This window comes from Myotis myotis, unplaced genomic scaffold, assembly GCF_014108235.1.
Source record: "Myotis myotis isolate mMyoMyo1 unplaced genomic scaffold, mMyoMyo1.p scaffold_m19_p_4, whole genome shotgun sequence".
Taxonomy (NCBI): Eukaryota; Metazoa; Chordata; class Mammalia; order Chiroptera; family Vespertilionidae; genus Myotis; species Myotis myotis.
The window spans coordinates 5,977,968-6,117,451 of NW_023416346.1; the positions used below are offsets into that span (position 1 = coordinate 5,977,968).

Genomic DNA, 139,484 nt, shown 5'->3' on the forward strand with positions numbered 1-139,484 from the left:
TGGCTCTGTATTTCTTAGAAGCTGGACAAAACATAGACTAAGGGCAGGAGCAGGGAGGGCAGGATCTGGCTCTGTGCCCACTGGTGGAAACTGAACTATTTAGAAGCAGTAGTGAGGCCAATTTAGGCCGAGCGGGGGCATGGTTGTAATTTAAGGTTCCTGAGGAATGATTAGGATGTGGGAGAGGGGTAAACCTTAGGGCCAGGAGTGAAAGCCAATTGCCCTGGGGACAAACCTCCCCCCTGAATTGGCCCATTCGCTATCGTAATTAAAAGAGTAGTGCCCAAGATTAAAAAAAAAATAAAAGGGTCAGGTGGGGGCCCAGGTTGCCAAGACGATGGAAGAGGGGACAGAGCAGTAAGTCTAGTAGCAAATGCTGCCAGGTAACAGGATGCAGGCGGACTTCAGGGGTGCTTTAAAGATGACCCACAGACTGGATCTCTGGGCCTCCTAGTAACTTTGTGCTTTAGACACAGGGCACCTTAGCAAACAGTAGGGGTTAGGGGGAAAATGAAGGACCGTGTGACTCAAAAAGGCATTCAGGCTCTTTAATGTCTGGAGAGGGGGGAAGTCAATGATGAGTCTCCTCCGGGATATTCTGCAGGCCTTGCAGTTCTCTAAGCCCCTGAAAAAGAGCACAGAAGAGATTGAACAGAGGCCCCACCCCAGGCTTGCTCTGACCTCCCCTCCCTCAGAGCCACCCTGGCTCCAGCTTGGCTCCGTTTAGAGGGGGACAGATGGACCTTCCAGTCCCTGGCTCTCTCCCTTCTTCAGGTCACCACCCTAAATGCATTTGGAGACAGAGTCTGGGAGTGGGGTGAGCTGCTCTCACCTCTAGCAACATGTGGATATGGGCTTTGATATTCATTGAGTCCTTGGTGAGGCTGTCGCTGAGCCTGGAGAAAAGAAACAAGAAAGGGCGAAGTGGGCCCCATGATCAGAAGATGAGGCTTCCTCCTCATTCCAAGAGCTACCTATGTCCTGGACGACTTCCACACAGCAGGTGGTAGGACACCCACTATCTGACCTGCTCCTATGCAGAGATGCCTGGCCATCATCTGAGCTGCACTAACTCAAAGAATCAGTGAATTACTGAATCCCTACTCAACGCCAGGTGTATTAGGTACTGGGGAGACAGCAGAAAGCACAACAAACAAAAACTTTGGCCTCGTGAAGCTCAAATTCTCATTGAGAGGGACAAATCATGGAGTAAAATACGAAGTATGTCAGATGGTTCTACGTATGATGAAAAAATTAGACAATAAGAGAAGGAGTATAGGAGTGGGGGCTGCAATTCTAATCAGAGTGCTCAGGGATGGTCTCACTGAGAAGCATTTGAGTACAGACTTAAAATGAAGAAGTGAATCATCTGGATAGATGGTGGATGGATGTTATAGACACAAGGGGCAGCAAATGCAAAGGCACCAAGGTGGGGGTGTACCTGGCATATCTGAGGCACAACAGAGACAGTGTGACTGGAGAATAAGTGAAGGCGGATTGCAGGCGGTGAGGTCAGAGAGCAGGAGGCAGATATGTAAAACCTACAAGGTCATGGTTAAGGACTCCGGCCTTTATTTTAAGTGGGATGTGATCACAGCAGGGATGTGAACTGACTAGGATTTTAGAGGGTCCATCTGGCTGCTCTATGGGGAATCGACTGGGGATAAGCAGAGCTGGTATGGAAGCAGGAAGCCCAGTGAGGAAGCTACTGCAATAGTCCATGTGAGACATGGACTCAGGCCACAGTAGTAGCAGTTGAGGTGATGAGAAATAATTGGATTTGGGATATACTAGTATTTTGAAGGTAGAGTCAACAGGATTTACCAAAGGGTTAGATGTTGGGTGTCACAGAGAGTACTCAAGAAAGGCCTAAGCAACTGGGAAACTAGAGTTGCCTGAAACCACTTTGGCCCTGGAATGTTCGAGTTACACAAACCAGTGCATTCCTTCGATAAGCCAACTGGGATCATTTTCACTCCAAAGAATCCTCAATGACAAAGGGTCATGGGAGGCCTTTCTGAAGAATGTAGAATGAGTAAGAGTTAAACAGTACGAAGGTCTTTTCCACAAAGAAGACCAGACGGCAGGAAAGAGCTTTTTGAGGAGCAGTCAGGTGAGAGTATTAGAAAATTAAGTGAATGATGGGAAGAAAACTGGATCAAAGAAGAAGGGGCTAGATCATGCTGGATCTTGATGTCTTGATAAGGAATTGGGACTTCATTGTGCTGAGCTATCTGTAAATGCAGGAGTCAGTTTTAGGGAAATGAAATACTGTAAGAAAGTAGAAGGCAACAACACAGGATGATTAGAAAAAAATAGTATAAACCTGTTTATATATCAATGTCTCCCAAATGTATATATTCAGTCCAGACCTCTCTCCCGAACTCCAGCCTTGGGAGTTTTAACTATATCTTAAAAATTCAACCTTAATGTTTAACAAACAGCTCACTCTTAACAGATCCTAGATTGAACTCCTGATCTTCTCTAATTCTACTCCTCGCCCCTGTCTTCTCCATCTCAGATAATGGCAACTCCATCCTTCCAGTTTTTCTTTTTTTTTATCCTTCCAATTTTTCAGCCCCAAACCTGAACTGCTCTTTCACTCACACACCACATCCAATCCAGCATTCTATTTAAAATTGTAACTACAATTTTTCTTATCTGCATTCCATGCTGTTCTCTGAAGAATGGTTTGTGACACACTACATCATATACATGTTTTCGTCTGTCTCCCCTGACTAGAATGTAAACTGTGTAAGCTTTGGCAGAGATTTGGTCTGCTTTGTTCCCTGCTGTATTCCCAGGAACCAAACTAGTGTGTAGCACATAGTAAGCACCCAATGTATATTGAAGGAATAAGTGAATGACTACTCTACTCAAAGGAACGTGAAATCCTCAAATGATGGTTGAGTCCATGCTTATGGACAAGAAATAAATAGAGGGTGTTGTTGCCAGAAAGCAAGAATGCTTTCAAGAAAATCTAGGGTAGTGATCAAAGAACAGAGGAATGAAATTGATCAGCTTGATCCCTTGATCAGGTACAATTTGAACATCAAAGAAAAGAATTACTTAATGGTATAAGCTTAATCTATGAAAGGCTATGAGTTCAACACTTAGAAAAAAATAAAAGTTGTCAAATGCTAGTTGTAATACAAAAGGGATATGTTGAATTTATTGCTACTGATTTAACATGTAAGGCAGTGTTACTAGTCATATGGTTATTCTGCTCCTTCTATAATGACATGTCTGTTTATGGGTGTGAATGTGTACTCTCGTGTGTAATCAGGAAAGAATACACAAAGAGACCTGATCCTCCCACTCCCCAAACAAAAAATATACTAAGAACAGGAGGGACTGATAGGACATTTTTACTACATAAAATAACCTGAAAGAAAGTTGAAAGTTTGCCATAAGAAACCACGCATTTTAAAGAGAGCAAGCTACACAGACTCAAATCTTCATCTTCTAGAAAGAATAAACTTCTAGGGGTTCCCCTAATTATAATTAATAGAGATTCAACTAGATTTCTCATCACAATAATAGACCACACCAATATATCAAAAAGACCAGACAAGGGGGCAGGCACTGACAACTTAAAGACATCAAGTCTCATAAAATTAAAATCTATTTGAAAGGCTCATATATCCTGTGACATAACAAGGAGAGCTTTGTTATAAAGAATGGTCTTGGTCTAAATGACCACCAGTTCAGAATTGTGTTGGCCTGTGAGAGGAGGCTCCTCAAGTAAACTGTTCACCAACTGGCCTGATCACGAAGATTTAGAAATCTCAGCAGGTCTGAGGCTCTATTTGGTCTAACACTGAGACCCTGGAAAGGTTTGAAAAGAGATGTACTGAAACCCTAAGGGAGGCAACTCTGGAAGAAATGAATGTAGGAATAAAGATAAATATAACCCAGAAGGCATTTTAGATGAGCGATATTCACTTTAGTGGGGTGTTAATCTAAGTATATTCCTCAGGGTCCCCTCACTCACTCCACCTGAGCCATGCTCACCTCTCCTGGCAATTCCTCTAACACAGTAGGCACACCGGTCCCCTTGCCAGGAATGTTCTTCCCTGGACAGCGCCCTACCTTGTTCACTCAACCAAGTGACTCAAATGTCACTTCCTCTGGGAGGCCTTCCTTAGCTACATTTCAAACCTCTCATCCACATTCCCAATTCCCCTTCCCTGCACAAAACCTTAAAAGAAACCGGAGCCCATACTTTCTTCCCACATTACCTCCCCATCACCACCAACAGAGACCTGCTTCAATCCCCACTTTAACCTGTTACCAGCATTCACTTTTAGATTCATTCAACAAACACAGATTGCCTACTATATGCTATGTACTATTCTAGTTCACTTAGGGCATAGACAAAATATGTACCTTTATCGTATAAACCTTATATCCCAATGGGAGGAGGCAATGAACATTAGAAAGAAGTAAATTTCACAGTAAACATTAGGGGGTCATAAGTATCAGGGAGAAAGAGAAAGTAGAGCGAGGGAAGGGAATCAGGAGTGCCAGGGGCTGCGATTTGAAAGGCAGGTTACAGAAGACCTCTTTGAGGAAGTGACATTTAAGCAAGACTCACACTGAGTAAGGAGGAAGGAGCCAGTCCTTCCTCCCTTCCCCAAATTGCAGCTCCTTCCCTTCCCCAAATTACAGGCACCTGGGAAGCAGTACTGCAGGCAGCGAGAACAGCCACTGCCATCACCCTGAGGTGGGATCATTGTGGGGTTTTTTATATATTTTATTGATTTTTTTACAGAGAGGAAGGGAGAGGGATGGAGTTAGAAACATTGATGAGAGAGAAACATCGATCAGCTGCCTCCTGCACACCCCCTACTGGGGATGTACCCGCAACCAAGGTACATGCCCTTGACCGGAATTGAACCCGGGACCCTTTGGTCCGCAGGCCAACGCTCTATCCACTGAGCCAAACCGGTTAGGGCCATTCTGAGGTTTTTAAAGAAGCCTGGGAAGGTCAGTGTGGTGAGAGCACTGAACAAGAAAAAAAAAAAAATTAGCAAGTCTGGCTTGTGTGGTATTGACCTATGAACCAGGAGGTCATGGTTCAATTCTAGGTCAGGGCACTTGCCCAGGTTGCGGCTGGATCCCCAGTAGCGGGCGTGCAGGAGGCAGCCGATCAATGATTCTCTCTCATCATTGATGTTTCTATCTCTCTCCCTTCCTCTCTGAAATCAATATAAAATATAAATAAGTAAATAATCTTTTTTTAAAAATATATTTTATTGATTTTTTACAGAGAGGAAGGGAGAGAGATAGAGAGCTAGAAACATTGATGAGAGAGAAACATCGACCAGCCGCCTCCTGCACATCTCCCACTGGGGATGTTCCCGCAACCCAGGCACATGCCCCCGACTGGAATCGAACCCGGGACCCCTCAGTCTGCAGGCCGACGCTCTACCCACCGAGCCAAACCGGTTTCGGCAATAAATAAATAATCTTAAAAATATTATCAGGAGGTGAAGTCAGAGGTAACTTGTTTTATTGTTAGCGATTTATAGGCTGACTCCATGGATCTGGTCAAAATTGTGCTTATGTATAACAGTATAGGTCTTCTAGAATGTAAGCCTTCAAGAAGCCCTCTGTCTTATTCACTGCTGCCTCCCCACCATCAAGCACAGACTGCCATACAGCAGATGCCCAATACATGTTTGTGTGAATGAAAAATACATTATTGAGTGCTTAATATGTGCTACATCTGGGGCTGAGCTTTGCATTCCCCCTTTCTTCAGCCTTACCCCTGAGGAGGAGGGGAGATGGGTCCCTAAGTGTCCCAGGAAGCCATGGGGAAAAGGAGAGGTGTTGCAAATGGTGGTGTTCTTAGACACTATCCTCCTGGAATAGACTTACTCTGTAAGGAGATTGCTCTTACGATCAATAAACTTGAGAGCTTCTGCCAGTGTCAACTCCAGGAAAAAACCATATCCAAGGGCCACAAAGATCCGTGAGGTGTCTGAGCTAAGGAAACAGTAGTTAGAGGAAGTGGGGCAAATTCTTACCCCTGTTTAGCATACCATACGGTTTATTTAAGTCTTTTTTATTCCCCTCCCCTCCTTCCCTTCCCCAAATTGCAGCTCTGGGAGAGCGGGAATGTTGTCCTATTTTATTCACTGCCACATCTCCAGCACCTAGCACAGTGTCTGGTACACAGCAAATACTCAAAAAAATATTTATTGAACGACGGAAGGGGAAAGCTGAACCCTGTGGGCTTAAAGGTGCAGGAAGACACTCACACAACTGTGTCAACGAAGAAATTACAGCCCAAATCCACCTGCATATATAACTCTGAGTGTTTAGCTTCCTGTGGGGCCAGAGAAAAGAGGTAGGGGTTAGTGGTCAACTTTTAGGCCACGTGACAGGTTTTGGTCTGGGTTATCTCCTCCCATGCCCCTCCCTTGCCCACAAAAGAAGGTACCCAACCTTGACATCCTTACCTGGAGACGCTCAATGACATTTCTCAGTTGAAGGTATTTGGACAGCTGCTCATATACCTTGTCACGATGATCCAGTACCTTTCTGATAGGACATGATGGGACAAGAGTAAAATGGTGACCAACTGGAAGCCCTGTCCTTGGAATACCTCATATCATGACCCTCTGAGACCCTCAAGTCACCGTGCCCTAAAGAGGGGCTTTAGTGCAGAAGTTAAGATTTGGACTCTGGGTCAGATTGCTTGGGTTTGAATCCAGGCTCTCATTTTACTAGCTGTTTGACTTTGGTAAGTAAATAACCTCTTTGAGATTCAATTTCCCCATCTATAAAACAGGGATGGCAAGTATTACCCCATAGAGTCATTAGATGGATTAAATGAGTGTTTACTAACTTAGAATAGTGCCTGTCAGATAGTAAGCTCCATATATGTGTTAGCTATTATTTATTAGTATTATTATATTACTCTCAATGCCTCCCTCCAATCAGAATGTCTTATTCTCACCCTAGAAAAATCCTCCATCCCTTTTAGGATGCTCTTTAAAAAAAAACTGTTTATTGATTTCAGGGAGGGCAGGCGAGGGAGAGAGAGATAGAAACGTCAATGATGAGAGTCATTGATTGGCTGCCTTCTGCATGCCCCCTAGTGGGGATTGAGCCCACAACCCGGGCATGTGCCCTGAGGGGGAATTGAAAATTGTGACCTCCAGTTCATAGGTCCATACTCAACCACTGAACCACACCGGTGGGGCTAGGATGTTCTTAATGCTAGTTCTGAACACCCTATTTCCTGCTCAGATTGATGATAGTAATAATAATTTTTCATACTCATTGAACCTCTAGTATCCACATTAAGTCCTCTACCAGAACTGCTCAAAACCATTGATGGAACATGATGGGACAAGAGTAAAATGGAAGGATCCATTGACTTCCCCATTTCACAGATGAGAAAACTGAGGACCATAAAGGCCAGGAGAGGCACGTGTTCGCACTGATGGCTAAATGGCCCAAACTGGTTTCAAACCTGAGAACTCTGGCCTAGGAAATCCAGCCCTTAACTGTTCAGTAACATCGAATGCCGCGTGTGCGCGGACACATCCTCAATTAAGGCGCCAAGTCCCAGACAAGTAGCACCCCAACCGTCGCCCCTCCTCCCCTCTTGAATGGCGCGGAGGGCCGGGCTCCAAAAACCTTGCCCACCAATCAGAAGGCTAGACCCTGACTCCTACCGCCCTGCTCACCACGTGGCAAGTTCCCTACGCCCCGCCCCCCACTGTCACTCACTGCAGGTCCCGCTGCAGCACATCAGAGATGAAGGCTTCGTAGCGCAGCACTTTCTCCCCCGTGGCGTCCAGGGCCCGCCGCTTAGGGGGCGTCGCCATGATGGGCTCCTGAGGAACGGGGAGGGGGAAGACCACGTTGAACACTCAGCGTGTCCTCAGGCACAGTCCATCTGCACCCTCTCAACGTCGGGAGTGAGCACGTCCAGCTAACGCTGGGCGCGGGGGGGCGGGGAGGCGCCCGCCTTCTTCCCCTTCCAACTCTGGGGCCCGCCACCCAGGGATACCCAAACGCAGCCCTCACCTTAGAGCCGCCGGCAATAAGAGAGGTTGGTAAGAACCATGGCTTCCGGGTGGCGCGGTTGAATGACGTATGAAGCGGGCGCGGGCCAACCGAATAGCCAGGTGGGGAGGGGCGGTCCGAAACGGAAGAAAAAGGAGCGGCGGAGAAGGGGAGGGCGGGGCCAGCGGCGTCCCAGGAGATTGCGGAAGTGGCCGAGCGTGGGAACCCGGACTGCGCGCGCGCGGAGCCTCTGGGGACCATTGCGTAGCTGGGGGCGGGCCTTAGTGGGATTTGGCGGGTTCTGGAGCCGCCGGGACGCACAGTAGACGTAGAGAGTAAAAAGCATTTTGTGTCTAAAAGCCAGAGCCTTGCAACTCTGCTGGGTGGTTAACCACAGTGGTAGAATGTGTCATTTTTCTGTTGTCTGTACTGACAGCCTTTTTTATTTACGTGGATAATTGAAAATTGACTAATTATGAAATCTGACAACCTCAGAACAAACTTGTTGAGCATCACTTTTTAGAAACAATGTGAATTGAAATATTCCACCCACTAGCCAACCCAAGTAATGTCTGCTCTTGGTTAAAGAATGTAATATCAATCACAATATCCCCCATCCCCATTCCCCCAAAACACACCAAAAAAAAAAAAAAAAAAAAAGAAAGAAAGAAAGAGAAAAGCCAGAGCCTTGGAAGCAGGAGTGCAAGAATGGATTATGGTTCTGATCTGTAAAAGGGGAGTACAACCCTGTGATCTGTCTCCCTGGATTTTTCTTTTTTTACACGGAGAGTTTGGCTTTGACTGTCAGTAATGGGAATGAATGTGAGCATTTAAAAAGTTTAAAACGGAGACAGTTTTTCAAAAATTCACCCTTGATAACTCCAGCTCTGTGGCTCCCAGTGCATAACTGGGGTTCAAGCAGAAATTGACAACACACTGTTTAATCACCTCATTTAATAGAAGCATCAAATAGAGGGTTGCAGAAGTCCTCTGTCCAAGATTGGCTATCTTATATTTAGAAATAGTTTCTGTATACTTTTTATATATGTAAGCTTTTCATTAATTTTTTTTTTGCATTCAAGTTACTGAATGAATTTATTTCCCAAGTTCGATTTTTAAATAATAGCATCTAACCCAGCAAGTCCAGGCCTGAGCCTGGAGGAGAATCCAGAGGCAGGGATTCCCCACATGCTATTCCTGCCTGTAGGGCCTAGAGCAAGTCAAGATTTTCTTTGCCCTTAGAACAAAATGATTGTAAAGAAACATTGAGATTTAAACATTTTGGGGGTATATCTTTTCATGCCACATATAATTTAAATTATATTTAGAGTGATTGAAACAGATACTGTAGGTTTGAAATGTAAAAATAAAGTTGGAAACATGGTCTTAAAAAGTAAAACTTGTTGCCCTGGCCAGTGTGCTCAGTGGTTAGAGTGTTGGCCTGTGCACTGAAGGGTGGTGGGTTTGATTTCCGGTCAAGGGCATGTACCTGGGTTACAGATTCAATCCTGGGCCCCTAGTCAAGGCTTGTGCGGGAGGCAGCCAACCCATGTGTCTCTCTCATATAGATGTTTCTCTCTCCCTCCCTCCCTTCCTTCCTGCCTTCTTGCCTTCTACTCTCTGTAAAAAGCAATGGAAAAAATATCCTCGGGTGAGGATTAAAAGAGAATAAATAATTTTTTTTAAAGTAAAAATTGTTTTTGTGAAATGCAAGTTAATAGACTTAGACCCTTCTCCAGCTCACCAGAACTCTGTTCTCCCTGTTACATAAAGATAATAAATGTTAATACCCTTTTTCACAGGAACAATTGTTACATTTCAAACCTACAGAAAAATTGGCAGTGAACACCCATACAACCTTCATTTAGACTGGTTGTTAATATTTGACCACATTTACTTTCTTTCAAGACCACAGGATAATTGTTGACATATCATGTTGACATTATGACATATAATGACAATAGCATTCCAGCTTTTGGATGGCCTGTGTGTATGTTTTTTTAAATTTAATTTATTGAGGTAAGATTGGTTCACAAAATCATACAGGTTTCAAGTGTACAACTCAATAAAACATATTGGCACCATTATGTGTCAAAGTATTACCAGAACATGCATGGCAGCATTTTGTATAACAGCAAAACATTAGAAATAACCGAAATATCTATTAATAATGGGTGGCTCTAATTAATAAAGATATGTCATTACAACAGAACATGAACAGTGCATCAGAAAGTTATGATCCAGGACCTGTATGTACCTAACAACACGGCCTGAAAAGAATAAAGTCTTAAAAATAAAATTCTAAAAAAAACCCCCCCAAAAAACAAAAATAAAATTCTAAAATTCTAAAACTTCTTTTAATATTTTTTGTAAACCAGGTTACCCAGCAAAAAATTCTGTCTCTGGTTCTCTAGGAATGTATTTTGCCTTCATTAAATTTTAATAAAATGTTATTAGACCTGAAAAATATTATGCTAAGTGAAATAAACCAATCTGAGAAAGACAAAGATCACATGATCTTACTTATTTGTGGAATCTAATGAACAAAATGAATGGATCAACAAAATAAGACCTGAACCAGGGGGGCATGGAACAGACTGACATACCTCAATGTGGGGGTGGGGGTGGGGCGAGAAGAAATAAACCAAAGAACTTATATGCATAGTTGGGGGGCAGGGGGGAGGGTAAGGGTTGGGAGAGGGGGCAAAGGGGGGTTGGGAGATATCTGTAATACTATCAATAATCTCTCTATATAAAACCCTAATATGCAAATAGATTGAATGGAACAACCAAACAAGCGGTCGCTCTGATGTTCACTGACCACCAGGGGACGCACGCAGAGCATGGTGGGTGTCAGCAGCCGGCGGCAGAGCATGGAACATGGTGGGCATTGGCCGTGGCGGGATGGTGGATCAGGTGAGCAGAGGTACCAGACCAAGGTGGGACGCCCTTTGCTGTCATTGTGGCGAGCCTCTGATGGTTACTGAAAATTCTATGCTCCTGTGTGCCACAGCCCGCCAGGCACTCACACCAGCGCTGGAGTCACAGCTTGCACCCACTTCTGGGGGCGGCGCTGCTCGCACCTGCAGTTGGCACCAGAGTCACCACTCACACCTGCTGCCAGTGCCCAGCGCTGGCCCCGATCACTCGGCACCATCTTTTCCACCTCCCCCTGCTCCTGAGGGATAATCAGGGCAGCAGGCACCACTTGCACCCGCTGCTGGTGTCAGCCTGGACCTGCTGCTGGAGAAGTGCATCAATGAGAGCCTGAGGCAGCTCAAGGGGCTCATCCTGCCGATGCTGGACAGGGAGAGCCCCAGGTACTAGAAGCTAGAAGGCGGACATCCTGGAAATGACCATGCACTTCCTACAGAAGCAACCTGTGTCCTGCCTGGTGGCAGCACTTGACGCACATGCTGCCCACCCACCATGCCCTGGAGCCCACCCTGAGCTCTCGCCAGTTGGAGCACCTGTGGCGGGTGCACTGCGGGACTCCCGGCAGCCCACCTTTGCCCTCCCCGCCACCCACCTCCCCCTCTGCCCCCAGCTCCCCCTACCCTCGATGTCTGTGCCTCTGATGGCCCTGGGAGGCCCCTGGCTGGTTCATGGGCCCTGTTGACTGCCCCTGGGGACTGAGGAAGCTTTGGTGGCAACTGCTGTTCCTACCATAGCAAATCCTCATGAAATGGTGGGAACACGACCAACAGTGGGGCTCCCGCCTTGTCTTGGGCACCCAGCTCAGAACCCACAGCCGGGGCGTAGCCCGGATGTTTGTGATCTGTGTGGCTGACTGAAGGCCAGGGGAGCTCAGCTTGAGGAAATAAGGGAAGAAGCCCTGTCTCACCCCCAACTTGAGGGTGTCTGTGCTGGAGGAGAAGGGGTGGGTGGCTACAGAGGAGAATGAAGTCCCCCACCCCCACTGGTGGAAGTAGCTCTAGGCCTGGGACAGCCCTAGATGCCCAGGCAGCCAACACACCTGTCTCAGCATTGAGAGTTCACCTGAGCCAGGTGCAGTCATCTGCTCTGACTGGTCACCGCCTTCCCAGCCCTCCTTGGCCTGTCTCCTTGCCAGCTCTGCCTGGGAACCTCCTGGGCTCTACTCTCCAAAGCCTCCACTTATAAGGACTGGATGCAGCTAGAGCTCCGTGCTGATAGGGATGGGAGCTTCACTAGGTGGGCTTGGGGAAGATTTATTTCCCCGAGCATTAATCGAATCTGGTTTATGTGCCAGGTGTGAGGAAGGGGTGGGGCAAGAATGAGGGTGCCCAGTGGCCTCGAGGAGGCCCAACGCAGAGACAGTGCCAATGGGAGGTGAGCACAGCCCATGTCACAGCAGCAGAAAAATCAAGGCATGACAGCAGATTAAGGACCAGGAAACACCTTTCCTCATTTCTCTTGAAAACTGCTTCTTGTTGCTCTTCAGGTTTGGTTACTGAAAGCAACTTGTTCTTAAGACTTTTTTTCTTCCCCATGAAAGTAGGAAGAGCCTGCAAAGATTCAGGGAGGAGTCCGCGGATCCCAGGAGTGGGTGCCCAAGACAGGGCGAGAGCCCCACTGTCATTCATGTTCCCACCATTTCATGAGGATTTGCTGAGCATCCTCTCCAAGGTGGGAGTCCTCCCCCCAGTGCCTAGTCCAGTGATGGCGAACCTATGACACGTGTGTCAGAGGTGACACGCGAACTCATTTTTTTGGTTGATTTTTCTTTGTTAAATGGCATTTAAATATATAAAATAAATATCAAAAATATAAATCTTTGTGTTACTATGGTTGCAAATATCAAAAAATTTCTATATGTGACACGGCACCAGAGTTAAATTAGGGTTTTTCAAAATGCTGACACGCCGAGCTCAAAAGGTTCGCCATCACTGGTAGTCCAAGAGCCTGTGCGAGGGACCAGGGCGCTAGGGGCAAGAAGACAGAGCTGATGGAGGGAGAGGGTGTCACTAAACCCATGATGACCTGGGCACTTATTTGGGTGGCACCACGTGAGAAGCTGTGGGTGTTATTAAAGAAGTCACTGTTAAGACAACAGGGTGAGGCCCCAGCAAGGTGTCCTGTCCTACCCGCCTCCCTGGGCCCAACTGGCTGGACTGTAAGCTCCCAGTGGGCAAGGCCAGGGCTGAGTACACCTCTGTGTTCCCAAGGTACAGAGCACAGTGGGTGCTCAATAAAAATGGTAGGCTAACAACAACAAAAAAGTATTTTCCTTCTTGCAAGTCCATTTTTGATTGCATTATTTAAAAATGTTGCCCTAACTGGTTTGGCTCAGTGGATAGAGCGTCGGCCTGCGGACTGAAAGGTCCAGGGTTCGATTCCGGTCAAGGGCATATACTTTGGTTGTGGGCACATCTCCAGTGGGAGGTGTGCAGGAGGCAGCTGATCGATGTTTCTCTCTCATCGATGTTTCTAACTCTCTATCCTTCTCCCTTCCTCTCTGTAAAAAATCAATAAAATATATTTAAAAAAAATAAAAATGTTAGTATGCTTAATGAAAATTTATGCCAGTATAAACAGTTTAAATACGAATGACTTATATATGCTGTTACCCTGCCTCTTGTTTTGTTCCAAAAATAAAGTCACCATGCAGTGTCTGTATTTTATATATATTCATATATACTGTGTATGTGATGATTGTGATGCATAAGAATGAAGTGATATTGCATTATTCCAAACAATGGAAGATAATAGTTTAAAGCTTTAATAAATGAGTATATTATTACTCTCTCTTATTAATGGTGCCTTTATTTAAGGGACTAGTTTCTTTGTTGTTGGTTTTTTTCATATGTTACTTCTGTTTAACATTCTTTTCTCACTTCTAGGGAAAAAATCCTTTTTTTCCTTTAATATTCCTCATAGCAGATGAAATATTGTCTCCTTTCCATGGGCATCTGTGATTAATGCATTGACAATCAGATGTTTGCTCAAATAGTAGATCCCTATGATGTTTAGTTTCTTTTTTTAAAAAAACATATTTTTTATTGATTTCAGAGAGGAAGGAAGAGAGAGAGGGAGAAACATCAATGATGAGAGAGAATCATTGATTGGCTGCCTCCTGCATATCCCCTATTGGGGATCGAGCTCACAACCTGGGCATATGCCCTGACTGGGAATCAAACCGTGACCTCCTAATTCATAGGTCAACACTCAACCACTGAGTCACACCAGCTGGGCATCAGACAAATTCTTATATAGGGCCCTAACCGGTTTGGCTCAGTGGATAGAGCATCGGCCTGTGGACTGAAGGGTCCCAGGTTCGATTCTGGTCAAGGACATGTACCTTGGTTATGGGCATATCCCCAGTAGGGAGTGTGCAGGAGGCTGCTGATCAATGTTTCTAACTCTATCCCTCTACCCTCCTCTCCGTAAAAAATCAATAAAATATATATTTTTTTTAAAAAAGAAAGGAATATGTGATGAATAATGAACGTCTTTATATAATTGTTTTTAAAAAATTCTTATATAGGGTTAGTGGATGGGAAAAAATCCAAAGTTAGTGAGTTCCCAAGGTCTGTCTTCTTTCATTGCCCTTGCAAAAATTAGCCCTGGAATGCTTCAAAGATTAGCCCTGAACGCTCTATCCCTTCAGATAGGTTCTGTCCTTGATCTGGGCTCAAGGCTGCCTTATCTTCAGGGCCTGCTCTCCTTCTTGTAACAAGTCCTTCAGTTTCCCAGGGTCTGTATGAAAATCTCTCTGTGATGTCAGACAGCTTAATGTCTTCCAAACGGCTTAATCCATTCCTGGAAGAGAATCATCAGCATTTACAGAAACAATGTTTATGTGAATAAATGTTGGGGTGGGTTATAATTCTCACGGTTACAGTGTCTTAGTCAAAATGAAGAAACCAACAGTAATATATTGTTATTAACTAAAATTCCAAACTTTATTTTAATTTCACCAGGTTTTTTCCCATTAATGCTATTTTTCGGGTCTAGAATCCAATGTAGGTATCACATTGCATTTAGGTGTCATGCCTCATTTAGTTACCAGTCTCCTATTGTCTGCAACAATTTCTCCCTCCCTCCTTGTTTTTAATGATCTTGACAGTCTTAAGGAGTATTAGCCAGGCAACCTATAGAATGTCCCCCAATCTGGGTTTTTTTCTGATGGTTTTTCTGATTAGACTGGAGTACAGGTAGGGGCAGGTGACAGTATAAAGTATTTTTGTTATGGGGGCTCTTTAGATACTCATTGTCCTACCTCTCTCCATCTTGGGAGGAGACCCAAGTCCTGCCCTCTGCAGGTGGAGAGGGCCAAGAACTATTTGACTTCCAGCACCTCCTAGTTAGGGTAAGTTGAAGTAAACCAATATCAGCAATATTTCCTGAGATTTTGCAAAGCCAGGACATTCTAATTCTTTCTAATGCTTTGGGATTTCAATAACAATTTTTTGAGCAAGCAAGGTTTCAATTTATAATGCTCTGTAAAATGGTTATTTATCTTTCTTCTCAGAAAGATAATTATTTATTTCTCCTATCTGACTCAGAATCAATCTTGCCTCTCAATACAAATACTCTTGGATGTGTGTATGTCTTTGTCACCTCATACTTTCTCAGCTTGCTTTGTTGTTTTTCCAATACAACTTAACACCACCTGGTATATAACTGATTATTAGTTTAATTTCTGACTTCCACCAGTAGAATGTAAGTTCTCCATATGTGCTATATATATTTTTTAAATATATTTTATTGATTTTTTATAGAGAGGAAGGGAGAGAGATAGAGAGTTAGAAACATCGATGGGAGAGAAACATCGACCAGCCGCCTCCTGCACATCTCCTACTGGGGATGTGCCCGCAGCCCAGGTACATGCCCTTGACCGGAATCGAACCTGGGACCCCTCAGTCCGCAGGCCGACGCTCTATCCACTGAGCCAAACCGGTTTCGGCAATATGTGCTATATTGTGACTCCTCACTGATGAAGCCTCAGTACCTTTATGTAGCAAGTTCTGTATACTAGTAGATAGCTGGATGGATTTAATAAATAGAAGTAATGGCCTGAATACAGGCATTTGAGGCTTGAAACACGGGTGTTTGGCCAGCAGGAGGAGCTACAGGAAATCTGAATAGACCGGAACAATTCATTTGCTAGGCGGAGTTCCCCCCTAGTGCTTGTGCAAGTTAACCATATACCTGAAATTCCTGAGGATCTTGTTTAGGATAATGCTCATTTTTATCCAGGAGGTCTGGGTTATGGCTCAAGATTCTTCATTTTTAAAGAAAGGTTTATTAGAAAATTCTCACCTTGAACTGTGTAGCATGTGATGCAATATTGCCTGCCACTCATTAAAACCAACTGGAGGGAATACGCCTGTTTCCAAAGTGGTCCTGGTAAAAAATGCATAAAAAGCAGTTTCTGCTGTGGCTTGTGCTGTATACCTCTGCCCCTTGACATTCCAAAGAATCCCACCAATGGCCATGGGTACCCATTTTACAGATGGGAAACTGAGGCACCAGGAAGCTGTTGTACCAGTGGTTAACGCAGTGGTTGTTAGGAGTTGCCCTTTTCTGCCCAGGCCAGGTGGAAGGTGATGAAAGAGAGAGACTGAGGGGTCTGTTTGGTGTTTTCCCCAGGCCCTGAAGGAGGGAAGGTTCTCAGGGCAGATCCACCTGGTAAGTGGGAAACCTCTTGGGAACTGTTGAAATTCTGGAAGGGAAAACATCTTTGGGGAAAGCAAAGACTGTGCTGCCAGGTTAGGAGGTAGGTAGAAGTTTGTACCTTTTGACACCCATGATGACTTTATTCTGGCATTTCTTCCTCCACATAAAATTGTTTTTTAAATCCTCATTGGAGGACATGGAGGGGGGGGGGGGAGAGAGAGAGAGAGAGAGAGAGAGAGAGAGAGAGAGAGAGAGAGAGAGAGAGAAACATAGATGTGAGGAAGAAACATTGATTGGTTTCCAGTACCCTCCCTGACTAGGGATCAAGCCTGCAATCCAGGTATGTACCCTGACCAGGAATTGGGAATTGAACCAGCAACTTTTTGGTGCATGGGACAACACTCAACCAACTGAGTCACTCTGGCCAGGTGTTCTCCACATTAAAATATATATAATTGATTTCAGAGAGGAAGGGAGAGGTAGAGAGATAGAAGCATCAATGATGAGAGAAACATTGATCAGCTGCCTCCTGCATGCCTCACACTGGGGATCGAGCCCACAACCCAGACATGTGCTCTGATTGGGAATGGAACCACAATCTCCTGGGTCATAGGTTGATACTTAACCACTGAACATGCCAGCCGGGCTCCACATTTTTAATATTTATCATATTTCTTCCAGGTGGGGAGTTTACTGAAACACCCATGGTCAACTTCTCAGCAGGACATATTTAGGGAGCAGCTATGCAGTTATCTGGACATGGTAAAAGTCACAAGGGATGATACTGTGGCCTTAATATTGGAAAGGCCCTGAATTAGAAAAGCTATGTGTGACAGGCTGAGTAGTGGTCCCTAATGATGTTCAGGTTGTAATCTCTGGGGAAAATGTCTTTGGGAAAGCAAACACTGTGCTGCCGGGTTGGGAGGTGGGGAGAAGTTACATTACATTCTCTGTAATGTTCACTTATATGGCAAAAAGAGATTTTGCAGATGTGGTTAAGTTCAGGATCTTGAGATGGGGAGGTTATGCTGGATTCTCCAGGTGTAATCACCAGTGTCCTTTTAAGTGGGGAAGCTGAGGGAGATTTGATCACAGAAGTGGAGACAGTGATGTGATGACAAAAGTCGCTTTGAAGATGGAGAAAGGGCCCTCAGCCAAGGAATACAGGCATCTATGACAGGTTGGAAAAGGCAAAAAAACCAGATTCTTCCCCTCAGAGCCTCCAGAAAGAACCAGCCCTGCCAACACCTCCAGTGAAACTTATTTCAGACTTATGACCTCCAGATCTATAAGATTTAAAAAATGTATTGTTTTAAGGCACCAAGTTTATGGTAACTTGTTAAAGAGGCAACAGGAAACTAACGCACTATCTAAGAACTAGAAAAGCCATTTAGGTAACTGGAATTCACTTGGGAGAAAGCAGTGTCTTAGGAAAGATACTATGAATATCATAATAGCGCAAAACATGTTTTTCGCTAGAAATTTATTTATAATTATTTTCATTAACTTGAATCTGATATTAAGCCTTTATAAAATAATTCAGCTTTAAAAATTACCGAAAAATCTCTGCATGATAGAGCCTTATTGCAGAAGAGTTACCATTTCAACTTGAAAAAAAATCTTAAGGCAGGAACCATATGCATACACAATAAATTATTAAAGACTAGAGGCCCGATGCACAAAATTCGTGCATGGGTAGGGTCCCTACTCCTGGTGGGGGATCAGGGTCGATCGAGGCCTTCCAGCTGCCGGCCTGGGCCTTTCTTTGTTCCACACCACCCCCTGGTGGTCAGCACATGTCATAGTGAGTGATCAAACTCCCTGTCTCCCAGTTGAACTCCTGAGGGGGCACTTTGCATATTAGCCTTATATACTGTATATATAGATTATAATGTCTATCAGATATATAACAGAAGGGGATAATTTCTATGATGGTAATGAATAGAAAACTTTGTCCAGTCATCACTCATCTCTTCATCAACAGGGGAGACTATTCTGGAGAGAAACCCAATGAATACAATATTTCTTCTGAAATTTTTAACATGAGGGCTAACCTTAACATAGGAGAATACACATCAGAGTGAAGGCCTCTGAATGTAATAACTTTGGGAAAGGCTTCAGGGATATCCCCTCTCTTAAGAATTATGTGAAAACTCACATTGGGGAGGAATCATTTGGGTGTATTCAATGTAGAAAGACCTTTAGCGTGAGCATATCCATAAGGCATACATGAGAATTCACAATAGAGCAAAATCTTATGAATTAAATTAATGTGGAAAAGCCTCCAGCAAAAAGTCTTACCTTAAAAAGCAGAAGAGAACATGTAATGGAGAGAAACTCTATGAATTTTGGGCTGAAAATGCCTCTAGTTTTCCTACATCCCTTAGGAGTCACATGAAGATTTACACTGGAGGAAAACCTTGTGAGTATAATCAATTGGAAAAAGACTCCAGTCTGAGGACTCAGGATAATACATACTGGGGAGAAACCCTAGGAATGTAAGATTTGTGGGAAAGTCTTTGATGATTCCTTTTCCCTTAGGAAACATGGGAGAACTCGTGCCGGAGAGAAGCTATAGATGTTTTCACTTACTGTACACAAGGTTAAAATAGGAGTGAGACCTTGTAAGTTTTATAAATATAGAATTGCTTTTGTTAGTGTCTCATCTTCAAAGTAGACCCCCGACAGTATTTTCTGATGGGTTGGATATAGCATGTCAGAGAAAAAAAGCAGTCAAGAATGGCACAAAAGAAGGGGCCAAGTGTTTCTGACATGAGCAAATCAGAATATCCTTTTCCATTCTTTTTATTGTGGTTAAATATAAATATAAAACATAACATTTACCATTTTCACCATATTTAATTTTTCCATTCTTTTATTTTCAATCTTTCTGGGAACTTAGATTTTTGTTGTACCTTTTGTGAACAGGTGGATATTTATTTTATTCTATGAATTATAATCCAATACTATAATCGTTTATTTCATTGTCCAAATTTCCAGGAGGCGCTCCTCCAGGTTGACTTTTGTAATCCCTTCTATCTCCCCTGCCTCTTATGTGGTCAACCAGTCACTTGCTTTCTGTCCTATGGATTAGTTTGCAATTTCTAGAAATGTATATAAATGAAATCATACATCATGTAGTCCTTTAAGTCTGACTTCTTTCACTTATCATATTTTAAGGTTCATTAATGTTGTTGTGTATATTAATAATCCATTACTTTTTATTGCTGAGTAGTATTTGATTGTATAGATATACTACAGCTTATTCATCTGTTCACCTGGTATTTGAGTTATTTCCAGTTTTTGGCTATTCCAAATAAAGCTGCTCTGAACATTTGTGTACATTTATTTGTGTGGCTATATTTCCTTTCATATTGAGTAATTACCTAGGAGTAGAATGGCTCGATAATATGGTAGGTATTTGTTAAACATTTTAAGAAATTGCTGCCCTAGCCGGTTTTGCTCAGTGGACAGAGTATTGGCCTGTGGACTGAAGGGTCCCGCGTGCAATTTCAGTCAAGGGCACATACCTCGGTTGCAGCCTCCAGGCCCTGGTTGGGAGCATGTGGGAGGCAACCAATTGATGTGTCTCTCTCGCATCGATGTTTCTCTCTGTCTCTCCCTCTCCCCTTTCTGTAACAGTCAATGGAAAAAATATCCTTGGGTGAGGATTAAAAAAAGGAAAAAAAGAAATTGTGAAACTGTTTTCCAAAGTAGTTATACCATTTCACATTCCCATTAGCAATTCTAGATCTTCTACATTCTTGTCAACACTTGGTATATAGCTGGTCTTTTTAATTGTAGCCACTTGAATAGGTGAATCGTGTTATCTCATCATGGTTTTAAATTGTATTTTCCTAATGACTAATGATGTTGACCATCTTTTCATGCATTATTTACCATCTGTATATTTTCTTTGGTGAAATATGTATTCAAATCTTTCCATCATGTTTTAAATTGGCCTCACTTCCTGTGAATTGCTGCTTCTATTCCCAGTTCATATCACCGTACATAAGCATCACACCTCTCAATCTAGCTATCTTACTCCCTTTAGCAGAGGAGGGAGAAGATCATGATCATTTAACTTTAACCGAAGAATTTTCTATGCTTCACTCTGATCTCCTTGAAACCACTCTATAAGACCCAGACATAGAATTTTTTTTGTAAATGGGTCATATCTAAGACTGAACAAGAATATTTTCAGCCCTAACCAGTTTGGCTCAGTGGATAGAGCGTTGGCCTGCGGACTCAAGGGTCCCAGGTTCGATTCCGGTCAAGGGCATGTACCTTGGTTGCGGGCACATCCCCAGTGGCGAGTGTGCAGGAGGCAGCTGATCGATGTTTCTCCCTCATCAATGTTTCTAACTTTCTATGCCTCTCCCTTCCTCTCTGTAAAAAATCAATAAAATATATTTTTTTAAAAAAAATATTTTCAAGCTGACTATGCTGTCACTACTTCCTAAGATATTATAACATCCAATCCCTTTCCTAAAGTCAAGTCAGCAAAACTTATAAGCATGGCTTAAGCCTGGCAGCTAGCAAGGGATAAAAGAGTTAACATACACACAAACTACAGCTCTTGCTTTGGTGTGTTCATGATTTCCACATGGTATCTGTCAAAACAACAGAATTTCTTAACGGCTACTGGTACATTAAGTACAGTGAGCAAATTTGAGCTTTACTATGTGTCTTGCTCCTTTCCATGGAATGGCTTTCACCTAAATACAGTTAGTTCAACAAAGTAATGATATCTGATCACTCCAGATCACTTCTATGAAATCTTGTGCAATCTGATGTTACAAGCACAAGATTCTGAACATATTGGGAGAAAGCTAGATATGCTCTCCAGTCAGATGGGTTATGAAGACATGTAGATAATTGCTTGATTTCCCCAGACTACCTGAAATGAAATTTGTTGAAAAAATTTTCATACTATGACTCATCACAGCAAAGAAAACTTTATTCTGAGATAACATTGGTGAACAATTTTAATCATGTGGTAGAGAAAGTTTCTAGCAAACTTTCCACCTGTTAGACTCAGTCCTGGAAAACTTTAAAGATGGGACATGGCCAGGACCTGTAGTCTCAGGGATCTTCAGAATATTTACAAATGGACTTCAAATAACATTATAGGGATTTGAATATATAATTATTGTTTTCTGCCTTTTCTTTGAATGGTCAAAAGCTTCCCCTTATTAAAAAGCAAAGGCTTGCCCTAGCCAGTTTGGCTCGGCGGATAGAGTGTCGGCCTGCGGACTCAAGGGTCCCAAGTTCGATTCCGGTCAAGGGCACGTACCTTGGTTTCGGGCACGTCCCCAGTGGGGAGTGTGCAGGGGGCAGCTGATTGATGTTTCTCTCTCATCGATGTTTCTAACTCTCTATCCCTCTCCCTTCCTCTCTGTAAAGAAATCAATAAAAAATATATTAAAAAAAAAGTAAAGGCTCTTAACTGTGGCTAAAACCAGTAGATTTTATCTTTGTCATTTGGGAATTCCATACTTATTTCTCTACTGACAGAGATATTCAATTTACTGGGACCATAATTAAGGAACTTTTTGAGGTATTGCCTGTCAGACAAAAATGACACTGTCTTCATGATTCTTAATCCTCAGAGAAAACAGAAAGAAGTACTTTATTTTTTTAAATTTATTTTTATTTTTATTTTTTTTATTGCTTAAAGTATTACAAAGGGTATTACATATGTCCTTTTTATTCCCCCGCCCTTGACAATCCCCTGGCCTCCCCTACCCCCCAGTGTCTTATGTCCATTGGTTATGCTTATATGCATGCATACAAGTCCTTTGGTTGATCTCTTTTTTTAATATTTAAAATTATTTATTTTATCATTATGCACAATGAAGAACATTATAGACGACAGAGTTCTTTCCACCACAAAATTATTTACACCCATTTATTCAGCTAGAAACACCAGCTTGAAGAGGTACTGGTGTATTCCATTTGTAATAATTTGCTTACAGCAAACAACTGTCTTATAATGGAACATGTTGAAGAAAATATTGTCTCATAAGTCTTTTTTGTTCTTTTGAGTCTCAATCACTACAAGTTCAAGGAACTTTGACAGAATCCTAGTGTCCTGAATGGCCTGATGAATGCATTGTCAAACAGTGTGTCTGTTTTCGGGAAATACTCTTTGATCCATACAAATGTTGCTCGGGTTGTGGATTTTATATTTCTCCCACTGGCACTATGACATTTGAAGAACATTTGTTATGAAAGTTTCACACCAATTTTGTTTTGCTCCTTTTTCATTAGCCACTGTGCCTCCTTTTCCATTTTCTTTCTCTGCTGTTCCGCTGCTCTCTTTTCTCTGTCTGCTATCTTCCGCTGCCTCAGAACTTCTTCTGCTTGCCAGGCTGCATCTTCCTCTTCCCATGCATTGGTATTTTCCTGCCAGGTATCCAAGTCACCTAATTCAGGTGATTGATGAATAAATGGCATATCTTGTGTAGCTGCTAATCTACTAGAGAAACCTGTGCTACCATCTGGGACGCCAAAATTTAATGGTTCTCTCTTCTTAATAATGATTTTCTGAGTTTTCCTTATAGTTGGTGTTATGTCCTTAAAATAGTCAGGTTCCAGTTGTTCCAAAGCATTTTGTTGTGTTGCCACATTCCCATTCCCTCCTTCAATCTTTATACTTGTGGGAGCATCTTCATCCCAGGAAGTCCACTCTTCAATATCTGTCTGTTTTGGAACTGATGAATAATCAACTGTAGTTGGCAAAGTTATTTGGTCTCCACTTAATTTCCGTCCTCTGCCAGATCTGCATATTAATCTCTTTAGGAAGGAGAATAATGTCGCTAAGCAGGTACAAACTTTAAATAACCGAAACTGTGTGATAGCCATGATGGGAACCAAAACCTGCCCCTCCCCCTCCCGCCCGCCTGGCGGAGGCTCCTAGCAGCTGCGGGCCGCGCGCGCACACACACACACACACACACACGCACACACACACACATGCAAGGCGCGCGCGTGCTGCCGGTCGCCTCTTCGAGCTCGCGCTCTGCCTGTTCAGTCCCAGCCCCACTCATTCAAAGCCGGGCGCGTGCCGCGCAGCTGCCATGGCCGCCGCCTCCTCGGGGAAAATCCTTTGGTTGATCTCTTACCCCCCTCCCTCCTGCCCCCAACCCCCCCCCCCCCCCCCGCCTTCCCGGGGCAGTTTGACAATCTGTTTGAGGCAGCTCTGCCACTGTATCTATTATTATTCAAAAGTTTATAATGGTCTTTATTATCCATAAATGAGTGAGATCATGTGGTATTTTTCTTTCATTGACTGGCTTATTTCACTTAGCATAATGCTCTCCAGTTCCATCCATGACGTTGCAAAAGGCAAGAGTTCCTTCTTTTTGACAGCAGCATAGTATTCCATTGTGTAGATGTACCACAGTTTTCTAACCCATTCATCTGCTGATGGGCACTTAGGCTGTTTCCAAATCTTAGCTATGGTGAATTGTGCTGCTATGAACATAGGGGTGTATATATCCTTTCTGATTGGTGTTTCTGGTTTCTTGGGATATATTCCTAGCAGTAGGATCACTGGGTCAAATGGGAGTTCCATTTTCAGTTTTTTGAGGACACTCCATACTGTTCTCCACAGTGGCTGCACCAGTCTGCATTCCCACCAGCAGTGCACGAGGGTTCCTTTTTCTCCACATCCTCTCCAGCACTTGTCGTTTGTTGATTTGTTGATGATAGCCAGTCTGACAGGTGGGAGATGGTACCTCATTGTTGTTTTGATTTGCATCTCTCAGATGATTAGTGAGTTTGAGCATGTTTTCATATGTCTCTTGGCTTTCTGAATGTCCTCCAGAAAGAGGTACTTTAAAATTAATTAAAACTTGCTAACCTCTCTGAAGACTTACAGTTACCTTGGCCTAAGGTTCCCCAGTTGGCCCTAATGGACATCTAGTCTTCTCCTCTGGCAAACATGGATTTACATCTAGTGAACTTGTTATAGCCAGGTCAATGAAATTGGACATTGCATCTCTTATTTTAGATTCCACTTTGTTGCAAGCAGATGTGGCTCAATACTGTAAAGCAGCGATTTTCAACCTTTATCATCTCATGGCACACAAAATAATTACTAAAATTCTGCAGCACACCAAAAATATTATAATTTTTGCCAATGTAATGGAAAAAATAGGTATAATTTTGATTCATTAACACCAGATGACTATTTTTGTGTTGGCTGTTGTGATTTTTTTATTTGACGATCTAAGGGAAAAGAGGTCAGTGCCCCTGACTGAATAGTCAGGTATTACATGTTTTAAAAATTCTCATGGCATACCAGTTAAAAATTGGTGCTGTAAAGGACCAAAGTCATATACAGGACTCATTACCAACAGATTCAAGCTGCCTTTTCAAAGGAATCATCTTCTGAGCTCCTGCATGACTTACAAACAAAAGGCTTAGTCTACTGGAAGAGACACCAATGAAAAACCACCCTGGAGTCCTACTCGTAGTGCCTTTATCAGGTCTTCCTTTATCTCCTGATAGAAGTATCACTAATCACATGCATTCTGTCATGTCTAATTAAGACCAGCAGTACTGTCCTGTCCAAACAGATGATGTAAGCATGGTTAAGGAACAACATGTCAAACAACATACTGCCCCTCCAACTCATTATAGGGCCTTCCTAACTTGATTCTTGAAACTTATTCATCCTGTGCTTTTGTTTTTTCTCCCAACAGATTTGGCCAGTGAAGAAAGGATCCCATCTTGGCCAAGAGGAAGGGCTCTGAAAGAATTAAAACAGACTCCAGTTTTTCTTGTTTCAATTTCTGCATCCTTTCCTTTTTTATCTTCTTCCTACACAATCTCCTCCTTTCCAAAACATTGAGAAACCGTAAGGATTACAAAAATATCTCTCAAAGAACTGTTCTGAAAGCTGTAAGCATGAGTTTGCAGCAATGATTCTTAGAAAAAGGCATGAAAAACTGAAACAGTCTCTTAACAGTTCCAGCCACAAATTTTTAGCAATTACAGATAAGTAAAATTGCAACCTGTGACTGACCACAGTTACCCCTTTTCTTGCCCTATATAAACTAATCCTGCTTCAGTTTAGGGAGTTTATTGTTCTTAAATTTCTAACTGATGCACAACAGTTGAATAAAATATTTAAACAGTATTTGTGTCACATTTTTTTCTTTTGACAAGTCATCTATATATATAAAGAGCCAGGGGCCATCACATCCGAAACAACTGAACGGAGAACCAAACAGGCTGAGTGGGGTGACAAGGCTGTTAGGGGGGTTAGTGAGGGACGACCAAATGACTGAACAAGCAGGCTGCGTGGGGCAACCAGGCTGGCGGAGGGGCCATGAGGGGAGACCAGGCCAGCGGGTGGGGGCAGTTGGGGGAGACCAGGCAGGCAGAGGGGGGCAGTTGGGGGCAACCTGGCTGGCAGCAGGGGGCAGTTAGGGGCAACCAGGCAGGCAGACAGGTGAGTGACTAGGAGCCAGAGGTCCAGGATTGTGAGAGGGATGTCTGATTGCCGGCAGTTGGACATCCCCCGAGGAGTCCCAGATTGAAGAGGGTGCAGGCTGGGCTGAGGGGACCCCCACCCCATGTACAAATTTTGTGCAACAGGCCTCTAGTTCTAGTATAAATTACAGTATATATTTGCCTTTATATTCAAGGAATAATATGGAGCCAGATAGATTACTGTAAAATTTATCATTTTGCAGCAACACCATAAGGGGAGGATCCCTGATGAATTCCTTTGGTCATCAGTGGCTACTGGACACCCCTGTGGGTTGGGAGGTAAACTGAGCACTGGAAACCAGCATTGATCAAGACCAACATTGTCATTGTCCCTGCCCTTATTTCTAGTAAGACAGACACAAAACAAGTGTGATTGATTCAGGCAATATTCCCCATTTCCTCCCTAATTTCAAGATTAAAATAAAAGGAACTCCCTTGCTATTATAATTATGCCATTCAGAAGAGACGCCAACCATCCAGATAGAAAGTAAGCAGAGCGCTTCCCAGATGATTACAAAGCTGAGTCTTGAAGGGTGAATGGGAATTAAGCAGTGTGATTGTAATCTATAAAGAGAATATTTTTTTCCACTCTAGCTTTTGTTACAATATATTTTTCTTTATATTTATTTTACACCATTTAACTGTGTGAAAGATTGAAATTTTTACACATTCATGGTGAATCAAATAACTATGGAATGACCCTTTCAATCTCAATTAATATTTTTTGTCATAGTGTTTTTAGTCTGATATTAATGTAACTGATCTTGCTTATTTTGATTACCATTTGCCTAGCAAACTTTCTTCCATTCCTTTAAATATTTCTGTAGTTTTATGATTTTTTAGGTTTATATAAACAGCATATGGTTAGATTTGTTCATTTGCATCTGAAATGACCATATTTGACTTAACGGCAGAGTTTATTCCATTAATGAACTTCAATATGAACTTATTCATACCTTCTTACATTTTGCTTTCTATTTCTGCTCTTTCTATAATTTTTCTACTTTCTTGATTTTTAACAATGGATTTATGTGGGGTTTTTGCTTGTTTATCTCATTGTCTACTTCATGGTTAAAATAATAGCAGATAATAAAATAGTGATACTATAAAATGATTCAAAATAATTGGAAATGATAAGGGGATCAATATTCCTGCCATATAAAATAATGCAATGATTGGTCACTCCAACTGTAAAACAATGAGGTACTGGCATCAAAATAGACAATGTATCTATGTAGGCCTCTGGCGCGGTGTTCTGAAGAATGGTGCACCTTTGACCTCTCTTGTTTCTATGCTACCCGCTATTTGAACTTTGGACCACATCTCAACTCTTCAGAGGGTCTCGAGCATGCGCACACCCAACACATTCAAGAAGGGGCGGGGCAAAGGTCAATTCCGAAGAGCGGGAAGCAGCCTACCTCGAAGCTCTCGACAGTTCAGCGCTGGCTGAGGTAATTTTTAAGTGCTTTGACTCGGGTCTTGGGGTTTTGTGATTGGAAGGGTGGGTGAGGGGATTTTGGTGTTGATAACGGGGGTCTTTGGAGTTAAGATGAGGACTTGTTTTAATCTGAGTTGAATGCTCAGATTAGTAATTTACGTCGTTCTTCTTTCCTCAGATTCTCATCTTAAAGTTCCATCTAAGACCGCAGTCAGGTATACATTATTTTTCCTTCTTGTTACATTCTAAGTGTTTTTTAATTTGTTACTTTTCTGTTTATCAAAAGTTATTTAGAAGTGCTGTTGCAATTTTCAAAAGTTAAGCCTTTCATTAATTTCTAAGTAACTTATCTGTGCCCCTTATTGATTGGAATATATTTAGAGATCCTTCATGGCCACCGGAGTCAGTTTTTATGAATACTGTATCACTAGCTTGAAAATAGTATGAATTCTCCAATTGATAATTGTCTTATTGAAAATGTGTATATTCTTTCAGTGCGTGCGCTTGCTCTATTAATCACTGAGAGTACGGATTCATTTGCCTGTGTGCATATATACACACAAACATTTTTTATATATTTTACTTGGTGTTACTGGGTACAGGTAGGAGTACATTTCAGAATAAAGACTGTAGAATTATTCTAGGTATGTCAGTCAGGGCGGACACAGCACAGCCTGGCACATGCGGAGGGGCGGGGGGGAGGGGGGGAACAAGGTCTGCCATGGCTCAATACGCGGAAGGTAAGGCAGAATTCGGCATGTGTAGGAATGGGGGAGGGACATATGGGGCTGAGATTATCTGGGAAGGGGCCGGGCTGGGTATGCCTCGTTGCCGTTTATGGGTCCCACAGGGATGGTAGCATAAGGCAAGACAGAGTGTGTACAAGAGGATAGGGCTAGGGAGGGCCTGTCGTCCGCTAGGGGGACTAAGCGTGAAATGCGAGTGGGTGGAGCATTCTGAGGGGGCGGGGCCATGTGTGTTCCGGTGGGCTGGGCAGCGGTGGCTTGTCTGGGACTAGGGTGCTCATGAAGCAGGATAGCAGGTGTGTTCTGGAGGGTGGGGCAGGGCAGGCTGAGCTAAGCAAGTGTAAGGCAGTGGAGTCTAGCTTTTCTGAGCAGGTAGGCAGGGCCTTATGCTTTCAGGTGGGCAAGTTAGAGCCAGATATACCAGCCAGGTGTGTCTGGATAAGGTGGGCCACCCAGGCCAGGTAGTGCCAGTCATTCCCAGGCAGGCAAGACCAGTGTATCCAGTCAGAACCAGTGGTCCCTTCCCCAGAAGGTGAGGCCAGGAGTGTTAGGGCAGGATGACCCTGTTCCCCTCCACTTAATGCTGATCCAGAGCCTTTGTCCCACAAATACAGAAACCCTACTTGTAATCCTTGCTCTCTGGTGAGTCCAGGACACAGTGTGGATGGAGGAGTAGAGCTAGTGTGAGGGTCTTCCCCTCAGCTCTTGCCCATAATACACTCAGAGACCTTGCCATGGTCCCACTGGCAACTGCCCACTCAACCATAGCTGCTCAACTGCACAAGTCCCGGCTATCCCAGAAGTACCAGGCAGTGGCATTGGCAGTAAAGGAGGCACCTCAGATAACAGCCACACTCCAGCTGTTAACTGAAAAGGATATGCTTCAGGACTGAAAACTATACCAGGACTTTTTCATAAGGGACTTAAAATTTTTTTTTATCTTATTGTTTAAAGTATTACAAAGAGCAGTACATATGTCTCCTTTTTCCCCCCCATTGACCTGCCCCTGGCCTCCCCTAGCCCCCCCCCCCAGCACATGCCCTCCCCCAGTGTCTTGTATACATTGGTTATGCTTATATATATGCATATAAGTCCTTTGGTTGATCTCTTACCTTCCTCTCCCAAACCCTCCCAGCGTTCCCGCTGTAGTTAGGCAGTCTGTTTATAAGGGACTTTTGACAATCAACATCTGATGAGTATTGGCAGAGCCTTGGGTAGAAGGATGTGAACAATGAAAGCAGAGCGGGTCAGCAATGAGGAGAGAGGAGGCAGGGAATATCCAAAAATCAATTAAGAAACAAGTTGGGGAGATCTGCCAGCATTTTCCTGGCCTATAGCTCTGGATGAGTGACATGTCCTTTGGGGTGCTAGAAAACATGATGCATGCAGAGGGTTAAAATACAGTAAAACCCCAATATAATGGACTAATCTGGAAGAGGGGGATGTCTGTTAAAGTAGAAAGTTTGTATATAATAAAGTAGGTTTTCCAAATGGACAAATTAGCTTACCTGTTTTTACTTATGTAAACACATTTGTATGTTGAACATCAACCTCTGAACCAAGCAGTCAGTTGGATTCCCAGTCAGGGCACAGGGGGTGTGCAGGAGGTAGCTGATCAATGATTCTCTATCATCATTGATGTTTCTATCTCCCTCTCCCTCTCCTTTCCAATCTAAAATCAATAAAAATAAATTTTTAAAAAATAACAGTGAATTGCCCTAGCTGATTTTTCTCAGTGGTTAGAGCATCACCCATGGACTAAAGGGTTACAGGTTCAATTCCAGTAAACAGCACATACCTCGGTAGCAGGCTCCATCCCAGGCCCCGGTTGGGGTGCATGTGGGAGGCAACCAATGGATGTGTTCCTCTCACATCGATGTTTCTCTCTCTTTGTCTCTCCCCCTCTCTTCCACTGTCTCTAAAAATCAGTGGAAAAAAAGTCTTCAGGTGAGGATTAACAGCAACAACAACAAAATCCAGTGAATTCATAACAAAAAAAACCCCCTGCTACTTTAATAATAAGAAAATCTTGCTTTAAAGCATTTTAAAATTAACCAAATGTTAATTTTCACATATGACATACAGACCAGAAATCGTGTCTTTTAAATCAGAAGTCCGTTAAGTTGAAGTCTGCAAAATCAAGGGTTCACTGTACATTTAAACACCAGGACTTCTGCTTTTTTGGTGCTTTTGGAATCCAGTCACCAGGTGAAAAAACACAGACTACCCTGCCAGTTGATAGAAACTCATGGCTCCATTACTTCCGTTGACCTGTCAGCCTCCAAACATAGGAATGAGGCTATCTAGGAGCAAACAGCCACTAGCTGACTACAACCATATGGAGAAACCCAGGCAAAACCAGCAAAACTGTCCAGCTGAGCCTATCCCAATTGTCAGCCTATGGAATCTTGAATTAATAAATGACCAGTGTTTTATAAATTGATTTGAAGGGTGGCTTGTTACACAGCAAAGTAGATTTTTTTTTTTTTAGGAGTTCCTGCTCCTGGATCCTGCATTGCCAAAGCAGGCAGTGAATATGAAGAAAATGGAGAAGCTGAAGAGAAAGGTGGATTGGAAGGTGACAGAAATGGTGGAGGGGGGGCATGGAGGCAGAGGTTGGAAGCAGAATGGAGGGCAGGGGTACAGGGTTAGGGAACCCTCCTACCCCTGCCCTGACCATGGTTGTCCCACAGAAGGAGAAGAAGCAGAAGCTCGTGGAAAAGCGGAAACATGCAGAGCCGATGGACGTCCAGGACCCAGCCGTGCTGCGGCAGTGCCTGGGACCTCGCTGTGTGAATCCCAACCGGCCAGGCTCCAAGTACTGTTCAGATGACTGTGGCATGAATCTGGCAGCTGAGTGAGTGCACCTGGAGGTTAAGCAACCTGGGGTAGGGCATGATCTATAGCAGTGATGCCGAACCTATGACACGCGTGTCAGAGGTGACACACGAACTCATTTTTTTGGTTGGTTTTTCTTTGTTAAATGGCATTTAAATATATAAAATAAATGTCAAAAATATGTCTTTGTTTTACTATGGTTGCAAATATCAAAAAATTTCTATATGTGACACGGCACCAGAGTTAAGTTAGGGTTTTTCAAAATGCTGACACGCCAAGCTCAAAAGGTTCACCATCACTGATCTATGGCATCTGTAAGTCCATCTACTCTCTATCCATGTGTCCACCATTCATCCACCCTTACAGCCACACACCCAGTGAACCATCCATCCGCATTTCATCCACCAACCCACTCATCCACCCTTATCATCATTTACCCAACCAGCCATGTACTATCCACCCATCCATCCACCATTTAACCACTTATTCATCAGCATTCACTCATCTACCATTTATCATCTTATGTAGTCACCATTTGGTCACTCATCCATTTCTTCTTTTTTTAATTTTAATTTATGTTAATTGCTTTAAAAAATCTTTATTGTTGAGAGTATTTCAGTGTCCCCCTTCACATCCCCCTTTGCCCCCTCCACCAAGTTCCCACCCTGCCTCAGGCCTTCACCACCCTATTGTCTGTGTCCATAGGTAATGCATATATGGTTAATCTCTTCCTGTTCCCCTTCCCTCTCAGATTCATCAATCTGTTCCATGTTTCCATACCTCTGGTTCTATTTTATTCATCAGTTTATTGTTTTATTTAGATTCCTTGTTCCTTTATTTTGATTTTTAGATTCATTATTGATAGATATGTATTTATTGCCATTTTATTATTCATATTTCTTCTTCTTCTTCTTCTTCTTCTTCTTCTTCTTCTTCTTCTTCTTCTTCTTCCTCCTCCTCCTCCTCCTCCTCCTCCTCCTCCTCCTCCTCCTCCTCTTCCTCCTCCTCCTCTTCCTCTTCCACTTCTAGAATGCCCTTTATCATTTCATGTAATACCTGTTTGGTGGTATTGAACTCCTTTAGCTTTTTCTTGTCTGTGAAGCTCTCTATCTGACTTTCAATTCTAAATGGTAGCTTTGCTGGATAGGGTAATCTTGGTTGTAGTTCCTTGCTATTCATCACTTAGAATATTTTTTGCCACTCCTTTCTGGCCTGCAAAGTTTCTGTTGAGAAATCAGCTGACAGTTGTATGGGTGCTCCCTTGTAGGTAACTAACTGCTTTTCTCTTGCTGCTTTTAAGATTCTTTCTTCATCTTTAGCCCTTGGCATTTTAATTATGATATGTCTTGGTGTGTGCCTCGTTGGGTTCCTCTTGTTTGGGATTCTCTGTGTTTTCTGAACTTGTAAGTCTATTTCTTTCACCAGGTAGGGGAAATTTTCTGTCATTATTTCTTCAAATAGATTTTCAATATTTTGCACTCTCTCTTCTCCTCCTGGCATCCCCATAATGCAAATGGTGGTACATTTGAAGATGTCCCAGAGGCTCCATACACTATCCTCATATTTTTAGATTCTTTTTTCTTTTTGCTCTTCTAATTGGGTGTTTTTGCTTCCTCATATTCCAAATTGCTGATTTAATTCTTGGCTTCCTCTACTCTATGTTGATTCCCTGTAAATTATTCTTCGTTTCAGTTAGTGTATCCTTCATTTCTGACTGGTCCTTTTTCATATCTTTGATAGTTTCACTAATTTCCTTGAAATTGTCATTAAGTCCCTTGAGCATCCTTATTACCATTGTTTTGAACTCTGTATCTAGTAGTTTGCTTGCTTCCAATTCATTTAGTTCTTTTTCTGGAGATTTCTTCTGTTCTTTCATTTGTGGCATGTTGCTTTGTCTCCGCACTTTGGCTGCTTCCCTGTGTTTGTTTCTATGTATTAGGTAGAGCTGCTATATCTCCTGTACTTGGTAGAGTGGCCTTATGTAGTAGGTGTCCTGTGGGGCCAAGTGGCTCATCCTCTCCTGTCACCTGAGTTGGGTACTCTAGGTGCCCCCCTTTGTGGGCAGTGTGCACAATCTTGTTGTAGTTGAGGCTTGATTGCTGTTAGTGTCACTGGGAGGAATAGGCCCTCAAGCCAATTGGCTGTGAGGACCAGCTGGGACTACAGTGGAAGAGCTGCTGTGCAGGAGATACCTCTGTGGAGCAGGATTTGCTTCAGTGGTGCTTTGGTGTTCACTGAGTCTGCCCCTTACGTGTGTTGCTCGTAAATAAGTAGAGTTGTAATCTGGTGTGGTCTGAAGCTGTCCACTTGGTGCACTGGCTTTGGGGCCTTCTGAGAGGAGCAAAGTCAGCCACTGCCTGTGCCCTGCTTGGGGCCACCTGGCAAAAGCTTGAGAGTGATTTGCAGATGGCTGCTACTTGTGTTGGGCTTGGAGGTGCCCAGGAGAGGCCAAAGGCAGGCTGCTGTTAGTGCCAGGCCTGGGGCCACTTTTTGAGCAATATGTGGCACACTGAGTCTAGCTGCTACTTGTTTGAGAGATTTTAGGAAAGTCTGAAGCCTGAGCCAGGACAGGCCATTCATATAGAAAAGCTGCTGCAAACAGTTTGGGTGGGCCTGCAAATTGGGTAGGGCTGGGTCTCAGGGAATCACTAGGGTGGGTCAAACAGTATGAGCCATGTTGATGGAGACTCAGATATGGCACCTGCCAGTCAGCTCAGTGGCAGTGGAGGTTTCAGTATAAGAACAATGACTTCTGAGAGCACTTTTGTCTGGGAGAAAGCTGCCCCCATGTTCTTGCCCTGATGCCAGACAATTTAGTTCCTCCCTGTACGTTCCTGGATCCTTTCAAGCTGCTGCCCCAGTGCTGGAGCTCAGAGGGAGTGAGTCCAAATAAGTCCGTGCATCGGCCCTTTAAGAGGGACTGTCTGAATCTCCAGCAGCCTGTGGCACTCTGCCACAATCCCTGCTGGGTTTTATAACCCAAAGTTATGGGGACTTATCTTCACAGCACTGGAATCCTGGGTGGGGGAGCCTGGGGTGGGATAGGGATCCCTTGCTCCTCACCAGTGGCATCTAAAGCCAAGATATCCCTCCCAATTTAAAAAACACCACACATGGGTGTCGGACCAGCCCATTCCACGCCTCTGCCCCTCTTACCTGTCTCAATGTGCTTTCTTCTTTAATTCTCCAGTTGTAGGACTTACATTCAGCCATATTTAAGGTGGTTCTGAATGATGGTTGCTCTGTATTTTAGTTGTAATTTTGAGGTGGTTGTGGATAAGAGTACCGTGTTTACCTACGTAGCCATTTCTTCCCATTTTTCTTCCTTTATTGCCCCTACCTACTCATTCCATTTCTTGCTGTTACCCCTTCCAGACGCATCTATGAGATCCTGCCCCAGCGTATCCAGCAGTGGCAAAACAGCCCCTGCGTTGCTGAGGAGCATAGCAAGAAAATGCTCGAGAACATCATCCGTGAGCAGGAGGATGTCCACACCCACCTGAAGTACCTGGAGCGTCAGTACCATGAACTTGAGGCCATCATTCTGCGTGGCAAGCAGCAGGCTATATGCAAGGATGAGGAGGTGAGTGGAAATAGGTAGGGTGTAGTGGAAAGGTACCTGATATTTTTCCCTGCCCATCCCCACTCTGCACTGCTTCACTGGCTCCTCCACTCTTCTGTGCAGAGCACAAAAGTTATCACAGACAACGTTCAACAGATCTTCTGTGTCTCCTGTGGGAAATCCATCATTATGCGTGTCGCTCTCCGCCACATGGAGCACTGCTTTGCCAAGGTTGGGGCATTGGCTGGGGGCTGAGGGGGCAAGGGTGTTTTGGGCTTGGTGGTGTTCATGGGGGGGGGCAGGTTTGGTGCCTGGGTGTTTGTAGAAGGGACTACAACATACATCCATGGTTCTACTCATTTGTGCTTTTCTTCCATCCCCAGTATGAGGACGGAGATTGAGTATCAGCCAGTGAAGAGGGGGGCCACTGGCTGGGCAGACAGTAGCATAGGGTCCACAAGGGACAAATGTATTCTTTGGCGCTTTGTCATGGGTGGGCATGCAATGTACATTTACAGTTCTTCCCATTTGTAATCTTTCTTCTCAGTATGAATGCAAAGCGTCCTTCGGGTCCTTGTACCCCACTTGCATTGAGGGGTGAGTATGGGTGCTGGTCAGGGTCAAAGACATGGTATGGATGGGGTCAGGAACAGGGTGGGCAAGATCATGGGCAGGATGTGGGTGGGCTCAGAGGCAGAGGTGGGTGAGTTCGGATCAGGGTATGGGCGAAGTTGGGGATAAAGTGTGGACAGGGTTCATGATAGGACCTCCTTCCTCCTCATCTTTAGCACCTCACTTTTAACCTCCCCCAGGTCCACAAGGCTCTTCTGTGATGTTTATGACCCAACGAGTAAGAGGTACTGTAAACGGCTCCAGGTGCTATGCCCTGAGCACTCAAAAGATCCCAAGGTGAGGCTCTTTCGTCTTCACCCTCCATTCCTCCTTCCTCCCTGCCTGACCACCCTATTCCTCTCTTCCTCCCTGCATGACCTATTTCCTTCTTCATTCTGCTTTACTGCTTTCAAACATCCTGGCCAGCCATTATATACCCTCTTCCCTTCCAGACTACCCCACTTTCCCTCCTCCTCACTGCCCGAACACCTTCTGTTCTTACTTTTCTCTCTGTCTGACTGCTGTTTATTCATACCTTCATTGCCTGACCCCACCAACTCTCTCTCTCTCTCTCTCTCTCTCTCTCTCTCTCTCTCTCTCTCTCTCTCTCCCCCTTACCACCCTCTATTCCTCTGCTCCACACTGCATGGCCATTCCCCATTCTCTTTTCCTTGCTTGACCATCTTCCATTCCTTTCCCACCCCCTGCCCAACCACCCCCATTCCTCCTTTCCTCTTTGCATGGATGCCCTAAATTCCTCTCTCCCTCACTTTCTGACTTCTCCCTCATTCTTTATTTTCCATCCCTATCTGCCCCCAATCAACTTTTCCCTGCTTGTCATCTCCTAAAGCCTTTCCTCCCTGTATAACCAGCCTCCATTCTTCCATTCGTCCCACCTTCCCTGCCTCATTACTCACCTCCTCCATGCCTTGCCAACACTCATTCATCTACTTCTCCTTGTCAGATCTTCCCTCCACCCTCCTCTCCTTCCTGTTTGATCTCTTTGTTCTTCTATCCTTCCTGTCTGATCACCTCCATTCCTCCATCCCTGCTTGTTAACTTCTTCCATCCTCCATGCTTGATCATCCCTTTTGCTTCCTCTTTTCTAACTAATCACTGAATTCCTTTCTCCTCCCCTTCTGGCTCACTCCTCATTTCTCTCCGTCTTGCCCAACTGCCCTCCATTCCCCTATTCCTTTCATCACACCTGCCTGACCATCCTCCATTACTATCCTCCTTCATACTTCATCATTCTTCATTCTTCCCCACAGGTATCCAATGATGAGGTGTGTGGTTGCCCTCTAGTGCACAATGTCTTTGAACCCACTGGTAATTTCTGCTGCCTCCCCAAACGCCTGTGCATCCACCACTATTGCTGGGAAAAGCTGAGGCGTGCCGAAGTGGACCTAGAGCGTGTGCGAGCGGTAAGCAACAATGCTGAGTGGGGCTGAGGGACGGGATAGAATCCTGGAATGCCCTTCTCATGCTGATCCCCCACAGTTGTACAAGCTTGAATTGCTGAGTGAGCAAGAGCACAAGGTGCGCACATCTATGAGGAACCGGGCAGGTCTGCTGGGCCTGATGCTTCACCAGACAATCCAGCATGATCCGCTCACCAATGACCTGCGCTCCAGAGAGGACAACTGAGCCCTGTTCAACTGAGATCCTGTACCCAGCATCCTGTACAAGGGAGATTCATAAATTCCTCACACGCCTATTTCTTTCATCACTTCTTTCTCAGGGCATCTCAGAGTCTCTGTGTTTCTCTGTTCATCATTTGGTCTCCTGTTTCTGTCTATCCCCTTTTGGGAGGGAGTCATCAAAATTCTCTCCTGTTTCCGTTCATTCTTCTATCCCAGAACCTGGGATGGGTCAGGGGAATCTCATTTCCCACTGCCCAGAATTTTGTTAATAAACTTTGGAAGAACAAGGGCTTTTAGTAGCCCTTGATGGCCCATCTGTCTGGCCACAAACCCAATTCTGAAATTCCGATGGTAGTGGGTAACAGTGCATCTGTACTAGTATTTAGGAGCAGGCTTCGCTGTCCATGCAGAGGTAGCTATGAAGTGATGCCCATTCAGTGTTCAGTAGGTCCTCTTTTGTCAGGGGAGCTGGGACTTTACGAAGGGGATCTGGCAGTCTTGACCCTTATTCCCTGCAGTTCCCATGCCAGGCCATCACATATATAGTTGGTGCCTGATTAGTGCACAGCCAATTCACCAGCTTCTGTGTAACTGTTAATATTCCTTAGGCTAGAGGTGTTGGGAAAACATTGAGATGTGAGATAGATTACTGTGGGATGGTACTCCCTGATGCTTCCACTTTAGAACACTGAGGAGAATTCAAGGTGTCATGGCAATCATGCCCTGCCCCTGCCGACCTGTTCTATCCCTGACCATCCCACGAGGTCCTAGCCCTTTCTGTCAGCTTTGGCACCTGCCAATCCAGTTCTGGTCTGTCTGTCTCCCCCGAGCCCTGCTAATCACATCCTGTTCTTCCCTCAACACCCTGTTTTGACTCTACCCTTTCCAGTTTGCCCTATCCACTGAGTCCCCATCCAGTCATGCCTATTTCAAGCCTATAGCATTGTCATAAGGGTACTGAGACCTCTGCCACATCTCCCTTTGTCAGCCCCAGCCAGTCCTCCTATGCCAATGGAGGTGTGTCTGCAACACAGCCTGTGGGTACTAATTCCTTATTAATTTTTACAATTACATTTTCTCCAGAGACTCACATGTTTCATCTAAATATTTAAGTATGCTGCTTTAGACTTATACCTCACATTCTACTATAACTAGTTTGTATTTATTACTATTTGGTGCAATAAGTAATTTCTTTTTTACTATAAATATTATATTTTTCTTTCTTTTCAAGTTGACCAGATTTGTTAGGAGCTGATCCATATAATTAATTATTTGAAAGGACCAGATTTTGTTTTATTTATTTAAGCTTAAATTTTTATGAATTGCCACTTCTTGAGTTTTTGTTTTGTGTTTCATTTTCATGTGTTTGATTAAGTTTGTTGTTCTTTTTCTAATTTCTTTTTTATTTTTAGTATATTTATTGTGGAGCATGATAGAGGATTCATTTATTTGTATCTTCTTCAGTTTCTTTCTTTAGTGTCTTATAATTTCCCAAGTACAAGTCTTTTACCTCCTTTGTTAAATTTATTCCTAGGTATTTTATTTTATATTTTGATGCAATTATAATATAAAATATAACATAAATTGGATTGTTTTCTTAATTTTCCTGTCTGATAGTTCATTATTGGTGTATAAAACTGCAACCAGCCCAGCCAGCATGGCTCAGTGGTTGAGCATTGATCTGTGGACCAGGAATTCATGGTTCGATTCCTAGTCAGAGCATATACCTCGGTTACGGCTCGATCCCCAGGAGCGGGTGTGTAGGAGGCAACAGATCAATGATTCTTTCTCATCATTGATGTTTCTCTATGAAATCAATAAAAATATATTTAAAAATAAAACTGCAACCAATTTTTGGATTTTTGTGTCCTGCTACATTACTGAATTTATTTATCAATTCTAGTATTTTTGGTGGAATTTTTAGGGGTCTCTATATAACGTATGTGGTCTACAAATAATGACGGTTTTTACTTCTTCCTTTCCAATTTGGATGCCTTTTATTTCTTCTTCTTGTCTGATTGCTTTGGCTAGGACTTCCAATACGATGTTGAATATGAGTGGGGAAAGTGGACATACCTGTCTTGTTCCTGCTCTAAAGGGAAATGCTGACCTAAAGTGGAGAGACAACACTGAATATAGTGATGTTGGTGTGCCTTTCATTTTACAAATTCTTATTAGTTTTTGTAAATAGTGTATACTCTTGTGCTTCTCATGGAGCATAATTATCTTGTGGGTTTTGTGGCTGTACATAGTATATTCACTCCAGCATGCCCACTTCTCTGAGACTCTTAATCCCTTCTTCCTATTGACATAGCAATTCTGGCATTTCAACATCACTTGGGGTGGATTGCCTTTCTCAGGTTTCTAGGAAACATTCTAGTAGTGAATTTGCATCATATCCTGAAGTCCTTGCCAGGATGTTAATCCTGCATCTCTGTTATATCTATCTACCCCTATGTTCTTCCCACCCATCATTCTTTAATAACTGCCCTCAGAATCCCTCTTGATCAAACACCTTCAAAATCCAGTCCCACACATGCTCCCCCAGTTCCTGTTGGTACATGCAGGACAGTTTTTGAATCTCCTTGGCAGTATTGTCCCTTTCCTCCCTTATCGTGCCCAGCATATATCCGCTGAGCTATGCTGTGACTTAATCCTATTTATAGTTGGCAAAGATAAGAAATAGGGGTCAATCCATGTGGGGGTACATGTCTTCTTGTACAACAGAAGCATATGCACTGTATTTCAGCATTGGAGTGTGCTAGTGTTTAAGAGAGAGGGATGGGCCACTTCTGCGGGCTTACAGGACCCAGAGATATGGTAATGAGCCTCCAAGATGGCTCCTAGAAACCTTGCCTTCTGGTATTCATGTCCTTGTATAGTCCCCTCCACACTGAATAAGGATTTGGCCCTGTATGACCAATACAATACACTGGGAGTGATGATGTGTGACTTCTGGGACTACATCATAAAAACATTGCAGCTTCTCTCTTAATCACTTGGATCATTTGAGGGAAGCCAGTTGCCTTTCTGTGAGAAGAGTTCTGCAGACAGAACCCTGTGGGGAAAAAACTGAGGTCCCTGGCCAACAGCCAGTACCAAGTTGCTGGCCATGTGAGTTCTCCCTGAATTTCTGACCCAGATTGGTTGTTTCACATAATTATTTTTAGTAGTTTTTTAAAAAAATATATTTTTATTGATTTCAGAGAGGAAGTAAGAGGGAGAGATAAATAGATATATCAATGATCAGAGAGAATCATTGATTGGTTGCCTCCTGCACGCCCCCTTCTGGGGATCAAGCCCGAAACCCAGGCATGTGCCTTTGACCGGAATTGAACCCGGGACCCTCTTTTTTTTTTTTTTTTAAATAATTCTCACCCGAGGATATTTTTCCATGGATTTTTAGAGAGAGTGGAAAAGAGAGCGAAAGACAAAGAGAAATATCGATGTGAGAGAAACACATCGACTGGTTGCCTTTTGCACGTGCCTGACCAGGGCCTGGGCTGGGGAGGAGCCTGCAACAGAGGTACATGCCCTTGAACAGAATCAAACCCAGGATCCTTCAGTCCGCAGGCCAACACTCTATCCTCTGCGCCAAACAGGCTAGGGCTTCACATAATTCTTTGAGAAATTTGCAACACAGCCATAGTAACTGGAATAAGAAGAATCTGGAGACTGAACTTTCTGCAGGTAATCAAACAAGAGGTCTCCAAAACATGTGTCAAGGTTGTATTCTTTCCCAATCAGGGCCCTGACCTTGGCATAGCAGATTGGCATTGGTTAGGAGTTTAGCCTTTGTGTTTGTCAACCACTCTGACCAAGTCGTGAGCCTTGTCCTTAGTGTTCTTTGCCCTCTCTCTGCTGGAGATGACAGCTTCTTCATATGCTGCTGCCAAGGTCGTCCCTTAGCTTTTACACTTGGGGTTCAAATGCCTGTTAATCACTCTGCCTTTTAGAATCTTTTTCTAGATTGTCAATTGAGTTTAGTGATATCCACCCAATACTTTTTGCATTACTATTATTTCCCCCATGTCTCTAAAATATCTGATGATATATTGCACCTTCTAGAGCAGTGGTTCTCAACCTTCTGGCCCTTTAAATACAGTTCCTCATGTTGTGACCCCAATCATAAAATTATTTTACAGCTACTTCATAACTGTAATTTTGAATCGTAATGTAAATATCTGATATGCAGGATGATCTTAGTCGACCCCTGTAAAAGGGTCGTTCGACAGCCAAAGGGGTCGCGACCCACAGGTTGAGAACCGCTGGTCCAGAGCATTCCCTTTTACCAGTAGTCATCCCAGTTCACCACCTGTGAGTTTTAACAATTGAATTGATTTTTTATTCCAGGAGCTATTTTTCAGATGAGTAGTGAGCAACCAAGTTTCAAAACACCATCTCATCCACAGCTTGCCTTCTCAGACCATTTTTGGTACCAATTGTTACATGTTAAGTTTGTTGGAATGAGGGGATAAAAGGGGGAGAAGTTGAGCTGTGTTGCAGATCAAATGACAGCCTTGGCCAACCACACAAAGAGCTCTGGAGCTAGAATGTTCTTTCCTGTGTTGGGCCTTTATTCTCTGGACTTGATCAGATATCGAATGTGGGCTGCCCCAGAAAAGGGCATGACCTTGGGCAAGGTGGCTGTCTGCAACAGAGGCAATTCCTGGAGCAATTGATAGTCCTGAATACTGTCAGTTGGCAGCTGGGGAATGGAAAAATTCTACAACTTGGAATTCTATGCAGTCATAAAAAACTATTGAGTGAAAAAAACCAAGATGCAGAGAATTTTGTATAATATGATTTCATCTCATTTTTGTAAAACAAAAAAAAAGAATGTATTTGTGCAATAAAATTTACACACAGACATGGAAATAAGAGTGAAATGGTTCCTACCTGATGTTAGCACTGGTTATTTGTGGGAAGGATTGCAGATGTAGGTATAAGTAGAATGCAAGGAAGAAGAGGAAGTTAAAGCAACTGAAATAGTAATAGGTACCAATAAAAGTGTTTATTTTTTTAATCCTCACCCAAGAATATTTTCCACTGATTTTTAGAAAGAGTGGAAGAGAGGGGGAAAGACAGAGAGAAATATTGATGTGAGAGAAACACATCGATTAGTTGCCTCCTGCAAGAGGCCCAACCAGGGCCAAGGCTGGGGAGGGGCCTGCAACTGAGGTACGTGCCCTTGACTGGAATTGAACCCTGGACCCATCAGTCCGCAGGCCGACGCTCTATCCATTGAGCCAAACCTACTAGAGCTAAAAGTAAGTTTTAAATTAGTATGACCAATGGTTGCTTTCTGTTTCATGTATGTGTCAATAAAAGCATCCTTTAGGACACTTTATTATTCACAGTTCCTTGTAAAAGAAAATCTAAGTAATAATTATGCAAGTGCAGCATTAGGACAAATTTCCAACCCTGCCCACAACGAGTTTGCTGCCCCTTAGCACCTCAAATATGAAAATTATAGAGATGCCACTGCCCCTCTGGGAGATGTCATGAGGCAGAGGTGAGAAAAATCCATCATATCCTTTCCATGGATGAACTGCTACACATTCTACGAAATCCAGCCCACACACCTCCTATGGGAAGCTCTCCCTGAGTGATAGGAGGATGCATGCCAGCTGAAGGCCCCTTTGACCCAGCAGGTGGGAAAGGCTTTTTGAAAGGAGCTGGCCCTGAGCTCTGTTGTCCTCTATCTTTGTGCCCTTAGACCAGTCACATGCTTTTTAGGCCCCAGTTCAACATTCTGGACAGTAGAGGGCTGGACTCTGATTACTAAATAGTCCTCTGGCTCTCCCACAGTCCTGGATTGGATAATTGTTTGTTGAGTGAACAAGTAAAAGAACAAATTAAATCTGTGGAAGCTGGTTAGTACATATACATGTCAAAAATTGTTCCCAGCATTATCATTAATTTTGTTGGGTGTGTTGATGGTACTGTAGTTATGTTAAAAGAAGAAGGAGAAGAAAACAAAGAAAAAGCAAAAGGAAGAAAAGCATCCTCATATATTAAAGATTTATATTGATGTATTTGGGTGAAATGAAGTCTGGCTTTAAAATATTCAAACAAAGGGGATTGTGAGTGAGGTGTGGAGAAATGACAAAACAAGAAAGACCGAATATTGATAACTATTGAAGCTGAGTACTTAAAGATTCCGTATACTATTGTTCTACTTTAGTATATATGTTAAAAGTTCATGGTGAAGTTGTTTGACAAAGACAAGAAATGGAAATATTTACAAGTAACAATATATATATATATATTTAAATATATATTTTTATTGATTTCAGAGAGGAAGGGAGAGGAAGAGAGAGAGAGAGATAGAAACATCAATGATGAGAGAGAACCACAGATCGGCTGCCTCATGCATGCCCCTTACTGGGGCTTGAGCCCACAACCCGGGCATGTGCCCTTGACTGGAATTGAACCTGGGACCCTTCAGTCCACAGGTAGACACTCTATCAACTGAGCCAAACCAGCTAGGGCACAAGTAACAATATTAATATTAGACAAAATATATTTCAAAGAGAAGAATTTTAAGAGCTAAACAAATTCTTAATTTAAAAGCATGTAGCCACCAAAAAGATGCACCAATCATGAGCATATGTATGAGTATGTGTATGCTTTTTATATATATAAAATAAATACTGATATGATAGGGAACATTTTTCAAATATTCATTTACAGTGGAAGAATAATATATGTCACAGAAATGGACAGATCAAGTAGATGACATGTGTAAGTAAGTTACAAAGATTGGAATACTACAACTAACATAGTTGATATTTTATAGATCTACATTTGATCTGTATTTTGTACTCAACAGAGAAGGCATATGTTTTATACATAAATGAAACATCCTGAAAAATTCTCCTTGCAATAGGCCACAAAGGAAATAATAAATATTTCAAAATCATATCACACAGACCACAATGCAATAAAATGGAGGTAAAAACAAAAAGACATAGTGAAATAAGTCAGTCAGAGAAAGACAAATGCCATGGAATCTAATGTACAAAATAAGATGATGAACAAAAGAGAACCAGAGGCATGGATATAGGGAACAGAGTGACAGATGTCAGAGGGGAGGAAGATGGGGCGGGCTTGATGGAAGAAGGAGAAGACATAAACCAATGAACATTTATGCATAGCCCATGGACACACACAACAATGTGGTGATGGCCAGAGGGGAGGGGGGATGAGGGCTGGGTGGAGGTGGGCAAAGTGGGGGGAAATGGGGATATCTGTAAAGTGTCAACAATAAAAATATTAAAAGAGAGAGATATAAAAACAAAAAATTCAAGTGCCTGGACATGGGTGATTTCTTTTTTTTTTTTTAAATATATTTTATTGATTTTTTACAGAGAGGAAGGGAGAGGGATAGAGAGTTAGAAACATCGATGAGAGAGAAACATCGATCAGCTGCCTCCTGCACACTCCCTACTGAGGATGTGCCCGCAACCAAGGTACATGCCCTTGGCCGGAATCGAACCTGGGACCATTCAGTCCGCAGACCGACGGTCTATCCACTGAGCCAAACAGGTTAGGGCGGGTGATTTCAAAATAATTATACTGGGTGAAAGAAGCCAGACATAAAACAGAAAATATTGCATGATTCCATTTCCATAATCTCTTAAAAAATGCATATGTGAATCTATAGTGACAGAAAATATGTCAGTGGTTACTTAGAAGTGAGAATGAAGGAAGTGATGGATTACAAATAGAGATGAAGAAAGTTTGAGAGGGGCAGTGGTAGAAATATTAATTATCTTAATTGTGGTGATGTTTACATGGGTGAATACTGACCTAAGAAATTTTGCTTAAAAATGAAAAGTTTAGAGCACTATAATTTAGGCTCATTAAAAAATCATAAATAAAACATTAGCAAACAGAACCCAACAGTATATTGAAAGAGTAACACATTAGGAATCTAATAAACAAAATAAACTGATGAATAAAATAGGTCCAGAGGCATGGACACATGTAACAGAATAACAGATCTTAGCAGGTGGGGTGGGAGGGGGGGCGGGAATGGGAAGAGATTAACCAAAGAATTTATATGAATATATGCAAGATGATCTGTTAAATTACAGATTGTTACCCCTGCTCAAAGGAAAAGAAAGCAAGAAAGAAAGACCAACACATCATAACCAAATAGGGCTCTAGTAGGATTCCAAGGGAAGTTTTAAATTTTTGAAGTACGTCATCATATTAGTTGAACTGAACACAGGAAAAAATCATTGAGAGAAAAATATGATTTTATTTTGTTAATTTTAAAATTGAATTTAACCCAGCTGGTATAGCTCAGCAGTTGAGCATCAACCTAGGAACTAAGAGTTGCTGGTTCGATTCCTGGTAAGGGCACATGCCTAGGTTGTGGGCTCAATCCCCAGTGGGGGGAATGCAGGAGTCAGCCTGATCGATGTTTCTATCTCTCTATCCCTCTCCCTTCCTCTCTCTGTAAAAATCAATGAAAACATATTTTAAAAAATAAAATAAATTGAATTTATTAGGGTGACATTGGTTCATAAAACCATACAGGTTTCAAGTCAAATAAAACATCATCTGCACATTGCATCATGCGCCCATCTCCCCAAGCAAAGTCTCTTTCCATCCCCATGTTTCCCCCTTTGCCCACCTCCACTCACCCTATGTGAAAAGATGCCCAACCATCCTCATATTAAGAGAAATGAAAATTAAAACCACACTTGGCATACCATTTCTCACCTATGAGATTAGCAAAAATCTAAAAGTTGAACAATCCACTCTGCTGGTGAATTTGCGGGAAAACTGCTGGGGGTAGTCAAAGTGATACAATCATACAGAGGTGTGGATGGAAATGTTTACCAAATTAAAATGCACTTAATTATGACTCAGAAACTACACTTCCGGGACTCTATTCTATGAATATATCCACACACATTTGGAAAACATATTACAAGGTGGCTCACTGTGGCATTGCTTGAAATAGAAAAGTATAGGGAAAAAAATCTGTGTTCAGCAGTTGGGCTCAAAGAAATCAATAAAATCAAGTAATCAACATGATTCCAGCCAGTAGACTCAAGCATCAAGATGTAACATTAGAAGAAAATAATGGTTTCAAAGCCAAGACAAAGTAAGAGCTGGAAACCAGTATATCTGACAAATTGCAATTCGGGGTAGGGGGGAAAATTGGAATCAATGAGTCCAGATTGTATCCAGGTGTTCTAGAAGAATGTTACAGTAGTACTTACTATTCCTTAATTGCGCTGCTATTTCTTAAAAACTAATTGTGTATTACATAATGTATCTGCAATCAGAAAAGCAATAAATCTGATTGTAGATGTATTAATATAAATTCTAAATAAAACATTAGTAAACAGAACCCAACAGTACACTGAAAGACTAACACATCAGAAATCTAATGAACAAAATAAACTGAGGAGCAAAATAGGTCCAGAGACATGGATACATGGCACAAAATAACAGATCTGGCAGGGGGAGGAGGGTGCAGGAAGAGGTTAACCAAAGAACTGGCACATTAATATAATCATCTTTAAACAAACATGCAAGGGGAAAGAAAACTCTTTATCAAAGAAAGTTAGCTAATAAATATAGAAAGATGATAGAATTAGAAAATCACCATTTTGCAACCCCTAAGTTAACCATTGTGAAGATCATCAATGGATACTAAAACCATCTTGTGAAAGCATACTTGAATGTTATGGGCTGAAATGTGTTCCCCCAAAATTCATATGTTGAAGCCCTAATCCCCAGTATTGAAGAATGAAAAATGTGACATATTTGGAGATAGGGCTGTTAAAGAGGGGATTAAGTTAAAATGAGGCCTTTAGGATGATTCCTGATCCAATCTGACTAGTGTTCCTATAAGAAGAGGAGATTAGGACATATAAAGAGACACCAGGTGTGTATAGGACAATATTCTGTCCTTAGCTGCAGATATTAAAATATTCTGACCTGCACTCTTCCTCATTTTTAACTAAACACACACATAAATGTGAAGATTTGCAACTGGCCTGCCCCAGGATGCAGAAAATCAGTGCCAGAGTTTAAAGGAGACTCTGATCCTCCTATTTAAAGTGGCAGTCCCCCAAAATTTCCAACTCATATCACTCAGTCCTATCCACCCTCCTTTAGCAATTATCACCTCCTAATAATTTATTATTATCTCTCTTCCCCTCACTCAGTCCTATCCACCCTCCTTTAGCAATTATCACCTCCTAATAATTTATTATTATCTCTCTTCCCCTCTAGGATGCCAGGTTCATGAAGCTAGGGATTTAGGGGCTCTTCTGTTTTACCAAACATCAGATACTAAGGGCAGTGACTGGTGATCAATAAATATTTGATGAATGAACAAATAGTCTCATATACTTGTAAGTTCTCCCTCTCTTTAGTATTTCCTGCATTACTCATATCAAAACAATTTTATAATTAGTCATATCACCCAGAGATGCCTGCAGAGTCTTTTGGAGGGAATAATTAATCTTTTAAGAAAATGAGTCCAGTGTGTGTGTTTTGCTGCTCTCTACATGTGTGGTAAAGATACCAAAAATAAGCAGTTGATTATTCCACATATGTGAGAAGCAGAAGTCATTGCAGTATCAGCATGAACAAGTCAATGAGAAAACAGTAAATCAATAAGATAATTTCTAATAAAAAGGAAGGCTATGAAGAAAACTAAAGCATGGCAAGGAGCTTAAGTAGTGGGGTTGGTCAGGGAAGAAAGACGCCTGAAGAAAAGACATTTGAGCAGACATGAGTGGCATGATGGGGTGAGTCATGGAGCCAGGGCATGCATATATATATATATGGCAGGAGCCTCAGTAAGTGTCAAAGCTGTGGAGATCCTGCCTCCTTGCTATCCTATCATCTCCAGTCTTGCCCCATTCAAGGAAGGGGCAGCACTTTTCTCCATGCAAACTTTCTCTTTTTACATATAAATATCGACCTAACAAATTTTCCCAATTAATTAAAATACTTAGTTTTAATAATACAACTAATATTTATGCATCTACCATTTACTAGTAAAAGGTAGGGCATTGACAATAACCTCCATGTGTTTATGTGTTACCTCAATTCATTGCCTTGCCTCCCCTCAACTTAGGTAAACATCATCCTGAATCCCAAGTTCATCAATTTTTTTATTTCCTTTTTATTTTTTTTAAAATGTATTATTATTATTGATTTCAGAGAGGGAGAGGGAGAGAGAGAGAGAACCATCAATGATGAAAGAGACATCATTGATTGACTGCCTCCTGCACGCCGCCCCCTACTGGGGATCGACCCTGCAACCCAGACATGTGCCCCAGACTGGAATTGAACCCGGGACCCCCCAGTCTGCAGACCAATGCTCTAGCCACTGAGCAAAACCAGCTAGGGCATTATTTCCTTTTTATATTATTTTATTACAACTATACAAAATCCTAAATAGTTCATGTTCTCTATATTAGTAGCTTTTAGTTTTATAAAAGTATATTTTACACAATCTTTTGGGAATTATAGGATTTTTTCCCCTTAATATTCATCCATGTTGTTGGATATTATTCTAGTTCATTCATTTTGACTTCTGTTGACGAATATCCATTTTTGCTTCCAGTTTTTGCTGGAAACAGGATGCCATGCATAGCCTAGGTTCCATGTGCAAGCGTTTCTTTTGGATATATCCTAAGAGTGGACTGGCTGGATTGTGAGGCATATAAATATTCACTGTAGGAGGGAATGCTAACTATTTTCTAAAGTGGTTTCACTTATTTACATTCTCCAATACTTGGCATTATCACTTAAAAGTTTTGCAAATTGAATGGGTGTAAAATGTCATCTCAGCATGTCTTGATTTGTATTCCCCTGATCATTAAAGAATGTTTATTGGCTCTATCTTTCTTCTCTGAAATGGTCTAACAGATAAACATATTTTTTAACATAACCTAGTACTATTGTGACACTCAACAACATTAACAGTGATTCCTGGCACTCTATTAGAAGTGAATGCATACCAAATGTGCTTCCACTGATTCCATTTCTTTTTTCATTTATTTATTCAACAAACACCTATACCAGGACTACAGGGGTCCCCTCAGAATATCTTCCTCGCCTAAGGATTTGGAAAGGACTACCTCTTTTTGGAGGATTCACTGGAGGAGGAGATATTTGAACTTGGTTTTGAAGTGTAAGCAGGCATTCCCAGGTGAAGGGCAGCACGACTTCTTCCCCATTTACCCCAGTGACATCTCCCAGAAGGGCAGGGCATCTGCAGAATTTCCATGTTGGAGATGATAAGGGGCAGCAAACTGGTGGAAGGGCAGAATCCGTGTTGCCTTAAAGCTACATTTGCAAACTAAGAGGGTATCACTATATAGGTTTTATTTTATGAGGAAATAGAAACAATAGTTTCTTAAAGATGTTTTTATTGGCATATTGCATTAGGTTAAGAAAAAATAAAAAGGCTAAGGGGGGAGGTTGGGGGACATCTGCAATACTGTCAACAATAAAAAGTGCAGTTCAAAAATTTTATTATTCATACATATATTTATTTTATTTTATTTTGGGTAGGTGGAGTGGAAGATAATGTAGATTATGAGAACATTCAACCCCTACAGCCAACCTCCACAAGCACAGTAGAGGAAAAGCTAACACTGACTTCTCCCCTTTTTCCTCCAGTGCTATATCCTCGGCGAGGGGGTGGGGGTGCGGGGAGGGGGAGAATGCCTGTACATCCCTGATTTTTCCCTTCTCCCCTCAGGGTACGCCTGTAACCAGTCTGATTTCCCCCCCCTCCCCCCCGCCCCCATCCTGTGTTATCTGTCAAGAGATGATAGCAAGGCACCTCTGCGTCTTTCCAGAGGCCCCTCGGTTTCTCTGAACATTATTACACAAATCTATAGACCAAAGACCCCCTCCTTCGGAAAGCGTGCTTCCCGCCACCTGTGAGACAGTTCCATCGCTGGGTTCTGTGACTTAGAGGCTTCCTCATCCTCCGTAGGGAATGGACTCTCCTTCAACATGGTGTATCCCACGACGAGGAAGCGCTACCTGGGCGCGGCCATATTCCCCAGTGCTACCAAGGGGTGCCAACTGCATACCATCTCCTCAACGCTTGGCTGCCGGCGGCTTCAAATGTGGTTCTGCGCATGTGCAGAAACACGCCCCCTTCCTGAGACGCCCCGAATCCCGAGAAGGGGCGATGCTAGGGGTGGTGACCGGAAGCGGCTGTGGTTCTCAGCCACGGTTGAACAGTTGTTGTCAGGAGGATCTCAGTGCTCTGTGCTGGAGGCGTTTCGCAGGGATGCGGCCCTGGGGAGGGTGAGTGCTGGGGAATTTTGTGTGATCAGTGATGCACTCGGTTGTCTGACTGTAGTTGGATAATTCGCTCATTATTTTGCAGGATTTGCTCTTCTCATGTCAATGTTAAGGTCTTAAAGTTCACTAAAGCCCACAAGGTTTGGTGCATTGTGTGCTGAGTGTTTTCTAAGAGTTGAAAATTTTTTCTTCTGCCCATGAGTTATTTAGAAATGCATTTTCAGTTTCTAAAAGTTTATTTAATAGGTTTCTAGCCTGAGAAAAATGTGGTCCGAAAAATGTCTATGTGAAGCTCATTCCTTGAAATATGAGGGGATGCATGGCCTAGTACGTGGTGAATGTTTATACATGTTCCATATATAAATTGACAATAATATTTAATTATTTAGTTGTCAGTTGCATTGTACAATATTTGTACACTTTTTTGTCTGCTTCTTGTACTTCTGGGAGAGGAGAGATAAATTTTCTACTGTGATGCTGATTTGTCCATTTTTCCTCCCTACTGCCCATGATCCATTTGAGTTAAGTTTCATATGAAGTTAGAGGCTTAGATTGAGGTTCTTTTGTTTGAATGTCCAATTACTCAAGCACCACTTATTGAAAACACCATTCTTCCTCTGTTGATATGTTTTGCATCTTTATCAAAAATAAATTGGCTGTAGTTGTGTGGGGCTATTTTTAGGTTCTCTATTTTGTTCCATTGATCTATGTCTCTGTCTACTTTTATCATGAATAAGTGTTGAATTTTGTCATTCTGTGTATGAATTTATATGATCTTGTGATTTTTTTTATCTTTAGCCTGTTAATATGAGGGAATACACTGGTGATTTTTGAATATTGAACCAGCCTTACATTCCTGGAATAAAGCTTACGTAATTGTAGTGGTATAATTCCTTTTATGTATTGCAGGAATTGACTGTCTAATGCTTTTTCCCCCCAGGATTTTTGCATCAAGTTCATGAGAAATACTGATCTACAGTTTTCTTTTTTTTTTGTATTATCTTTGTCTGTTTTAATATTAGGGTAATACTGGCATCATAGAATGACTTGAAAAATGTCCACTTCTATTTTCTGGAAGAGATTGTGTAGAATTATGCTAATTTTTCTTTAAATGTTTGGTGGAATTCTCCAGTGAAATCATCTGGGTCTGGAAATTTCCTTTTGGAAGCTTTTTTATTATGTCTTTAGTTTCTGTAGTAGTTATATGACTATTCAGATGATCTAGTTAATATCTTTTCAGAGTAACTATTTAATAGTGGGTGAATTGTAGGAGTTTGTGTTTTGAGAGGAATTGGATTATTTCATCCTAGTTGTTGAACTAATGTGCATAAAGCTGTGTGTGGTATTCCCTTTCCTTTTAATAGCTGCAGGATCTGTAGTTATATCTCCTGTTTCATTTCTGCTGTTGGTAATTTGTGTCTTCTTTTTACCTTTGTCAATCTTTCTAGAGGATTACCAATTTTATCGTTTTCAAAGAACCAGCTTTTGCCCTAGCAAGTTTGGCTCAGTGGATAGAGCGTCGGCCTGCGGACTGAAAGGTCCCGGGTTCGGCTCTGGTCAAGGGCATGTACTTTGGTTGCGGGCACATCCCCAGTAGGGGGTGTGCAGGAGGCAGCTGATCCGATGTTTCTCTCTCATGGATGTTTCTGACTCTCTATCCCTCTCCTTTCCTCTCTGTAAAAAATCAATAAAATATATTTAAAAAAAAAAAAAAGAACCAGCTTTTGTTTTCATTGATATTCTCTATTGTTTTACTGTTTTCAGTTTCATTGATTTCTGCTCTTATATTTATTACTTCCTCCCTTCTCTTGTTTTGGGTTTACTTTGCTCTTTTTCTAATTTTTGAGGTGGGAGCTTAAATTATTGGTTTAAGACCTTAATTCTGAAAATATAAACATTTAAATTTATAAATTTCCCTTTCAACACTGCTTTATCTCCATTCCACAAATTTTCAACAAGTTGTATTTATATTGTTACTTTTTAATTTCCTTTGAGACTTCCTCTGTGATCTATGATTATATAGAAATGGATTATTAATTCCCAAGTATTTGGTGACTTTTGTTTTATTTTTTTGTTATTGATTCAGCACTATTATAATCAAAGAACTTATGCTTTATGATTTCAATTTGTTGAGATTTGTTTTATGACTCTGGATGTGGTATGTCTTAGAGAATGTTGCACGGGTACTTGAAGAGAATGTGTATTCTATTAGTGTTTGGCTGGAGTAGGGTGGGTATGTTCAGTTAGGCCACACTTTTCTTGATACTTCGATTAAGGGGAGTAGACTTTTCTTAGAGCTTTTTAGTCTGTGCCTGTTGACAGTTTTTAGTTATAGGCTTCTACAATGCTTTGAGGTCTGTAGGCTGGCCCCCTTTCCTTTCTACCTTTCAGTCTTTGTATTTGTTGTGCTATGTCCTTTTTGCTCTGGTCTCTTCTACATTCATTGTTCTCTTTTGTGTTTCTTCGTCTATTAACTTTGTTAATTTACGTTTTGCTAGGAAAGCCCTTATTTCACATCAATATTAAAGTATGTTGCCTGGCCGGCATGGCTCAACCATTGAGGAATCAGGAGGGTCATGGTCTGATACCCAGTCAGGGCACATGCCTGGTTGTGGACTCAATCCTCAATGGGGGCCGTAAAGGAGGCAGCCAAAAAAGGATTCTCTCTCATCATTGATGTTTCTGTCTCTGTCTCCCTCTCCCTTCCTCTCTGAAATCAATAAAATATATTTAAAAAATAATAATAAAAATTAAAAAATAAAGTATGTTGTTGTACAGTTATACATAATATCTCACAATAACTACTTTGAACCATTACCCCATCCGGGAAAGATTTTTCCTCTGTGTGTGTGTGTGTGTGTGTGTGTATTTATATATTTATATATATATAAAATGTTTAAGCTATTCTCCTTTATCTGGCTTGCTAGGGGGTTATCAATGACATTGGTCAGCTCAAAGATCCAACTCTTTGTTTCTCTGAAACTCCCTATTGTTTTATTTATTTGACTTAAAATTTCATTTTTGTTGAGTACTACTTTTTTGGGTGGTTCGCTTAATTTTGTTTTTTCTACTTCTAATGTTTTAGGTTGAACAAATAGCTCTTTTTGTTATATTTATTTTTAATTAAAAATAAAGCCATTTAAAGCTATAAATTTCACTTTATATATAACTTTGGTGTGTTACATGACAACTGGTAAAAATTGTATAGCTTCTGTATTGATTTTCTACTGTGGTCCTGGATGGTATTGCTTTTCTTTTAAAAACAGACTTATTTAGATCTACAAAACACATTTATTTAGATACATTCCAATACCATAAAAATTCACCCATTAAAGTATATGATTCAATGGTATTAAGTACATTCACAGAGTTGTCCAGTCATCAATCACCACTATCTAATTTTAGAACATTTTCAACTTTGTACACAATAGCAGACATTCATCACTTATGACACCCCACACTCCCACCCTAGGAAACCTCCAATCAATTTCTGTCTCTATGTATTTGCCCATTTTAGAAATTTCACATAAATGAAATCATGCAATATGTGGTCTTCTGTGACTGGCATCTTTCATGTAAGATAATGATTTCAAGGTTTTTTCATGTTATAGCATATATCAGTACTTTTTATTGGCAAATACTATTTTATTATATAGATCTACCACATTTGTTAATCCATTCATCAGTTGATGGACATTTAGGTGGGATATATATATATATATATATGTATATATATATATATATATATTTGTTATGCAAATGAGGTTGGGACTCCATAACAGTCACAACCAGCTCAGGAGGAGGGGCTGGGCGCAGCCCAGAGCCTGAGAGATCTACACAGAGGGGCACCTGCTACAAGCCTCTGCAGCATGGCTGGGGGCAGGCCCCCAGCAGACACACACACACACACACACACACACACACACGCACACACACAGGGCACCTGCTCCGAGCCTCTGATGCAGTTGGGGGCAGGCCCCCAGCAGACAGACACACACACACACGGGGAGCCTGCTCTGAGCCTCCGCAGCGCAGCTGGGGGCAGGCCTCCATTGGACACACACATACACACACACACACACACACACACACACACACACACACTGGGCGCCTGCTCCGAGCCTCTGATGCAGTTGGGGGCAGACCTCCAGCGGACACACACACACACACACTCACAGGGCGCCTGCTCCAAGCCTCTGACGCAGTTGGGGGCAGGCGCCCAGCGGATACACATACACAGACACACGTGAGCACGCAGCACTTGATCTGAGCCTCTGTGGCCAGACTGTGGAGCAGGCCTAAGCCATCAGTAGGATATCCCCTGAGGGCTCCTGAACTGTGAGAGGGGGCAGGCTGGGCTGAGGGATTCCCAAACCCCAGTGCACGAATTTCGTGCACCGGGTCTCTAGTCCTATATAATAAAAGGCTAATGTGCAAATTGACCCAACCGCAGAATGAGTGGTCACTATGACATGCACTGATGCAGGAGCTGCCCCCTGGTGGTCAGTTGGCTCCCACGGGGGAGCACTGCTCAGCCAGAAGCCCTGCGGCAGTGCTAAGGATGTCCAACTGCCAGCTTAGGCCAGCTCCTCAGACTCTGAGAGGGTGCAGGCAGGGCTGAGGGACCACCCGGAGTGTACGAATTTTGTGCACCGGGCCTCTAGTTATGAATAATACTGCTGTGGATATTTGTGTACAAGTTTTGGAGTATACATGTGTTTTCATATGTCTTGGGTAGATACCTAGTAGTGGAACTGCTGGATCATATGGTGGTTCTGTGGGTAACATTTTGCCAAACTGTTTTTCAGAATGCCTGAATTATTTTACAATTCTTCCAGCAATGTATGAGCACTCCAGTGTATTCACACCTTACCAACACTTGTTATTGTTTCTTGTTGTTGTTGTTATTTTTGCTATCCTAATGGATATTAAATGGTCTCCAAATGAATTAAAAATTTTGGTTTTGATTTACATTTCCTAATGACTAATGGCATTGAACACCTTATTCTATGAACAAAGGATGTAGCCTGTCAATTCTCAGCATTAAAACATCTACCAGATTTTCTTTGTAGATAAGTTATTGGATGGAATTTTATAAGAGTACCATGGGCATAAGAAAAGAAAGCATATTTTCTCTTTCTTTAGTGCATCATCATCTTTATGTGTCTAAAATTTAACTTGTTCATGCCTTTTATTTTATTTACTTCTTATTTAACTTTCTTGTTTTCGCTTCATCTCATCTCTTACTTTTGTTGTCTTAATTTCTCTTCATTTTATGTGGATATCGCCCCTTCCTAAAAATAATGACTAAATCTGTAGTGCCTCTATTGGTTGACCAGCATAAAATTATACCTCAACTTGGATATGGAGACACCCTCTCTTCCCTCAACAGGAGAAACGGTTTTACCTTTGGATATTTTTGAGGCAATTAAACAATTTTAGTCTCAGCCTATTAGTATTTTCCTTCTGATCTGTCTCTTCTATTTTAAGAAACTTTGCTTAACATTTTTATTCCAAATCAAAGTCATGTTTTCAACATCTAGCAAACAGAAGCACATTTATTTTGAGCCTACCATATAACAGGTACTGTATGGTATAGTATTGAGAATGTGAACTTTGAAACCACTTAGACTGGGTTTTGCTTAATATCTGTAAACTTCTGTTTCTTTATGTATAAAATGAAATAATAACTGCAGCAACACATTGATGATAGGATTGTTGTGCAAATTAAATGAGGTATCTGCTTCTGCACATTAGATGATTCCTTGTAATAACAATGCTTGCTAATATGAATTAAAAGTTTACTTGGGCTCGTCTGGTCTGGTCTGGTGCTAAGGGCCTTACAAACATCATCTTATTTAACTCTCACAACCCCTTGAGATAAATAGTTTTGACTCATTTTGAAAAAAAACCCTAAAGAAACATTTTCATATTCTCATAGCTAAAAGTTGGCTGAGCTAGAATTTAAGCCTTCATTAATTTTAGTCTAAATCTGTGGTCTCGCTCATATTCCATTTTTGTGAATAACTAGAATAGGTGTTGACTGGACATTTTCTACTCCCACAGCATCCAGTGCCGTACTCTGGTTCCCCCAAGTAACATTTGTGGCATGAATGCTGGTTTGACTAACCATGTGGACACTGTCTTTCCAGGTTTCTTGGAGTCTCTGAGGGGAGCTCCTGGACCAGACCCCACAGTGAAGGCTGCAAGATCTTCCTTCTGGTCCCAGAAACTCTGGTTGAGTCCACAGACCCTGCCTGTCCCTAGGCTCCTGGGAAGAGCGGAGTTGTCAGCAAAAGAGCCTGAGGCCTGAAGCCCGAGTAAACATGCCAGCCAACCAGAGCTCTCCCCAGTGGTCCCTGGCCCTGACTGCAGGAGGAAGAGACAGCTCCTGTGAGGTAAGGAAGACAAAGAGGTGCCTTTTTCTATACTACTTTTTTTTCTTCTTGGAATTAACAGTTTTCTGGTTTAGTCATTACTTTGCTTTACTATATACAGATCAATAATTCAACTTCAAATTCTTTCTAATTGTTTAAATCTCCTCTCTGTAGATTCAAACATATAGGTAATAATCATAGTGACAATAATTGTAAACACTCATATAATGTTTACTATGTGCCCAGCCCTGTTATACACATACTACATATACTAACTCATCTTCATAACAAACTCAAGAAGTGTGTGTCATTGTTACTCCCATTTTATAGAGGGAAACGTGGGCATAGAGAAAAACTATCTGGCTCAATTTTACACAGCTACTGGTAGGTGGGAATGGTCTCAACTCAGGGCAGCAATGTCTTCTCTGTGATAAATTCTTTCCTGGAACTTGTTGACCAGGCTGCTGGTCTGGTTTCTCCCTCAACTTCACACACAGCTATTATCTTGGTGTCTTCCCTGTGTTATCCCCCAGGAAATCCTTTTCACCTCTGTCTTATTGCACATCCCCTTTCCTGGGGATCCTATGTCTTCTTTCTTGTTTATTGGATCCTCTGCCTTCCTCTTTCTTGGTCTACACCCTCATTTTGTGGGAGCACATCCTCCAGTCTATCCTTGAAAATGGATACATGACAGGTGGATTTTATGAAACGTTGTATGTCTGAAAATGTCATGCAAAATTATATTTATTTAATATATATAATTGTAGAAATACATTTATAGAAATAAAAAAGTAATAAGTGCCTTGGAAATGTATTAGAAGGAGAGAAAGGGAGAGTGAGAGAAAAAACACACATTGATCAGCTGCCTCCTACATGCACCCAACTGGGGACTGAACCTGCAAACAGGTTATGTGCCTTGACAGAGAATTGAACCAGCAACCTTTTGGTTCCTGGGACAACACTCAACTAACTGATCCATGCCAGCCAGGGTGGAAATATATTTATTTGACTCTGATACTAAATTTATCTTTTCAGCTAGATATAGAATTCTCGGTTGGAAATCATTTTTGTGCAGAATTTTATTTTATTTATTTATTTATTTTTAAAATATATTTTATTGATTTTTCACAGAGAGGAAGGGAGAGAGATAGAGAGTTAGAAACATCGATGAGAGAGAAACATCGATCAGCTGCCTCCTGCACATCTCCCACTGGGGATGTGCCCGCAACCCAGGTACATGCCCTTGACCGGAATCGAACCTGGGACCCTTCAGTCCGCAGGCCGACGCTCTATCCACTGAGCCAAACCGGTTTTGGCATGTGCAGAATTTTAAAAGCCTATTTCCAGTCTAGTCATTTTCTCTACTTTTCAAAAAACTCTTCTTATTCAGCTGTTGACCCTCCTACTTTTTTTAGTCTTTGTTCTGCTTTCCATTTCTTTCTCTTTTGTTTTCCTTTCTAAGAGTTTTTTGGAACACTTTATCTTATAAATCTTCTTTTGTGTCTCTCATTAATGCTGTTACATATTTTTTATTTTAAATAGCTCTTTATTTTCAGAATATTCTCTTTTAATAGCATGCTATTTTTGTTTCATGGATGCAGCATCTTATCACTCTAAAAATATTAGTAATAGTTTTTAATTTAATTTTGGTTGACAATATAGACACATAGCTCAAAAATGAAAATATATAAAATTCAAAACTATAAAAATCTACATAGCCTAAACTTAGCCAGGTGGCTCAGTTAGTTGGAGCATTGTCATGTACACTCAAAGGTTGTGAGTTCATTTCCCATTCAAGGCACGTACCCAAGTTGTGGGTTGGATCTAGGTCGGGGTGAGTTTGGGAGGCAACAAATTGATTATTCTCTCTCACATTGATCTTTCTTTCTCTCTGTCTCTCTCTCTCTCTCTCTCTCTCTCTCTCTCTCTCTCATCAATAAAAACATCCTTGGGTGAGGATATAAAAAAATCTACTAGTCTAAATTCTCATTTATCTTTCTCTTATCTGCTCACCTGTGTCTAATACACATAACCAGGTTAGTTTACTGAATGGTTAGGGTTCCTTTATGCAAATAAAAGCAGCTGAGAACACATCCTTACTTTCTCCTTTTTATTTCACAAAAGGTGGCCTACTAAACAAATTTTTTTATCAGCTTTTGTTATTGTTAAGTATTTTGGTGAAATGTAATATGAATTATAAACAATGCTACCATGAACAAAAAATTTTGTTTGTTTCTTTTCATGTATATGTGTATACCCCTCTCTTAACTGTATAAATAGGGGTGGAGTTGATGGGTTATAGATTAAGTATATATATATATATATATACATATATATGTATATATATGTATATATATGTATATTTAATGCTTTCCTGGCATTTTACTTTATTAAGATATTTTATTGATTTTTTTACAGAGAGGAAGGGAGAGGGATAGAGAGAAACATCGATCAGCTGCCTCCTGCACACCCCCTACTGGGGATGTGCCCACAGCCAAGGTACATACCTTTGACCAGAATCAACCCTTCAGTCCATAGGCTGATGCTCTATCCACTAAGCCAAACCAGTTAGGGCAAGCCTATATTTTAAAAACTATTTTTATTGTGAAATATAGCATACATACAGAAAAGCATACAAAAAATGTACAGATCACTGATTTTTCATTTTGTCAGTCTAGAAAGTGGCCATATAATTTCAGAGTCCCTCTACTCCCAAAGATAGTTACTATCTTGATTTTTATAATAATCACTTTCATTAAGAAGAAAATTATAAGCCACAGAGTAGAAGAGATAGACAATGGAGGACTTCTAGCCAGAATATATCAAGAACAATAAAACAGTAAGAAAAAGCAGACTACACAGTAGTCACATGCCTTATTTGAATAGACATGTAACAAAAAAGATATCCAAATGGCTAACAAACACCTGAGAGGGTGCCCAGTCTCATTAGTCATCAGGGAAGTGCAAAATTTAAGCCACAATGTAATACTACTACACTCCCACCAGAATGGCTAAAATTAAGAAGACTGATGATTACATCTACACAATGGAATACTACGCTGCGGTAAAAAAGAAGGAACTCTTGCCTTTTGCAACAGCATGGATGGACCTGGAGAGCATTATGCTAAGTGAAATAAGCCAGGCAGAGAAAGATAAATACCACATGATCTCACTCATTTGTTGAATATAGAGAACATAAACTGATGAACAGGGACAGATCCAAAGACAGAGAAACAGCGATCAGACTATTAATCCCCAGAGGGAAAGTAGGGGAGGGTGGGGGTAAGGGGGAGAGATCAACCGAAGGACTTGTATGCATGTATATAAGCCAAACCAATGGACACGGACAACAGGGGGATGGGAGCATTAGTGGTGGTGGGGGAATGGGGGCTAATGGGGGGGGGGAATGAGGACACATTTGTAATACCTTAACTAATAAAGAATTTAAAGATAAAAAAAAGAAAACTGATGATGACAAGTGGTAGCAAGGATGAGGAGCCATATCAGCAGCTTATAGGCCCATATCAGCACATACCAGCAGCTCATTTGCTGCTGGTGGGAGTGTAAATTGGCATAATCTCTTTGGGAAACATCTTAGCCTTCTTCATCAAAGCATATGTAGATCATAAGAGGAAACAATTCTCTCAGGGAAATATGAGCAGAAATCCTTGGCTGATGTACCAGGACATGTAGAAATGCTCACTGTAACACAAGAGATCTGTTGAGAATTGTCTCCCAATAATATCCACCCTTCATTTCTGCACTGTCTTGCCTTCTGCAAAATTTCCCATGCGTATACTACTCTGTCAGCTACTCTGATTAATCTGACTGGCAGAGATGACAGCCCAGGCTGTTCAATTTGTCTTATGCAACACTTAATCAACAGGACTCCAAGTGGCAGAATGAGGCCAGTCTGCAGTATTTTGCTCATCTGTGCCATCCGGGGTTCCAGACTCAATGAGCTGAACATGCCGGGGTCCAACCCCAGCGGGTCCAGGGGTCCCCAAAGGTGTGGACGGAGTCGGCGAAGAAGGAATGACATGGAGACAGCGTTCAGTTGATCAGCAGCCTAGCCAGGATCTCTAGCCAGGATCTCCAGCCAAGTTCTGGTCTGGATCTCCAGCGAAGTTCTGCTTAGGATCTCCAGCCAGGTTCTGTCCAGGTTCTCCAGCCAGGTTCAGTCACCAGGTTCTAGTCAGGTTCTCTTGCCAATTTCTGTAGTCAGGTTCAGTCCAGGATCTTTTGCCATGTTCTCTCGCTAGGTTCTGTCTCTAGGTTCTGAGGCCAGTTTCTGTCCAGGATCTTTTGCCATGTTCTCTCCAGCGAAGTTCTTCTGTCTCTAGAGAACGTTCTGTGTAGGTTCTGTGCCTAGGTTCTGTCTCTCTTGGTTCCATATTCTAAGTTCTGTGTCTTGCTGTCTTATTACATCTGTATTTATACCAGTTGATTCAATCCTTTCAATCTCTATTACAAAGGTTAGGGCGTTTCTTATCTTCATTCCAGGGAGTAAAGATTATGTAGCTTAAGCATGATTGTTCGTAGTTAAAGTGATTAATTACCCGCCTGGCACTTAGTTAAGAGGTTTTATTCCCTCCCTAACTTCAGGGGAAAATCCATACTTGGGGAAACAACCTTTCTCAGAGACCTTGGTTAAAACACATAGTGCCAAGAAGGTGAGCAAACATTTTAAGAACAGCATGCCATATATGCCAGGTCCTTTGAAACAGCAAGCATGGACCGGCTCCTGGCATGAACAGATCCTTTTAAGCCATCAATGTTTACCTTACAAAGCCAGGTGCCTTTCTGCCTAAGTTTCTATATTGACCCTTGTCCTTGGTGTGGAACATGAATCCAGGTACAGCAGGATGTATTAGCGATTGCACAGATTCTGTCTTGGCCCAAGGTGGCATTTTCATCCTCTGTTTGGACAGTAAGCTGAGCCTGACCCCGGAATACTTTCCAGAGCCAAGATATTATGTTGATCACCTCAGATACAATCAGGGACAAATGTCCTACCACCTTTTCTAATTGGATGATTCCTATTATAGGAATAACTGCCCTCAGGGTTCACATGAATAGCAAGCCATTTACTCTTCTAGGAAGCTCCTACTAGCAACCAAGTAGGTTGCTTCCTTTTAGAGAGACCCCCAGAGTCATTTATGGGTTACCTGAACCACCAATCACCACCTCACATACTTTCAGTTCACTTATGACCACCCTTAAGGTGAAAATCACCATGTTTTGGGGAGGAAGGCAAGTTAATGCCTGGCTTCTGCATAAGAAGTACAATCCCAGGACGCCCCCCAAAAGAAAGTGCTCTTTACAATTGGTGGGACCTCCAGCAGTCAGGAGACACAGCTTGAGAGTGCCTCCAATGTGGCCTCTCATCCAGCTGATAGTCTCTAACTATTAAAGACAAAACTGAACAAAAAAGGAAATTGATTTTATTCAGGCAATAGGGAGAGCACCCCAGATGTGAAAGTTGGAGTGTCTCGGCAAGGTGGTTTTGCCTTTTATTTTCATACTGAGGATTAGACAAGTTATTGTGGGGAGATTTGTAGGTAGGATTGTTTCTGCATTCAGGAGAAGTCTCCGTCAGCTGGAAAAAAAAATGGTTATCTCTGTGTCTAGCTAGCTAGTTTAACTTCTAATCTCAGTTAATCATTCATGAGAAAGTGGAGAGTTGGAAGGTCTGTGTCTAGCCTTTCAGCAAGTTCAATAAAAGGAGAAAGGTCTCCGTTTGGCCTTGTCATACGTAAGCCCCAGGAGTCTTATGGGGGTTATGAGAAAGAGTGGACAGCAAATGTTATCTGAGCCATAAGGGGAAAGGTGATATTTGTGGTAAGTAGGTTCTAAGAGCATAAAAGAGTGGGGGGATTTCTTAACTGGGCTCAGGTTATGTTCAACATTAAGGGTCCTCAGTTCTGTTTGAAAATTTGAGTCTAGTTCTTGTTATTGGAGAGACTGCCTGAAGGCCTTCATTCCAACCTGTCCTATATGTCCAAGTCACTAGCTGCATGATATTCTTCTGCCCCACATAATGACTGAGCAGCTGCTAGGGCAAGTGGCTCAAGGAGAGCAGACATTTGAAAGAGTGGACGGGTGTTTTGTGTGTGGTGCAGGAGCTGGGGCCCTCCCAGCTGTTTCTGATAGACTTCTCAGCAAGCTTAAGGGGAATGGTGATAACCTTGTGGATGCAGGTATTGGCAGACCTGACAGGTAAATTTTACGCCCTTGCGGCAGTTTGGGGAAGATGTACTAAGGCATTTTCCTTTGTGATGAAGGCTCCACAAGTAGTTCAGAAAGACAGCTTATTAATGCCCCTCCCTTTCCTGTACCTCCTGGGGTTTAAGGTGTTTCTTCTTCAATTTCGGTGTTGTTGCTCACCCTCTGCTGACACAAAATCATTAGGGTTCATTCTAGTAAGTATTAAATTCACCCCCACCCCAATCATCTCCTACTAGTTTCCAGACCTTTCATTTCAATGAGTCAGATGAAAGAGGAACAACGCCATTTTAATAAGCTTACAGAGATCTGTTATGTTCTACCCTTTGGCCCATGTGGGTCATTAAAGGGGAACACAGTAAGCAAGTGTACTGAACCAAGAAGCAATTATCTTTATGATCTAGGACCGTGGTCGGCAAACTGCGGCTCGAGAGCCACATGCGGCTCTTTGGCCCCTTGCGTGTGGCTCTTCCTAAGCCTTAGGAGTACCCTAATTAAGTTAATAACAATGTACCTACCTATATAGTTTAAGTTTAAAAAATTTGGCTCTCAAAAGAAATTTCAATCGTTGTACTGTTGATATTTGGCTCTGTTGACTAATGAGTTTGCCGACCACATTATTCTAGGACAATGTTAATCCAACCAGAGAATCCAGGTGACAACCAGAATTAAACTGAAATCTCTTAGGCACCCTTCTTTCTGGATGCTTTACCTCCCAGAGGGTTAGCAACGAGACAGGATCCCAAGTTATTAAAATATGTCCATATAACTCCTAACACCTTTTGTTCTGATCATTACCCAGGGAGCAGCTGAAACGAGATGATTCCTTTCTGGGGGCAACCATATTCGTGAATTAAACTGCCTTACTAAAGAGCATGTATGGAGCAGAAGAGGGTGAGAGAGGCAGAGTCTGAAATCCTTTTGAGTTCCTTTTAGAGGAGGCCATTCCAATGCTCCACAATACCACATGCCAGTGGATGGGAGAGAGTGTGGAAGTCCATCAAATACCTTAACTATCAGCCCATTGTTACATGGCTTGTGCAATGAAAGGTGTTCCATTTTTAGGCTACAAATAGTCCAGAAAGCTGAAAACTTGATACAGGTTAGTTCCAAGATCCACAGTTGTGTGGGTGGAGTGGGCTGAGCAGACTGAAACAGCAATATTTTAACCTGAAAACATATAAACTATGATGCAAATCGGAGAGGGGCTTGAAGTGTGATGTAGTCAGTTGGCCAGGAGCAGGTGGGCCACACTTCATGCTGTGTGCACTTTCTCATCACAACGGGTCATCTTGTGGAAGGAGTCACAGATTTGGTATATCGTGGTAGCTTCTGCATCAGAAAAGCAGTGTTTTCATTTGTGCCCAGTCTGTGAGGATACATGTGTTGCCATGTCCAATGTGATGATGGATCCAGAAAGCAATGGCAGTAATCTGAGCAGTGAGGGCTCAGAGCATTCAGCCATCAAAACTCTTTGCACAGGTGAAGGGGGTAACTTACAGATCTTTTCAATCATACAAGAGGGCTTCTTGAAAGCTTGAGTGTTGTCCATCATTCCTTTCAGCAGGAGTCCAAGGTAGAGAATGGCTCATCTCAAAGAGATTTATGGCTGAAGCTTTTGTCTAATGGAGTAAACCCAATGAGATTCATAGACAAACCATAAAATATTAGAGCAAACTGTATCAGCAGAAACGCTCACCTTAGATTGAAAGGGATAGAGACTACACAAAATGAAAGGAAGACGTTGGATTCCCAAAATTCTACTGGCAGGAAGCAGGCTGAGAAAACTCTTCTGCTGACCTTTCATGTAAAAGGAAGTATGACTTAGAAAGTGGGAACAAGAACCAAGAGAGCAGAACCAAAAGCCATGAAGAGTTATTTTTAGGCCTTGAGACCTAATTATGGAACTGCTAACTTTGCCCAGCCAGATAACACTTATTTTCATTAGCATTTAAAAAGTATCATTTAAATCACTGTTTCCATGTATATAATATGTCATTTTGTTTTGTTTTCTGGCTGCTTTCAAAATCTTTTATTCTTTGGTTTTTAAAAGTTTGACTACAATGTGCCTAGGCATGGTTTTCTGTGGATTTATTCTGCTTGGGGTTTGCCAGATTTCTTGAATCTGTAAATGTATGTCTTTTGCCAAATTTGGGAAGTTTCTGCCCATTTTATTTATTTATTTATTTATTTATTTTTATTGTCTAAAGTTTTACATATGTCTCCTTTTCTCCCAATTGACCCCCCCAGCCATTCCCACCCCGGGCAAGCCCCAACTGCCCTAGTGTCTGTGTCCATTGGTTATGCTAATATGCATGCATACAAGTCCTTTGGTTGCTCTCTAACCCTTCTTCCCCTACCATTTATCTCTAGATCGATCTATTCTTGTTCATCAAATTATGTTGATCATTATATCCCACATATGAGTGAGATAATGTGATATTTATCTTTCTCCGACTGGCTTATTTCGCTTAGCACAATGCTCTCCAGTTCCATCCATATTGTTGCAAGTGGTAAAAGTTCCTTCTTTTTTATAGCAGCATAGTATTCCATTGTGTAGCTGTACCACAGTTTTTTAATCCACTCATCTGCTGATGCTGCTCATTATTTTTAAAAACATCTTTTCTGCCCCCTTTCTTCTGGACCTCAAATTACATGTATATTAGATCTTTTGATTTTGTATTACCCATCCCTAAGACTCTATTATTTTGTTTACTTTTTCCAAGAATTTTCTCTCTACTTTCCAGATTGGTTAACTTCTATTGGTCTGTCTTACATTCATTAACTCTTTCTTTTGTTATGTTATCTACATTCTGTTGGTAAGTCCATCCAGGGAATTTTTTAAGTTTCGGATTGCATTTTTCAGTTCTAGACTTTTCAGTTAGTTACTTTTTTATAGTTCCCATTCCTCAGTTGAACTATCCTATTATTTATTATGAACATAGTTGTCCTTATGTTCTTGAGCATATTTATACACAACTAGTTTAAAGTCTAATTCTGGCATTTGGATCATCTCAGGGTCAGTCTCTGCTTTTACTCTTGAATCTCTTCTCTTTCTCTTGATACCTTTCTCTCTCTATGTTATTTTGGATTGTATTTTGGTTGTTGTAAATCATGTATTGTTGAAATTTTTTATTCTATTTAGTTCCCTTAAAGATTGCTGCTTTTTTGTTTTGTTTAGTTTAGTAAACATTTGACTTGTGGCTGGACTCAAAGTGGAAACTATCTTCTCTGTAGTGTGTGATAGCTCAGATTTTAGTTCATTTAAGTGGTTAAGCAGATATTTGGGCAGAGTTCTTATACAGAATTTAGGCACTCCTCTCCGTCTGGATTCCCCCCTGACTTTCCAGTGGTCGTTATGATTGCAAAACACTCCTTTGATTTTTTAAGTCAATAAGAGTGAAGGTTTTAAAAATTGGAATTTTAGTTACCTTGCATGACTGACTGGGCCTATTTACAAACTAAAAGCTGTAAAAATAGTAAACACATCCCGTGTCATCCCTTCTTGCATTAACTCTCTTCCAGTAGATGCATAACTTAGGTTGCTCTTCAGTATCTTCAGATCATGGTTTTTTATATTTTGTTCAGAGCTTATAGTTGTTATCTATATGACTTTTGGCCTAATAAAAGCAATTTATTCATATAGGAATTTAATTTCCTTTAATTTTGGAATTAATTTTATATGTGGTGTGAAGTATGGGTCAAAGTTTTTTTTCTTCAATACTGATAACCATTTATTCCAGCACATTTTATAAAAAGACTCTCCTTTTCCCCATTAAATCACATTGGCATCTTTGTAAAAAAGCAATCATCAATATATGTGCAGACCTGTTTTTGGACTCTCTATTACATTCCATTGATTTATCTAACTGTATTTACATCAGTACCACCTTGTCTGAATTATTGTAGCTTTATAGGAAATCTTAACATTACACAGCATAAATACTCCATACTACTTCTTGCTTTGGCTATTCTATGTCCTTTGCATAATCATATAAACTTTAACATCTCCTTGTCAGTTTTTACCCACTAACAGATAAATATGCATTCTTTTCCAGGGGCATGTAACACATTCTCCTAGATAGACCATGTGTTGAAATCATACAGAATATATTTCCTGACCACTATGAAATTAAATTAAAAATGAGCAATAAAAAAGCATCAGAAGAAAATGGCCATATTTTTTAAAGTAAATGAAAGCAACAGTAGAGGGAACTATGTAAAGTTTTTTAAAAGTATATACATGCTTCTTTGTAAAAGTTTAAAATTTCCTATTAAAATGAGCAACAAAATAGGATCAAGGTCAAATTTTGTACAAAAGTAATCTTTTTATTGTACACAATGAATAGCAGAAATTTAGGATTTGATGTTTGTAGTTTACATAACATTCTATATAACTAGGTATTTAATAGGCATTGAAACTTATTTTCTATCTTTTCCCTATCCCCCAGTGCTGACCTTGAACAAGCTTGTGTTGTTACAGGTCTCAGTGTCACTTGAGGATGTGACTGTGGACTTCAGCAGGGAGGAGTGGCAGCAATTGAACTCTACTCAGAGACGCCTGTACCAGGAGGTGATGCTGGAGAACTACAGCCACCTGCTCTCAGTGGGTAAGCACTGATACCCCATGAAACCAGTGAGGAGACAATTGTGGGTAAAATTATATCCCCCAAATAAAATACGTTGAAGTCCTAACCCTCAGTACCTCAGAATGTGACCTAATTTGGAAAGAGGGTCTTTTAAAAATATATATATATATATATATATTTTATTGATTTTTGAAAGGAAAGGAGACGGGGAGAGAGAAACATCAATGATGAGAGAGAATTATTGATTGGCTGCCTCCTGCACGCCCCCCACTGGGGATCAAGCCCGCAACCCAGGCATGTGCCCTTGGCTGGAATTGAACCCGGGACCCCTCAGTCTGCAGGCTGACGCTCTATCCATTGAGCCAAACCAGCTAGGGCAGAAAGAGGGTCTTTACCGAAGTAATCAAGCTAAAATGAGTTTATTAGGGTGGGTCCCAATCCACTGTGACTGGTATCCTTATAAAAAAGGGAAATTTAGCCGAAACCGGTTTGGCTCAGTGGATAGAGCGTCGGCCTGTGGACTGAGAGGTCCCGGGTTCGATTCCGGTGAAGGGCATGTACCTGGGTTGCGGGCACATCCCCGGTGGGGGATGTGCAGGAGGCAGCTGATCGATGCTTCTCTCTCATCGATGTTTCTAACTCTATCTCTCTCCCTTCCTCTCTGTGAAAAATCAATAAAATATATATTTTTTTTAAAAAAAGGGAAATTTAAACACAGAGACAGACACACACAGAGAGAGAAGACAATGTGAGGACACACAAGGAAAAGATGGCCATGTGACTGGAGTGATGCATCTATAAGCCGAGAAATGCCAAGACCACCAGAAACCAGGAGAGAGGCATGAGACAGCTCCTTCCCTAACACCTTCAAAAGGAGCATGGATAGCCCTGTTGACACTTGGATTTTGGACTCATAGTCAAGTGTCACCCATAACTGATTTGGGTGATTTAGATGATGATATCTGAGACTCTGAGTTTATGATTTTAGACTTAAGAGTTGATGCTAGAATGATTAAGACTTTAGGGGACATTGGGATGGAATTAGTGTATTTTCAACATGGGAAGAATATTAATTTGGGGGGTTCAGAGGGCAAGCTCTGATGGATTGAATTGTGTCCCCCCACAAAAAAGATATGTGGAAGTCTTAACCCCTAATACCTCAGAATATGACCGTATTTGGGAATAGGATCTTTATAGAGGTAATCAGTTAAAATGAGGTCATGAGGGTGGGCCCTAATCTAATATAGCTGGCATCCTTATAAAAAAAAAAGAGCCCAGAAATCGATACTCATAGAGGGAAGATGATGAGAAAACACAATAGAGTGATGCATTTATAACCTAAGGAATGCCAAAGATTGCCAGCAAACACCAGAAGCTAGAAGATGCAAGGAAGGATTCTCCCTCCTATCATCCAGAGAGAACATGACCCTGCTAACACCTTGATTTCAGAATTCTAGCCTAAAGAAGTAGGAGACAGTAAATTTCTGTGGTTTTAAGTCAGCCAGTTATTGGTACTTTGTTAAAGCAGCCCAAGGAAACTAAGACAGAACCATTTCCATTCCCAGCTGCTGAATGCTCTGGGATATCTTAAGTGCATGCTGATATAATCCCTGATTGGTCTGAGATTCTTCAGTCCCTTTCACCTCTGTGATTATTAGTGTTTCCCCAGTCAAATGTGTTTTCTTTTCTAATGAACAAATGGAAAAGAATTAGCTGGACCCAGTTCTCTATTATGTCTTATTAACAGGGTATGAAGTTCCCAAACCAGAGGTCATCTTCAAGTTGGAGCAAGGAGAGGAGCCATGGATATTGGAGGGAGAAACCCCACATCAGAGTTGTTCAGGTCAGTGAGTGTGATCCAGGCAGAAAGGAGACATGGAAATACTTTTTTCCCCCCAGAGAGGTTGGTGTCTGCTGCCTTCTTGAAGGTTTAAATTTTAGAAACTGCTTGAAAATAAATAACATAGGCCTCTCAGGTAACCAAATTGCTCTGTCTTTATTTTCTGTATTGTCATCAGCTGTTTTCTTTGGGGTTTCCTCCAGAAGAATTGCTGCAATTCCCATACTTTAGATCATATGCCAGCCTTCTTCACTATGGATGTTGCTTTCTTGGATATTCTTTTCTTCCATCACATTTTATGCTTCATTATTTAACCCCAACCCCAGGGTCTTAGAATCTTATCATATACATTCAGGTTTTAATGGATTTAGTTGGTTGCCTCACTCCTATTTTTCCCCGTACCCTTTTATTTCCTTCTTCTTTCACTTTTGTCTTCTCATTCTAAGATACCAATAAACTGTCACCTGCAGCCAGCCTCACCTCCTCTCTTTGTATTTATCACCTGCAGATTCCTCACTCATCTCCACCTCACCTACTCCATGCCTCTCTTCCATATTCTGACTGTGGTTAGTCACATATCATTTTTTTCTTTTAAAATCTACTTTTTTTCTTTTCATTGAATTTATTGGGGTGACACTGGTGAACAAAATCATACAGATTTCAGGTGCACAATTCCACAACACATCATCTGTATGCTACGTTGTGTGTTCACCACCCCAAGTCAGGTCTCCTTCCATCACCATTTATCCCCTCTGTACGCTCTTCTACCTCTCTCCCACCCCACCCCCAGCAGTAACCACACTGTTGTCCATATCCATGAGCTTTTTCTCTCTTTTTTATTTTTGCTCAATTCCTCCATCCCCAACCCTCCCCCCAACAACTATCAGCCTGCTCTTTATCTATGAATGTGTCTCTATTTCACTTGTTAGTTCATTTTGTTCATTAGATTCCACTTATTAAAGTATAATTTACATACACTAAAGTGTATCCATTTTAAGTATATAGCTTGATGAGTTTTGACAAGGTACACACTAGTATAACCACTACCCCTATCATAATATATAACATTCCCTCACACAGAAATGCTCCTTCATGTCCCTTGTAGTCAATGCTTATCACCACTTCAGCCCCAGGCAACTATTTTTTAAATAAATTTTTAATATATTTTTATTGATTTCTGAGAGAAAGGGAGAGGGAGAGAGAGGGAGAGGGGGAGAGAGAGAGAGAGAGAGAGAGAGAGAGAGAGAGAGAGAGAGAGAGAGAGATCAATGATGAGAGAATCATTGGTTGGCTACCTCCCGCACGCCCCGTTACTGGGGATCAAGCCCGCAACCCAGGCATGTGCCCCCAACTGGAACCGAACCCAGGACCTCTCAGTCCCCAGGCCGACGCTCTATCCACTGAGCCAAACCATCCGGGACCCCAGGCAACTATTGACGTGCATTTTGTCACTATAGAATATATTTGTCTTTATTTTTATATCAACGGGAATTATACTGTCTGCTCTTTGCATTCAGCATAATGATTTTGTGTTTTACCCATGTTATTGAGTATATCACTAGTTTGTTCTTTTAAGATGCTGACTACTACTCCATGGTATAAATATATGGTAATTTGTTTATATCCCTGTTGATGACAGGGAGTTATTATTTGGTTATTATGAGCTGTAGTGATCATTTTAGTGTATCTTTGTGTGAACATATGTTTCTATTTCTCTTGGTTAAATACCTAGGAATGGAGTTGCCAGGTTATAAAATAGGTATATGCTTAACTTTATAAGAAATTGCTAAACTGTCTTGCAAAGTGGCTGTGCCTTTTCACATTTCCAACAACAATACCTGAGAATTCTTCTTGCCCCACATCCTCGCCAACACTTGCTGTCATCAGTCTCTTTAATTTTTACTATTGTAGTAGATATGTAATGGTAACTCATTATGACTTTAAGTTGCATTCTGGTGAATAATAATGTTAAATATCTTTTCATGTGCTATTGACCATTTGTACATTTTTGTGTGAAGTGTCTATTTACATATCTTCCTCATTTTATTGGGTTGTTTGTCTTCTAGGTTCCTTGTAAGTAAATACTCATCACTTTAGGGACAGTTTTACTTCTTTCTGTCCAATCTTTTTATCTGTTTTCCTTTCCTTATTTCACTGTCTAAGACCTTCAGTTTGATGTTGAATAGAAGTGTGAGTGTGGGCATGCTTGCCTTGTTCCTGATATTAGGAGCAAAAAAATCATATCATTAAGTATGATGTTAGCTGTAGTTTTTTTTTAAGCTACCCTTTATCAGGTTACATAAGTTCCTTTCTAATCCTAGCTGGTTAAAGAGGTTTTTAACAAAAATCATAGTTAAGTGTTGAATTTTGTCAAATGCTTTAGTGATCAAATGAGTTATTGTTTTTATTTTGTTAATATGGTAAATTTATTGATTGATTTCAAATGTTAAATTAACCTTGTATTTCTAGGACAAATACTGGTGATTATTATATACATTACCCTTATTATATATTGTTGGATTCTATTTTTATATTTTGTTTAAAAATATTTGCATGAGTGATACCAGTTTGTAGTTTTCTTTCTTTCTTTCTTTCTTTCTTTCTTTCTTTCTTTCTTTCTTTCTTTCTTTCTTTCTTTCTTTCTTCTTTCTTTCTTTCTGCAATATCTTTGTCGGGTTTTGATATTAGGGTTACACTTGGCCGCATAATATGAGTTGTGAATAAGTTCTCTGTTTTCTGAAATAGTTTGTGTAAGATTGTTATTTCTTTTTATGCTGTTTCACAGAATTCACCAGCAAGACTTTCTGGGCCTGGAGTTTGCCAGATGGGAAAGTTTTAATAACTAGTTCAATTTCTTTAATATACATAGGGCTCTTTCAATTTTCTGTTTCATCTTTTGTCATACATAATAAGTTGTGGTTTTTTTCAAGGAATTTGTTTTCTTTATTTTGTCTAATTTCATTCTGTTGTATTCTGAGAATACATTCTGTATGATTTCAGCAAATGGTCTATCTTTGGGAATGTTCCATGTGTCTCTGAAAAGAGTGTATATCCGGCTCTTGATGAGAGTTGTGTTTAATAGAAAGCAATTACACGTGATGGAGAGTTGGAGTATAGACATCCATTTATTGTTTGTATAGGTCAAGATGGCTATCACCGCAATAATTTTCCTAGAGGCATAATGACTTGACTTACATACATTGTGAAATGATTACCACAATAAATTTAGTTAACACCTATATCATATAGATATCAAAAATAAAAAATGTTCTTGTCCTTGTGATGAGAACTTTTAGGATATACTCCCTCAGCAAGTGAAATTGTTTTTTTTTTTTTTTTTGATCTCATGAATTTGGTATTTTTGCTAATAGCAAGAAGCAACAAGATCAGTGAGGATTTAGAATCTAAAGCTAATGAGGACTTAGACTCTGAGTCACCCTCTCCCAGCCTAGGCTCTCCATCAATATTTTTCCTGAAAATCCTTGTCTTTTTAATCTTCAGTCCACCCTACTTGATATTCAAGCCTCCTACCCAAATTGAGCTATAACCATGTTTTACAACAAATTATATGTATAAAACCATTCTGAGCTTTACTTTCCTTATCTACAATAGATAAATAATAATAGAAAATAGAACTTTGGAAAGGATTAAATGACTTCATGTTTATATCTTAACAATGCCTGGAACATCATAAGTGTCGTGCAAGAGCTTGACACACAATAAGTGCTATATATGTATTTCCTGTAATTATTTTCATTGTCATCATTGGATTCACTGGTTTCCCTGTGTTCAATTTGGATTAGCTTATATGTATCTTTTAATCTTCTGCTATCTATTCGTGTTGATTTTTACTTTTTTCTCTCTTTTTAGATGGGAAGTTTGGGATTAAGATCTCACAAAAAAGAATTTCTGGGAAAGCTTCATTTCATAGTGAAATGGAGGGTGAAGATATAAGAGATGATTCATTGTATTCCATTTTAGAACTGTGGCAAGATGCTGAACAGATGAAAAGATATCAGGAAAAACACAGCAAACCTGTGAGTCATGCTACATTTGTAAATAAGAAAATATTGAATACGGAGTGGCATTATGAATATAAAGGCAGCAGAACATTTGTTTATCCAAGCCCAAATCATATTATTGCCTCACAGAAAAGACCCCATAAATGTGACTCATTTGAAAAGGGTTTTAAGCATGATTTAGATTTACATATTCATTCTAAAAATAAAGCAACAAAGAACGTTGATAAAATTAATAGACACAGTCAAAATTTCACCCAGAGTTCTTTTACTAACCATGAAAGTATGCATACAGGAGTGAAATTTTGTGAATGTAATCAGTGTGGAAAAGTCCTCAACCTCAAACAAGCACTCAGTCACAATCTGAAGTTTCCTGTTGGGGAAAAAGGAAATATGTGTACTGAATTTAGGAAGATATTCACCCAGAAGTCACACCTCTTTGCATCTCAGAGAATCCATACCATGGAAAAACCTCATGAACTTAGCAAATGTGCAAATGTTTTTACACAAAAGCCACTACTCAGCATATATTTGAGAGTTCATAGAGATGAAAAACTGTATGTATGTACTGAATGTGGGAAGGCTTTCATCCAGAATTCAGAATTAATTATGCATGAGAAAACTCATACTAGAGAAAAACCCTATACATGCAGTGAATGTGGAAAATCATTTTTCCAGGTGTCATCTCTACTTAGGCACCAGACAACCCATACTGGAGAGAAACTCTATGAATGCAGTGAATGTGGGAAAGGCTTCTCCCTGAACTCAGCTCTCAGTGTACATCAGAAAATTCATACTGGAGAGAGACACCACAAATGCAGTGAGTGTGGGAAAGCCTTTACCCAAAAATCAACACTCAGGATGCATCAGAGAATTCATACAGGAGAGAGATCCTATATTTGTACTGCATGTGGGCAGGCCTTCATCCAGAAGGCACACTTGATTGCACATCAAAGAATTCATACTGGAGAGAAGCCTTATGAATGCAGTGACTGTGAGAAATCTTTCCCTTCTAAGTCACAACTCCAGATGCATACACGAATTCATACAGGAGAGAAACCCTATATATGCACTGAGTGTGGGAAGGCCTTTACCAACAGGTCAAATCTCAATACTCACCAGAAATCTCATACTGGAGAGAAGTCTTATATATGTGCTGAATGTGGTAAAGCCTTCACGGACAGGTCAAATTTCAATAAGCACCAGACAATTCATACTGGAGAAAAACCCTATGTTTGTGCTCATTGTGGGAGGGCTTTTTTCCAGAAGTCCGAATTAATTACACATCAGAGAATTCATACTACAGAGAAGCCTTATAAATGTCCTGACTGTGAGAAATCCTTCTCTAAGAAACCACATCTCAAAGTACATCAACGAATTCACACAGGAGAAAAACCATATATATGTGCAGAATGTGGGAAAGCCTTCACTGACAGGTCAAATTTCAATAAACACCAGACAATTCATACTGGAGAAAAGCCCTATAAATGCAGTGACTGTGGAAAGGGCTTTACTCAGAAATCAGTTCTGAGTATGCATCGCAATATTCATACATGAAAGTAACCCTGTCTCTTAAAAATGAGAAAGCCTTATCACAGAAGTCAGGTATAAGGGTATATTATAAAATTCATCCAAGACAGACCCTATATGAATATATGGCATAGTAAAAAGTATTCGTCAGGCTCTCTCACTTGAGGCAAAAAAAATTATTTAGACGATATCCTCTTAGAATGCATTGAATGAAGGGGAATTTTCATATTTGCACAGCCTCACAAAATACAGGGTGTCCCAAAAATGTATACACACTTTGAGATATAATCAGTGTTTATTAACATACAGTTCATCTCCAAAATTTAAATGAATCTATAGAAATGAGTGTGTATACATTTTGGGGACACCCTGTATAATAGAATTCATACTAGGAAAAATGATGTCAGTTTAATATATTAGGAGGAAAGCCTTCCTATTGTAAAGAAAGTATTATAAGGCAAATTGTTACCAAATTCTTTACATATGAAGTGTGTAAAATTATGTAAATGTTAGTCATGTTTACTGTTATATTAAACAATTTAAAGTGACAACAAAATGAAAAGTAGGACAACAAAATAACATATTTGATGTGTAGACCTACTCTCAGGTCTGTAGGTTGTTTGTGGCAGAACACAATGCACAGCAGGAGGAATCATTGAAGTTCATTTTTTAAATTTAATATAATTGCATCTATTAAATATGTCTTCTATTGAATTTTTCTCTCACATGAATTCACAGTTTTATGGTCATTGTGATTTTATATATACACATATCTGAAGATATAATTTTACATGAACACACAAATGTAATCCTATCATTCATACTGGTTCCCATGACATTGTGTTTTTATCCTTTTTAATTGTGGAACAATGCAAAAATGCCAAAGGTCTCTCCTGTCATTTTTTGCCTGCTCCTTTGCAATGTTACTCTGTTTTTTCTCTTATTAAGAAGTAGAGCTCCCTCTCTACTCCTTGACTCTTAACTTGGCCATGTGATTTGTTTTGGCCACTGTACATTAGCGAAGAGATTCAAGAAATGGCTGAAGAAGTGTGAAAAAAGCTTACCTTGAGGCTTACTCTCTTGCTACTCTTCAAAATTCTAAGCCCTTCATATGAAGAAGCTCAGATTACTCTACTGGGGGATGAGAAACCAGATGGAGCAAAGATGAGCCAGCCTAGCTGAGGCCCTTCAGGTCAACTACCGGACATGGGAGTGTGGCCTTCCTTGGTCTCCAGCCCCAACCAATCCAGCCCATATAAGAAGAGCCATACCAGTTATCCCAGAGAACATGGAGAACTGTGAGATAAATAAAATAATTATTGTCTTAAACTGCTAAGTTTTAGGGTACTTTGTTGCACAGCAAATGCTAATAATACTTAAAAGTATATGATCGCCGGGGGGTGAGGGGGGGGGGGTATTGTACCAAAACACAAGACATGTGGCATTGACTTTGGACCTGGAAGAAAACTGTTAAGAAAGCCTGGAAAAGATGGCGTCCTGTGTTATTTAGTAAAGAAAAAGCAAAACAGTCACCATGCTCTGTGGGAAAATAGAGAATGTATCAAATGAACTTGTGGATCTAGCTAAATAGATTTCCAACAGAATGCTGGAAGTTCGTTTATTTCTATGAGCTCATATAATAAGGTAAAAAAGGAGATATGAACTAAGAGAATGACTATTCCATTTACAAGCAGAATTCAGAAGAAAAAAAAAAACCCTCTACTTGCTGGGTTAGAAAATAATTTTCACATCTCCAGTCTCCAAAATACTTTCAAAGTGAAAATGGCCCCAGGGTAGAGATCAAGTCATGAGTGCAGATGTAAGACCCTTTGTAAAAATGCATGAAACATTTAAGTTGGTATTTGGGAGACCCTCTAAGCTAAGCTAAATGGCTTCTGTAGACTTCATGACATCGTCCCCAGTAGCCTGACACATTGCTCAAAGTAGAGAAATACAAACCAGATTCATAGGAAACATTTAAAGTTTTTAATAGAGTTTTACTAGTGAAACTGCCTCCAAGCTGGACTTAAAGAGACTGAAACAATCCAGAATGAAAAGTGGTACCTGGACTCTCCTCTCTAGCTTCTATGAATAGAAATGAAGCTGAGAAAGTTACTCGGCTGCAAACATGGGCCATTTCTAATGGGAAAAGAAGGAGGTCTCAGAGAGAAGACCCAAGAACAATATATTAAAATGGACTGGGGAGCCATTCCCAGATGAACTGTGACCTAATAAAAAAAATCTACCCCTGAAGCAGGAAGACTTGAAAACATTTGTTCTGTGGGATTTCAAGAATTGTTATGGAACAGTGACAGATATGTGCCTCTTCTTTCTCTCCTTTTTGAATTGGAGTGTGTATTGCAGTTAATTCTGTTCTTATGTCACCATTATAGTGTGTGTGTGTGTGTGTGTGTGTGTGTGTGTGTGTGTGTGTGTGTTGGGGGGGTCGTTCATATAACTAGTTATTTAGCTCACAGGTCTCTAGATTAAGAAGCTGCACTCAGAGAGCCTCAGCCACTTCTGAACCTGATACAGAAGACTTGAGGTCCTGGATTTGAACATGGTGCCACAATTTGGGATGAGACATTTGGAGGTCTTGGAATGGGTGAACATATTGTTGCATGGTATGGAATGTAAATAAAATTATTTTTGACCAGAAAATAGACTATGTTAGCTTGAAAAACACTACTAATTTCTTGCACCCCTACATCTATGCCCCCTTGTAATCTTTATTTCTCTTTGTGTTTTAGTTGGGATAATTTCTATTAACCTATCATCAAGTTCACTGATTCTAACCCCTGTCCTGGCTCTGTTAAGTCTACTGGGTGAGCTCATTGAAGGCATTCTTCATCTCAGTTATGTTATCTGCTGAAATTTCCCATCTGTTCATGTGTTGTTCACATTTTCCACTATTTTCTTTAACATATTAAATCATCGTTATTTTAATTTCCTGTTTGATAATTCCAACAACTGTGTCACCTGAGTCTGACTCTGTTGATTGCTTTGTCTCTTGACAGAGTACCACAAACTAGGTGGCTTAAAAAAACAGAAATTTATTGTCTCACAGTTTGGGAGGCCAGAAGTCTGAAATCAAGGTGTCAGGAACTGTTAGCTGCATCTCTTCAAGTTTTCAGTAGCCTCAGGCATTTCTTGGCTTGTAGATGCATTACTTCTGTCACATGGTCATTTTCTCCCTATGTGTCTTCACATCGTGTTCCCTCTCTGTGTCTGTCTGTGTTCGACTTCCCCCTTTTTATAAGGATACCAGTCACATTAGATTAGGCCCACCCTAATGGCGATATTTTAATTTGATTACTCTGCAAAGATTTCCTTTCCTAATAAGGTCATATTCTGATGTACTGGGGGTTAGGATTTTGACATATCTTTTGTGGGGGGACATAATTCAACCCATATAATAAATTAATACATTTATCTGTATAAAGTACTTAGAACTATGTATGGAAAGAAGTTCTTGATGAATATTAGATACATCCCACTTCCTGAGGCTGCCTAGGTCCCCCTACAACTCTCTGTACTTGGGCAGGATTTGAGACCTTTGTTTGTGGTATCTTAACCTCATCCAACCACCTAAAGAAAATGTTTGGAATAACAGGAAAAGCAGGCCTAGTACCAAGACTTGTGCTACTAACATTTGAGAAGAATTTATTTATAGAGGATAGTGGGAAGGAGCAGCCAGAGGTTCATTTATATGAGGATGGAAAACTGGTTCTTGGATTTTGTGACAAGGAGATCAGTGTAGACTTTGGTGAACATTATTTAAGTGAACTTAACTAAAGAAAACAACAGCAAAGTTGAAGGTATTTCTGAGCTCAGGTAGTTACTTCACCATCAAACTTTTCTGATAGAAAAAATATTAGGTATTGCTCTATTGAAAATGTGTTTTCTAGAATCCTGTTGGACTCCAGGTTAGAGTTGTCCAAAAGTAGAAATTGCAAGAGATTTAAGAGGTCACAGTGAAGGAGCAAACATCATTACTCTAAAAGTTTAAGATTAGATTCAGGGCTACAGATACGGGGTACCTAGAAGGTTTTAATTCTTCCTCACTCTCTTCCACTCTATTCAGCCCTTCTTTGCATCTCCCAGTCTGCTGACCAACAGTGGCCCAGGCCTACCACCAGATGCTTGGCTAAAGACCCACAAAGGCAAAGGCTTTTCTTAGACTTCTCCATTAGCTCCCCATTAATAATCTCACATCAGCAGCTGGATGTGCCTGGCTTCTAAGAGTTTCCTGCAAACTCTGACTTATCTATTCATGCCAGTGTTTCTCCCAACTCCCCCGTCCATACCTTAACTTCCTCAGCTACTCCCACATTTGTGTATGGCTCAATTCATGTAAAAATTCCTTATTCCATAATACTCATAGTGAATCCACTTAATTGAACCCTGATTGTTAATGTTATACTTTCTTTTCCTGAGAACTTGGTAAATGTTTCTCTTCTAAAATTTAGTGATGCTACTGAGAATTCTTAGACTAAACTGCTCTTTTTTTCCTTGTACCTTTCTGCCACATTCTTTCTTTATGCTTGAAATTAGGGATCTTTAAAAACATATGCTTTGGTCTTTATTTTTGTTAATTTGATTTTACCTTGGTTACAGTAAACTGTACCAATCATGATTGAAGCCTTTTATTTCAGGGAAGTTTTATTTTGCTGAACTTTTTTTCTGATCTATTTTCCTCTTCAGGACATCAATTATGTATATGTAATATGTCTTTGTCACCTTCTATATCCATTTAATATTACTCAATATTTGTTTCATATCATTCTTTTTAAAAATATATATTTTTATTGATTTCAGAGATGAAGGGAGAGAGAGAGAGAGAAATAGAAACATCAATGATGAGAGAGAAGAACTGATTGGCTGCCTCTTGCACGTCCACAACTGGAGATCAAGACCACAGCCCAGGCATGTGCCCTGACCTGGAATTGAACCATGACCTCCAGGTTCATAGTTCGATGCTCAACCACTGATCCATGAGGGCTGGGTAGTTTTTACATTTTTAAATGGTTGATAAATGAAGAGTAATATTTCATGACATGTAAAAAATTACATGAAATTCAAATTTCAGTACAATAAAGTTTTATTGGAACAGAGCCATAGATAGAAAGCAGGCTGACAGCTGTCAGGGTGGGGTAGGTGGAGGGATTGAGAAAATAAGAAAAAAGAAAAAACCCCATGGACCAGGACAACAGTGTGGTGATTTCCCTGAGGGTGGGGGAGAGGTGGGCAGAAATCATATCTCATACATCAAATAGGGCAGGGAGGTGGAGGAGGGTATAGGGAGGATAAATAGTGATGGACTTGATTTGGGGTGGTGAACACAATAAGTGTACAGATGATGTATTGTAGAATTGTACCCTTGAAACCTATAAAACTTTGTTAACCAGTGTTATCCCATTAAATTCAATAAAAGGGGAAAAACACTACATCAAAAATAATGAACATTTAAAAAATGTATCCATAGGAAAAAAATTAAAATGTAAAGAAATGAGCTATCACCCCCCCCATAAGTTTCCTTATGCCCCTTTGTCATCCAACCTCCCTCCCCACACCCTTCCCCCATCCATAGGCAACCACTGATCTGTTTTGTGTTGTTATGGATTAGTTTGAATTTTCTACAATTTTATATAAATGGAATTATACCATAGGCATTCTTGGTGGGTATTTTTTTCCTTCTTTTATTCAGCATAATTATTTTGTGATTCATTTGTGATGTTACATGTACCTGTATTCCTTTTTATTGATAGGTGGTATTTCATTGCATAGATATACCAGATTTGTTTATCCATTAATGTGTTGATAAAAATCTATATTGTTCCTAGTTTTTGGATGTTACAAATAAAACTGATATGAACATTTATATACAAGTCTTTGTGTGGACGTAGTTGCATTTCTCCTGTGTAATACCTAGGAATGGTTTGATCATATGGTGAGTATATATTTAAATATGTAAGAAACTACCAAACGGTTTTCCAAAGTGGTGTGCCCTTTTACATTCCCACCAGCAGTATGTACGTGTCCATTTGCTTCATTTCTTTGCCCTTGTAATTTTAGCCATTTCAGTAAGAGTGAAGTGGTATCCCACTGTGGTTTCAATTTATACTTTCCTAAGAGCTAATGCTGTTGAGTATCTTGTGCTTATTTGCCATCTGTATATCATCTTGATCGATGTATCTTTTAAAATATTTTGCCCGTTTTTAAACTGGGCTGTTTGTCTTATCTGTGTCCCAGAAAGCAGGAGTCCAAGATTAACCTTAAATGGCAAGATCTGACTTGCCCCACCCCACTTTAGAATGATCTTTGATGGCCCTGAAACCCCAGGAATATTCTTTATCAGCAGGAAAATGAAATGTTTCATTTCTAGTGTCCTTAGGCATTCTCTCAGCAGACTGCACAAGGAGTAAGGAAGTTAACCCCACATTTCCCCCCAAACTTTCTTCTCCATGGAAAGGCACTAAATAATGTGGGGCAAAAGTAGGTTTACAGTTGTGAGTACACAACTTTATTCTTGTATTATTAATTATTGTATTTTCCATACAAACTGTAAACCTACTTTTGCCTCACCCTATATGACATGTCTGATTTAACATCACTCATAAAAAAGTAAACTCACAGCTTATTTTCTTACAGGAACACTGACCAGGCCCAGGTTTTAGATAGCTTGGGTTGCCCAATTCCACCTCAGAAGCGTCAGGGCCACAAAGACTGTCATGCACAAAGTGGGACTTCTTATTCTGGAGCAGATGTGCTATTACACAGTCTTTGGCCATGCCCATTCAGACCACGGCTCTCAATCTGTCCCTTACCTTGGAAAATGCAGCCACTGGCAGTAGTGTGACCTGAGGGGCAAGCACTCAACTTCTCTGTAGATTTATGTTTTATATCTCTTGTTAAAAGCGTGTGTGTGTGTGTGTGTGTGTGTGTGTGTGTGTGTGTGTGTGAGTGTGTGTGTGTACGCGTGCGCGCGCACACACACACACAAGGTAATTCAATGTTAAGATGTGGAAAGCCATTGACAGGCTTTGGTACAGGATACTCTCACAGATGTCACTACATATACTAAATAAGAAATGTGTACCAGTCTCAATTATTTTAGGTTTACAGAATGTGGTCCCAGCTGATCTGAGAATCACATTATTTGCACCCCCAAGTGGACATCTATTGTTCTGATTATTCAATTTTTTCACTCTAGAAAACTAAAACTCCACAATGAGCATATCTCTATTAAATGTTGAAATCTTGTATCTAGAATCTGACTTCATTATAATAGTAATAGAACAAACCAGGCTTTTTAAAAGTTTTATTTATTGAGTGAAAAGATAGTGCTTCCACACAGTACAATTTTCAAAAGTTATGAAAGGATATACTGTTGTCTCCCTAACAATTCCATCCCCCCAGCTACCCACTTCCCCTTCTCTTTCCCCGAGGTAATCATGGTTACCAGCTTCTTGTGTTATCTTTCCAGAGACAGTTTATCCATACACACTAAATACTTAGCATATGTTCTCCTTTTTATATATAAATGGTAGCACATTATACTCACTATTCTGCACCTTGGTTTTTCCACCTAATAATGTATGTTGGAGAGCATCCCACATCATTTCTTAAATGGCGTCTTCAAAAGTTATTTTTATATATTTTATTCATTTTTTTCTACCTAGGAGTTTGCTGAGTCAACATACCAGGATTTCAGGAACCAGACCCCTGGTGTTGTCATATCTACAGCTTCCAACCTTTTGTTTTCACAACAGTGCAGCAGTGAATTCCTCTGTGCGTTCATCATTTTGTATATGCAGGAGTATATACATTCCTAGAAGTGGAATTGCTGGAAAAGCCATGCACATTTGTGGTTTTGGTTACTTTGGAATCATTCCTCTTTAAATAAGAGTTTTTCTTGGACATGGTGTTTGCTGGAGGTTCATGTGGAAAAAGAAACCAGGGCCACATTTAAGGCAGATCAGAGGTTCTCTTGCAACTGGGATTTTTTCCATTTGGTAGTTCTTTCAGACTTGGATTTTCTGAGTCAGTAAATAGGGGAAGCTGTAGGGTTTGTCACAAGAAACACTGCCTTCTCTTGCCCCAACCCCCACCAATTGCTCATCTGATTAGTACAGACTAGTTTCTACTAAATATGATTAGTCTGAGCAATTCCTTCTCAAGGCCCCAGCCTATCTCTCCTCAGATGCCAAATGGATCTAGGAAACATCCTACCTCCCACCTACCCATGCTCTGGGTTACTGCTGTTGTGTTTGTATATGAACCTCTACTAAGCGTCCTTACCTGTGCTGCCTCACATCTGCAGCCTTGAGCATTCTCTGTCCTTGGAGATCTCCCACATATGCCTGTGGCAACCCTCTCATCGGGGTTTCAGCTATCTCCTAATTTTGTCAGATACAGAGATTACACTTCTATTTCTTTGCTTCCCTGTAGTTTTTGGGTAAAGATTGAGATGGAAAAAAAAAAAAAGGCTGACTCTATCCCTATATTTAAACCATAAGTCAGAACATACTTAAAAAACATAGCTAACAAAATGAAATGTTCCTTCAGGGAACATAACAGACACTACTGATTTATTTTCTAATGTATAATGAGCTTTGACTTCTGGGTGTGGCCTTTCCCGTGGACTTTCTTTCCTGTATGTGTTCTCTGATGTACAATAAGGTTTGATTTTTGGGTAAAGGCTTTCCCACATTCTGTACACTTATAGGGTTTCTCTCCAGTATGAGTTCTTTGGTGTACAGTGAATGTTGATTTTTCTCTAAAGGCTTTGCCACACTCAGTGCATGCATAGGGTTTCTCTCCTGTGTGTGTTCGCTGATGTATTATGAGCTGTGATTTCTGGCTAAAAGCTTTCCAACATACAGGACATTCATAGGGTTTCTCTCCTGTGTGAATTCTCTGATGTATAATAAGCTTTGATTTTTCTCTGAAGGCTTTGCCACATTCATTACACTTATAGGGTTTTTCTTCTGTATGAGTTCTTTGATGTATAATGAGATATGATTTCTGGGAAAATGCTTTTTCACATTCATTACATTCATAGGGCTTCTCTCCTGTATGACCTCTCTGGTGTAGCATGAGATAAGATTTCTGGGAGAATGCTTTCTCACATTCATTACATTCAAAGGGTTTCTCTCCAGAATGAGTTCTCTGATGTACGCCAAGGTTTGACTTCTGGGTGAAGGTTTTTCCACACACATCACATTCATAAGGTTTCTCTCCTGTATGAGTTCTCTGATGCACAATGAGAGTTGACTTCTCATTGAAAGACTTCCCACATTCAGTACATTTATGAGGTTTCTCTCCCGTATGAGTTCTTTGATGTATAATAAGAGTTGACTTATCACTGAAAGTTTTCTTACATTCATTACATTCATGGGGTTTCTTTCCTGTATGAGTACTATGGTGTATAATTAGATCAAGCTTCTGTATGAAAGATTCCCCACATTTGGTGCATTCATAAGTTTTCTCTCCTGTGTGGGTTTTCTGGTGGACAATGAGATTTGACTTTTGAGTGAAGGCTTTTCCACATTCATTACATTCATAGGGTTTCTCTCCTGTATGAGTCCTATAATGTATGATGACAGTTGACTTTTCTCTGAAGGCTTTTCCACATTCTGGACACTCAAAGGGTCTCTCTCCTGTATGAGTTCGTAGGTGTATAATGAGCTGAGATTTTTGACTAAAGGCTTTTCCACATTCAGTACATCCAAAAGGTTTCTCTCCCGTATGAGTTCTCCAATGTACAATGAGGTGTGACTTCTTGCTGAAGGTTTTCCTACATGCAGTACACTCAAAGGGTTTCTCTCCATTTTTAATTCTCTGATGTAGACTAAGACCTTTCTTTTTCCTGAGGGTCTTCCCACACTCTTTATATCCATAAGTTTTCACTCCAGGAGTTGTTTTCTCATATTCAGTATGAAATAATAATTTTGCACTTCCATTATCATATCTCTTTCCTACAGAGCTTCTACTAAATAAATCTAAATTATCTAACATATTATTTCCAAATGACTCATGTTTATGGGGTCTTTGTATTGAAGCAACAAGGTTTGTACTCATATAAAGTGTGTTTCCAAATTCATTATAGTCACGGCCACTCTTGGTGGTAATTGTTTTCTTGTCAGGGAATCCAACTTGCATCAGAAAACATTTATCTTCATCACCCTGGTTCTGCCTCTCAATCTGTTCATCAACTTGGCAGGTTTCTTCTAGAAAGAAATAGAATAAACCATTTTTATACTCTGATATTATAGAATGGACCTTCTTTATAAATGCCCTGCCATATGAAAGCTGATACTGTTAGCACATTTTATTAGAGTTCCTGTAGAGAGAAACTTGACCATCAAATCCTGTTCTTTTACTAAAATCCCACCTACTAGCTTTTTTGTTACTGAGAACAATCTTGCCTTGACACCTAAGTCTTTATTGCTACATTTACATAGTCTCTTATTTCCATCTACTTTGTTGACCTTATCACCCTTTATCGTCATTTACCATATGAACTTTTAAAAAAGATATATATTTTTTATTGATTTTTTACAGAGAGGAAGGGAGAGGGATAGAGAGTTAGAAACATCGATGAGAGAGAAACATCGATCAGCTGCCTCCTGCACACCCCCCACTGGAGATATGTCCACAACCAAGGTACATGCCCTTGACCAGAATTGAACCTGGGACCCTTGAGTCCGCAGGCTGATGTTCTATCCACTGAGCCAAACCGGTCAGGGCTACCATATGAACTCTTAACTCTACCTGACTTACACTATTTATAAAAATCCTAAATTCATTATCAGAAAATGAAAGATTTAGAATAATTAGCCTTACAAAAACAAAGAAAAACCTGAAAAATCTTTGCCCAATCTGGATTCACCTTTGTATCTATCTAAGCTTGCATTCACAGTTCTTCAACATCACCGTCTACTCCTATCTATACTATTTCTACTAAAAGCTATGCCTATTATTAACTCCAAACCCTTTCTCATGTTCCATTACCCACAGAGCCTAGTCCTCCATATTCTTCTATAGTCAAAATGTGGATAACTTTTAAGAAGTTCAGTCTTTTCAAAACTTACCTCTATAACTAATTTTTATTAACTTCTAAAGTAGTTGCTCATCTGTATGTACCACTCAGTTAAAATTGCAAAGCCTTATCTTTAATATACCATATTTCATCAGTCACAAGATGAATATCATTCCACATTTTAACATTTCTGAATCCAGAATCACCTTACAATCAATGACATGTCAAAAATTAATTGGTGGGAATTTTTCTTTCGTAGTGATATGTCTAAAAACCCAATGGTATCTTGAAGTCAATAAAATATGGTAAATACATTTTATACATCTACTTAATTTTTTGTCATTTTTGAAGTTCACTTTTGAAGTTTTTCCTAAAACACTATATGAAAAATTTCATACAGAGAAGATGAAAGAAGAGTATCAATAACTAAACTATTCATATAACCACTTAAATTTAATAATGATAACATTTATAATAATAATACTGAATTTTAAAATGGATCATGCAGCAGTGGTTTCCCTTCTATGACATCCTTTCTTTGGATTGCAAAGTACTAGTTCTTATCTAGGAGTGAACATTAGAATCACAGAAAAAGCATTTACAAAATACATCTGATGGGACCCAAGTTCCACCAAGTATCTACTGAATAGGACCTTCTTATGTGGTAAGAAGCATAGTACATGTGGCTAGGGAAGTGGTCAGCAAACTGCGGCTCGTGAGCCACATGCGGCTCTTTGGCCCTTGAGTGTGGCTCTTCCACAAAATACCACGTGCGGGCGCACATGTACAGTGCAATTGAAACTTCGTGGCTCATGCACAGAAGTCGGTATTTTGTGGAAGAGCCACACTCAAGAGGCCAAAGAGTCACATGTGGCTTGCAAGCCACAGTTTTCCAACCACTGGGCTAGGGCCATGGATTCTCTAGCCCAGGATCAAAGCCTGCCTTAGCCTTTCACTTGTTCTGTGAACTTAGGCAAGTTATCTATTTGTGTCTTACTTTCCCACCTAGAAAAGAGGAATTATAACAGTGCCCACCCAAATGTTTAGTGATATAATTAAATTACTTAGTATATATGGCACATAAGAAATGTTTTCAATTTAAAAAAAAGTGTTTTCAAATGTTTACTAGAACAATTAATATACTACTACTACTATTACTACTACTACAACTACTACTAATATTATGATTAAGAGCCAATATATTACTATTGAAAATAAGGGATATCTCAATGTAATTCACATGTTCTTGAATAGCAAGTGAAAGCACAGTTAATAAAACTGTGCAGAGTAGGCTAACATTTTTCTGAAGAAGGGAAAATATATATAAATACATATTTATATAGGGTCCTGTGAAAAACAATGGAAAGATACACTTTCAAATTTTAATAAATGGTTACATCTGATGCTAGTGTTAACCTATAGGGAGAAGGAAAGAAGAGAGTGGGATGGAGAAGGGAAAGAAGCTGGACTTCTTGGAAAATACCTGTTCTCTAGATTTGACTTTGAAACCAAACAAATACTTGTGTTAAAAAGAAACAACAGATCCAAATTGGAGTCACTTGTAGTAAGCCCCACCAAGGTTAATAATTGCAGTCTTAGTCTCTCCCAAGAGTAGAATTCTAAAACCACTCTAGAATTTCCTAATCAACACTAATGAGGTAATCTGCCTAGTAAGATCCCCTCCCTTCCCCTAAGAGAAAGTGACCTGACCGTACCTGAAATAATACACTCTTTTAAACCTCCTTGTCCCACTCTCCTTCTACCTATAAAAACCTACCATGTTGTACAACTCCTTGAAGCTCCCTTCTATTTGCTAGATGGAATGCTCTCTGATTCACGACTTGTTTACTACTGTCAATTACATCTTCAAAGTTACTCGCTTGAATTTTTGTTCCTTAACATTTGCAAATTTTATATAATCAGGCATCAAAATTCAATAGAAAAGGATCCCCTAATATCCTCTCATCTATATTTCCTAACAACCATGCTGAAAAGTCTTGATTCTCAATGGCACCAACATGATTACTTCAACTGATTCAACCCTCTATATTCAGCAGTCTCAGAATAAGACTAACAATACTACTATAAAAAATAATGTAAGTGGAGCCACTTTAAAATGGAGTTAGAGCTGCTATCCTGGAGGAACTGCCTTGCACATATTACTCCTCAAACCTTTGAATGTTAAAAACAGGACAAAAAAACCCCAAACCTTTGGATTGGGCCTAAGGCAACACTGTATTTCAAACAACTGCTTGGAAAGATAATAAAAAAGCAGATATGCTTGACCGTTTGGCTCAGTGGATAGAGCGTCGGCCTGCGGACTGAAGGGTCCCAGGTTCGATTCCGGTCTAGGGCATGTACCTTGGTTGCGGCCACATCCCCAGTAGGAGGTGTGCAGGAGGCAGCTGATGGATGTTTCTCTCTCATCGATGTTTCTGGCTCTCTATCTCTCTCCCTTCCTCTCTGTAAAAAAATCAATAAAATATATTTTTTAAAAAAGCAGATATTATAACTAGAGAACTGATTACTACCAAACTACTGGACTGAAAATTAAAAACATTGTTTATAATTAGCATCACTATGATAGCTTATCTACACCTATAGAAATTACTTCTTTCTACTGATATGATTGTTTCCCTTACCTTTGTCATTAATACCCCTTGCCTTTGTCTCCTAATCAGAACACTATTTGGGTTTCTGCGTGAATCAATGCTTCCCGAATAAGTATTCTTCTTTTTAAGAACTTTAAAATTTATTTTTCAATTACAGTTTATATTCAATATTATTTTCTATTAGTTTCAGATGTAGAGGATAATGGTTAGACAATCATATACTTTACAAAGTGTTCCCTTCCATATGTCCACTACCCAACTGGCACCAATCATAGTTACTCCAATATTACTGATTATATTCCCTATACTGTACTTTACATCCCCATGACTATTTTGTAACTACCAATTTATACTGAATACCTATTTTTTTTTTACCTCAAATAAATGCTGTTGCCTCTCACTTTGGCCTTTTATTTTTAGATTAACAATATCACTAGATGTAATATTAATTAAAAATGTTTAACTCCAGAATTTGATTTGGAAATACCAACTTGAATATATGATGTATTTTCTCTTAAAAATATATTTTTTACATAGTTCCTAAAGGCTTAGAAACCATTCCCTAACATCTAAATTGTGGTCTCACAACATTTACCATGAAAAAGAAATGGGGGCTTCATAGAAGAAGTGTCTGATTTCAGGTCAGAGGAAGGAAATATGTGAAATGATCCTTGAACATCTTGTAACAGAAAGCAAGGAATCTACCAAAGACTCAGAAGCCAATCTGAAGGAGTTTCTTTGGCCAGTTAATTAGTGGAGATGGAGTAAGGGAAAGTTCTTTACAGAAGACTACAAACATACAAATGTAGAAGGAATGATAGAAAATTCATCATTTTTCAACCATATAAGTAATAACTGATTTAGGCAAGAATCATCATGGAATGCTAAAACCACTGAATAAAAAATTTTTGAGGAACAGGATATTTACACAGTTTGGCAGTTCCACAAAATGTTAAACACACAGTTATCACACTGTTCAACAATTCCACTCCTATGTATGTACTCTAAAGAAATGAAAACATACATCACCACCAAAACTTCTACATTAATGTTCATAGAACCATCAAAGTGTAAACAACCTAAATGTCCCAACAAATGAAAATCAAAATGTGGTATCCTATATAATAAAGAGCTAATATGCAAATGGTCATCACACCCTCATGCCCTCATGCCCTCACGCCATAACAGCTCAGACACTCAACACTGGGGAGAGAGGAATGGGGACCATCCAGGCACAAATGAGCTCACGAGAGAACAATGGGGACCAGCCAGACACAAATGAGCTCTCGAGAGAGGAATGGGGACCAGCCAGGCACAAATGAGTTCATGAGAGAGCAATGGGGACCAGCCAGGCTGTGGCCCGGGAGAGGGACAAGCTTTCCACCCTGCGGTCGTGGATGCCAGGGACTGCACCTGCACCTGCAGCCTGGAAGAGGGACAATCCGCATGCCCCATGGTCCCCACGGTTCCAGGAACCAGTGGCTGTGCCTGCAGCCTGGGAGAGGGACAAGCCACACTCCCTGTGGTCCCAGGCACCAGCGGCTGCGCCTACGACCAGGGAGAGGGACAAGCCGCCCGCCCTGTGGTCCCGGGAGCCAGCACCTGTGGCTGTGGCCCAGGTGAAGCCACCCGCCCACAGTCCCCTGGGGCTATGGTTGGCCCGGGTGAGGCTGGCCCGAGTCCTGGGTGCTTGTGGCCAGCCAGAGGGAGGGAATCCCGGGTCTGGTGCCTGTGACCGGCCAGAGGAGGGAATCCTGGGTCCCGGGTGATGGGCGACGCAGAGGCAGTTGGGGCGATCAGGTCAGCAGGGGAGCAATTAGGGATTATCAGGCAGGCAGGCAGAGGGGTTGGGGGGATCAGGCAGGCAGAGGTGGTTAGGGGCAATCAGGCAGCCAGACAGGCGAGAAGTTAGGAGCCAGCAGTCCTGGATTGCAAGAGGCAGTCAGACATTCCCCGAGGGGTCCCAGATTGGAGAGGGTGCAGGCTGGGCTGAAGGAGCCCCCTCCCATGCACGAATTTCATGCACTGGGCCTCTAGTATCCATATAATGGAATATTATTCTGCCATAAATGAAGTACAGACACATGCTACAATATGGATGGACAATCCCTGAAAACATGCCAAGAAGTAAAAGAAACCAGGCATAAAAGGCCATATTTTTATATGGTTCCATTTATATGAAATGTCCAGAATAGGCAAAACCATAGACAGAAAGTAGATTAGTAGTTGCCAGAGGATGGGCAGGGAATGGAGAGTGACTAATAAGAGATAGGGGTTTCACCCTAGCTGGTTTTGCTCAGTGGGTAGAGCATCAGCCTATGGACTGAAAGGTCCTGGGTTCGATTCCGGTCAAGGGCACATGCCTGGGTTGTGGGCTCGATCCCCAGTAGGGGGTGTGCAGGAGGCAGCCAGCCGATCAATGATACTCTCTGATCATTGATGTTTCTATCTCTCTCTCCCTCTCCCTTCCTCTCTGAAATCAATAAAAATATATTAAAAATTTTTTTTTTTAAAAAAAAAGAGATAGGGGTTTCTTTTTGGAGTGATTATAGTGCTCTAAAAGTGATGGTTGCAGCCCTGGCCCATGTGGCTAAATTGGTTGGGTGTTGTCCCCTACACCAAACGGTTGCTAGTTTGATTTCAGGTCAAGGTATGTTCCTGGGTTTCCAGTGCGGACGTGCAAGAGGCAGCCTCTCTCTCTCTCTCTCCCTTTCTCTCTCTCTCTCTCTCTCTCTTTCTCTCCCTTCCTCTCTCTCTAAAAAAAAAGTCAATAAAATAAATAAAAATAAAAGTGATGGTTGCAGAACTCTATGAATGTACTAAAAAGTTACTGAATTTGTGTACCTCAGAGTGAATTTTATGGTATGTGAATTTTATCTCAATAAAGTTCTTTTTAAAAAGAGATAATCAGGAAGAGAAACCAAGATGGCGGCATAGGTTAACGCCGGAGAGTGCTGCCTCAAACAACCACTTCAAAAAACAACTAAAAGACGGAACAGACATCATCCAGAACAACAGGAAGGCTGGCTGAGTGGAAATTCTACAACTAGGAGGAAAGAGAATATCATACCCAGACACAGAGGAGGCGCAGTGCTGAAGTGAAATACTAAGGTGCGGAGTGCACGCGGAGCGGGCTGGAGGCGGAGGGCGCGGTTGTTGTTTTCAAATGGGAGGGAGTTTCAGACTCTGAGCTCCAGATCCAGGCGAGTCTCTAGGGACCCAGACTCAAACGGGAGAAGCAGGACTGTCTGGCTTCGGTCGGAACTCAAAGGCAGCTTTCTCTCCGAGGTTTGCAGCGGTTGCTGGGACTCTGTGAGGCAGAGCCCCTAGGGACGGAACTCAGAGCAGCCATAACTGCTCGCTCTGGCCCGCCCTGTGGATCCCTGGGGACCCGCCCCGCCCAAGCCCTGCCCAGAGCCATTTGCCGGATAGCCTCAGGCAAACGCTAGATTAGCACCGCCCTAGAGATCCAGCACAGAAGCTCTCCCACTGCAGACACAGCGGACTCTCATAGCCACTTAGCCTGGAGGTCAAATCACCCCCACTATTGCCGACAACAATCAAGGCTTAACTACAACAAGACTGCGCACAAAGACCACTAGGGGGTGCACCAAGAAAGCATAAAAAATGAGGAGACAAAGAAACAGGACAAAACTGTCAATGGAGGATATTGAGTTCAGAACCACACTTTTAAGGTCTCTCAAGAACTGTCTAGAAGCCGCCGATAAATGTAGTGAGATCCTCAAGAAGTCTAATGAGACCCTCGATGTTGTGATAAAGAACCAACTAGAAATTAAGCATACACGGACTGAAATAACGAATACTATACAGACTCCCAACAGCAGACCAGAGGAGCGCAAGAATCAAGGCAAAGATTTGAAATGCGAAGAAGCAAAAAACACCCAACCGGAAAAGCAAAATGAAAAAAGAATCCGAAAATACGAAGATAGTGTAAGGAGCCTCTGGGACAGCTTCAAGCGTACCAACATCCGAATTATAGGGGTGCCAGAAGATGAGAGAGAGCAAGATATTGAAAACCTATTTGAAGAAATAATGACAGAAAACTTCCCCCACCTGGTGAAAGAAATAGACTTACAGGTCCAGGAAGCGCAGAGAACCCCAAACAAAAGGAATCCAAAGAGGACCACACCAAGACACATCATAATTAAAATGCCAAGAGCAAAAGACAAAGAGAGAATCTTAAAAGCAGCAAGAGAAAGAAACTCAGTTACCTACAAAAGAATACCCATACGACTGTCAGCTGATTTCTCAACAGAAACTTTGCAGGCCAGAAGGGAATGGCAAGAAATATTCAAAGTGATGAATGCCAAGAACCTACAACCAAGATTACTTTATCCAGCAAAGCTATCATTCAGAACTGAAGGTCAGATAAAGAGCTTCACAGATAAGGAAAAGCTAAAGGAGTTCATCACCACCAAACCAGTATTATATGAAATGCTGAAAGGTATCCTTTAAGAAGAGGAAGAAGCAGAAAAAGGTAAAGATACAAATTATGAACAACAAACATGCATCTATCAACAAGTGAATCTAAGAATCAAGTGAATAAATAATCTGGTGATCATAATAGAATCAGGGACATAGAAAGGGAATGGACTGACTATTCTTGGGGGGGAAAGGGGTGTGGGAGATGCGGGAAGAGACTGGACAAAAATCGTGCACCTATGGATGAGGACAGTGGGTGGGGAGTGAGGGCGGAGGGTGGGACGGGAACTGGGAGGAGGGGAGTTATGGGGGGAAAAAGAGGAACAAATGTAATAATCTGAACAATAAAGATTTAATTTAAAAAAAAGATAGAGAGCAGGCAGACAAAAAAAAAAAGAGAGAGAGATAATCAAGCCTTAGCTGGTTTGGCTCAGTGGATAGAGCGCCGGCCTGAGGACTGAAGTGTCCTGGGTTCAATTCTGGTCAAGGGCACATGCCCAGGTTGCAGGCTCAATCCCTAGTGGAGGGTGTACAGGAGGCAGCCGACCCATGATTCTTTCTCATCATGGATGCTTCTATCTCTCTCTCTCTCTCTCCCTCTCCCTTGTCTCTGAAATCAATAAATATATCGTGTAAAAGAGATAATCTAGATGTTTTAGGGGAATAAATCTGATAGGAATATCTAAGCTTAATGGACTCAGATAATTCAATCTGAAATTGCAGCACTAGCCTAGGCCTGTGACTAATGTGGGCCCGTCTTTAGATACAATAGTGAGAAATGAGAATGGTAGAAATGCAGGGCAGGAGATTGGCATATACAGGACACGTATATATGGGGAAAGGAGCTGTACAGAAACTTGTGGGTGAGCACCAACTTAAGAAGAGTGGTCTGGTGGGTGTGGGACAGGGGAGTGGTATCAGTCTTATGTCTGTGGAGTTCATGTCCCTGTCCTCAAACAACAATAAAGGCCACAACATTTCCCAGCTATCCCTGAAAGCCCTTTCAGAGGTCCTCAGCCCTGACTGACAAGCTGGGACCTCCTGTCCTCATAGCCTGGGTCAATCCCACTTACCTGGAAAGCTCCAAATTGGGATTTTTCCTTCTGCCAGGCATGGCTCTTCTACCTCCAAATTGAGGATGAGATCTGGTTTAGTAGCTTGCTCCCCTGCTAATGAGAAAAGACAACAACACCTCCTTGGTCTTCAGAGCCTCTGAGAAAGAGGAAGGTGAAATTTGGGGCAGCACAAGGGACCTACCACTTGACACAATGGTTAAGTCAAATCATTTCGCCTGGGTTTTGAGTTCACAAATACCTTGTCAGGAGAGCAGAGAGAGAAAAAGGTACTCTGATCCCTGGGATTCAGTGTCAAACTCTTCAAACAGTTCAGAGACTTTGAAAGTTCCCCAAATTGAGAAAATAAATACCCTTTATTGGACACAATAATCATAAACAGCAAAATTACCCAAGGAAGTCATTCTTACCCACAGAGACCAGGTTGCTGTAGGTCTCCAGCATCACGTCCCTGTACAGGATCCTCTGTGGAGAATTCAGATACTGCCACTCCTCCTGAGTGAAATCCACAGCCACATCCTCAAATGTCACGAGTCCCTGTAATTGCACATTCATTTTATACTAAAATGCTGATCATTGGGTGATGAGGATGGAATTTAAGGAAACTTCTGTTTGGGTTCCCAGTTCATGATGATGACTTAATATAGGATGCCTACTTCATATCAACTTAGTGACCTACTTTGTGGGAAACTCACAAATCAGTAGAAAAAAACTATTCCGTTAAATAATAGAACACGTATGACAATGTGGTATTAGCACAAGGCTAGACAAATAGTCCAGTAGAACTAAAAAGATAATCCAAATATGTATGGACACCTGAGTTATGACAGAGTTGGCCTACAAAACAGTGGGAAGAGAGGATGATCTTTTCAAATAAATGTGGATGGGTTACTGGATATCTATATGAGGGGAAATGACATTTAACCCTTAATAGTCACCATACACAAAAATCAATTACAGGTAAATTGTAAATGTAATGTGAAAGATAACACAATAACGTGTCTAGAAAATAGTATAGGAAAATGTTTTCATAGTTTTGGGATATGGAAATAATTCTAAAATTTTTTTTTAAATTAAATCTTTATTGTTCAGATTATTACATTTGTTCCTCTTTTTTTCCCCCATAACTCCCCTCCTCCCAGTTCCCGCCCCACCCTCCGCCCTCACTCCCCACCCACTGTCCTCATCCATAGGTGCACGATTTTTGTCCAGTCTCTTCCCGCATCTCCCACACCCCTTTTCCCCCCCAAGAATAGTCAGTCCACTCCCTTTCTATGTCCCTGATTCTATTATGATCACCAGATTATTTATTCACTTGATTCTTAGATTCACTTGTTGATAGATGCATGTTTGTTGTTCATAATTTGTATCTTTACCTTTTTCTGCTTCTTCCTCTTCTTAAAGGATACCTTTCAGCATTTCATATAATACTGGTTTGGTGGTGATGAACTCCTTTAGCTTTTCCTTATCTGTGAAGCTCTTTATCTGACCTTCAGTTCTGAATGATAGCTTTGCTGGATAAAGTAATCTTGGTTGTAGGTTCTTGGCATTCATCACTTTGAATATTTCTTGCCATTCCCTTCTGGCCTGCAAAGTTTCTGTTGAGAAATCAGCTGACATGCCGAAACCGGTTTGGCTCAGTGGATAGAGCGTCGGCCTGCGGACTGAAAGGTCCCAGGTTCGATTCCGGTCAAGGGCATGTACCTGGGTTGCGGGCATATCCCCAGTAGGAGATGTGCAGGAAGCAGCTGATCGATGTTTCTCTCTCATCGATGTTTCTAACTCTCTATCTCTCTCTCCCTTCCTCTCTGTAAAAAATCAATAAAATATATTAAAAAAAAAAAAAAAGAAATCAGCTGACAGTCGTATGGGTATTCCTTTGTAGGTAACTGAGTTTCTTTCTCTTGCTGCTTTTAAGATTCTCTCTTTGTCTTTTGCTCTTGGCATTTTAATTATGATGTGTCTTGGTGTGGTCCTCTTTGGATTCCTTTTGTTTGGGGTTCTCTGCGCTTCCTGGACCTGTAAGTCTATTTCTTTCACCAGGTGGGGGAAGTTTTCTGTCATTATTTCTTCAAATAGGTTTTCAATATCTTGCTCTCTCTCATCTTCTGGCACCCCTATAATTCTGATGTTGGTACGCTTGAAGCTGTCCCAGAGGCTCCTTACACTATCTTCGTATTTTCGGATTCTTTTTTCATTTTGCTTTTCCGGTTGGGTGTTTTTTGCTTCTTCGCATTTCAAATCTTTGCCTTGATTCTTGCGCTCCTCTGGTCTGCTGTTGGGAGTCTGTATAGTATTCGTTATTTCAGTCCGTGTATGCTTAATTTCTAGTTGGTTCTTTATCACAACATCGAGGGTCTCATTAGATTTCTTGAGGATCTCACTACATTTATCGGCGGCTTCTAGACAGTTCTTGAGAGACCTTAAAAGTGTGGTTCTGAACTCAATATCCTCCATTGACAGTTTTGTCCTGTTTCTTTGTCTCCTCATTTTTTATGCTTTCTTGGTGCACCCCCTAGTGGTCTTTGTGCGCAGTCTTGTTGTAGTTAAGCCTTGATTGTTGTCGGCAATAGTGGGGGTGATTTGACCTCCAGGCTAAGTGGCTATGAGAGTCCGCTGTGTCTGCAGTGGGAGAGCTTCTGTGCTGGATCTCTAGGGCGGTGCTAATCTAGCATTTGCCTGAGGCTATTCGGCAAATGGCTCTGGGCAGGGCTTGGGCGGGGCGGGTCCCCGGGGATCTACAGGGCGGGCGGAGCAAGCAGTTATGGCTGCTCTGAGTTCCGTCCCTAGGGGCTCTGCCTCACAGAGTCCCAGAAACCACTGCAAACCTCGGAGAGAAAGCTGCCTTCGATTTCCGACCGAAGCCAGCTAAAATATTCTTAAAGGAAAACAGTTATAAACGTTATAAGGTTGAAAGTACAACAGTAAAAAAAGGAAGCTATAGATGGGGAAATTATCTGCAATATTCACAAGTGATAAAGGGATCTTTTCTGGAACATAACCTCTACAAATCAGTAAGAATCATACAAACAACACAAAAATATACAAGAGATGTGAATAGGCACTTCACTAAAAAGAAAAACCAAATGACCTATGAACATGAGAAAATGTATTTGACCTCATTAGCACTCAGATAGCCAATGAAATGTACTCAATCCCATGAGTTCTCAGGTAAATGAAAATTTAGGCCACAATGAGACACCACTATGCACCCTCCAGAGAGGTTACAATTAAGTAGGCTAAAATACCATAATATTGTTTTGATATAGGAACTTTCACACACTGTTAGTAGGAATGTAAACTGGTATAACTACTTGGGGCAACAGTTAGCCATTATTTACTCAAGGTAATTATTTGCATACACTATGATCCAGTGATTCTACCCAAAGGTACACACCTTAGAGAAAATCATGCACATATGCTCTAGAAAACAAGTACAGAGATGTTCACTGCAGCACTATTTCTAATACTTAATTGAGGAGAAAATAAAAATGTCTCTCAACAATACAATAGGTAAATTGTGGCCCAGTCATTCAGTGAAATACTGTATGGTAATGAAAATAATGAATTACAACTGTATATCCAACATAGATAAATCTCACAGATATACTGCTGAGTAAAAGAATTCAGACACAAAAGAGTATATACTGCATGATTCTATCCTATATAATAAAAGCATAATATGCTAAGTGTCCGACTGTTCAACCAGTCACTATGACACGCACTGACCACCAGGGGGCAGACGCTCCAACCGGTAGGTTAGCTTGCTGCTGGGGTCCAGCCAATCAAGATTGGGCGAGATGGGCTGGACACACCCTGGAGCCCTCCCATGGTCCCTCCCTGGCTGGCCAACCTCCTGTGGTCCCTCTCCAGCCAGCCATCCCTGATTGACCTCAATGGAGACTGGGCAAGACAGGCCGGACATGCCCTGGAGCCCTCCTGTGGTCCCTCCCCAGCCCCAATCATGCACCAATGGGGTCCCTTGGCCTGGCCTGCACCCTCTCGCAATCCGCAGGCCAGGTTGAGGGACCCCATGCACTGGTCCTCTAGTTTATGTGTAGTAAGAGAACAGGTAAGGCCAATCCATGATGTAGAACTCAGGAGAGTGATTAACTTTGGGAGTGGTATTGATTGGGAGAGGGCATAAGTGGGGATTCAGAAGTCCTAATTATGTCTTAATCTTGACCAAGGGGTGGTTACACAGTGTGTTCACTTTGCGATAATCCATCAAGCTGGAGACTTATAAACTATACTTCATGTATGTTATAATTAAACTAGAGGCCTGATGCATGAAATTCATGCTAGGTGGCTTGCCTCGGCCCTCGCAGCCCCAGCTTCATCCAGAAGGTCGTCTGGAAGGTTGTTTGGCTGTCCGGTCTAATTAGCATATTACACTTTTATTATTATAGATGTATTTTATATCTTCATACTTAAAAAATATTTCCAACAAAATTACAAAGGCAATTGAATGCAAAATGGGAGTTCCCACTTCAACAAGTGGTATTGAAACAATTGGATATCCATATGCAAAAAAATATTATTCACCATTTAAGTAGACCTAAGGAGAAAATCCATATGATTAAAAGAATTAACATAAGAAATGCTGATACAAAAATATTAAAACAGAATTCAATACCCAATCCTGATTTAAGATTACAATTGATGGTAATTTCCTTAAAATAACCAAAGATAAACAGACAGACAGACAGCTAGATAAATGAGGGATGGAGGGAGGGAGGGAGGGTGGGAGGGAGGGAGGGAGGGAAAGAAGGAAGGAGGGGGAGGGGGAGGAAAGAAGGACAGACTGGAATGGAAGGAAGAAAGAATGGAAGGATGTTTTGCATGGGAGTCTTGGGTCACCATGGATAGTATAATAATGTGATTTTTGGGGGGAGGGGCTTTGGGTCACTCCCTGAGGGGCTGGAGATGGCGAGTAGCCACGTGGAAAATCATATCTATAAAATGAAACCTAACAAAATCTCTGGACACCAAGGCTCATGTGAGTATCCTTGGTTGGCAGAACTCCATGGGTACTATCACACATCCCAACTTCATGGGGAGAGAAAAATGGAAGCCCCATATTTAGTCATTTCTTGAACCCTGCCCTACGCACTTTTTCCCTTGGTGGATTCCAATTTGTGTCCTCTCCCTGTAAAAAGCCATAACCATGAGTATAACAGCTTTCAGTGAGTTCTATGAGCCCTTTCAGTGAATTATCAAACCTAAGGGTGCTGTTGGGAACCCAAGATTGTAGGTAGTGTCAGAAGTGAGAGTGGTCTCTTATGGGGACTGTTTCCTCCAACTTCAGATTTGTCAAACTCTTCAAAGACAGAATGACACAAAGATGTAGTTATCCCTAAATTAATATATAAATTTAATGTGACCCAAATTTAATAAAATAAGCTCTTTAATGGTACTAACAAGATAATACTAAAAGTCATATAAAAAATACATGTGCAAGAGTAGCTAGAAAAACAGTGGAAATAAAAACTGTGATAGCCCACCCTCACAAAGTAACTAGAGGATACCTTGATGTATGCATTCTCTCAAAGCACAGGATAAGAGATCCACATTGTAATAAATGGTAACAGGACAACTGGACAGCCAGTTGGAAAGGATAAATTGGATCCATACCTCATACCATACACAAGAATAAACACCAAATGGATCAGGGGGCTAAATGTAAAATATTTAAACCCTACAAAGTATTATAAGAAAGACTGGTTGAATGCCTGGGTAACCTGAATAAAGGGAAAGACTTTCTAACTGTAAGTAAAGGTACAGATGCAATAAAAGATTTATAAATAAAACCACGAAAATATAAAAACACTTTTGCAAGTCTAAACACATATATCCAAAGACAAATGACAAACTAGGGGGGAAATTGTTGCAACATGTATCACAGATTAATATCCTTAATATATAAAGTACTCTTAAAAAACAAAGGGAGGGGGACAAATACCTGATAGAAAATTAGAAAGAAGGGACAATTGACCAAAAAAAAATCTAAAAATGGCTCTTAAATATATGAAATTATTTTCAACTCACTCATAGTAAGAATAATACCAATTCTAACTATAGAGAGATATCATTTCTTACCTAGCAGATTGAAAAAAAAAAAAATTTTAAAAGCCTGACAACATACTCTATTATTGCAACCATGTAGAAACAGACTCTATCATACAATGCTAGTGGGAGTGGAAACAGTACAACCTCTACAGGAGGGAATTTGGCAATATCTAACAAAACTACCATTTGATCCAGCATTGTCACTTGTAGGAATTTAAATAGGAGATATATTTAAACAATAAGTAAACAACATATGCACAACATATTTTGTTGCAGCATTATTCTTAATTGCAAAATACTGGAAACAATCAAAATTCTCATGTACACGGGAGAATGGTTAAACAAACTGATATATCCACTAACAGGGATAGGGAATGTCGAGCCCACGGGCCACATAAGGCCTGGGAAATCATTTGATCTGGCCCTGCCAAGGCATTAGGGGTGAGTTAATTAAATGTTTGACCAAATATAGCAGGGTAATTTTTAAGTTGATAATTTTATATGGCCCTTGAATGATGTTATAATTATCTAAATGGCCCTTGGCAGAAAAAAAGCTTCCCCACTCCTGATCTAAATAAATAGAGAGACATGCCGTGTTCATGGATGGGAAGCCACAATTGATAATAAAGATATCAATTCTCTCCAAACTGATCTACAAGTTTAAATCAATTCCTGTAAAAACCTTAGCAAGATAATTTTTAGATATGTAACAAGATTATTCTAAAGTTTTTATAGAAAGACAAAGGCAAAGGAACAAGAATAGCTGAACAATTCTGAAAAAAACTGGATCAAGTTAGAGAAATCATATTACTTGATTTTAAGACTGTGGTACTATACAGATATATAGATAGATATAACATAATATAGTCCAGAAATAGACCCCATAAATATGGCCAATTGATATTTGACAAACTGTAAAAGCAATTCAATGGACAAAAATGGTCCTTTCAACAATCAGGGTTAGAACAAATGGGAATTCCTATCCAAAATAATGAACCTTGACCTAGTCCTCACACCTTATATAAAAATTAATGCAAAATGGATCACAGGTCTAAATGTAAAACGTAAAACTATAGAACTTATAGAATATGAAAAATCTTCATGACCTAGGGTTCAGCAAATAGTTCTTAGACATGATACCAAAAGCACAACCATAAAGGAAATAATTTATAAATTGGACGTTTTCAAAATTAAAAATTCTTGCTCTGTGAACAACACTGTTAACAGAATGAAAAGACAAGCCACACACTTGAAGAAAATATTTACAAATCATGTAACTAACAAAGCACTTGTACACAGAATATATAAACTCTCAAAACTGAAAAAGGTGAAGAGATTTGTAACTACAGATTGGTAGTTACAAAATAGTTATAGGGATGCAAAGTACAGCATAAGAAATATAGTCAATAATACTGTAGTAACTATTTATGGTGCCAGTTTGGTACTGGAAATATCAGGGGGAACAGTCTGTAAAGTATCTGATAGTCTAACCCAGTGATGGCGAACCTATGACACGTGTGTCGGAGGTGACACGCGAACTCATTTTTTTGGTTGATTTTTCTTTGTTAAATGGCATTTAAATATATAAAATAAATATCAAAATTATAAGTCTTTGTTTTACTATGGTTGCAAAGATAAAAAAATTTCTATATGTGACATGGCACCAGAGTTAAGTTAGGGTTTTTCAAAATGCTGACACGCCGAGCTCAAAAGGTTCGCCATCACTGGTCTAACCACTATGTTGTATATCTGAAACTAATATAAAATATTGAATGTAAACTATAATAGAAAATTTTTAAAAATTAAAAAAACTGAATAGTGAGAAAACAATCAAATTTAAAAATAGGCAAAGAACTTGACTGAGCAGACACTTCACCAAAGAGAATATGCAAAAAGTAAATGAGCATATGTAAAAAGATATTCAACATCAGCCATTGGGGAAATGCAAATTAAAACGATAAGATACCATTATACAACTAGAATGAATAAAATTAAAAGTACTGACAATACCAAGGGCTGGCAAAAATGTGAAGCAATTAGAATTCTTACTAGTACACAATGCTGGTGAAAATAAAAAGTGATTCAACCACTCTGGGAAACAATTTGGCAGATTCTTAAAAAGTTAAACAGCCCTGGCTGGTTTGGCTCAGTGGATAGAGCGTCGGCCTGCAGACTGAAGGGTTCCAGGCTTGATTCCAGTAAAGAGCACATGCTCGGGTTGCGGGCTCGATCCCCAGTAGGGGGCATGCAGGAGGCAGCCGACCAATGATTCTCTCTCAGCATTGATTTTTCTACCTCTCTCTCCCTTTCCCTCCCTCTCTGAAATCAATTTTTAAAAAAAGTTAAACATACCTTTACCATATGACCCAGCAATCCGATATTTACTGTAGAGAAATGAAAACAGGTGTTCACACAAAAACTTGTTATGAATGTTTAAAGTAGCTCTACTGATAATTGCCAAAACTGGGAATAATTCAAATGTCTTTCAACAGGAGAATGGATCAACAAGCTGTGGTACATCTATAGTGTAGAATACCACTCAGCAATAAAAAGGAAAGAGCTACTGACACACTCACAACTTGGCTGAATCTCCAGGGAATTATACTAAGTGGAAAAAAAATCCAATTTCAAAAGGTCACATACCATATGATTCAACTTATATCATTTCTTGAAATGACAAAATTCTACAAATGGAGATCAGTAATTGCTAGTCTAGGAATGGTATAAAGAGGTGGATGTGACTATAAAAGGGCAACACAAGGGATCCTTGCATTGATGGAACTGTGTCCTGACCATATCAGTATCAATCTCCTGGTTGTGACATTGTATTATAGTTTTGCGAGATGTTAACATTGGGAGAAACTGGGTAAAGGACACAAAGGATTTCTCTGTATTATTTTTACATTGCATGTCAATCATTTATCTCAAAATACAGTTTAAGTTTTTTTTTAAGTTTATATACCATATGATTCCATTTATATGACATTCTTAAAAAGATAAAACTGATACAGAACAGATCTGTGCTTGCCTGAGGTTCCAGGTGGGGTAGCATGAGACAGTTTTGGCATGATGAAACTATTCTATACCCTACAGATTAGTTACACCAATTTATAAATGTGTTAAGATTTATTGGACTAGCCGAAACCGGTTTGGCTCAGTGGATAGAGCGTCGGGCTGCGGACTGAAAGGCCCCAGGTTCGATTCCGGTCAAGGGCATATACCTGGGTTGCGGGCACATCCCCACTGGGGGGTGTGCAGGAGTCAGCTGATCGATGTTTCTCTCTCATCGATGTTTCTAACTCTCTATCTCTCTCCCTTTCTCTCTGTAAAAAATCAATAAAATATATTTTTTAAAAAAGATTTATTGGACTGGACAACAACAAAATCAATTTTAATGTACACTAAATTAAAAAATAGACATTTTTATTGAATTTACTGGGGTGACATTGGTTAATAAAATTATATGTTTCCCCTAAAGATTCCATCAAAAAATTATTAGATTTAATAAATGAATTCGGCAATGTAGCAGGATACAAAATTAACGCCAAGAAATCTATGGCATTTCTATATACCAAAAGTGAACTTAGAGAAAGAGAGACTAAAAAAAACAATCCCATTTACCATCGCACCAAAAAAATTAAGATACCTAGGAATAAACTTAACAAAGGAGGTAAAAGACCTGTACTCGGAATACTACAGGACGCTGAAAAAGGAGATAGAGGAAGACATAAACAGATGGAAGAACATCCCACGTTCATGGATTGGTAGAATCAACATCATCAAAATGTTCATACTACTGAAAGCAATCTATAGATTAAATGCACTCCCCGTTAAAATACCAACGACATATTTCACAGACCTAGAACGAACTTTCCAAAAATTCATCTGGAATAAAAAAAGACCCCGAATAGCTGCAGCAATCCTGAGAAAGAAGAAAGAAGAATAAAGTAGTTGGGATCTCAATACCAGATATCAAGCTGTATTACAAAGCCACTGTTCTCAAAACTGCCTGGTACTGGCACAAGAACAGACATATAGATCAATGGACTAGAATAGAGAACTCAGAAATTGACCCAAACCACTGTGCTCAATTAATATTTGACAAAGGAGGCAAGAGCATACAATGAAGTCAAGACAGTCTCTTCAATAAATGGTGTTGGGGAAATTGGACAGATACATGCAAAAAGATGAAACTAGACCACCAACTTACACCATACACAAAAATAAACTCAAAATGGATAAAGGACTTAAATGTAAGATGGGCAACCATAAAAATACTAGAGGAATCCACAGGCAGCAGAATCTCAGACATATGTCGAAGCAATTTCTTCACCGATACAGACCTAGAGCAATGGAAACTAAAGAGCAAATAAACAAATGGCACTACATCAAAATTAGCTTTTGCACAGCAAAAGAAACCATCAACAAAACAAGAAGGCTCACTGCATGGGAGAACACATTTGACAATGTTATCACTGATAAGGGCTTAATCTCCAACATTTACAGGGAACTCATACAACTTAACAAAAGGAAGATAAACAACCCAATCAAAAAATGGGCAATGGACCTAAATAGATACTTTTCAAAACAAGACATAAGGAAGGCCAAGAGACATATGCAAACATGCTCAAAGTCACTAATCATCTGAGAGATGCAAATCAAAACGACAGTGTGGTACCATCTCACACCTGTCAGAATGGCTATCATCAACAAATCAACAAACAACAAGTGCTGGAGAGGATGTGGAGAAAAAGGAACACTCGTGCACTGCTGGTGGGAATGCAGACTGGTGCAGCCACTGTGGAGAACAGTATGGAGTGTCCTCAAAAAACTAAAAATGGAACTCCCATTTGACCCAGTGATCCCACTTCTAGGAATATATCCCAAGAAACCAGAAACACCAATCAGAAAGGATATATACACCCCTATGTTCATAGCAGCACAATTCACCATAGCTAAGATTTGGAAACAGCCTAAGTGCCCATCAGCAGATGAGTGGATTAAAAAACTGTGGTTCATCTATATGATGGAATACTATGCTGCTGTAAAAAAGAAGGAACTCTTACCATTTGCAACAGCATGGAAGGACCTGGAGAGTATTATGCTAAGCGAAATAAGCCAATCAGAGAAAGATAAATATCACATGATCTCAGTCATTTCCTATCTAATAATAGACAAACATGGTAATTGACCATACCTTCACTACGCCTCCCATGGGCTAATCAGTGTGATATGCAAATTAGCCGCCAACAAAGATGGCAGCTAATTTGCATACTGCAGGCAGGGCGGTCCAGCGCAGGCCGCCATCCCAGGCCTCAGGCTGGCCCCAGAAGCCCCAGAAGCCTCCCAGAAGCCAGTGATCAGGGGGAGATGGGGGTCCCCTGCCCAGGCCTGACACCTCTGGTGGAGGCGTCAGGCATGGGCAAGGGGCCGATCTGGCCATCGGAGGGTGATGGAGGTCAGGGCCTCTGGCTGAGGTGTCTGGCTGGAGTGGGGGGCAGAGCCGGCAATCGGAGGAGTCTGGGGGTCCCCTGCCCAGGCCTGATGCCTGGGCCAGAGGCATCAGGCCTGGATGGGGGGTAGAGCCGGTGATCGGGGGGTATGGGAGTCCCCTGCCCAGGCCTGAAGCCTGGTCCAGAGGCATCAGGCCTGGGCGGGGGGCGGAGCTGGAAATCAGAGGGGTCTGGGGGTCCCCTGCCCAGGCCTGATGCCTCTGGCTGAGGCGTCAGGCCTGGGCGAGGGGCTGATCCGGCAATTGGAGGGTGACAGGAGTCGACGCCTCTGGCCAAGGTGTCAGGCCTGGGCAAGGGGCCGATCTGGCAATTGGAGGGAGATGGGGGTCCCCTGCCCAGGCCTGACGCCTGGGCCAGAGGCGTCAGGCCTTGGCGGGGGGCAGGGCTGGTGATGGGGGTCCCCAGCCTAGGCCTGAAGGCTGGGCCAGAGGCATCAGGCCTGGGTCGGGGGCAGAGCCAGCAATGGGAGGGGTCTGGGTGTCCCCTGCCCAGGCCTGATGCCTCTGGCAGAGGCGTCAGGCCTGGATGAGGGGCCGGTCCAGTGATCGAAGGGTGATGGGGGTCGAAGCCTCTGGCTGAGGCATCAGGCCTGGGCGAGGGTGGAGCCAGCGATGGGAGGGAGATGGGGGTCCCCTGCCCAGGCCTGACACCTCTGGCGGAGGCATCAGGGTTTTTCACCACACTCCTGGTGAAAAAAACGAAGGTCCGCTGCTGGAGGGCTAAGAAATGTCATATTCTGCCCTAGCCGGTTTGGCTCAGTGGATAATGCCTTGGCCTGCCGATGGCAGGGTCTGGGTTCAATTCTGACCAAGGGCATGTACCTAGGTTGAAGGCTCCTTCCTGGCCAGGGCCCAGGTCAGGGCTCATGCAGGAGGCAACCAATCAAAGTGTTCTTCTCATTTTGATGTTTCTCTCTGTCTTTCCCTTTCTCTTTCACATTCTCTAAAAATCAATGGAAACATATCCTCAGGGGAGGATAAAAAAAATAATAAAGAAATTATTATTAGAGAGAACTAAGATGGCGGCATAGGTAAACACCGGGAAATTATCGCCCCACACAACAATTGAAAATTACCGCAAAGGACTGAGCAAACATCATCCAGAACAACAGGAAGGCTGGCTGAGTGTAAATTCCACAACTAGAAGGAAAGAAAAGCACGCTGAGAGCCAGAGGCGCTGCGGAGGTGAAGTGCAGAGGTACGGCGGCTCGCGCGTGCGAGGAAAGGGGGTGGCGCCTGAGGACGCGGCTGTCTTTTTGAGTCACAAGCTCCTGACTGCTCTGAACTCCGGTTTGGGGAAGTCTCTGGGGACCCAGGACTCATACGGGGAGAGGCTGGTCTGTCCGGCAGCGAGCGAACTTGAGGGCGGCTTTCCCTCAGAGGTGCTTGCAGCCGTTACCGGAACACTGAGACGCGCTGCTTTCTCCGCCCTCTGACTCCCTGAGACCCCGCCCCACCCAGGCTGCGGCAGAGGCTTTTGCATGTGAATGTACCTAACTGCAGCCGAACCAGGCAGACCTGGAACTTCCAAGAGAAGGCCCAAGGCCCCGCAGCGGCTTGCATTGCTTCACAGCTGAGCCTCTTCGTGGCTCCTGCTGTGTGGCCCCAGGCAGAGGCTGAATTAGCACCTCCTTAGATCCAGAAGCCACTGTACCCAGTGGTCAGAGGGGGTCCATCCAGACTGCAACTCCTCAGATCCATAAGGGACGCACTCAGGGAGCAGACTCAGTGAGCACCAAAGCCCCACTGAAGCAAGTCTTGCCCCAGAAGGGTGTCTTCAGCACAGAAGTTCTCCCACTTTAGACACAGCTGATTCTCACAGCCAATTGGCCTGGAGGTCAATTCCTCCCAGTGATTCTACAACAACCAAGGCACCAAGAGTGCACCAAGAGTGTCCACCCCAGGTAACTGGGGAGGCTGAGCTACTGGGCCCTACAGGACACCTGGCGCACAGGGCCACTCTATCAACACAGGGAAGCTGCCAAAATGCGGAGACAAAGAAACAGGTCACAAATGGCAGAAATGGAGGAAAGCAAACGATTGGATATAGAGTTTAAGGCCACGGTTATAAGGTTTTTCAAGAATTTTATGGAAACCGCCGATAAATTTAATGAATCCCTCAATAAGTATAGGGAGACCATGGAGGACATGAAAAAGGACCAACTAGAAATTAAGCATACACTGACTGAAATAAAGAATAATTTACAGAGATCCAGCAGCAGAAAAGAGGATCCCAAGAACCAAGTCAAAGATTTGAAATACAAAGAAACAAAAAATACCCAACCGAAAAAGAAAAAAGAAAAGAGATTCCAAAAATATGAAGATAGTGTAAGGAACCTCTGGGACAACTTCAAGCGTACCAACATCAGAATTATAGGGGTACCAGAAGGAGAGAGAGGGCAAGATATTGAAAACCTTTTTGAAGAAATAATGACAGAAAACTTCCCCTACCTGGTGAAAGAAATGGACTTACAAGTCCAGGAAGCGCAGAGAACCCCAAACAAAAGGAATCCAAGGAGGACCACACCAAGACACATCATAATTAAAATGCCAAGAGCAAAAGATAAAGAGAGAATCTTAAAAGCAGCAAGAGAAAGACAGTCAGTTACCTACAAGGGAGTACCCATACGACTGTCAGCTGATTTCTCAACAGAAACCATGCAGGCCAGAAGAGACTGGCAAGAAATATTCAAAGTGATGAATAGCAAGAACCTGCAACCAAGATTACTTTATCCAGCAAAGCTATCATTCAGAATAGAAGGTCAGATAAAGAGCTTCACGGATAAGAAAAAGCTAAAGGAGTTCATCACCACCAAACCAGCATTATATGAAATGCTGAAAGGTATTCTTTAAGAAGAGGAAGAAGAAAAAGGAACTCTTACCATTTGCCACAGCAGGGATGGAACTTGAGAGCAGATAAATACCACAGGATCTCACTCATTTGTGGAATATAATGAACAACATAAGCTGATGAACAAGGACTGATCCAGAGACGGAGAGGCATTGATTGGACTGTCGGGACTTGGAGGGAAGGTAGGGGAGGGTGGGGGTAAGGGGGAAAGATCAACCAAAGGACTTATATGCAAGCATATAGGCCTAATCAATGGACATGGACAACGGGGGGGTGAGGGCATGAGCGGGGGTGGGGGGGGGGGTGGGGGGTAGAGGGTAACGTGGGGACAAGGACACATATGTAATATCTTAATCAATAAAAAAATATATTAAAATAAAAAAAAATAAAAAAAATAAATTATTATTATATGAAAGACACATCTTGAAAATGCCTAAAGAAAGTTGTCATTTTTTCATGGTGAAGGGACTGGAGTCCATGTTGATGAAAAAACCTTGCTGGCTGCGGTGTCTGGCAGTGGCTGCAGCAGCGGGGTGATGGGGCTGGTGCCTTCCCCTGATCAGCCCGATCAACTCCCACACAGGGAGACCAGACTGCGGCTTAGGCCCTATCCCCAAGGGGAGCTGGGAGCGGGCCTAAGCCGTAAATAGGACATCCCCTGAGGGCTCCCAGTATGTGAGAGGGGGCAGGCTGGGCTGAGGGACACCAACCCCCCAGTGCACGAATTTCGTGCACCAGGCCCCTAGTATGGAATATAATGCACAACATAAACTGATGAACAAAAACAGATCCAGAGACAGAGAAGCATCAATCAGAACATCAAACCTCAGAGGGAAGGTAGGGGAGGGTGGGGGTAAGGGGAGAGATCAACCAAAGGACTTGTATGCATGCATATAAGCCTAACCAATGGACACAAACAGGGGGGTGAGGGCATGAGTGGGGGGATTGGGGGGCAATGGGGAGATAGGCCACATACATAATACCTTAATCCAGTGGTTCTCAACCTTCCTAATGCCGTGACCCTTTAATACAGTTCCTCACGCTGTGGTGACCCCCAACCATAAAAATATTTTCGTTGCTACTTCATTAATGTAATTTTGCTACTGTTATAAATCGTAATGTAAATATCTGATATGCAGTATGTATTTTCATTGTTACAAGTTGAACATAATTAAAGCATAGTGATTAATCACAAAAACAATATGTAATTATATATGTGTTTTCTGATGGTCTTAGGCGACCCTGTGAAAGGGTCGTTCGCCCCCCAAAGGGGTCGCGACCCACAGGTTGAGAACCGCTGCCTTAATCAATAAAATGGTAATAAATAAATAAAATTAAATTTTTCAAGTGTACATCTCTATATTACATCATCTGTATATTGTATTGTGTGTTTATCACCCAAAGTCAAGTCTCCTTCCATCACCATTTATCACATCTTTACCCTCTTCTACCTCCCCCATTCCTCTTCACCTCTGGTAATCACCATACTATTGTCTGTGTCTATGAGTATTTGTTTTTTTGTGGGCTTTTTTTGCTTAATCCCTTCACCTTTTTCACCCATCCTCGAATCTCTCTCCCCCTTTGACAGCTGTCAGTCTGTTCACTATATCCATGAGTCTGTTCCTATTTTGTTTGTTTAAAAAATAAATTCAAGGGAAAGGGAAAAGTTGGTGGACTATAGGTGTCTATAGGACTTTGTCTCTTAGCCAAATGAGAATCAAAATTCCAACTGAGAAAATTACTTTAGGAAAAATTTGAAAGACAAGCAGTTCCCCAAGATATTTCATTTCCAAATTACATTTTGACATTAGGTCTCTACTCACTGAGGAATGGTATAAGAAATATCTGTAGAAACCAGGGATTGCGTTTTTCACCAGCCTATGGTAGAAGACAATTCCACCTTCCACAGGAAGACCCAGCAAAGAAACATCTTGAAAGGCAATTGAAGAACCTTTTCTTTCCTGAGGACTTGGTGTGCTCTCGCTATTATAAGCAAGGTGAGCCAGGTTATTGGTTGTATTTCCTTCCCTCTGGCTGCCAGAGGCTCAAAGAGAAATTTGCAACTCAGCATTAGTATCTGTGACACCCTAAGTCATCCACATGTCTACATGGGCCTTGCTGCTGCTACTCATTGTCCCTGATCCTAATGCTTACTTACAAATAATTTCCTACTTTATGTCAGAGATTCCTACATAGCTCATCATATCTATGGTAAAACAGAGGAAAGAACAGACAGGTCTTACCTGGGCTTCTGCCATTTCCTGCTCTTCTTGGGAAAAGGCAGATGCGTGAGCTGGAAGAGTGGAGAAGTGTAGAGCATATGAGAGACTATACCAGGCTTCCAGTGCCCAGAATTACCTGCCTAGAAGTCCCCTCACACCAGCTAGACATGAGGCTGCTCTGTGGAAGTTTGGGCAACCATGTGGTTTTAACAACCACCTGTGTATTCTTGCCTCTTTTCCTTATATTAATATTTAACACAAAAGGTTTATTCTATGTATACTTATGCACTGACCCAGAAATTGTATTTCTAGGTATTTTCCTTAATGAAATAATATATCATAATTTCTCTGTAAGTACCTACATCTCAGCATTGACTTTAACAATGCCAAATTTAAACGATCCTATATGACCCCTAATATGGAATTGATAAGGAAATACGAGATGAAATGCTATGTAGCAATTAAAAATAATGTTGTATGGAACTGTACATTTATTGTCTGTGTACTTTTTATTGAGGTAACATTGGTTAATTACATTATACAAGTTTCAGGTGTGCAACATAATTTGACAACTGTATATAATACATAGCGTTCACACATCTGTGTACTTTTCTGTACATATATCTAAATTAAGTTTTTTAAATGTTACAGAATAAATATTTAAGCTGAATCACAGTAAACTTCTAAATAAGAAAAAAGTAGGTTATAAAACTGCAAGAACCCATTTTAAAACTGTACATTAAATGTTTTAAAATGCATATTCCTGCAGGGTTGGAGTGGCTCAGTGATTGAGCATCGATCTATGAACCAGGAGGTCATGGTTTGATTCCCATTCAGGGCACATGCCCAGGTTGCAGGTTCAATCCCCAGTAGGGGGGCATGCAGGAGGCAGCTGACCAATGATTCTCTCATCATTGATGTTTCTGTCTCTGTCTCCCTCTCCCTTTCTCTCTGAAATCAATAAAAATATTTATTTTAAATGCATACTCCTTATACACACTAAAAAAATGCCTAAGAATGGGCATTTAAATGTAGGGGCATAAAATTAGTTCCTTTTGATTTTCTTTTCTATTTTCTAATTAATCTAGAAGTTAAATGTGTTACTTTAAAAAACACATTAAATAAATAAATATGTTACTTATCTGTTAACCGCCAACTTTTTAAAACATTACCCCATGGCATTAGCCCCATCCCCCCGCCCCCCCGCCCCCCGCCCCCCACCCCATGCAGACCCTGCAGCCTCAGGCCTCGTCCCACCCACGCCAAGCCCCAGGCTCTGAGCGGACCCTTAGGCAGGTGAGTCCTCTCAGGTGCCTTCTTCCTTCTCCTCACCTCACTGGGGCCGTCTTGCCCAGGAGCCAGAAGGAAGCCTTCGGGTGCAGAGTCACTTCAGCTGGAACACTGGCACCAGGCCCCTACCTCGGGGCTTGGGCAAGGGGCCACGAACAGAGGGAGAGACTGAGCACGCCTAAGGAGGGGCCTGAGGGGTGCTATGAGCCCCTAGCGCAGGTCACTGTGCTGGAAAATGTGTAAAAGTCAACGTTTAATAAGCCCCATTCAACCCTGACTAGCCCCATAACCTTGCCCACTATTGAGCCCAAAGACCCTCATTCACTGACCTCTCGGTCCTCTATCATTCACCCCCACAACCCCCTACATCAAAGACCCCCACAAACACCCCTTTACTCGTCCTCCAGAACTCCCCATCACTCAGCCCATCACCCCTAAGCACTCGCCCCCTCAACCTCTGTCTTTCTCTCTCTCGACAACATTTCTCTGTTCGCTGCAGAGAACTAGATCCAAGCAACACTTCCGCTTCGGAACTAACTCGGGCTCCCCAGCCTACAGGGCTGCAGGGCTGTGTGTGTGTGTGTGTGTGTGTGTGTGTGTGTGTGTGTGTGTGTGTGTGTGCGCGCGCGCGCGCGCGCGCGCACGCTCAGTCTGAGCTGGAGCCTGAGTCCGCCAATAGTCAACAAGCGGCCCCTCCCGCTGTCCAAAGCTAGCGCGACAAGACTTCAGCGCAGGCGCAGAGGGAAGATGGCCACGCTGTGACGTCACTCCCAGAATATGGCCACGCCCACCGCATCTGCACCCCAGGAGAGTGGCCGCCTGGAGCAGGTGTTTACTTTGTTCTGCGGAGGCCGCCATTCCTAAAACTTCCAAGATCCATTTTCTTATGGCAGAGAGAGGAAGTACCCAATTAACGAAAGCTCTAGCAGGCAGATTTTTGGTGTCTTGTACTTTGGAAGGCAGCATCAGGTTTGCAGGAGTCAGAACAGTTAGACAGATGGGAAGCAAAATAGCATAGAGTGCACAAAGTCTATGAGGTATGAAAATGCCGTTGGCTCCATCCAGTGGCTAGGGCTGGGAGTTGACAGTCAAGCGTTTAAAGGCAAACCAGAAACTGAAGAATAAATAAACGGAGACCTAGGACACACACACACACACACACACACACACACACACACACACACGGAGAGGGAACTCTTTTAGGGTTGGTGGGGGTTGATGTGCAGTGATGCCCAGCTCCAGAAATGTTCCTAAGCCAGTGACACAGCCCCTCAGCAACTCTCCTAGGGCTCACAGTGCGCATCCACAAGCTATGTGAGGCCAACTTTTCTGCTGCAGACCTAAGATCCCCCACCCACCCCCCCACCCCCCCAATTCTCTGTCCTGGGCATCCTCTACCATCAATTCCTACAGGCGAGACTTCCTCATACAGTGGCCTAAACAGCAGGTAGCTAGGTGAAGTGGTGTGGAAAGCTGACAGGTGGTCCCAGCATAGAGTCTGCACATGTGACGCTCCCACCCATTTTGGACCATGAGGTAGAAGATGAGTTTGATGGAACAACAGCACAGAGGAGACAGTTCTCTGGTGACCTTGGAGCTGCCACGCTTACCCTAAACTACCTGCTTCCAAGTGAGGAATCCCTTTCCAACTTCTTGAAGTCACTTGTATTTGTGGAGGTTTTGGTATGTGCAGTCAAACTGAATCAGACTTTTCTGTCTTGGTTGATGTATCAGTAAACAGGAGACACATGGTACCGGGAGGGTGATGAATTACAATGATGAATGAAGGACAAATTGAGTAAATTTGGAGAGAGAAAGGGCTATGGAATGGAGGTGAATGAGCAGCAGAGTGGAGTGGATGTGAATAGTATGGGGCATAGTGAGGAAGTAACTATGTATTAGACTGTGCCCTAATCTAAAATTATGGCTGAGACTGAGTAAATGATGGGAAAATGAGAAACAGTTTAAGTGACAAAGAGTTCAAATGGGAGCAGACTGTGAGTGAATGGGGTAATGAAAGGTAGTAAAAGTGAATGGAGTTGATAATGCATTAGAGTTTATATGAATACAAAGAATTACAGTGTTAGTGAATGATGATTTATGAGGCACAGTATGAGTAAAGAGAAGTGAATTTGGGGGGAGGTAGGAGTGAATGGAGGCAATGTGGGGAATAGAGGGAATAATGGGGTGCACAAGGGGCAGAATAAGATGAATCCATGGTAGGATGTGAACACATGAACCAGGTTGATTTTGAGTGGGGAAGGAGAGTGACGAAAAATGAATGAGAGGCAGGCTGGGATTAGATAGTGGCAATGCAGGGCAGTTTTCCAGGGATGTTCAGGGATCCCAGTGTGAATCAGCCCAGATGGATGAGAAGAAGTGTGTGCATAAATGGAGATAATGTTGAGCAGAGTGAGAGCGGATGTAAGTAAAGGTCAGAGGAAGGTGAGTCACTGGGTGTTGTGAGGCAAAGGAAGAGGGGATGAAGGTCATTCACATGGCCCAAAGTGAGTAAGGTGGGGAAAATTGGGCCCAATGTAAACAAAAAGTGATGAGTTCGAGACAGAGTGTGACTGAATTGGGGGTACTGTAGGGCAGAGTAGGAGCAACTGCACTCGAATCAGGAGTAAATGGGAGTGATGGGTGGAAATAGGGGTTACACTGGGAGTGAATTTGTATGAATGAGATAATGAAAGGCTGAGTGAGAGTAAATGGAGTCAATGAAGAGAAAATTGAGAAAGAATGGAGGTGATCAAGCATAGAGTAATTATACCTAGGGAACTTGAGTTAGTGTTTAGGAGTAATATGGGGCACAGGTCCACGAAATAGGGGTTACTAATATATAGGGATAGCATTAGAGAGAACAGAGGTGAAGATGGGGCAGAGAGAGAATAAGGGAGAAAATGAGGTCCAGAGTCAATGAACAAAATTGAAGGATGGGCCATGTGAGAGAGAATGGGAGTTGTTTGATACAGGGTCAGGAAGTGGAGGTAAAAGTAGGAAAGAGTGAATGGAGGTGAAGAAGGAATGTGATGTGAGAGAATTTGGTTAATGATAAGTAGAGGGTTAGGGAATGCAGTAATATGAGGCCCAGTGTACCCTAGCTGGTTTTGCTCAGTGGTTAGAGGGTCGGCTGGCAGACTGAATGGTCCAGGGTTCAATTCCGGTCAAGGGCACGTACCTCTGTTGCAAGCTAAATTCCTAGCCCTGGTCGGGGCGTGTGCAGGAGGCAACCAATCGGTGTGTCTCTCTCACATCAATGTTTCTCTCTATCTCTCCCTATCCCTTCCACTCTCAAAAAAATCAATGGAAAAATATCCTCAGGTGAGGATTAACCAAAAATAAAAATAAAAAATGAGGCCCAGTGTAAATGAATGAATGGATGAGAGGCAGTGTAAGTGAATGGGGAATAAAAGGTAGAATGAGAATGGAGGTGAAAAAGCAGTAGCGTGTATACATATAATATGTAACATAAAATAAATATGTAACATGGGGCAGAGTGTGATCAAATGGGAGTAACATGGGGGCATATTCCAGTAAATTAGGGTGAAACAAGTGCTGAGAATGAGTAAATGGAAGTAATAGGGGGGCAGAGGGTGAGGGTGTGGTGGTCATATTTTACAAACAATCATGAATTTGAGGTGGTAGTAGGCACAGTGTAGTTAATAGAGCTGACTACTTAGCAGAATTGGGGGAGGGATGGAGGTGATGAGGGGCAGAGTGAGTGGAAAAGGAGGTAAGCAAGTGCTAGAGAATGATTAACGGTAGATTGGGACAGTGATAAGGAATGTAGGGAAGTGTGGGACCAATGTGATTCCTGTCTGTCGTTTGTGTGTCCCCAGCCCCCCTCTCTCTGTATCTCTTTCTGACATCTTACTTTCTTCATTTTTGTCTCCTTCCATCTCTGTGTATACAACAGTATCTTTCTTCGTGTGTGTGTGTGTGTGTGTGTGTGTGTGTGTGTGTGTGTGTGTAACAGTTGTCAATGAGGAAAATGGTGAGGTGCCCAACCCTTTGGCTTCTGTGTTCCAGAATCTATCACTTAGGTCTTTGCTCACAGAGCCCAGAGTTCCAGAATGCCCTAGTTCTGAACACTGCATAGTGAGTCTGGAGCAAGGAGTCTGTTAGGAAGGCTCATAATGAAAGCCTGGGGCACTGTGGTGGTGACCCTGACTGTGCTGATTGTTGCCACTGTGGATGCCAAGATCTATGAACGATGCGACCTGGCAATGAAGCTGGAGGAGGCAGGCCTCAATGGCTTCCAAGGCTACAGCATTGGAGACTGTGAGACCTCAGTTGCCCCATGCCCCACCCACACCCCAAGGCTCCCTCCACACTCAGATACAGGCCCTTCTTGTCATTTATCACCTCTACAGGCCAGCAGGTGATCCTCTTGGTCACCTCTTGCCTGACTGTGATGCGTGGTTTAACTAATTCTTTTTTTAAAATTTTTCCTTATTGATTGTTATCACATGTGTCCTTATCCCCACATTGCCCCCATCCCCCCACTCATGCCTTCACCCCCCTGTTGTCTGTGCCCATTGGTTAGGCCTATATGCTTGCATATAAGTCCTTTGGTTGATCTCTCCCCCGTACCCCCAACCTCCCCTACCTTCCTTCTGAGGTTTGACAGTCTGATTGATGCTTTCTGTCTCTGGATCTGTTTTTGTTCATCAGTTTATGTTGTTCATTATATTCCACAAATGAGTGAGGTCATGGATACTTATCTGTCTCTGCCTGGCGTATTTCACTTAGCATAATGCTCTCCGGTTCCATACATGCTGTTGCAAATGGCAAGAACTCCTTCTTTTTTACCACAGCATAGTACTCCATTGTGTAGATGTACCACAGTTTTTTAATCCACTCATCTGCTGATGGGCACTTAGGCTGTTTCCAGATCTTAGCTATGGTGAATTGTGCTGCTATGAACATAGGGGTGCATATATCCTTTCTGATTGGTGTTTCCAGTTTCTTGGAATATATTCCTAGAAGTGGGATCACTGGGTCAAATGGCAGTTCCATTTTTAGTTTTTTGAGGAAACTCCATACTGTTCTCCACAGTGGCTGCACCAGTCTGCATTCCCACCAGCAGTGCATGGGAGTTCCTTTTTCTCCATATCCTTGCCAGCACTTGTTATTTGTTGATTTGTTGATGATAGCCATTCTGACAGGTGTGAGATGGTACCGCATTGTCGTTTTGATTTGCATCTCTCAGATGATTAGTGACTTTGAGCATGTTTTCATGTGTCTTTTGGCCTTTCTTCTGTCCTCTTTCAAAAAGTATCTATTTAGGTCTGTTGCTCATTTTTTTTATTGGGTTGTTTATCTTCCTTTTGTTAAGCTGTATGAGTTCCCTGTAAATGTTAGAGATCAAGCCCTTATCGGTGATAACATTGTCAAATGTGTTCTCCCATGCAGTGAGCCTTCTTGTTTTGTTGATAGTTTATTTTGCTGTGCAAAAGCTTTTTATTTTGATGTAGTCCCATTTGCTTATTTTCTCTTTCGTTTCCATTGCCCTAGGAGCAGTATCAGTGAAGAAATTGCTTTGACATATGTCTGAGATTTTGCTGCCTGTGGATGCCTCTAGTATTTTTATGGTTTCCCATCTTGTGTTTAAGTCCTTTATCCATTTTGAGTTTATTTTTGTGTATAGTGTAAGTTGGTGGTCTATTTTCATTTTTTGCATGTATCTGTCCAATTTTCCCAACACCATTTATTGAAGAGGCTGTCTTGACTCCATTGTATGCTCATGCCTCCTTTGTCGAATATTAATTGAGCATATTGGTTCGGGTCTATTTCTGGGTTCTCTATTCTGTTCCATTGATCTATATGCCTGTTATTGTGCCAGTACCAGGCAGTTTTGAGAACAGTGGCTTTGTAATACAGCTTGTTATCTGGTATTGAGATCCCACCTACCTTGTTTTTCTTTCTCCAGATTGCTGCAGCTCTTAGGGGTCTTTTTTTTTTTAATTCCAAATGAATTTTTGCAAAGTTTGTTCTAGGTCTGTGAAATATGCTGTTGGTATTTTAATGGGGAGTGCATTTAATGTATAGATTGCTTTTGGTAGTATGGACATCTTGATGATGTTGATTCTACCAATCCATGAACACGGTATGTTCTGCCATCTGTTTATGTCTTCCTCTATCTCCTTTTTCAGTGTCCTCTAGTTTTCTGAGTAGAGGTCTTTTACCTCCTTAGTCAAGTTTATTCCTAGGTATCTTAATTTTTTTGATGCAATGGTAAATGAGATTGCTCTTTTAGTCTCTCTTTCTGTAAGTTCATTATTGGTGTATAGAAATGCCATAGATTTCTTGGCATTAATTTTATATCCTGCTACATTGTCGAATTCATTTATTAAGTCTAATAATTTTTGGTGGAGTCTTTAGGGTTTTCTACGTACAGTATCATGTCATCTGCGAATAAGGACAGTTTTACTTCTTTTCCAATTTGGATGCCTTTTATTTCTTCTTCTTGTCTGATCACAATGGCTAGTACTTCAGTACTATGTCAAACAGGAGTGGTGAGTGTGGGCATCCCTGTCTTGTTTCTGTTCTTAAGGGAAATGGTTTTAGTTTTTGCCCATTGAGTATGATGTTGGGGTTTAACTAATTCTAATGTCATTTTCATCATTGCCTTCACAACCATCACTCTCATTTCTACCATCAACACCATCACTACCATCAATGTCATCGCTACTACATCATCAATACCATAACCACTGCCATCACTGACATCTCAACAAAATCACCAACATCAACACCATCACCAAACCAAGATCATCACCCCCACAGCTGAGATGACAACCATACTTGTCCCCACCCCCCTCCTCCTAACCTCTTCTATTTCCAGAACCCATGCTTACCTGCTACCTTCCCTATCTCTGCCTCAGGGCTGTGCCTGGCACATTATGTGAGTGGCTTTGATACCTCTGTCGTGGACCACAATCTTGATGGCAGCAATCAATATGGCATTTTCCAGCTGAACTCCGCCTGGTGGTGTGACAATGGTGTTACACCCACCAAGAACCTCTGTTCCATGGACTGTCATGGTGAGGCAGCAATGGGGATACCCTGAAGCCCTGTCTGGCCCAATAAACAGAGGGCAAGGTTATCTAAGCCATAATCTCAAGTAACAAGCAGAAAAACGATAGGGAAAGAAACAGAGTTGCCTAGGCTGTTAGAGATACCACCCTGTATCCTTACCCATACTGCACTGAAATGAGGTTGAACAGGACTACCCAACATGGAGATTGAGGACAGGAGGACTCAGAGCTCCCAAACTTCACCCAGAATGGAAGCTTCAGTTTTCTGGGACTCAGGAAATGGGAAACTTAACGCCACATAGAATTGAGGCGATTGTCCTTATTTGGGGTTGAGATTGTTCAGCCCCTGAGGGAAGAAGCAGATATATGGTTGTAGGAACAGACACAATGTACTTCTGTGTAGAAAGGAGAGAACTTTCCAGACAAGATGTGGTGTTTTTGAGGACAAAATTGAATAACTGTAGAATTTGTTCCAGGTTGTCCAAAATGGTGCTTGAGGGTGTCCAAGATAGATCAAAATGGAGACTGGGGTTACTTGAGAGCAGTTTGAGGTTGTCCAAGTCCTAGCACAGTGACCAAATAGGTCACTTAGGATTAACCAGCTCGGAGGTTGAGGTTGTCCAAGACTAGTCAAGATAGAGGTTGAGGTTGTTTAAGACAGGATAACATGAATATTAAGGTTTTTCAATACTAGGACCAGGCACCTTGGTGGTTGAGGTTGAACAAAACTACCCAACATGGAGATTGAGGTCATTTATATAATAACCAGTCAAAATGTGACTAGAGGTTATCCAGTACCTGACAACATATTGTTTAAAGTCACCAGGACTGATCAACCTTTCGATTGAGTAGATTTTCAATCACCCAACATGGTGGTTGATGTGACGTCAGACCAGCTACCATTGCAGTTTAGATCATTCATAACCACATAAAATGACAGTTGAAAAAAAAAATGACAGTTGAAGTCATCCATCACTGGCCAACATGGAGGTTAAGGTTGTCCAGAACCAACTGATATGGTGGTTGAGGTTATTCATAACCAGACAACATGGTAGTTGAGGTAACCATCTGACAAGTAAATCAAGGTTATCAGAATGAGCTAATGTTGGTGCTGATGTTATTCAGGCCTCAAGGAACCTAGAACCCCTGGGTCCTACATACACTGTCACTCTGTCCCCAATGCACCAGATCACTATGTCCTTCTATTTCCCCCAGACCTTCTCAACCGCCATATTCTGGATGACATCATGTGTGCCAAGAAGGTCGTGTCCTCACGGGACGGTATGAATGCCTGGTAAGTTTATGGGAATGACTTGGACCCTGGGCAGCCAAATGGCACTACCATGCCATCAGCCTGTCCACTTCATCTTTCCGCCCTCCTTCCATTTCCCAGGGGTTCTTGGACCCAGCACTGTCAAGGCCGTGATTTATCTGAATGGCTCAAGGGGTGTAATATGCATGCAAAACCGAACACAAAGAGAATGACTTCATGATTCATTCCCAGAGGCAGAGATTTTCTTTTGTTTGTGGATTTAATAAAGGATGGTGCTTGTAAACAATGCAAGAGACCTCTGATTCCTGACCCTCTTCATTTTTCCAATGCCTGGAGGTACTCCCATTCAATCACTTCCACTGTTGAGTAAGACTCCCTCCACGTTCTGCGTGGAGTAGGGTTCGGTATCTGAAAGAGGAGCCGCACAACAAATGAGAGAAAAAGACACGAGATAATTTTGCAATATTGGGGGACCAGGCGGCAAGTCCCAAAGGACTTCCTCCCATGCTCAGGCTGCTCCAATCTTTTATTGATCCGGAGTAGCCCTTAGGCAGGTGACCCCCTAGTAACAAGCAGACTAGCCCATCAGCAAGGATTTACATAATAATAAATGGGGGAGTAGTTTCAGTTACCACTGTCTGGACAAACAGGTGGCGCCTAGCTCCGAGCTTTGCTAGGGCTTCAAAGGCACCCAGCCTTCAGGGGTTTCGGGGAGTTCTCTGTCTATGCTTATCAGATAGTGAAGGCAATAAACAGTTTCCCACATTCCACATATTCAAAGGTCTAACCAGGAGACACCAGATCACTCAGGGTGGTAGGGGATGTGGAAGATAGTGTACTGATTAAGAGCATAGGTTCTCTTGGGTTCACATACCATCTCTACCACTTGCTAGCTGTGTCACCATCATTCATTCAACCAGCTAATGAAGATTTGAGGCAAAATAGAATAGAAATTAACAGCATAGATCTTGGACTACGTTCGAATTGGGGGTGAATTCCAGCTCTGCTGCCTGCTGATTCTGTGTCCTTCATCAGGTGGCTAAACTCTCTGAACCTCACTCTCCACATCTGACCCATGGAGATGATATCACTATTTAACTCCATGGTTCTCAACCTGTGTGTCGCGACCCCTTTGGGGGTCAAACGACCCTTTCACAGGGGTCGCCTAAGACCATCAGAAAACACATATATAATTACATATTGTTTTTGTGATTAATCACTATGCTTTAATTATGTTCAATTTGTAACAATGAAAATACATCCTGCATATCAGATATTTACATTACGACTCATAACAATAGCAAAATTACAGTTATGAAGTAGCAATGAGCCCTGACTGGTTTGGCTCAGTGGATAGAGCATCAGCCTGTGGACTCAAAGGTCCCAGGTTTGATTCTGGTCAAGGGCATGTACCTTGGTTGCAGGAACATCCCCAGTAGGAGGTGTGCAGGAGGCAGCTGATCGATGTTTCTCTCTCATCGATGTTTCTAACTCTCTATCCCTCTCCCTTCCTCTTTGTAAAAAAATCAATAAAATATATATTTTTTTTAAAAAGAAGTAGCAATGAAAATAATTTTATGGTTGGGGGTCACCGCAACATGAGGAACTGTATTAAAGGGTCGCGGTATTAGGAAGGTTGAGAACCACTGATTTAATTCCATTGGTGGCTATGAAAATTAAATGGGGTGATGCATATAAAACGTTCTGTGCTGGCACAGGGGTCCTGACCCTGTCCCTGTCCCTGTCCTCAGAGAGTTCTCTGTCATTCTGCTATCGGCATTGTAGAGAAATCAGGGTTGTGCATGGATAAAGCCCAGGGGTAATGAGGAGCATTGGGGGCACTGCCAGTGGGGTAGGGGAGATGTCACAGAAGAAGTGACTGTTGAGCCCACTAAGGAACACGCAAGCGCTAATCACATAAATACTCAAATTAATACCAGAATTATAAATATTAGTATGAAGAAATAAAAATGTTTCTGGTTGTTGAGTCTTCTAGAAAGAAACATATAAAATGCTGATTTTAAAACACAGTTTAAATTTTTTCCTTCCTAGAGAGGTGCTAGGAATCCTAGGACAGACTCCCTATGTGAGGACATTAGAGAATGATGACGTTACCCTACAGTCAGGGAGTGCCAAGGAGTCCCTCTCATTCGTCAAGGTGAGGCAAGAGGAGGTTCTTTCACTAAGCCCGCCAAAAACCAGGGAGACGAATGGACAGGACATAAGGGCACACTAAACTATCACGATAATTGTAGAAGCGAATAAAAGCTCCCCACTCCCTATCCCTATAAGAACCCTAGGGTTGAGCAGGAAGGGGTGGTGATCTATGACAGGTAAGTCCACCCTTCTCCCAGGTCACGCAGCATCTGAATCAAACCTTTCTTCTTGAATCAGAACCTGCCTCTCGACACTGGCTTCATTGCGGCAGGCACCCGACCACACTAGTTCCGAAGCAATGGGAAGGATTTGAGAAGATAGCCCACCTCCTACACTCCATTTATTAAAACAAAACAACAGCTCTAGCCAGGTGACTCAGTTGCTTGGAGGGTGGTCCCAACAACCAAAATGGTAGGTGGTGCTATCTCTCAACAAAGCACATACAAGCAGACACATCTCAATGTTTCTCCACAAGCCCCATGTATATATATATATATATATATCCCATCCAATCTCAGAAAAGTCAATGAGCATGCCCTCGGCGAGATATTAAAGAAATACACTAAAAAACAGGTGTTTTTTTTTTTTTTTAAATTCATTCTTAAAATTAAATACATCTCATTAAAAGCAAATCAGCTTACACATAGCAGAAAGTAGGACTCAGGGTCCGCTCAAGGAAAAATCTGAGCATGCCCACTGAAGGGACCCCAGTGTCCAACTGCGGCTGCGCTGGGCCGGGCCCGGCCACCCTCCAGGCGGGAAAGTCCTCATCGTTGTCTCCAGCCATCTTGAAAGACGCTCCCGGCTCCATCGCCAGGCCTGACTGACCTCTCCTCAGCGGCCCCAGCGACCACTGCCTCATCCTGACCCCAAGCGCCAGGTCAAGTTGCCCCACCAGTAAGGGTAGGCCAAGGTCCTCGGCCATTGAGCTGCCGTGTCCTCCTCAGGGCCCGAGCCGCACAACCGCTCACTCGGAGCTGCCTTCTCCCTCAGGGTGGGCCCTGGACACATGAGGGGGAGGGGGCCACGGAGAAACGCGGGGAGCCTCCGCCGCTGGCCCCAGCGGTCGGTCCCTGCTGCGCCCCCAGTAACACCCACGGTCCTAGGCCTGAGGGCCACGTAAAGCCTTTCGGCAGATTCCTTCCGGCCGCGATGAAACCGAAACGGCCGTCGTCCGCGAGCCGCCATGACTGCTCCCCTCGGGAGCCGGACCTCCGCAGCCTGAGAGACCGAGCCCGTTAGACACACGCCCCCGGGCCCTCAGCAGACACCGGGCCGCGCCACGAGGGCCCCTTTCTTGCCTCCTAGCGATAAGGCGACAGTTGTTTCCTGTCCTTCCTTTGTTCTAACTGTATCATTGTTTAAATTACCATCACACGCAGAACTCTTTGCTCTGGTGTCCGGCACACGGTGCAGGGGCCCATATTTCCAGCGCGCCCAGCCCCACACACAGCGTCCACACATTATTCCCCGGGTTCCCTGTGCTGTGCTTCACATCCCCGTGGCGGCTTTGCAGCACCCGCCCGTGCGGCTCACTCCTTCACCGCCTCCGCCCCTCCCCGTCCCCACCCTCCCCTGCCTTCCCTCTGAGGTTTGAGGGTCTGATCGAGGCTTCTATGACTCTGGGTCTGCTTTTGGTCATCGGTTTATGATGGCCTTCCTATTCCACAATGAGTGAGATCCTGTGATACTTATCTGTCTCTGCCTGGCTTACTTCACTTGGCATAATGCTCTCCAGTTCCATCCATGCTGTGGCAAATGGTAAGAGTTCCTTCTTTTTGACAGCAGCATAGTATTCCATAGTGTAGATGGACCACAGTTTTCTAATCCACTCATCTGCTGATGGGCACTTAGGCTGTTTCCAGATCTTAGCTATGGTGAATTGAGATGCTGTGAACATGGGGGTGCATATATTCTTTCTGATTGGTGTTTCTGGCTTCTTGGGACATATTCCTAGAAGCGGGATCACTGGGTCAAATGGGAGTTCCATTTTTAGTTTTTTGAATAATCTCCATACTGTTTTCCACAGGGCTGCACCAGTCTGCATTCCCCCCAGCAGTGCACGAGTGTTCCTTTTTTTTTATTGCTTAAAGTAATACAAAGGGTATTACATATGTGTCCATTCCCCCCCCCCCCGCCCTAGACAGTCCCCTATCCTCCCCTATCCCCCAGTGTCTTATGTCCATTGGTTATGCTTATATGCATGCATACAAGTCCTTTGGTTGATCTCTTACCCCCCTACCTCCTGTCCCCCAACCCTCCTCAGCCTTCACACTGCAGATTGACAATCTGTTTGAGGCAGCTCTGCCACTGTATCTATTATTGTTCAAAAGTTTATAATGGACTCTATTATCCATGAATGAGTGGGATCATGTGGTATTTTTCCTTCATTGACTGGCTTATTTCACTTAGCATAATGCACTCCAGTTCCATCCATGCCGTTGCAAATGGTAAGAGTTCCTTCCTTTTTAGAGCAGCATAGTATTCCATCGTGTAGATGTACCACAGTTTTCTAACTGATGGGCACTTAGGCTGTTTCCAGATCTTAGCTATGGTGAATTGTGCTACTATGAACATAGGGGTGCATATATCTTTTCTGATTGGTGTTTCTGGTTTCTTGGGATATATTCCTAGAAGTGGAATCACAGGGTCAAATGGGAGTTCCATTTTCAGGTTTTGGGGAAACTCCATACTGTCTTCCATAGTGGCTGCACCAGTCTGCATTCCCACCAGCAGTGCACAAGTGTTCCTTTTTCTCCACATCCTCTCCAGCACTTGTCGTTTGTTGATTTGTTGATGATAGCCAGTCTGACAGGTGTGAGATGGTACCTCATTGTTGTTTTGATTTGCATCTCTCGGATGATTAGTGACTTTGAGCATGTTTTCATATGTCTCTTGGCTTTCTGAATGTCCTCTTTTGAAAGGTGTCTATTTAGGTCCTTTGCCCATTTTTTGATTGGATTGTTTATCTTCCTTTTGTTAAGTTGTATGAGTTCCCTATAAATTTTGGAGATTAGGCCCTTATCAAATATGACATTGGCAAATATGTTTTCCAACACAGTGGGTTTTCTCGTTGTTTTGTTGATGGTTTCTTTTGCTGTGCAGAAGCTTTTTATTTTGATGTAGTCCCATTTGTTCATTTTCTCTTTAGTTTCAAGTGCCCTAGGAGCTGTATCAGTGAAGAAATTGCTTCGGCCTATGTCTGAGATTTTGTTGCTTTTTGATTCTTCTAGAATTTTTATGGTTTCCTGTCGTACATTTAAGTCCTTTATCCATTTTGAGTTTATTTTTGTGTATGGTGTAAGTTGGTGGTCTAGTTTCATTTTTTTGCATATATCTGTCCAATTTTCCCAACACCATTTACTGAAGAGACTATCTTGGCTCCATTGTATGTTCTTGCCTCCTTTGTCAAATATTAATTGAGCGTATTGGTTCGGGCCGATTTCTGGGCTCTCTATTCTATTCCATTGATCTATATGCCTATTCTTGTGCCAGTACCAGGCAGTTTTGAGAACAGTGGCTTTGTAATACATCTTGATATCTGGTATTGAGATCCCACCTGCTTTGTTATTTTTCAGGATTGCTACAGCTATTCAGGGTCTTTTTTTATTCCAGATGAATTTTTGGAGAGTTCGTTCTAGATCTATGAAGTATGCCGTTGGTATTTTAATGGGAAGTGCGTTGAATTTATAGATTGCTTTGGGTAATATGGACATTTTAATGATGTTGATTCTACCAATCCATGAACACGGTATGTTCTTCCATCTGTTTATGTCTTCCTCTATCTCTTTTTTCAACGTCCTGTAGTTTTCTGAGTAGAGGTCTTTTACCTCTTTAGTTAAGTTTATTCCTAGGTAGCTTAATTTTTTTGGTGCGATGGTAAACGGGATTGTTTTTATAATCTCTCTTTCTGAAAGTTCACTATTGGTGTATAGAAATGCCTCAGATTTCTTGAGGTTAATTTTGTATCCTGCTACATTGCCAAATTCATGTATTAAGTCTAGTAGCTTTTTGGTGGAGTCTCTAGGGTTTTGTATGTATAATATCATGTCGTCTGCAAATAAGGACAGTTTTACTTCCTCTTTTCCAATATGGATGCCTTTTATTTCTTCTTCTTGCCTAATTGCAGTGGTTAACACTTCCAGTACTATGTTGAACAGGAGTGGTGAGAGGGGGCATCCCTGTCTTGTTCCTGTTCTTAGGGGAAATGGTGTTAGTTTTTGTCCATTGAATATGATGTTGGCTGTGGGCCTGTCATATATGGCTTTTATTATGTTGAGGTATGATCCTTCTACTCTCGCCTTACTGAGAGTTTTTATCAAAAATGGGTGTTGAATTTTGTCAAATGCTTTTTCTGCATCAATTGATATGACCATGTGGTTTTTTTCTTTCAATTTGTTTATGTGATGTATCACGTTTATTGTTTTGCGGATATTGTACCATCCTTGCATCCCTGGGATAAATCCTACTTGGTCATGGTGTATGATCTTTCTGATGTACTGCTGGATCCGATTTGCTAAGATTTTGTTGTGGATTTTGGCATCTATGTTCATGAGGGATATTGGCCTGTAATTCTCTTTCTGCTGCGTTGATTTAAAGGCACAAAATACAACACAACAAGGCACCACATACCAGGCACTAAACACAAATATATTCACGATTTTAATAACCCCAAATAAAGGTGACCACCCTAATTTAGAGAATTAGGGGATAAGGAAGAAGGAAGAGAAAAAGAGAAAAGGGAAAAAAGAAAAGTAGGGACCAAAAAAAAGAGTGCAAAAATGAAATTGGGAAAAAAGAGGGGGGAAAATAAAAGCGAGAAAAGAAAAGAAAAAAAAAGAGCGAAAAGAGAGAATGAAGTGGAAGAGGGGAAGAGACTTTTTATATGAGGAGAATACTCTTATAGAACCGCCACTAATCCCAACAAATTCCAGCAACAGCTCCCTGGAGATGGATGCAAACTAGAAACAACTAATAATATAATGATGAGAATAGAATGGAGGACACTAATCCCAAAATAAAATAAAGAGAAAATAAAATGGCACTTTAAAAAATGGTAAAATGGTAGCAGTAATAATACTGGTTAAAAATAAGAAGGTAGTAATTAAAAGGGTAAAATCAGGTGATGGAAAAAGAAGAAAAAAAAGAAGAAAAAAATGGTTTCTTAGTTAAAAGGTGAAAAAAGAAAAAAAAATTTGCAGTAGTGAAGGTCCTTCAGTTCTTCTATTCTTCAGTCTGGCTCGCCTTTAGTCCTGCCAGGTATTCAGGAGAGTGTTGAGTTTCCCTGCGATACACTGTTCCTCTGTGTTGTAAACCACAGTCCTTATTTTAAAGCAGGCCGTATTTGTTTCCCAGACTGCCTTATTTTGTGTTTAGCAAAGAGTCAGTTTGTGGCTCAGCCTCTGGGTGGCAGTGTTCTGGGGTTGGCCTCTGAGGCTATACGGCTTCTCTATCGCATTTAAAACTGATTTGGAGAGGTCAACTATCCAGAGCTGGTTCCTTAATAGTTAAGCTCTGTGTTGTTGCTGGGATTGAAAATCCCTCTATACGCCAGACCCTGTTAACTCCCAGGGACTGATCAGATTATTTTAATCCCTGATCTTGTTCAGGGTGGAATCTGGGTGTGGCTGTGCTCCTTGCCTGGGGGCTGGGGGAGGAGTCTCACTCTCCATAGAGAATGGCTGCCCCAGACGAGTGTCCCTTTTTCTCCGCATCCTCTCCAGCACTTGTCCTTTGTTGAATTGTTGATGATAGCCATTCTGACAGGTGTGAGATGGTACCGCATTGTTGTTTTGATTTGCATCTCTCGGATGATTACTGACATTGAGCATGTTTTCATATGTCTCTTGGCCTTTCTTCTGTCTTCTTTCAAAAAGTAACTATTTAGGTCTGTTGCCCATTTTTTGATGGTTGTGTTGTTCTACCTTTTGTTAACTTGCATGAGTTTCCTGTAAATGTTGGAGATAAACCCATTATTGGTGATGACATCGGGAAATATGTTCTCCCATGCACTAGGCTTTCTTGTTGTTTTGTTGATGGTTTCTTTTGCTGTGCAGAAGCTTTTTATTTTGATGTAGTCCCATTTGTTTATTTTCTCTTTAGTTTCCATTGCCCTAGGAGCTGAATTGGTGAAGGAATTGCTTCGGCTTATGTCTGAGATTTTGCTGCCTGTGGAGTCAGTTAGTATTTTTATGGTTTCCCGTCTTACATTTAAGTCCATTATCCATTTTGAGTTTATTCTTGTGTATGGTGTAAGTTGGTGGTCTAGTTTCATTTTCTTGCATGTATCTACCCAGTTTTCCCAACACCATTCATTGAAGAGACTGTCTTGACTCCATGGTATGTTCATGCCTCTTTTGCTGAATATTAATTGAGCATAGTGGTTTGGGTCAATTTCTGTGTTCCCTAATCTATTCCATTGGTTTATGTCTGTTCTTGAGCCAGTACCAGGCTGTTTTGAGAACAGTGGCTTTGTAATATATTTTGATATCTGGTATTGAGTTCCCTACCACTTTCTTCGTTTTTCTCAAGATTGCTGCAGCTATTCGGGGCAATTTGTGCTTTTCACTCCTTCCCCTCTTTCTCCCGGGCCACACCCTCACCTCTGGCCACCACCACACTGCTCCCTGTGCCCATGAGTCTGTGTTAATTTTCTCTGTTCATTTATTTGTTCTTTGCATTTCACGTATCCCTGAGAGCATATCTCACTTGTCTTTCTATGACTGGCAAATTTCACTCAGCACGACTCCCTCTTGTCTATCCTAAGTGTCCCAAATGGTGAGATTTTCTTCTTTTTGTGGCTGAGTAATGTTCCGTGACCTACAGGCACTATGTTTATCCACGCGTCTACTGGTGGGCACTTGGGTTAGAGCAGCCGTCCTCTTGGCCTCAGAAACCCTCCTTGAGAGACGCCCAGTGCCCTCCCTTAGGGGAGCACGAGATCGCTATGTTGAACCCCTACCTTCTCGGCAGGGTGATGCCTGGTCCTGTTGTCTCAGAGATTCCAGCTCTCCTGACCCTAACAATTTCCAAATGACCTAGGACTGGCCTCCAGCTCCACACCTAGTAGCAGTCTTCATTTATTTCCAGCAAGGAACCCCACATCCCTTTGTCTCAGTGTCCCAACCACATAATCCTGGGGCTCACCTCCCACAACCTTTCGGATGCAAAACACATCCTCAGTAACACAGCACCCTCAGCTGCTGCCTACAGAGCAGGGGTTTCATATCTTCCTTCAGAAAGCACATCCGGACAAAGGACCGGCACCAGTAACCAAGCCCCTCAAGGCGCTGGGCTCCTGGGATCATGCCCACACGAAACCTGTCCTCCCCACCAGTTCCTCTCCCAGAGACCTCCGCCCTCTCTCTTCTGACCACCCCCTGTCCTCCCTCAGGGACAACGAACACAGGACGGAGAATAGAGAATATATTTTTATTGCTGACCCTGTTACTGATGTTCCACATTTCCCCACTATGCCCACCTCCAGCCAGTCCCCACCTCTCTGCTGCCCTGGCCTTCACCACGCTGATGCCTGTGACCATGTGCTATGCACATATGTTCCTTGGTTACTCTCTTCACCTTCTTTATCCAGTCCCAACCCACCAACCTACCCTCTCGCTTTTGTCAGTCTTTTCCATCTATCCATGCCTCTGGTTTTATTTTGTTCATCAGTTTATTTTTTACAGTAGATGCCACGTGTAAGTGAGCTCATGTGGAAATTGTGTTCTTAGTGGCTTATTTTGCTTACCATAATAATTCCCTGGTCCATCCATGCTGTTGCAAAGGGTAAGAGTTCCTTCTCTTTTTCAGACATGTGTTAATATACTACAGCTTTTTTATCCACTAAGCTACTGATGGGAGCTTGGGGTGGTTCCAGATCTTCACTATTGTAACTGATGCTGATATGAACCTAGAGTGCATGTATTCTTTCTGATTGGTGTTTCTGGATTCTTACAATATATTCATAGAAGTAGGATGGTTAGGTCAACAGGCAGTTCTTTGTTTTCTTTCTTTCTTTCTTTCTTTCTTTCTTTCTTTCTTTTTCTACTTTTTTTGGGGGGGCGGGGGGTGTAAAAATGCACTGTTTTCCACGGTGGCTGCACCAGTCGGCTTTCCCATAAGCTATGCAGTAGGGTTCCCTTTTCTCTGCATCCTTGCCAGCACTTGTTTGTTATGTTAGTGATTATAGCCACTCTGGCAGGAGTGTGGTGATAACTCATTGTAGCAAAAAAAAAAAGAATCTTAATTCCTGGTAACACTGAGTTTGACCCTGCCTCAGGGCTTTATCCCTACAGGCCCTTTTGCGGGGTGACCTCAGAGACTCACTTGTATCCCTTCAAGATCACTGCACTCCCAGAGGCATGAACAGAGACAGTTCCTTGTTTAACAACCCCATGGAGGGCTCCCAGGATTCAGAGGAGACATGTGAGGTGAGGAGCCTGGGGGGTCTCAAGAAGAGACTGGGGCACAGGACAGGGTGAGCACATGTCTGAGGTCATGAGGTCAGAGGCGGTGAGGACAGGGAGCAGGGTGTCGGCCGGGGGAGATCCGAGTCTCAGGAGCTTCCCACCCTCACTCAGAACTTGCCTAGCATCCCTGAAGGAAACAGGGCCTGTGACCTTGGCTGCACGTGGTGACTCACGGTCCATTCTGGAAGGTGAGAGGAGAGCCCACCAGCAGCATGAAGCACCTGCTGCAAGCAGGGGAGAGGCTGAGCCATGTTTCCCTTGTTCTGTCAGTTCACTGTGACATCAGCCAGGAGGAACTGTTAGCTCCAGTGTACAGGTCCAACACAGGTTCTGCAGCACAGGAAGAGGGCAGGCCAAAGGGCAAACATGCTTACCTGAGCGGCTGCAGGGATTCATTTATTTCTTCTTTTCCTAGATGTTCCAGGATGTTCCCAAATGCTTCTCTGAGGAAGAGTGGACGAAACTGGAAAATGCAGATAAATTAAGCTACGTGTACATGAAGAAAAGATACGAATTCATGACTGCTCTAGGTAACAGGCTGACCTGGGAACACAAGACCATCCCTCTTTCCCTTTCCATATCGTGGCTTCTTCTTCGGCTCAACTAAATTTACCCCATTTCGTTTGTGCGGGGAGAATTCCCTGAGCAGCTTCAGAACCTACTTTTCTATTGGATCCTGAACAGGGCTCAAGGTCAGGAGTGGCCACAGAGATGTTCAGACCTGGAACCTGCACTTTTCACTCCCACTGGCCCTTGTTCGCATCCCTCCACCTCCTGACCTTTCCTGTCCCTGCTGCCTCCCTGCATCCACCCTCCTCTCAGGTTGTCTCTTAAGCAACAACTCTTTTTTTGCTTCTCCTAGGTCTCATGCCCATTGGCCCAAATTTCATGCCTCCGACTAATCCAACCCCAAAATCTCCTGAGCACGATTCAGATGAACCTCAGAATCCTGGGAGTCATGGTAAGTGACTGGAAAGTCCTGGAAATTATCCCTGAAGCCCAATTTATTCGGGGTTCAGCAGCTCAGAAAAGATTCTCAGGGCTTTCTTGCCTAAACGGATCACTGGCAAGTAAAGAATGTTGGATGCAGAAGGTTAAGTACAGTCAGTTCAGTGGTGATTCGTATAAAATCCTAAGACTTGTAAAAGAACTATATGTTTTTATACATAATAGGTCAATGGTAAATGTATCAAAACCTGAATGTGAATAAAACTCATCAAATTCAGGAGTCAAGAAGTGCAGAAGTAGGCATGGCAGGGAACGGTGAAGGTTGCACGGATGCCGTCAACTGTGACGTGTTCCCAGGTTTTGTTGTGTTTTGGATGAAGGATCTCAGAACCCTGTGAATCGGATGTGCACTAGTGTTGTGATCTGACTAGACACAGTGGGAGATGGGCACATGTTTCTCACAGAGTCCTCAGTAGTTTTCTGGAGTTTGAAACATTTCTTTATTTCAAAGAGTTAATATTCTTGCCGAACACCCTCATGAGCCACAGGAAAATTAAGAAAATTTTGATTAAAGTCTAAATCCTACAAAAACATCCCAAGTCAGTTTTAGAATAGCATTGGGATAGCTTAAGATAAACACCTTAAGAGATGAAAAATGATTAAGGTACTTTGTAATGACACTCACCTATTTTCCTGAGCTTTACCAAACAAAATGGTCTTCTCACTCCTAACTGAACCTGATTCTATATATTGATTTGGGAGAGTGTTCGAGATAGCAATGCCACACACACACACAGGTTTCCTAGTGATTAGTGAGCAGAGGCCACAGGGGGTGAAAGAAGCCACACATTCAAAAAAGCTCTACCTATGTGAGCAGTGTGTTTACTCACTGTGAAGACGGTGGATATGTTCACTTGCTCTTCTGTGTGGTCAGCCGAGTTGCCAGAAGACCGGGTCAGAAGGCTCACACTGTTTCCAATAGACCTAGGACCCCCACCTCCACAGGCCCTATTCCATGAGCTCCCAAGATCAATGTCAGGGGGCTGAAAATCCAGTACACAGTTTTTGACACTAAAGGAGGCTTTTTATACTGAAAGCCTTGCAGAACCGCTGCGCTAAATCATACCTGGGTCATCACACAGTAAACGACTTCATTCAGGTATAATTGGCATACTATAAAATTCACCCGTTTTGAGTATACAGTGAATTCTGGTTGCCACACATCCATCATTAAGTGGAGACACCTCAAGATCCCAAAAAATCAATTTAATTCTTTGGGGGAAAATGTAAGATGTATGTCATGGAATAGGATGAGACAGTGGTGGAGTTTAGTTCAAGTTTTCTAAACCATCAGAGAGAATGTTATGAATTAATCCTATGTACAAATGTACAATCTATAGTAACGATCATCAGAAACCAGTCCCAAAATAACCCCTGATGGTGAGTGCATTGATGCCATCTGTTGCAGATTTCCCTGATACTTCAGGAGTCTCCCAGGATGTGGGGAACGTTTACCAACAAAGACCATCTTCGCTTTATCACCTATTTACGAACGAAAGTCCTCAGGAGGCTTCCCACATCCAACCAAGGAAACACCTGAAGGTATCTCTCGAATTTGAAGGTCCATAGATCCTTGCTCCCTACATGGCTGTAAATATGGTATGAGTAGAATAGTGTGACAGCCGATATATCTTTCATCTTCATAGTGATGCTAGATGTTATTTTAAGCACTTTAGATGGATTCAGTTACTTAAGTCGTAAGAAACCATTTATCACTCGTGTTACTACTATTATATACAAAATAATTGTGTGGATATTAATAACAATAATAGCACATAATAATGATAATAATGAAGAGGCTGGGTTGCAGAGATACTTCATAATTTCCTTGAGACCACAGAGCCAGTGACAGTAGTACAATCCAAAGCCCCAGCCCATTCCTAAACTCCTAAAGGTTTTCATATGTTTATGAACTTCGGATTGTCTTCATAGGGGTTTTTCGCCTGACCCCCCCTACCCACACCCCTCCCCCGAGCTGCTGATCCTCCCATTTACCCATTCACTCTCACAACAGGAAGTATCAGGCCTTCTTTGCTGTCACAGGGCCACTCTCCATATCTGAGGAACCCCTTAGACTGTGAGTCCCTCACTACCATGAGCTCCTTCAGGCCTTATCTGGGCCTGAGGCAACTCTGAAGCCTCAATCCCAGCCCAGAGAGCCTCAGAGGTGCCTAAATTTGTATTGAATACTTGATTTCACAATTGCAGATGAAACTAGTTGAGATGGTAAAGGGATCTAGGGGTTGGGTTCCCCCCCACACACACAATGTTCCCCTCCACCCAAATACCACCTTCCCAGGCCCTCACTGAACTATGGTCTATGTCCATGGGCTATGCATATATGCATATAATTTCTGCTTTAATCTCTGCTCAACCCCCTTCCCGCTGGGATTCCTCAGTCTTTGCCATGCTTCCATGTCTCTGGATCTATTTTCTGAGTCAGTTTATTATGTTCATTAGATTTCACATATATGGGAGATCATGTGATACTTGTCTTTCTCTGACTGATTTATTTCGCTTAGCATAATACTCTTCAAGTTTCTCAATGCAGCCTCAAAGGGTAAGAGATTCTTATTTTTTACAGCGGCATAATATTCCATTGTGTAAATGGGTCATAGCTCGACACTCAACCACTGAGCCACGCTGGCTGGGTTCATTTTTAAATTGTATTGCTTGTCTTCCATTGTTAACTTGTATGAGGTCTTTATATATTTTAGAAATTAAGCCCTTATCAGATATACATATTGGCAAATATGTATATGTATATGTTGATGGTTTCCTTTTCTGTGAGAAAACTACATTTACTATCCCAGCAGGTGTCTACTCTTTTATATATGGTCACCTTTATTGGTTTGAAGCTCTTCATTGCTTTCATAGACCTCGTGGATATTTACAGTGCTGTTGTTCCGAAAATGTTCTTTATACCACACTCACACTTCTGTGGAGACTTCTGCTATTTGCCAGGACATGGGTCTGTAAATACCAGGAAGCCAAGTGTTCTAGTCCTCAGAACACCCTCATGTAGGCCGTTCCGATTCCTTCCCACTGCCCAGGTTCCTCACCATGGAGGTACCGGTCATATATTACCGCAGACTTGTAGAGAATGTTCATTAAAATACTACCCGTGAGGACACTTTATGCACTGGAAGCACCAGAGAAATGCCTCTGATAGTGTTTGTGTGTGACCTTCCCATGAGACAGATGGTGCCCATGAAAGAAGCAAGGGAACAAAATAAACTGAAGCGACCACCAGTAGCGCCAGACTCAAAGCCAGCTCCAAAAAAGCTCTGCACCACAGGCAAATGGAAGGCCTCTGGTCAGCTGAGGAAGAAGAAGCCTGGTAAGGGGGGCGGGGGGGGGGGGTGGCGGACAACGCCTCTGGCCTCACTGGCAAGGGAGCTGCGTCCGGAACAGGCCTGGGTCCAGGTTGGACTTTGGAGCTTGTTCAGCTCCAGCTGAGACCTAAGAACAGGACTTCCAAAGTCACAGGTTGACTTGTCAGCGGCATAAGATGTGTGTTGCTGTTGGTTGGTTGTCCAATTCTCTCAACTCCAGATTCTTATCTCATAAAATGCAAATGAAGAATCAAGTCTCATTAATTACTTGAACACATTAAGTGAAATCTATATGACTTACAACATGAAAGGCGCTCAATTAATTCTACCTCTGTAACCTGAGAACGTCTTACTCAAAGTGGTATCCACCCTGAGCTCAATGTCTGACATACAGTATGTCCTTAACAGTATATGCTGAAAGGTCTAAATGAATGTTCTGATAAGTACAGAGGTTGGGAATCTAACCCATTGGAGGGTCCAGGAGATAAAACTCAACCCAGCATTTGTTATGTACCGGTTCGGTTCTACCATCTCAATATCTCTGAGCTAGAGGATGTGAACAACAGATCAAGCAGAAGGCTCTTGGACCATTGGGACGGAGGAGAAACCTTATATGACACAATAAGGCCCACAATGCTTCGTCCACATTAACCAATGCCTCTGTATCACAGGATCCAGGAAAGGAAACACTGATGTCTGGGTCGGCAGGCTGAGGGAAAGAAAGACCTGTGTTAAGTACAAAGAGATCAGTGACTCCGAAGTAGATGACTGACTCCGTAAGTGGCCTTTCCTTCCAGCCCACACCACTGCAAAACACACTATTCTCATAGTCGCACCTTGTCATTCCTTCCCTAAATTATTCCTATGCCTAGACCCTTGGGATGCAGCACTGAGACTAAATGACGAGGCTTCCCTCCCTCTTTCTACTCCCTGCTCTGTGTAGCCAGGGATCTCCCTACCCAGCATGCCCTGGGCTGCAACCCCTGGTCAGCTCCTGAACTATAGGCCCCTGCTTCCTCTAGCCTAGGAACTCATACAACAGATGAGAGTCCCTGTGGCATGAGCAGATGATTCGCTTTGAGGAGCACTGGGGGGTGCATGCACAGCATGAGGTGGGGAGGAATCTGAGTGCTCAAAGTCCTGCAGGTCAGGATGAGGGGTTAGGTATTAACGGATCAGGCAATGGGAGCTCACTGCCACTTATTTCCTGTCTCTCTCCTTGTCTCCACCTCAGGGATGTGACAAGTGCCCATGAAAAGAAGCAGAACCTGGTGGCCCTTCCTAAACATGGGCACGACTGTGGACTACTGGCCATCTGGAGTACAGCAACAAAAGAAAGAGTTTACAGTAGTGAAAAGCTCAGCACTATGTTACTATGCTAATATGTTCTTTTAGATGTTAGTTTTATAGAGTATAGTAACACCTGTTCCTAATGCACATTCCTGTCCGTGTATCCATGCACTTATTTCGGTAAACAAGCACTGTAAGGGACCCTCCCTCTCCCCAGGTGTGACCGGTAAGGCATTCCAGGGGTTGGATTCCAGATGCTCTTCTCCGAATTTGTACACACGCCCAAACGCTTTGACTATGAGCATCTTCTAATTGCTCTTCTCTACCAAGTGTCCTGGGAAGTTTCTAGTAATGAAAACTCTGTTAGATCAATTACTCTGTTCCCTGTTGAGCAATTGCTCTGTGTTGCAAACCCCAGTATTCATTTACCCTACATCAGTCACTGTCAGCTAATAAACAGAAGTTTTTTCTCAGTTGGTTGCTCCTCTCCTTCTTATGCACAAATCCTGTGCACGTGTGTGAGTGGTTCATTTCTACAGAGACTTAGAAGTGGAGTTACTGCACTAGCCAGTTCAGCTAAGTGGATGGAGCATCAGGCTGCAGAACAAAGGTTCCTGGGTTTGATTCTGGCAAGGGCATGTACCTCGGTTGCAGCCTTCTTCCTAGCCCTGACCCTGCTTGGGGCTTCTGCAGGAGGCCACCAATCGAAGTTTCCCTAAGATCGATATTTCTCTCTGTCTTTATACTCTCTCTTCCACTTCTCTAGAAATCAATAGAAAAATATCCTCGAGTGGGGATTTTTTTAAAAAGGAAGAAGTGGAGTTGCTACTTCACAGGTTTCATTCATTCAACAAACAGGTACAGGCCCTTTACAAAGAACTGAATGCTGTCCCGGGTGCTGAGGAGACATCCAGGAATAAGAAAAAAATGTCTTCCACCTGAGCTTGACATTTTTCTGGGATATATTTCCAGATTTTACCTGTTGAAACCCTTGCTTTTACCAACTCAGTCAGATCTCAGGCTCAGGGGCTGGGAAAGGCTATTGTGGAAAGTGTGGGATGAGACAGAGTTGCTCTGGACTCTGTCCCAGAACTCATGGGAGAAGATATGGAATCATTTTTCCAAGACTGGGAACCTCCAGAGCACAGCTTACAGCGAGGGAGAGGCAGTGTTCTGGTGATAGTGTGGGCAGGGGAGGACACAGATGCACAGGGTGTGTGGGAGAGGGCCTGGCATACAGGCAAGGAAGACCCAGGAACCAGTGTGTGCTGTCACAGCCATTGAAAGGAGAGGGTGTCAGGGAGGACGGTGTGAGGGGTCAGAATAACCAGGGCTGAGGTCCCTGAGAACTGGCTCAGCAGTGACAAAGGGGTCCAACCTGGGTCAGTGAGGATGCTGCTCCACTTCTGCCTCAGCAGAAACACATTCTCTCTTACCCTAATATAGCACTGCATTCCTCAAATCAATATTCTGCTAATGCAGTTTGAGTACATGATTGTCCATGGGAAAAGAGAAGAGAATCCCCAGAATAAATCCTGAAAGATTTCATTTTTCTTCCCCCTTGAAAGATGGTACACACCAACTGGGGGCCCAGCAGGAAGATACGGAAGAAAAACAACTTCAAGTCACTTTGCAGTCAGCAGCGTAAATGATTTTCCTTAGGTTCTGGAGTAGATAGTGCTGTCCGTGAGACAGATCCTGATTATGAGTTGTCAGGAGACTATGGTTTTTCCCAAACCCAGAAATCAGCCTGGACATGGCTCTGAGCCCACCCCCAATTATACTTCTCCCCCACAAACTGATGCCCCATGTGGATGCATATGCTCTTCTGATGAGGTCCTAAATGACTGTTTATACCCTCCTGTCTGATTCGTTTGTGTTTCCATCGTTTTTAGACTGGGTCTATATCTAATCCCCATTCCTAGCAGACTTTTGGGAAATGCAGGGATGTGTGAGAAAGAGCAGCGCATGCATCACAAGAGGAGCCTTCTGAGCTTTCTTCCCCAAGACCCACAATACACAACACATTTTTTTAGTGACTCTAAGCCAAGTGCTCCACAAAAACATACTGACCCTTGGCACATGCAACACAGCCTGGTATTTTCTATTCTGTTCTGCAATGCACTGTGCTATTCCATTGTAATTCATTAAATACATGAAATTCTGCTCAAGTCACATACAACATTCTATTGGCCTGTTCATGAGTTACAACTTGCAGCTTGTAAAGGCCTTTTAGATGGTCCCTGTGTGTTTCTACCAGGTGACTCCCTGTTCTCATTCCTGTAGAGAAGGTGAAAGGAGGCCTCATGATCCTTTCTCAGGCCCGAGTCTCCTGATAGGTAAAGATTGTCTGTAGAATTGGTGGCCTTCAGACTGGATAGCATGATGTTCAGGCTTCAGAGAACCCTGTTGGTCCTGCTGTAGGGATCTCAGGTCTGGCTGCCCAGTGTGGGCACCCAGCGTGGCACCTTGTGGTTCCAGTTGTGTGTGTCTGAAGCAGGCTCTGGTGGTTACTTAGATCACATGATTGTATACTGACTTGGTCCCATGAGAATGATCTCCAGCAGGATGACCTGGAAGCAGTGCAGCAGCCTTACAGGTGACAGAGCTCCCTCCACCACTGTCCATAACCAATGGCCCTTGCAAGCACCCATGATCCCAGAGAGCTCTCCAGGTTTCACAGGCTTCTCTATGTGGTCTCTCACTTGTTTTACACAAGCTGTTCTAGTGCACAACATTACATTTCAGGTGTAATTGCTCTAAATGAAGGAATATATTCTATTTCCTTCTGAAAAGCAGCACGTTTAGCATCCTCCTACACCTCCTTGCTGGACCACCAGCTACACAAGACAGTCTTTAGGAATGCTACATTACCCTGACTGATTTGACTCAGTGGATAGAGCTTTGGCTTGTGGACTGAAGGATCCCAGGTTAGAT

General features: G+C 41.9%; 6 protein-coding genes across 9 annotated transcripts; 3 read left to right on the forward strand and 3 right to left on the reverse strand.

The window, feature by feature from the left end:
• Positions 1-435: 435 nt before the first annotated feature.
• Positions 436-8,157, reverse strand: UXT (ubiquitously expressed prefoldin like chaperone). 2 transcript variants are annotated; one of them, XM_036304808.1, is made up of 7 exons: positions 8,047-8,157; positions 7,747-7,853; positions 6,468-6,549; positions 6,267-6,334; positions 5,884-5,991; positions 833-896; positions 535-625 (listed from the first exon to the last, which is right to left on the reverse strand). In XM_036304808.1, the coding sequence occupies exons 2-7, from the start codon at positions 7,842-7,844 to the stop codon at positions 572-574; spliced, it is 474 nt and encodes a 157-aa protein (XP_036160701.1). In that variant the 5' UTR covers positions 7,845-7,853; positions 8,047-8,157; the 3' UTR covers positions 535-571. The 2 variants fall into 2 exon arrangements, with proteins under 2 accessions (XP_036160700.1, XP_036160701.1); XM_036304807.1 differs by lacking the exon at positions 833-896 and having other exon boundaries at positions 436-625.
• Positions 8,158-22,804: 14,647 nt separating this feature from the next.
• Positions 22,805-23,524, reverse strand: LOC118654028 (receptor-binding cancer antigen expressed on SiSo cells-like). The gene has a single exon (XM_036305147.1). It carries the CDS (start codon positions 23,491-23,493, stop codon positions 22,855-22,857), a length of 639 nt encoding a protein of 212 aa, XP_036161040.1. The 5' UTR covers positions 23,494-23,524; the 3' UTR covers positions 22,805-22,854.
• Positions 23,525-28,289: 4,765 nt separating this feature from the next.
• Positions 28,290-36,973, forward strand: LOC118654285 (CXXC-type zinc finger protein 1-like). Its single transcript, XM_036305611.1, has 10 exons — positions 28,290-28,308; positions 28,419-28,423; positions 30,806-30,892; positions 31,008-31,171; positions 34,528-34,735; positions 34,838-34,945; positions 35,262-35,311; positions 35,527-35,623; positions 36,598-36,750; positions 36,827-36,973. The coding sequence occupies exons 1-10, from the start codon at positions 28,290-28,292 to the stop codon at positions 36,971-36,973; spliced, it is 1,038 nt and encodes a 345-aa protein (XP_036161504.1).
• A 13,202-nt stretch (positions 36,974-50,175) lies between these two features.
• On the forward strand, positions 50,176-79,735 carry ZNF81 (zinc finger protein 81). Of its 2 annotated transcripts, none has more exons than XM_036305189.1 (5): positions 50,176-50,280; positions 56,430-56,675; positions 67,363-67,489; positions 69,216-69,311; positions 73,179-79,735. In XM_036305189.1, the coding sequence occupies exons 2-5, from the start codon at positions 56,604-56,606 to the stop codon at positions 74,882-74,884; spliced, it is 2,001 nt and encodes a 666-aa protein (XP_036161082.1). In that variant the 5' UTR covers positions 50,176-50,280; positions 56,430-56,603; the 3' UTR covers positions 74,885-79,735. The 2 variants fall into 2 exon arrangements, with proteins under 2 accessions (XP_036161082.1, XP_036161083.1); XM_036305190.1 differs by having other exon boundaries at positions 73,290-79,735.
• A 2,429-nt stretch (positions 79,736-82,164) lies between these two features.
• LOC118654045 (zinc finger protein 182) lies at positions 82,165-112,571 on the reverse strand. Of its 2 annotated transcripts, none has more exons than XM_036305192.1 (6): positions 112,016-112,571; positions 110,705-110,754; positions 102,451-102,482; positions 94,440-94,566; positions 94,030-94,125; positions 82,165-85,089 (listed from the first exon to the last, which is right to left on the reverse strand). In XM_036305192.1, exons 3-6 carry the CDS (start codon positions 102,457-102,459, stop codon positions 83,456-83,458), a joined length of 1,866 nt encoding a protein of 621 aa, XP_036161085.1. In that variant the 5' UTR covers positions 102,460-102,482; positions 110,705-110,754; positions 112,016-112,571; the 3' UTR covers positions 82,165-83,455. The 2 variants fall into 2 exon arrangements, with proteins under 2 accessions (XP_036161085.1, XP_036161084.1); XM_036305191.1 differs by lacking the exon at positions 102,451-102,482 and having other exon boundaries at positions 112,016-112,201; positions 112,429-112,566.
• Positions 112,572-116,112: 3,541 nt separating this feature from the next.
• Positions 116,113-120,509, forward strand: LOC118653726 (sperm acrosome-associated protein 5-like). Its single transcript, XM_036304438.1, has 4 exons — positions 116,113-116,257; positions 118,864-119,022; positions 120,232-120,310; positions 120,410-120,509. The coding sequence occupies exons 1-4, from the start codon at positions 116,113-116,115 to the stop codon at positions 120,507-120,509; spliced, it is 483 nt and encodes a 160-aa protein (XP_036160331.1).
• The last annotated feature ends 18,975 nt before the right edge of the window (positions 120,510-139,484 follow it).

Excerpts from the sequence above, each read along its gene's own strand:
- LOC118654045 (XM_036305191.1), bottom strand. Across the intron at positions 94,126-94,439 it reads CAGCAACCTGGTCTCTGTGG|CAGGGGAGCAAGCTACTAAA; the intron begins GTAAGAATGACT and ends TTTTCTCATTAG. Across the intron at positions 85,090-94,029 it reads CCCAATTTGGAGCTTTCCAG|AAGAAACCTGCCAAGTTGAT; the intron begins GTAAGTGGGATT and ends ATTTCTTTCTAG.
- LOC118654028 (XM_036305147.1), bottom strand. The coding sequence starts at position 23,493 with ATGGCTATCACACAGTTTCGGTTATTTAAAGTTTGTACCTGCTTAGCG.
- ZNF81 (XM_036305189.1), top strand. The coding sequence starts at position 56,604 with ATGCCAGCCAACCAGAGCTCTCCCCAGTGGTCCCTGGCCCTGACTGCA. Across the intron at positions 67,490-69,215 it reads CAGCCACCTGCTCTCAGTGG|GGTATGAAGTTCCCAAACCA; the intron begins GTAAGCACTGAT and ends TCTTATTAACAG. Across the intron at positions 69,312-73,178 it reads CCCACATCAGAGTTGTTCAG|ATGGGAAGTTTGGGATTAAG; the intron begins GTCAGTGAGTGT and ends CTCTCTTTTTAG.
- LOC118654285 (XM_036305611.1), top strand. Across the intron at positions 34,736-34,837 it reads CTATATGCAAGGATGAGGAG|AGCACAAAAGTTATCACAGA; the intron begins GTGAGTGGAAAT and ends TCTTCTGTGCAG. Across the intron at positions 35,624-36,597 it reads AGCACTCAAAAGATCCCAAG|GTATCCAATGATGAGGTGTG; the intron begins GTGAGGCTCTTT and ends TCTTCCCCACAG.
- UXT (XM_036304807.1), bottom strand. The coding sequence starts at position 7,844 with ATGGCGACGCCCCCTAAGCGGCGGGCCCTGGACGCCACGGGGGAGAAA. Across the intron at positions 6,550-7,746 it reads GTGCTGCAGCGGGACCTGCA|AAAGGTACTGGATCATCGTG; the intron begins GTGAGTGACAGT and ends ATGTCCTATCAG. Across the intron at positions 5,992-6,266 it reads TTCTTCGTTGACACAGTTGT|CTCAGACACCTCACGGATCT; the intron begins GTGAGTGTCTTC and ends CTGTTTCCTTAG.
- LOC118653726 (XM_036304438.1), top strand. The coding sequence starts at position 116,113 with ATGAAAGCCTGGGGCACTGTGGTGGTGACCCTGACTGTGCTGATTGTT. Across the intron at positions 119,023-120,231 it reads CTGTTCCATGGACTGTCATG|ACCTTCTCAACCGCCATATT; the intron begins GTGAGGCAGCAA and ends TATTTCCCCCAG. Across the intron at positions 120,311-120,409 it reads CGGGACGGTATGAATGCCTG|GGGTTCTTGGACCCAGCACT; the intron begins GTAAGTTTATGG and ends TCCATTTCCCAG.